At 37.0% G+C, this 125625-nt stretch overlaps 6 protein-coding genes and 1 pseudogene across 8 annotated transcripts; 2 read left to right on the top strand and 5 right to left on the bottom strand.

Annotated features, from left to right (window-relative positions):
• Nucleotides 1-2490: 2490 nt before the first annotated feature.
• On the bottom strand, nucleotides 2491-13193 carry LOC146161288 (ATP-binding cassette sub-family B member 6-like). Of its 2 annotated transcripts, XM_083383895.1 has the most exons (16): nucleotides 9817-13193; nucleotides 9430-9591; nucleotides 9178-9364; nucleotides 8928-9122; nucleotides 8419-8551; nucleotides 7924-8090; nucleotides 7058-7295; nucleotides 6555-6664; nucleotides 6426-6491; nucleotides 6189-6314; nucleotides 5922-6053; nucleotides 5593-5745; nucleotides 5104-5282; nucleotides 4487-4697; nucleotides 3670-3833; nucleotides 2491-3392 (listed from the first exon to the last, which is right to left on the bottom strand). In XM_083383895.1, exons 1-16 carry the CDS (start codon nucleotides 10053-10055, stop codon nucleotides 3299-3301), a joined length of 2556 nt encoding a protein of 851 aa, XP_083240021.1. In that variant the 5' UTR covers nucleotides 10056-13193; the 3' UTR covers nucleotides 2491-3298. The 2 variants fall into 2 exon arrangements, with proteins under 2 accessions (XP_083240021.1, XP_083240022.1); XM_083383896.1 differs by lacking the exon at nucleotides 6189-6314.
• A 21448-nt stretch (nucleotides 13194-34641) lies between these two features.
• Nucleotides 34642-41149, bottom strand: LOC146161289 (ATP-binding cassette sub-family B member 6-like; annotated as a pseudogene).
• Nucleotides 41150-43648: 2499 nt separating this feature from the next.
• LOC146161290 (ATP-binding cassette sub-family B member 6-like) lies at nucleotides 43649-61526 on the bottom strand. Its single transcript, XM_083386039.1, has 17 exons — nucleotides 61254-61526; nucleotides 60933-61100; nucleotides 60321-60507; nucleotides 60041-60175; nucleotides 59683-59757; nucleotides 58895-59027; nucleotides 57965-58131; nucleotides 56984-57221; nucleotides 54867-54976; nucleotides 53929-53994; nucleotides 53246-53371; nucleotides 52606-52737; nucleotides 51972-52124; nucleotides 51096-51274; nucleotides 49822-50035; nucleotides 47175-47338; nucleotides 43649-45817 (listed from the first exon to the last, which is right to left on the bottom strand). The coding sequence occupies exons 1-17, from the start codon at nucleotides 61496-61498 to the stop codon at nucleotides 45718-45720; spliced, it is 2592 nt and encodes an 863-aa protein (XP_083242165.1). The 5' UTR covers nucleotides 61499-61526; the 3' UTR covers nucleotides 43649-45717.
• A 4667-nt stretch (nucleotides 61527-66193) lies between these two features.
• On the top strand, nucleotides 66194-79069 carry LOC146161291 (phosphoenolpyruvate carboxykinase, cytosolic [GTP]-like). 2 transcript variants are annotated; one of them, XM_083385643.1, is made up of 12 exons: nucleotides 66194-66343; nucleotides 71021-71150; nucleotides 71979-72118; nucleotides 72860-73044; nucleotides 73817-74032; nucleotides 74653-74840; nucleotides 75435-75702; nucleotides 76116-76229; nucleotides 76552-76689; nucleotides 77176-77271; nucleotides 77527-77666; nucleotides 78104-79069. In XM_083385643.1, exons 1-12 carry the CDS (start codon nucleotides 66312-66314, stop codon nucleotides 78419-78421), a joined length of 1965 nt encoding a protein of 654 aa, XP_083241769.1. In that variant the 5' UTR covers nucleotides 66194-66311; the 3' UTR covers nucleotides 78422-79069. The 2 variants fall into 2 exon arrangements, with proteins under 2 accessions (XP_083241769.1, XP_083241770.1); XM_083385644.1 differs by lacking the exon at nucleotides 66194-66343 and adding an exon at nucleotides 69415-69530.
• Nucleotides 79070-79255: 186 nt separating this feature from the next.
• On the bottom strand, nucleotides 79256-82832 carry LOC146161292 (galactose-3-O-sulfotransferase 3-like). Its single transcript, XM_083385648.1, has 3 exons — nucleotides 82570-82832; nucleotides 81172-81630; nucleotides 79256-80864 (listed from the first exon to the last, which is right to left on the bottom strand). The coding sequence occupies exons 1-3, from the start codon at nucleotides 82686-82688 to the stop codon at nucleotides 80234-80236; spliced, it is 1209 nt and encodes a 402-aa protein (XP_083241774.1). The 5' UTR covers nucleotides 82689-82832; the 3' UTR covers nucleotides 79256-80233.
• Nucleotides 82833-83038: 206 nt separating this feature from the next.
• On the bottom strand, nucleotides 83039-85867 carry LOC146161293 (aprataxin and PNK-like factor). The gene is made up of 3 exons (XM_083385645.1): nucleotides 84622-85867; nucleotides 84299-84426; nucleotides 83039-83281 (listed from the first exon to the last, which is right to left on the bottom strand). Exons 1-3 carry the CDS (start codon nucleotides 85848-85850, stop codon nucleotides 83118-83120), a joined length of 1521 nt encoding a protein of 506 aa, XP_083241771.1. The 5' UTR covers nucleotides 85851-85867; the 3' UTR covers nucleotides 83039-83117.
• Nucleotides 85868-87765: 1898 nt separating this feature from the next.
• Nucleotides 87766-112370, top strand: LOC146161294 (cilia- and flagella-associated protein 74-like). The gene is made up of 40 exons (XM_083383705.1): nucleotides 87766-87895; nucleotides 88301-88384; nucleotides 89267-89390; nucleotides 89503-89587; nucleotides 89771-89889; nucleotides 90829-91002; nucleotides 91456-91552; nucleotides 91980-92117; nucleotides 92738-92874; nucleotides 93048-93141; nucleotides 93449-93598; nucleotides 93982-94155; nucleotides 94768-94941; nucleotides 95319-95437; nucleotides 95726-95792; nucleotides 96057-96146; nucleotides 96471-96641; nucleotides 97585-97672; nucleotides 98135-98230; nucleotides 98585-98673; nucleotides 99022-99144; nucleotides 99422-99478; nucleotides 100151-100215; nucleotides 100432-100560; nucleotides 101155-101416; nucleotides 102399-102593; nucleotides 102984-103092; nucleotides 103492-103598; nucleotides 103990-104160; nucleotides 104866-105002; nucleotides 105346-105480; nucleotides 106219-106384; nucleotides 107164-107283; nucleotides 107833-107988; nucleotides 108570-108702; nucleotides 109074-109228; nucleotides 110150-110279; nucleotides 110653-110780; nucleotides 111317-111451; nucleotides 112202-112370. The coding sequence occupies exons 1-40, from the start codon at nucleotides 87829-87831 to the stop codon at nucleotides 112298-112300; spliced, it is 5049 nt and encodes a 1682-aa protein (XP_083239831.1). The 5' UTR covers nucleotides 87766-87828; the 3' UTR covers nucleotides 112301-112370.
• The last annotated feature ends 13255 nt before the right edge of the window (nucleotides 112371-125625 follow it).

Raw genomic sequence — 125625 nt, forward strand, 5'->3', positions numbered from 1 at the left:
GTCACTAAAAATATGTAATTATGAGGCAACACTCAAAGCTGTCATCAGCAGGTATCGCCCTGCGGAACGAAACCAATTTGAACTTGTCAGATTTCGTTTGACGCAACAATCAATGCCAATTTAAAAATCAGGTTCCACACCCATTTTTGTTAGGCATAATTAGCAGAGTATGATCGTTAATGTCCGTCACGATCTGGAGGTAACTATGCACTTTTTAACGATTCACCATAGCGAAGGGATGGACTATTACAGGCACAAATTATAAGTGGAATAGGACATCCAGTTATTAACACAATATGAAATTTGGACTGCTGACAAACCCCATCACGCGGTTTCGATAAGATCGATGACGTCCACCAAACTAAACGACCAATTATTGGGGAAATATAGGTTAAAATGGTAGCAGTTTAATAACCGGGCTTAATTGCTTAACGCAGGGCGGAGGGAAAGTCGTAATTTCCTATCACACCCTTAACACCTGCGATTGACTTTTCTAATAGGCAGGGCGGAGGGAAAGTCGTAATTTCCTATCACACCCTTAACACCTGCTTTGACTTTTCTAATTGTATAAATACCAGGACGAGTTTAGTTTCGCCATCAGTTGCTGTTTCTCGGTATAGCATTACAACCGTTGTGCCCGTGTCGCCAGCTTATTTGATTGAATGATGAGTGCGATTGTCAAATTTTCGTTGGTAATTCTGCTTTGCTCAGTCAGCATTGCTCGAGGTGCACTTGTTCCAGCTGACTATAACGGTAAGTCAAATTTCAGACAATTGACATTTTAACGCTTGGACATTAATGTTTTTGTAAGCTTTCGTTAACAGCCCGGGGCGAAAAATACAATTAAGATGTTATTGCAACATAAAAAACATTGGAATTGGCTATAATAACTTGAAACAATACGATCTATAATCAAAATCGCCATAAGTGTAAATGGTAACAAAATAAACGATGGAGTTTGTAAGCTTTCAATATTATTTGAAGTAGTTAATCCAATATTTCAATCTAAATGCTTACGTTGAATATAAAGTAACCTAATTTCCAAAATATCAATGTTGCAATATTTAAAAAAAATATTTGATTTTGCAGGGTGCCCCATTACAAGTGGCTGCCCAGGAAACCCGTGTTATGGCGCCATATGCTACCGTTACAAGGGCGCTATTTGCAAGCCAAACTGTAAAGAATGCAAGCCGCAATTCTACACGCCATATGGTTATCCTTTACCAGATTCATTTTGCAATCGTAAGTAAACCGCTAGGCTATAAAGCTAAAATTCCTAAAATCGCAGGTGACTAAGTTGTTTAAGAAGAAGAGTCACATTAAGACGTTTTCACATTTTAAAGTTTTACAACATTGGTACGTTGACAACGTTTTTCAAGTTTTAAAAACATCGGTATTCGTTGGCAACTTTGTGTTTTCATTTTTTTTTAATTTAATCTCTTACATCGAGCCTGTAAAACGTCTCTAATTTGGCGTGTTAGGGTTTCCAAAATGCGCTTATTTGAAGTAAGCAGAACCTATATCCAGCTTGGTAAGTTAAAGTGCTATTTTTCGGTAATCTTATACACAATTCCGTCCTCAAACAAAAACGCCGTCGTTAACTGAGTTCGAAAATACTATAAAAGTTCTTGATCCTAAAGTTATTTTCTTGATGTTCCGCCATAAAATACCTCCAGAGCTTGGCAATAGTTGAGGCGCCGAAAAATAACATTCAAATCTTATACAGCTTGCCCCAACAATTTGATTCCGGCTACTTGGAGGCAGAACTGCATCGAAACTTGTCCCGGGTCACTTTCAACACCAGGGGGCAACTTCTTTTGTCTTCCCAAAGGCCAATATCACCTCTGCATCTGTCCACCTAAAATGGTGCTGAACTTGCACACCCGTACTTGCGTTTACAGGGAGGAATGTCCACCACTGAGAGGTTGGTCCTATTAACTTTCGCCGACGCAATTAACTAGACGAGGTTAAACGTAAAATTAGAAAGCCCGTTTGATTTTAACAATACAACCTTGTTGTTCTTCTTTAGGTTGAGCTGCTTCGACTTTGCAAGGAACTAACGACAACAGCACGAGGAAACCGACGTGAAATTTCTTTAATTTAAACTCGTCCGCTTAATATCCCGTGTTTTGTTGTTTCTTATTTATCGTTTTTTATAAATAAAAATGGTGACGGAATTTATATTAGAAAATGTGTTATTTAAAATTCTGAGGGCCGTGATATGAAATTGCTAGATATAGCGGAATTTGCCAAGATGATTTTGACAAACATGTTGTAAATCGGTGGTTCCCAACATTTTATGGCTTGCGGCATATCCACCAGAAATCGTGAATAGATTTCGGCACCCCTTTAGTATAGACTTTCCGTTATGTAATTCACTATAATGTCACAATAAATGGAACTGGAAGCTCACATCAAACCTAAACAATGATGGAAAATATAATGTGATTTATTTTACTCTCATCATACACAAAGAGTTAGAGGCTTAGCAATAGAGCAAATATCAGATCTTAAACATTCCCAAATATTTCGAGGCACTCCTAAGCATAAGACAGTAGAAATGGCACCCGAGAGTGTCGCGCCATTCCGGTCGGGGACCACTGTTTTAGGTGCTATCGCTTATACCGCTGTATGTTTGCTTTAAAAACGTAACAAATTCAAACGAAGTACAAAAAACAATATTTTAATTAAATTATTGTGTTCCAAAATTTGAAGTAATTTTACAAACGAAGCAATGTTCATATAGTAAGAGAGCATTTTTCTATATTGGTTTGGAAGTAATGCATTTTGTAAAGAGCCTGAATTGTTTTAAAAAATACTATAAGGAATATCAGGAAATCTATTTAGGATTAATTTGGCCATCAGAATAGGACTGTAACGCTTGACGCCATGTTTAATTTAAACATTGAATGATGTATATGGGGGTGAGGGGGAATTGTTAAAAACGGCCTAAAACATAAGTAATATAAAAAGATACAAAACTATTTTGTCGCATTTATACAATCAAAACAAAAATAGAAAAATAGACAAAAAATACAGTGAACCATATCCTCGTAAACGCCATCAACTGTCCACAGTGTTACTCAATGTCCTAAATAGCAATACGTCGTATTTGGTAATTAAATCTAAGTAAAGCAGGGAAACGCAATCAGTATACAAAAACTGCACGACAGATGTTATTCATATTTTTAACATCAAGAAAAAAATGTTGCTTTTTAATTTCCAATTCTAAGCTTGTTAAATGTGTATATCCATCGTAATATAAGGATCGCGGTTAAAAAACGTTTTTTTCATAAACCTAAAGAGTAAATTCATGCTTTCTAGCTTCCAGCAATTGTCGGCTCCACATCTCGCTATAGATCCCTCCTCGATTTTTTAACAATTCCTTGTGCCTGTTTAAAAGCGAAAAAAGTAGAATATTTTTTGCATTGTAACAAATTCATCATGCTAAACGCGTTGCACCACTTTTATGTAATGCAATTTTGTTTGTTTTACATTTCTGAATATGATTAAACATGCCCATAGAGAATGAGTTACCACTTTAGAGCCAAACTGTTGTTTCGACCGGCGACTGTAATGTACGGAATGGAGCAGTTTAATCTAGTGGTAAACGATGTTATTCCTTAAAAAAAGTCAACACAAACGGTAAAGCATCACGAGACTACTCACACGCCACGCTCTGCTACTTGTCCGTCTTTCAGCACCAAAATGCAATCCGCTTTGACAACGCTGGACAGTCGGTGAGCCACGAATATCGTCGTTTTGCCTTTCAGCTCGTGCGCTAAGGAATCCTGCACCCTTTTCTCAGTTGTCAGGTCAAGGGCCGAGGTAGCCTACAAATAGGATAATAAATATTTTGGCCAAATGTATCAGCTCGGCAGCAATATTTCAATGATTTCTAACACTTCTATCGTCGCTAGTTTGAATTCCAAAATGACATTTTCCAAGTTTAACGTAGCAAATGCAATAGAATTACATATTTTATTTTGGTTTTCTCGTCAATGGCATAATATAATGCCGAAAGATAAATCACTACTTCTGTATGAAAGCAGCCAGCGGCTTCCATAAAAGCCGATAAGGATTACTGATATAGAATCATATAAAAAAAATCCAATCGTGATAGAGATTCCAAAATATCCAAATGCTTATACATGCTTCTGAAATCAAAATTGGACAAAGTTGAAAAATCTGTCCAAAGAGCAGCGACCCACCAAACAAATCATTCCTCTTCCAGCGAAACAACACTTTGCCCTTTCCTTTAAGCAATGAAACGCATCATGACCAAACACAGCCATAGATAAGTATTTCAGAGATAGACGTAACTTGTAGGACTACGTCTTGCACATTTTCGTCTCTTGCAGAACGATGCTATGTGTTTTTCCAAAGCCACCAATAAATGATAAAGTCAGCGATCACAGATTTGAGTACCATATCCAGAAGTTAAGCCGGGGTTTTAAATTTTAATGCGCATGGAAAATGTTCATACCTCGTCGAGCAGAACGATGCTGGGCGCTTTCAGAAGAGTCCTGGCGATGGCCACCCGCTGCTTTTCTCCACCGCTCAGTTTGAGACCTCGCTCGCCCACCATCGTATCGTACTGATCCGGCATCGTTACGATGCGTTCGTGAAGTTTGGCCGTATTAGCAGCGCGTTTCACCTCTTCCCAGTTGGTGGATTGGCCGCAACGAATGTTGTTTCTGTAACGCATAGAGTTGATCAAATCGAATAGTTTTATTGTGAGAAAAGCTTTCAGTCTATAGGTTGCATTAGCAACTTACGGTAACATATATGATTTCAAAGAAAAAAACAAGCAAGATGACACAAACTAGCGTGAGAGTAACCCCTGCTAGCGCCATGTATTTTTGTATTTATAAAAATGCTTGCTTTTCAGCGATAAAACTGCCTTAGTGTATATCGTAGCTGAATACTGGCAAAAAGCCCGCGTGTAGTTTTAGAATGTATTTAGAAATTATTTTTACATTTAAAGTCACATACTTCGAAATTTCTCGAACATGACCCCTTTATTGATAATGCCACGAGTCCTTTTTCAATATTCACCAAATTCCGGAGATAATGCTTAAGTTTAACGCACCCCATACTCACAATAAGGTATCGTTGAAGAGCACAATGTCTTGCGGCACGAGACCAACGCAATCATGCAGCGATTCTTGAGTGACGCTTCTGATGTCTTTTCCATCGATCTTGATCGCTCCGGAAGTTGGTTCGAAGAAGCGAAGGAGAAGTCGTATGATGGAGCTCTTCCCAGATCCCGAATCGCCGACCTAAAATAAGTAGATATCACTTCACAACATATCCCTTTATCATTTAGTAATACTAAATATAAGCGTTAAGCGACCTTAACTTCTACTGTTTCACCATAACTTTTCGTTTTTGTCTACAACTTTGTTTTTCTGCAAAAGCACGACTAAATTACTTAAACTGCAGAATCTTTTTTTGTTCTGTTAACGTATGGACGTTTCACTAACTGAAGTACATTTAGTGTGTTTAGCTAATCCATTGCGTAATTTAGCCTTCGTGTTACATTCTAAAGAATCCATCATTCGTTGGTCTTAGCTTAATTCAGCTGCTTACTAGGGCAAACGTTTGACCAGCTTCGACAGTAAATGAAATGTTGGTTAAGACAGGCTTGTTTGGATCGTAGTAGAAAGAGACTTGTTGAAATTCCACTTTTCCCCCTTCAATGGTCAGCATTTTTGCATCAGGAGAATCGTGAATATCACTCTTCTACAAGTAGTAATACATTTTAGTGCTATAAGGGCATTGACTGAGATATAGATCGCTTTGTATACCAGCGGGCGACATTTAATCGGTCGAGAAAAATATAGTTTTAGTGACTCAAAAAAAGCCGACCCAATTTGTAAATTTTGACATTTGTAATTCTACGCAGTACGGTAACCTGCCTCGTTAAAAAGTTGCAGCATGTTCTCCATGTCTACGAAGCTGCTTTGGATGAGCCTGTAGAAGTGGCCGAGGGCACCCATTGGCCGGTAGAGCTGGGACATGTAGATCTCGAACGAGACGAAGTCTCCTATCTGAACATTTTGAAGAGGTTTAAACAACGGCTTTGCCGCTGGAGCAGCCTACACTAAACTTTGTTTAAAACATAGCGCTTACAATTTATCCACAACGTCTTTTAAGTTAAGAACAGTTGATGTGCATAACGAAACCTGTAATATTTCGTCTGCAACAAGTTTGGCGCAGAGTATAGTCCCAATTAAGAGGCCTGAGTGAATGATTGCTATTTGTACGACCTTAAGAAGAACCAGCGTCATTGTTGTTAGATATTCGGAATCCTGAGGCAGATTAAAAACAGGTTAAAACAGGAAAGTGAAAAAGACCCTAAATTATAGGGATTAGGCTAATACTTTAAAAGCACCTGGTAGAAAACAAGCATTTGCTCTCACCTGAAACGATGTGATTGCTTCTTTAAATCGAAGTGCTTCATAGCTTGCAGTGTTGTAACACTTTATCTAAAAAGCACATAAAGCGTTTCTTATCGAATAGTTAAGAAGAATTACCGAGGAAGTACTAACGGTTTCGAAGTTTAATAGCGAGTCGAAAGCAACTTGTTTGACCTTGTTGTCCTTCAAGTTCATTGTCCTCCGAAACCGAGCGTTCCACTCCGTCATAGAAACTGTACTGACTGCAAACCAAAACATACTACTCACTTAAATAAGGTTACCAGAAAAAAAATCACAAATGATATCATACAACAATATGGTGCGCACAGTCGCATAGTGTTTTAAGGTGTTCTAACGTACTCAAACAGTCCGACATATTTCTTCAACTAGCTCTCCAAATAACCTGTCACCGGAGTTCTGGTTATTTTTACAGACTGACAACAAATAAGTCTGATAAGAAAATAGCCAAAATAAAGGTAATAGTAGAAAAAAAGTTTGAGTTTCTGTTTCTAATAAGGCTCATTTTACTTAAAGATTCTGGTTAGCTGTGAAAAAATATGTTGAGTGTCGACATTTTTAACGCCCTTAAGTAACTATAAATTTGCGAGACTATACTGCAAAATGCGTATACTTACAGCAGTACAGCAGAAGCCACACAACAATAAGCAGGCCGAACCAGGCGTTGAAAGCCAAGGCAAAGTAAACGACGGCTACGATAATGTCGCAGATGGACGGCAGAAGGTTGAAGAAGACATAGAAGAGGAGCAAGTTAATGCTCTTTGTTCCTCGCTGCATCGATTCCAGGACTGCACCCGTTTTTCTGGACAGGTGCCAACCGAGCGGGAGGGAATGCAGGTGCCGGAAGAGCCTGGCCTAAAACCAAAGCTTTAGCAAACAACTGGCAGAATAAAACGTTTGTGGTGCAAGGCAAAATACACATCATGACAATTATGGAAATAAACACTGCACAGCTATAGATTTTTGGATTTTTGGAATTCTATAAAGAACATGGACTCTGTAGCAATGCGACAATTAATAGGATGTCCGATAATAATGTTGAATCGGAGCAGATTCCCGACGCCAAGTGATAGTATCCGTACTCTGCCACTTTAGTAATTTGTTTTTATTTCAGCCTTGTTTTGCAACCCAACATATTCATGGCAGGTAATTTTTTGATTACATTAATAAATCGAAGATAAAAACGCTTTCTAGTACAAAAGCAATTTTAAATAACCTGGAAAATACTGTCACTACTTTCTCAATTTAATCCTTTTTGTTATCTGACTGTACTAATAATGTTTTTTTTTTGGTATCCTATCGGACAGCAGTACTTTTTATCTCAAATATCGGGTATCTGTGTTGGAACATGTTCAATAACGGACTTAGTACCATTCACCAGTTACATCTCTATACCCAAATATTGTTATTTAAAATGCGCTAAATAAGCAAAAATTAAAACCACGATTTATTTGCAATAATATTAACGATGAGATTAGCTTGCCTGTAAATGGCGGGTGTTGTACTGTCGAACTCGTATCCAGAAATATTGACGCAAAATCTGCAACAACCCACCAGAAAACATACTGCCTTGCAGCAGTTTAAAGACGATGAGAAAAAGAATGTTGCTCAGAATTGATTTCCAATTTTCATGACGAATTAGGGAATTGACTTGTAAAAAACATTAGTTGTAAGCTCTTTTACCGATATTATAGCACTATGTTTTTTTTAGTTGTTTGTGAAATAATTTTTTTTTGTAGGCTAATTCCTATACAAGTAAATTAATACTACTTAGGTTACCGCACCTAGTGTAGCCTATTATATCTCAAGACAAAAGCATTTTTTTTATGTAGCCTATTGTTAAAATCGTGCTGCCATTGGGCTTGTTTAATTAAATGGAATATGAAATAGCGTAAATATGATTTTATCACGAGAGTTTTTCCAAGTTTAACTAAACTGCCGCTTTACAAACCTTGTACTGTGTGGAATTGGAACCTACCGATTGCTTTGGAATAAATTGAAATTTGTGGATTTAGGAAGGTGCCGACCAGCAGCAAAGCGATGCAGAGCAGAACGTGAAGTTGAAGTCGCAAGTCGTTTGAAGGCCAGAGATGCGGTGAAAGGATCCGAAGCTACAAAGTGTCGTTAAACTCAACGAAAAGCGAAATTTCGTTTAACAAGTTAAGTTTAAATAGACCTACAATTTTTTTTCTTCTCAAATTCAGTGGAATTAAATGAACTACACAGATACTTTATATACTTTTTCTTAAACACAGCGTTCCCACCTGGAAATTTACCATACTGCACTTTACTTTAGTCAATTTCGCAGACATTTACAACTAAACAAATTTCGTTTATCGCGCCCGAAGAAAATTTCACATTGAATCAACATTAGTTGTTATTCAAAACCGATAGGCTTTCCAAAAATGCTTGAGGTATACCAAAAGTGACGTTTACTGCCGTGGAAATACAACACTTTGTTGGAATTCCTTTCAAAAAAAGGCTTACTTTTTGACTAAATCCATGCCACGTTTTGCGATGTTCCTCTTTTCCGAACGATTTTTTGTTCTGTAGCAACTCGAAACCTTTCTGATCGCACTGTAGTGAAGCTTTCGGGCCCAAATACTTTGTGCAGGTCACTTTATCCGTCAACAATATAAGCGATAAAATCGTCGACCTGCCGATCCAAAAACACAGCGAAATCTGTAATGAATTTGTCGTTCAGAGTAGGAAATGAGAAAATATAACAGCGGCATACCTTGTCTTTTACGCTGGATGCTGAAAACCACCATGATTCGCTGTAAATTGGTGTGACGCAAAGCATCTCCAACGAGAGCAATACCAACCAGATGAGACGACTAGTGGGCCGAATTCGCAAAATCCCCAAGACCAGCTGCTTCTTTCGAAACGCAATCATCCACAAGCCTATCGCTGCCAATCCAAACCTACATACATTGTGTTAAACAACCTAAAGTGCGAGGCGCGCAGCAATTTCGGAGAAATGTATTACCTTAATACCAATATCGACTGGGAGCCGCCGCTTTGGGAAAAGTCAGGAGTTTGAGCGACTGCGAGCTCGGCAAGTGAACAAAGTAAAAGACAAAAGGCTGACGAAATTTCGAAGAGATACGAAGCTGGCCTTGCCCCCCGCCGCGGTCGCTGTATATGGTGTCTGCAAAACGTATATGGTGTCTGCAAAACGTGAATGCATTTCGCTAAGCATAAGTGTGGATAGTGAACGTTAAAAAGGGGGCACAAATTTGTACAAATTATTTCAAAGGAGATTAAGTAGGCTCTTTCGTAATTACCGTTAATAAATCTCAATTCAACTCTTTCTTATGTAAATTTTTTTAACTCTACGGAAAATCTTATTTTTTACGCTGTTTGACAGTCTTACCTTCTTCTGCATATTGAAAAAAGTATGACCAGCGATAGTACAGCCATCACAGTTACACTCAAAGCGTAGTAGAAACATTTTGATATTCCATCGTTCTGCCACAGTGGGAAAAGAGTTTGCCCACATTCGCAGAAACTTGATCCTTGACAGTTATCCAGACTACTCAAACCTATTTGCTGCTTTTTTGAGATTCTCAAGTTTCTGATATATCTTATAAGTGGATCATTGGAATCATTCATACCTCTTGTTTTTGTCTTGGAAACAAATAATAGGGAAGCGCGTGTTTGCTAAGGTTAAGCTTTAGGCAAATTTAAACGTGCCGCGCCTGTCAATGTCAAAACGTTGCATTATAAAGCCGCCATTCGCCTGGTTTGACTCAAAACAAAACAAAATTTAAATAAATAAACGGCAGCAGCGAAACACGGCAGTAGTGTGGTAATCGATCTTAGTAGTAAACATAACTTTGACTGACTGATCATATGAGCTTTATGATAAAGGCATTTGTACAAGTAGCTTGTCAGTTGAAAGCCCTGCGGCCTGTCAGTCGCACTACACGAAGCATAATATACTATTGGTGAAAGCGAGATACACGAAGACAGCTGTGTCGTGGAATATCGCTAAGGTCATTATACTCTGGTCGTAGGTATATTGACTGGTCAACGTTGTTGTAAGATCGATAGCTTTGAGCCTTTGTTTCGAGACAGTTGATTACTAGCTATGAAATTTAAAGTCACATAGTTTGTGAGGCTTCTAAAGTAGGTCAGACAGCAATCTGCATCGGAGCAAAAATAACATTTGGTTTGGTGTCAATTAAACCTCCCAAATATGTTCGTTGGGTGTAAAGAAATGTGTCAACTATAAGTATTGCAAAGTTTAACAGCCTATTCTCGAAGCTGATGACAAAGATAAAAAAGAACTAGACGGGGGTGCGGTTGTTGTATATTTTGTCAGGGGGTATATTTTCAGGGCTTAGAGTTTATTTTCAATTTTTACTTTATTTTAATTTATTTCTTTTTTTTTTTCAAGTTTTTTTTTAAATATTTTGTATTGTGCACTTTATATTATATATTTTGTTTTTCATTTTCCTTAACTTGTTTCTGCAAGCAAAAACAGATATGGGCCGAAAACTTCCCCACTTAACTGATGCCTTTGATGCGAAAGGGGTTCAAATATGGCGTAGATTTTGGGGAATGATCGAAACATATATTTGATAAATAGAATTTACGTTGATAATGCGTATGGCCATTTTATTACATTTTGACCAGCTGACGTGTTTGAAAATCAAATATTATCATTTTCTTAAAGACTAAAAATGGTTTAACGCCTATGGTTTGCTATACTTTTGCAAACTTTTACTCGGTAATTTTTTACCATGGCTTGGTCCGAGCAATCACTGTTAAAACAGGCTTTAAATCTGTAGTTTCAAACAATATGAAAAACATTATTATGTGCTCAATACGCAAACTATTAAATCGAAAGTTTTGCTAGATGTTTAGGCCTGATGTTGGTATGCTGGTTGGAGCAAGATGCACAACAGGTGCTAACAGAGAGGCGTAGACTGCCTCAAGATTTCGCATTTAAATTTGCGGAGGTAAATACACCCTATTGACACTTGATTATTAGGCGAAGCTTATCGCGAAGTTATTGGTCGCCCGAAAAAAAGCTAATGCCGCATTGAAAGCAAGCATTATAAATGAGTCGCCGATATTCTGCTTTGAACATCTCTACTCGCAATGCAAAACTTTATTCACGGCCTTACCTCTTTGTGTATTGCCACGACAATATGATGAAATACAATTTGGAGAATATTTGAAAAAATCGTATTTGGAGAATATTTGCTATTTGCGCCTGTATAGTATGTTACTCCAATCCAACATATCAACACACAATTTTTAGTTGTGTAGGCCTGGTGTTGATATGTTGGATTAGAGTTGCCACCAGATTTCGCATTTAAATTTGCAGCGGTAAAATAAGTTATTTCTTAAGAGCATTAAGTAATTTTACTAAAGAGAAGCCTCGTTTTAAAATGCAAGTCGCACGAGCCCAGTTTTGGACCTGCCACTTCGCACAATGAAAGTCTCACGCGCGGGACAATAAAGCACAGCAGGCGGTGAGTCGCTTCGTCACTTCGCAAGCTGGACAAAGCAAGCGAATGTGAACGAATTCTGTATAAAAGTTTTTCTGCTGCTAGATGGCAGTCGTTAGCTAGAAAGAGCTAAAACGCAATATTTCAGGTTTTTGTCCCCCAAGCAAAGCCCCCTGGGGGTACAGCCTCATAAACTTCTACAAAGTACCTACATACCACTCTACGCCATGCCTGAAAATTTGAAGGTTCTACGATGTCTACTTTTTCTATAAAGCTTCGGACAAAAATCGGTCTAAAACATACCATAGGAAACCAAAAAAGAACTAGACGGGGGGGTGTTTGTTGTATATTTTGTCGGGGGGTATATTTTCAGGGCTTAGTTTTTTTTTAATTTCTAAATTTTCATTTTTTTTAGTTTTAATTTTGAATTTTTTTAATATTATTAATAATGTTAATTGATTTAATTTTTTTTTTTAATATTTTATATTTTGTATTGTCTATTTTATATTTTATTTATTTTTTATTTTCCCTAACTTGTTTCTGCAACAAAAACAGATATGGGCCGAAAACCTCCCACTTAACTTATGGCTTAGATGCGAAACGTGTTTAATAATGGCGAGGTATTTGGGTAATGATCGAAACATATATTAGATAAATTGAATTTACGTAGATAATGCGTACCACCATGTTATTAAATTTAGGCCAGCTAACATGTTTAAAAACCAATATTATCATTCTCTTAAAATGGTTTAACGCCTATGATTTGATATACTTTTGCAAACTTTTACTCGGTGATTTTTTACCATGCCTTGGTCTGTGTAATCACTGTTAAAACACAATTTGAATCTGTAGTTTCGAGCAATAAGCAAAACACTTTTATGTGCCTAATGCGCAACCTATTTAATCGAAAGTTTTGCTAGTTGTTTAGGCCTGGTGTTGATATGTTGGTTAAGGCAACATTCACGACAGGTGTTAACAAAGAAGTTTACGTTACCACCAAATTTCGCATTTAAATTTACAGCGGTAAAATATGTCGTTTTGTAGCAGCAATAAGTTATTTTCCAAATGTAGCCTCTTTCCGAAAGCCAAGTCGCACGTGCGAGTTATTTCACCGGTGACAATAAGAGGCGCAGCATGGTGTCTGTCGCTTCGGGCTTCGCAAACTCAAAAAACGCTGATTGTTTTAACTTCTCCCCTCCCCTCAAACCAAATAAAAAAAAAACAATTTATTTTCACCCTATTAATAAAAATAAACTACCCAAACCACAAAAATCTCCAAACATTTTGATCCTTTTTTTTAATCTAAATTCGAAGTACAACCAACAGTTTTCTGATCAAATTGTGCCCGCATTACTTATCTCAAAATGTGCGAACATTTTCACAATTTTATTTCGAAAATTTTTAATTCAAAAATGTGCACACATTATAAAAAAAATGCGCACATTGTTTTGCAGATTTTCGCGTCCACTTTTTTTGCGCACATTGTACAAAAACGTTTGCATCCCGTCTCCTACATTCGTTATATTTAAATCGAGTTAACAGCAAATCGTAAATTTATTTCTGTTTCAGCTGAAATTACGGAACTAAATTTAACTTCCACAGAACATTTCCTCATTTCATTCTCTGCCGGAGCAAATCAAAATATCACGAGGGTCGCGTGAGAGGAAAATATTTCCCTCGACAAGCCCTTACAAAATATCCTATTCTTCTTTGTTACGGTAAAGTTCACGTTTGGCTTTGTTCGGCTGCACAACAACCTCATTCACACATGGTGTTATCTAAATAACGTCATGCTGATTTAACGCAACACATAAACCTCACCCATTCAATTATTGCGCCAACTGAACAGGTTAGGTACATATATCCCCAAGCGCCACGGTATAGGGGCGCCAAAATAAGGCTTACCAATGCCAAAATAAGACTGTTCCTTCTTTAAAAACAATTGTTCGATTAAAATTTGATTTTTCCCCTATGAAGTAAGGTATATTATGTTAATGTAATAAAAAATGTGGTTAAACATGGAGGAGGGGCGAAAATTTAATAGTTTGCCCCCCAAATACCTGGCTACGCCTCTGACCCAGGGTTAATATTACCTACTTATTTGCGCTCTCCAATCAGCACTAACCCAAACAAAATAACATTTGCCAAAGACATTGCACACCGTCTGCGAATTTTCGTTCTATCATTTGTTTTTCGCCAAAGACTATAAACCTGCCTTTTTATGTCTAGCGTAGCGTTTACATAGTTATTGTATGAAACTCACAACGTTCTGACTTAACGTTTGCAAATAAAGTGTTTGCTGTTTAATTGTAACTAGAAAACATTTCGTACTAATTAAATTTAAGAACAGAAATTATTTCTGTTTAGTTTACACAAACTTCGAATATAAATAATAAGTAGAAACAAAACGTATTCTACAGCAAACTACATTCGGTATATTTAAACTGAGTTGTTCATAAATCATAAATATTTATTCTGCATAAGCTGCAAGTACGAAACACAATTAACCTAAATTGAGTCAGCACACAGGCGAGTTAGGGTTGACAAATATGAAGTTTGTCTTCCGCAGAATAGCGTCTCATTTCATTCTCTGCCGAAGGGAACAAAATATCCCCCAAAAATATATCCCTTGACAAGCCCATACAAAATATATTATCCCTCTTTGTTATAGTAAGGTTCACGTGCGGCTGCGCTTGGCTGCTACACAAGGCTCAGCAACTTCAATTGTAGCGTCGACTGAACAGGTCGGGTTGCGTTTGACTGCCGCACAATAACTCATGGATAATATTCACTATTAACTTGCGCTCTCCTTTTCACATGAGCGAAAAACACTAAAAACCGGGAATGGAAGTTCTTCAGAATTTTGCCATACCCTGGTCCGTGTAATCACTGTTAAAGCACAATTTAAATCTGTAGTTTCGAGCAACATGCAAAACACTTTCATGTGCCTTATGCGCAACCTACTTAATTGAAAGTTTTGCTAGTTGTTTAGGCCTGGTGTTGATATGTTGGTTAAGGCAACATGCACGACAGGTGTTAACAAGAGGTCTACGTTACCACCATATTTCGCATTTAAATTTACAGCGGTAAAATATGTCGTTTTGTAGCAGCAATAATTTATTTTCCAAATGTAGCCTCTTTATGAAAGCCAAGTCGCACGCGCGAGTTATTTCACCAGTGACAATAAGAGGTGCAGCATGGTGTCTGTCTTCGTGCTTCGCAAACTCAACAAAGCAAGCAAATATGAACGCATCCTGTCCTGACGTTTTTCAACCGCAAGATGGGAGTCGATAACTACAGAGAGCTAAAACGATGACGTCACAATATTTTAGGTGTTTTGTCAATTTTACTCGATAATGTTTTACCCTGGCTTGGTCCGCACAAATCTGTTAAAATAGACTTTAAATCTGTTGTTCGAGCAATATGCAAAACTCTTTTATGAGCCTAATACTCCACCTTTTAAATCGAAAATTTTGTCAATTTAAATCAAATAAACGCAGTGTTCTTAAGATTTATTTTTGTAGGACGCCAGGTTATAACGTAGCTTTGTAACGTCTTCCCTAATAATGTATTCAACTTTGTGGTTTGCTTGCTGCGGCCCTTATATAATTTTAATTTGTTTAGGCCTGGTGTTGATATGTTTGATTACAGTAACATGCGCAACAGGTGCAAATGGAGAGGTGTACACTGCCACCAGATTTCGCATTTATATTTGCGGCAGTAAAATATGTTGTTTTGTAAGAGTAGCAAGTTATTTTACTAAGGAAAGCCTCTTTCTTAAATGTAAGTCGCACGCGCCCAGTTTTACTAACGCAGCCAGTTCGAACAAAAAACGTTGGCATCCCTGCTGTACCTCATTGTCCTGCGCGTGCAACGTTTTTGTTCGAAGTGGCTTGCCTAGTAAAACTAGGCGCATGCGACTTGCCTTTCATAAAGAGGCCTATCTAAGTAAAAAAACCTATTGCTCTTACAACACAAAATATTTTACCACCGCAAATTTAAATGCGAATCCTGGAGGCAGTGGACACATTTCTGTTAGCACCTGTTGTAATTGTTGCACCATTTAAACATTTCAACACCAGGCCTAAACAAATATAATTATACAAGGGCCGCAACAACAAAAGCTTAAGTTTAACGCATTCTTAACTACGACGTTACAAAGCTACGTCATAACATGGCATCATAAATATATAAATATTGCGTTTATTGGATTTAAATTGGCAAAACTTTCAGTATAAAAGGTGGCTTATTAAGCGCATAAACGTGTTTGCATATTGCTCATAATTACAGATTTAAACTCTGTTTCAACAGTGATTGCTCAGACCAAGGCATGGAAAAATTTACCCAGTAAAAGTTGGAAAAAGTATAGCAAACCATAGACGTTAAATCATTTAGAGAGAATGAACAGATTTGCTTTTTAAACATGCTAGCTGACCAAAATGTAATAACATGTCCGTAAGCATTATCTACGTAAATTTTTATTGATCAAATATATGTTTCGATCATTTCCCAAAATCTACGCCATATTCCCAAAACCTACGCCATATTTTTTCCCTTTCGCTGCAAAGCCATAAGTTATATATTATTATACACAACTTATAATTGTGTGTTGATATGTTGGATTGGAGTAACATACCAGAACAGGTGTAACTAGACAGGGTGTGCGGTTTTTGTATATTTTGCTAGGGGGTTATAGCGCGGTTCTATTATATTATACCAGGGGGGGTATAGCGCAGTTCCACTATACTTTACCAGGGTGTTATTCCTTGGTTATTCTATATTCTTTCAACGGGTGTTATTTGTCAGTGTCCATATACTCCCAATGTTGTGCTTCCAGTTTCGGTGCTTTAGCAGGCAAAAGCGGATGTGGCCCGAAGTTGCGTGTTATAGGTTGGACATGGTGCACTTTTACAAGATTGATTGCCAGTGGTCTTAATATAAATTTGGCTGCGAAGCAAACCTATAACTTGTCTTTATAATTGAAAAATATTTGACAATTTTTTCTTGCACCCCTATACGCCTCTAATTGGGGACAAAAATCAATAGTGTGATGTGTTCGATTTAGTTCTTTACAGCTATCTACTCTAATCTAGCGGCAGAAAACCTTCAGTACAGAATTTGTTCATATCGCTTGCCTTATTCTGGCGGCGAAGCGGCTGGCTCCCTGCTGTGCTTTTTTTGTCCAGCGCGTGCAACATCCATTGTGCAAAGTGTCTCGTCTTAGTGAATTAAACTTATTGCTCTTACAAAACAACATATTTTACCGCCGCAAGTTTAAATAAAAAATCTGCCAGGCAGTGTACACCACTTTGTTTGCAATTTTTTTTCCATCAAAAAATCACTTTAATTTCTATATTTTTGGTTAATTATTTTCCCCCATGGGTAAATTGATTTGAGTTGAAGGTCAAAATTTTGCTGTGAAGCAACCTATAATTTGTCTTTATAATTGAAAACTATTTAACAATGTTTTCTTGAGTTTTTTTAGACACCTCTAAACACAAAAATGGCTGAATTTTAATTTTGCTCCCCTAAAATACTCCCCTATTTTCAAGAGGTAAAATGTTTATTTTAACATCAGCTTTAAATGGTTCTCTAACATTTGTGAAATTTTCAGTTTTTTATGTCATTTCCTTCTAGTGTAAATATATCATTGAAATTTCCTAAAGTGTTGTGCATTTTGACCCCCCCGGATAAACAGTTCAGGGCTAATGTTTAAAATTTTGTTACTTAGCATTGTATATGTCATGTATCCATCATCCATAAATATATCAGATTTTTTTTACATTTTTTCATCTCTGAAAAGTGCCGAAAACCAAAATTAACAAAAAATGACAGTTTTGCCCCCCTAAAAACCACCCCTTAGAACCTAGGCAATTTTTTTTTTATATTAGAAACAACTTTGGGAGGGTATTTAACAGTTGTGAAAATTTCATGTTCCAACTATGTTTTTTTCCTTGTCAAAAGTGAGCCATAGTGCCGAAAACCAAAATTAACAAAAAATGACAGTTTTACCCCCCTAAAAACCACCCCTTAAAACCTAGGCAATTTTTTTTTATATTAGAAACAACTTTGGGAGGGTATTTAACAGTTGTGAAAATTTCATGTTCCAACTATGTTTTTTTCCTTGTGAAAAGTGAGCCATAAAAAATTGACTGAAAAAAAAAAAATAAATAACTAGACAGGGTGTGCGGTTTTTGTATATTTTGCTAGGGGGTTATAGCGCGGTTCTACTATATTATACCAGGGGGGGGGGTATAGCGCAGTTCCACTATACTTTACCAGGGTGTTATTCCTTGGTTATTCTATATTCTTTCAACGGGTCTTATTTGTCAGTGTCCATATACTCCCAATGTTGTGCTTCCAGTTTCGGTGCTTTAGCAGGCAAAAGCGGATGTGGCCCGAAGTTGCGTGTTATAGGTTGGACATGGTGCACTTTTACAAGATTGATTGCCAGTGGTCTTAATATAAATTTGGCTGCGAAGCAAACCTATAACTTGTCTTTATAATTGAAAAATAATTGACAATTTTTTCTTGCACCCCTATACGCCTCTAATTGGGGACAAAAATCAATAGTGTGATGTGTTCGATTTAGTTCTTTACAGCTATCTACTCTAATCTAGCGGCAGAAAACCTTCAATACAGAATTTGTTCATATCGCTTGCCTTATTCTGGCTGCGAAGCGGCTGGCTCCCTGCTGTGCTTTTTTTGTCCAGCGCGTGCAACATCCATTGTGCAAAGTGTCTCGTCTTAGTGAATTAACTTATTGCTCTTACAAAACAACATATTTTACCGCCGCAAGTCTAAATAAAAAATCTGCCAGGCAGTGTACACCACTTTGTTTGCAATTTTTTTTCTATCAAAAAATCACTTTAATTTCTATATTTTTGGTTAATCATTTTCCCCCATGGGTTAATTATTTTGAGTTGAAGGTCAAAATTTTGCTGTGAAGCAACCTATAATTTGTCTTTATAATTGAAAACTATTTAACAATGTTTTCTTTAGTTTTTTAGACACCTCTAAACACAAAAACGGCCGAATTTTAATTTTGCCCCCCTAAAATACTCCCCTATTTTCAAAAGGTAAAATGTTTATTTTAACATCAGCTTTAAATGGTTCTCTAACATTTGTGAAATTTTCAGATTTTTATGTCATTTCCTTCTAGTGTAAATATATCATTGAAATTTCCCAAAGTGTTGTGCATTTTGACCCCCCGGATAAACAGTTCAGGTCTAATGTTTAAAGTTTTGTTACTTTGCATTGTATATGTCATGTATCCATCATCCATAAATATATCAGATTTTTTTTACATTTTTTTATCTCTGAAAAGTGCTCAAAACCAAAATTAACAAAAAATGACAGTTTTGCCCCCCTAAAAACTACCCCTTAGAACCTAGGCAATTTTTTTTATATTACAAACAACTTTGGGAGGGTATTTAACAGTTGTGAAAATTTCATGTTCCAACTATGTTTTTTTCCTTGTCAAAAGTGTGCCATAAAAAATTGACTAAAAAAAAAAAAAAAAAATAATTCGGATAAAAACAACATGTGTCCAAAAAAAAATTTTTTTTTTTGGGCCACATAATAATTCGGACAAAAACAACATGTGTCCAAAAAAAAATTTTTTTTTTCGGGCCACATAAATAGCAAATATTCTCCAAATTGCACTTCATCGTATTGTCGCGGTAATACACAAAGAGGTAAGGCTGTGAATAAAGTTTCACCCAGCGTACAATTAACGGAGGGAAGCATTGCGAGTAGAAATGTTCAAAGCAGAATATCGGCGACTCATTTATAATGCTTGCTTTCAATGCGGCGTCAGCTTTTTTTCGGGGTACCAATTACATCGCGATAAGCTTCGCCTAATAATCAAGTGTCAATAGGGTGTATTTACTGCCGCAAATTTAAATGCGAAATCTTAAGGCAGTCTACGCCTCTCTGTTAGCACCTGTTGTAAAAGTTGCTCCAACCAACATACCAATATCAGGCCTAAACAACTAGCAGAACTTTCGATTTAATAGTTTGCGTATTAGGCACATAATAGTGTTTTTCATATTGTTTGAAACGACAGATTTAAAGCCTGTTTTAACAGTGATTGCTACAAAGCCATGGTAAAAATTTACCGAGTAAAAGTTTCCAAAGGTATAGCAAACCATAGGCGTTAAAGCATTTTAAGTCTTTAAGAGAATGATAATATTTGCTTTTCAAACACGTAAGCTGGTCAAAATGTAATAAAATGGCCATACGCATTATCTACGTAATTTCTATTGATCAAATATATGTTTCGATCATTACCCAAAATATACGCCATATTTGAACGCCTTTCGCATCAAAGGCATAAGTTAAGTGGGGAAGTTTTCGGCCCATATCTATTTTTGCTTGCAGAAACCAGTTAAGGAAAATGAAAAACAAAATATATACATATCAACACACAATTTTAAGTTGTGTAGGCCTGGTGTTGATATGTTGGATTGGAGTTGCCACCAGATTTCGCATTTAAATTTGCGGCGGTAAAATAAGTTGTTTCTTAAGACCATTAAGTAATTTTACTAAAGAGAAGCCTCTTTTTTTTTTTTAAAGTCGCACGAGCCCAGTTTTGGACGTGCCACTTCGCACAATGAAAGTCTCACGCGCGGGACAATAAAGCGCAGCAGGCGGTGAGTCGCTTCGTCACTTCACAAGCTGGACAAAGCAAGCGAATATGAACGAATTCTGTATGAAAGTTTTTCTGCTGCTAGATGGCAGTCGTTAGCTACCAAGAGCTAAAACGCAATATTTCAGGTTTTTACCCCCCAAGCAAAGGCCCCTGGGGGTGCAGCCTCATAAACTTTTACAAAGCACCTACATAATACTCTACGCCATGTCTGAAAATTTGAAGGTTCTACGATGTCTACTTTTTCTATAAAGCTTCGGACAAAAATCGGTCTGAAACATACCATAGGAAACCAAAAAAGAACTAGACGGGGGTGCGGTTGTTGTATATTTTGTCAGGGGATATATTTTCAGGGCTTAGTGTTTATTTTCAATTTTTACTTTATTTTAATTTTTTTTTTTTTAATTTTTTTTTTAATATTTTGTATTGTGTACTTTATATTATATATTTTGTTTTTCATTTTCCTTAACTTGTTTCTGCAAGCAAAAACAGATATGGGCCGAAAACTTCCCCACTTAAAATATGCCTTTGATGCGAAAGGGGTTCAAATATGGCGTAGAATTTGGGGAATGATCGAAACATATATTTGATAAATAGAATTTACTTAGATAATGCATATGGCTATTTTATTAAATTTTGACCAGCTTACGTGTTTGAAAATCAAATATTATCATTCTCTTAAAGACTAAAAATGGTTTAACGCCTATGGTTTGCTATACTTTTGCAAACTTTCACTAGGTAATTTTTTACCATAGCTTGGTCCGAGCAATCACTGTTAAAACAGGCTTTAAATCTGTCGTTTCAAACAATATGAAAAACACTATTACGTGCCTAATACGCAAACTATTAAATCGAAAGTTTTGCTAGAGAAGTTTAGGCCTGATGTTGGTATGCTGGTTGGAGCAAGATGCACAACAGGTGCTAACAGAGAGGCGTAGACTGCCTTAAGATTTCGCATTTAAACTTGCGGCGGTAAATACACCCTATTGACACTTAATTATTAGGCGAAGCTTATCGCGAAGTAATTGGTCGCCCCAAAAAATGCTGACGCCGCATTTAAAGCAAGCATTATAAATGTGTCGCCGATATTCTGCCTTGAACATCCCTACTCGAAATGCTTCCCTCCGTTAATTGTACGGTGGGTGAAACTTTATTCACGGCCTTACCTCTTTGTGTATTACCGCGACAATACGATGAAATACGATTTGGAGAATATTGGAAACATCGTATTTGGAGAATATTTGCTATTTGCACCTGTTCTGTATGTTACTTCAATCCAACATATCTACACACAATTATAAGTTGTGTATAATAATATAATAACTTATGGCTTTGAAGCGAAGGGGGTTCAAATATGGCGTAGATTTTGGCAAATGATCGAAACATACATTTGATCAATAAAAATTTACGTAGATAATGCTTACGGCCATGTTATTACATTTTGGTCAGCTAGCATGTTTAAAAAGTCAATATTTTCATTCTCTCTAAATGATTTAACGTCTATGGTTTGCTATACTTTTTCCAACTTTTACTGTGTAAATTTTTACCATGCCTTGGTCTGAGCAATCACTGTTGAAACAGAGTTTAAATCTGTAGTTTTGAGCAATATGCAAACACGTTTATGTGCCTAATAAGCCACGTTTTATATTGAAAGTTTTGCCAATTTAAATCCAATAAACGCAAGATTTATTTATTTATGACGCCATGTTATGACGTAGCTTTGTAACGTCGTCGTTAAGAATGCGTTAAACTTAAGCTTTTTGTTGTTGCGGCCCTTGTATAATTATATTTGCTTAGACCTGGTGTTGATATGTTTGAATGGTGCAACAATTACAACATGTGCTAACAGAGATGTGTACACTGCCTGTAGGATTCGCATTTAAATTTGCGGTGGTAAAATATTTTGTGTTGTAAGAGCAATAGGTTTTTTTACTTAGAGAGGCCTCTTTATGAATGGCAAGTCGCGTGTGCATAGTTTTACTAGGCAAGCCACTTCCAACACAAATGTTGCACGCGCGGGACAATAGGGCGCAGCAGGGATGCCAGCAGCCGCCTCGTCGCGACGCGAGCTGGACAAAGCAAGCGAATATGAACGAATTCTGTATGAAAGTTTTTCTGCTGCTAGATGGCTGTCGTTAGCTAAAAAGTGCTAAAACGCAATATTTCAGGTTTTTACCCCCCAAGCAAAGGCCCCTGGGAGTGCAGCCTCATAAACTTTTACAAAGCACCTACATACCACTCTACGCCATGTCTGAAAATTTGAAGGTTCTACGATGTCTACTTTTTCTATAAAGCTTCGGACAAAACTCGGTCTGAAACAAACCATAGGAAACCATAGGAAACCAAAAAAGAACTAGACGGGGGTGCAGTTGTTGTATATTTTGTCAGGGGGTATATTGTCAGGGCTTAGTGTTTATTTTTATTTAGTTTTAATTTTTTTTTGAAATTGATTTTATTTATTTATTTATTTTTTTTCAATTTTATTTTTCATATTCATTTTTTAATTTTTATTTTTTATTTGTTTTGTGTGTTTTTTATTTTTTTTTTTTTATTTTTTTTTTTATTTAATATTTTTTTTATTTTACACTTTTTATTTTTTAATATTTTGTATTTTGTATTGTGTATTCTATATTATATATTTCATATTTTGTTTTTCATTTTCCTTAACTTGTTTCTGCAAGCAAAAACAGATATGGGCCGAAAACTTCCCCACTTTGATGCGAAAGGGGTTCAAATATGGCGTAGTATTTGGGGAATGATCGAAACATATATTTGGTAAATAGAATTTGCGTAGATAATGTACATGGCCATTTTATTACATTTTGGCCAGAGCTTACGTGTTTGAAAACCAAATATTATCATTCTCCTCAAGACTTAAAATGGTTTAACGCCTATGGTTTGCAATACTTTTGCAAACTTTTACTCGGTAAATTTTTACCATGGCTTGGTCCGAGCAATCACTGTTAAAACAGACTTTAAATCTGTAGTTTTAAACAATATGAAACACACTATTATGTGCCTAATACGCAAACTATTAAATCGAAAGTTTTGCTAGTTTAGGCCTGATATTGGTATGTTGGTTGGAGCAACATGCACAACAGGTGCTAACAGAGAGGCGTACACTGCCTTAAGATTTCGCATTTAAATTTGCGGCGGTAAATACACCCTATTGACACTTGATTATTAGGCGAAGCTTATCGCAAAGTAATTGGTCGCCCCAAAAAATGCTGACGCCGCATTTAAAGCAAGCATTATAAATGAGTCGCCGATATTCTGCTTTGAACATCTCTACTCGCAATGCTTCCCTCCGTTAATTGTACGGTGGGTGAAACTTTATTCACGGCCTTACCTCTTTGTGTATTACCGCAACAATACGATGAAATACGATTTGGAGAATATTGGAAAAATCGTATTTGGAGAATATTTGCTATTTGCACCTGTATAGTATGTTACTCCAATCCAACATATCAACACACAATTTTAAGTTGTGTAGGCCTGGTGTTGATATGTTGGATTAGAGTTGCCACCAGATTTCGCATTTAAATTTGCGGCGCCTTTGATGCGAAAGGGGTTCAAATATGGCGTAGAATTTGGGGAATGATCGAAACATATATTTGATAAATAGAATTTACTTAGATAATGCATATGGCTATTTTATTAAATTTTGACCAGCTTACGTGTTTGAAAATCAAATATTATCATTCTCTTAAAGACTAAAAATGGTTTAACGCCTATGGTTTGCTATACTTTTGCAAACTTTCACTAGGTAATTTTTTACCATAGCTTGGTCCGAGCAATCACTGTTAAAACAGGCTTTAAATCTGTCGTTTCAAACAATATGAAAAACACTATTACGTGCCTAATACGCAAACTATTAAATCGAAAGTTTTGCTAGATAAGTTTAGGCCTGATGTTGGTATGCTGGTTGGAGCAAGATGCACAACAGGTGCTAACAGAGAGGCGTAGACTGCCTTAAAATTTCGCATTTAAACTTGCGGCGGTAAATACACCCTATTGACACTTAATTATTAGGCGAAGCTTATCGCGAAGTAATTGGTCGCCCCAAAAAATGCTGACGCCGCATTTAAAGCAAGCATTATAAATGTGTCGCCGATATTCTGCCTTGAACATCCCTACTCGAAATGCTTCCCTCCGTTAATTGTACGGTGGGTGAAACTTTATTCACGGCCTTACCTCTTTGTGTATTACCGCGACAATACGATGAAATACGATTTGGAGAATATTGGAAACATCGTATTTGGAGAATATTTGCTATTTGCACCTGTTCTGTATGTTACTCCAATCCAACATATCTACACACAATTATAAGTTGTGTATAATAATATAATAACTTATGGCTTTGAAGCGAAGGGGGTTCAAATATGGCGTAGATTTTGGCAAATGATCGAAACATACATTTGATCAATAAAAATTTACGTAGATAATGCTTACGGCCATGTTATTACATTTTGGTCTCTCTAAATGATTTAACGTCTATGGTTTGCTATACTTTTTCCAACTTTTACTGTGTAAATTTTTACCATGCCTTGGTCTGAGCAATCACTGTTGAAACAGAATTTAAATCTGTAGTTTTGAGCAATATGCAAACACGTTTATGTGCCTAATAAGCCACGTTTTATATTGAAAGTTTTGCCAATTTAAATCCAATAAACGCAAGATTTATTTATTTATGACGCCATGTTATGACGTAGCTTTGTAACGTCGTCGTTAAGAATGCGTTAAACTTAAGCTTTTTGTTGTTGCGGCCCTTGTATAATTATATTTGCTTAGACCTGGTGTTGATATGTTTGAATGGTGCAACAATTACAACATGTGCTAACAGAGATGTGTACACTGCCTGTAGGATTCGCATTTAAATTTGCGGTGGTAAAATATTTTGTGTTGTAAGAGCAATAGGTTTTTTTACTTAGAGAGGCCTCTTTATGAAAGGCAAGTCGCATGTGCATAGTTTTACTAGGCAAGCCACTTCCAACACAAATGTTGCACGCGCGGGACAATAGGGCGCAGCAGGGATGCCAGCAGCCGCCTCGTCGCGACGCGAGCTGGACAAAGCAAGCGAATATGAACGAATTCTGTATGAAAGTTTTTCTGCTGCTAGATGGCTGTCGTTAGCTACAAAGTGCTAAAACGCAATATTTCAGGTTTTTACCCCCCAAGCAAAGGCCCCTGGGAGTGCAGCCTCATAAACTTTTACAAAGCACCTACATACCACTCTACGCCATGTCTGAAAATTTGAAGGTTCTACGATGTCTACTTTTTCTATAAAGCTTCGGACAAAACTCGGTCTGAAACAAACCATAGGAAACCAAAAAAGAACTAGACGGGGGTGCGGTTGTTGTATATTTTGTCAGGGGGTATATTGTCAGGGCTTAGTGTTTATTTTTATTTAGTTTTAATTTTTTTTTTAAATTGATTTTATTTATTTATTTATTTTTTTTCAATTTTATTTTTCATATTCATTTTTTTATTTTTATTTTTTATTTTTTTTTGTGTGTTTTTTATTTTTATTTATTTTTTTTTTTTTTATTTAATATTTTTTTTATTTTACACTTTTTATTTTTTAATATTTTGTATGTTTTATTGTGTATTTTATATTATATATTTCATATTTTGTTTTTCATTTTCCTTAACTTGTTTCTGCAAGCAAAAACAGATATGGGCCGAAAACTTCCCCACTTTGATGCGAAAGGGGTTCAAATATGGCGTAGTATTTGGGGAATGATCGAAACATATATTTGATAAATAGAATTTGCGTAGATAATGTACATGGCCATTTTATTACATTTTGGCCAGAGCTTACGTGTTTGAAAACCAAATATTATCATTCTCCTCAAGACTTAAAATGGTTTAACGCCTATGGTTTGCAATACTTTTGCAAACTTTTACTCGGTAAATTTTTACCATGGCTTGGTCCGAGCAATCACTGTTAAAACAGACTTTAAATCTGTAGTTTTAAACAATATGAAACACACTATTATGTGCCTATTACGCAAACTATTAAATCGAAAGTTTTGCTAGTTGTTTAGGCCTGATATTGGTATGTTGGTTGGAGCAACATGCACAACAGGTGCTAACAGAGAGGCGTACACTGCCCTAAGATTTCGCATTTAAATTTGCGGCGGTAAATACACCCTATTGACACTTGATTATTAGGCGAAGCTTATCGCAAAGTAATTGGTCGCCCCAAAAAATGCTGACGCCGCATTTAAAGCAAGCATTATAAATGAGTCGCCGATATTCTGCTTTGAACATCTCTACTCGCAATGCTTCCCTCCGTTAATTGTACGGTGGGTGAAACTTTATTCACGGCCTTACCTCTTTGTGTATTACCGCAACAATACGATGAAATACGATTTGGAGAATATTGGAAAAATCGTATTTGGAGAATATTTGCTATTTGCACCTGTATAGTATGTTACTCCAATCCAACATATCAACACACAATTTTAAGTTGTGTAGGCCTGGTGTTGATGTGTTGGATTAGAGTTGCCACCAGATTTCGCATTTAAATTTGCGGCGCCTTTGATGCGAAAGGGGTTCAAATATGGCGTAGAATTTGGGGAATGATCGAAACATATATTTGATAAATAGAATTTACTTAGATAATGCATATGGCTATTTTATTAAATTTTGACCAGCTTACGTGTTTGAAAATCAAATATTATCATTCTCTTAAAGACTAAAAATGGTTTAACGCCTATAGTTTGCTATACTTTTGCAAACTTTCACTAGGTAATTTTTTACCATAGCTTGGTCCGAGCAATCACTGTTAAAACAGGCTTTAAATCTGTCGTTTCAAACAATATGAAAAACACTATTACGTGCCTAATACGCAAACTATTAAATCGAAAGTTTTGCTAGATAAGTTTAGGCCTGATGTTGGTATGCTGGTTGGAGCAAGATGCACAACAGGTGCTAACCGAGAGGCGTAGACTGCCTTAAGATTTCGCATTTAAATTGCGGCGGTAAATACACCCTATTGACACTTAATTATTAGGCGAAGCTTATCGCGAAGTAATTGGTCGCCCCAAAAAATGCTGACGCCGCATTTAAAGTGTCGCAACACGTCAGCACATCAAATTAATTCTTTGTTTTATCGCCTTAATGTTGCGTCATGAAAGTTTTTGTTTAAATTCGATTGCCGATATCTCTTGCTAGAGTTTGCAACGAATGCCTTGTTACACCAATTTTTATGCGTCAGAGCTGTATGTGATGTTACGTATATCCGTTTAATGTGAGCGCTTTGTTTTGAAATTCGCCTTATTGTCAACAATCCATTATTTTTAGAATCGAACGCCAGTTACGTCGCAATGTAGATCGAAGCGCTTTTGTTCAAGCCATATTTGGACAAAAATATTATTTCCGTCTATAAGAGTCGAGAGAAAAAGGTTTAGACCACGCCTTGTTATCACGTGATATTTTGTTAAGTATTATAAGAATTAATGACGTAAATCTTTCTTTATCGCAGAAATTTTCTTAACTGATTCTCGTCTATAAATAGCGTGTTCAATCAATATAAAGAGAGAGAGAGATAGAGGCTTTTATAGCTTCTACTCAGACAGCAAACTTGAGTGCTTTTGTGACTGAACCAGAGAGAGGCTTTTACAGCTTTGACTGAAGACAGCAAAAATTGACTGTTCATGTATCTGAACTAAAGGAAAGAATTGGACCTGAATGGCCTCACGAAGACAGGCCATCTCAAATCTTGTAGGAGTGTGGTCGATTCATCTTGGCAATTATATAAATGAAGACTCATTAATCGGACTCATACCACCCCACAAATTGGCGCGACCCGAGTGAGGATCGAAGAACTCTAATTTCACGCATATGTACAAGAAAAGATGTGCCTTAGTCTGTAGGGACCACCTACAAGCGACCGCCTAAAAACTGTTATGTTTGAAACCTGCAAGAAGCTAGCTGTTGGAAGAATTGATCTCGTCGAAAGATACATCGAAAGACGCTCCGTATCGTCAACAAAGCATTTGCTTGGATTACGGAACACGAAATATAAACAAGCGTTGCCGATGAACGACATCACCGCTAGGAATTATGGAAACCGCAATTGCACATGGATTTCACAATAACTGATTCTGCCTAGTTTATCAGGTGAAAAATCTATTATACATTTGAAAACAAAAAAAACAAAATTATATATATAATAAGTAAAAATATCGACTGAAAGGTCTGTAAATTGTTTTAATGCGACTTTTTATTAAACCATTAAGTATCGCATTTCGCAAATTATGTATAGTCTATATCTATGAAGTCTAAGCTTAAACATCGATTGCACGATATTTTGATAAATGTTGAAAGAGCTTAATTTTGTGCTTGGAGCTCAATAGTTTGAAATCAACGCGTTAAACTTGTGAATCACGATTTAATTTTGTTGTGCACGAAATAATTTTGTGTTAAATTTCCGAATTCTTTTAAACATTTGGTACGTTTTTGGGTTTTAGTTTAGGGAACTCTCGTCATACGCAGCCGCGTTTAGTTAGGTAGTTAAAAAAACAAACACGAGTCTAAATACCTCGAAGAAAAGCATAATGATTTTTCCACACGCGAAATATATGCTTCAAAATCGTGTTAGTCTATAAACACGAATTAGGGATAAGCCCATTACCTGCCTTTGTTAAAATTAATAGTGAAAAAGCAGCAATTTCAAGGCGTATTTTCTTGTGATGCGTCGTTATTTTAAACTTACATTGAACGAATTGTGCAAACTAAAAAAAATGCAAATTTTTAAGGAAATGTTGCTCAATGTTAAAAATCAATAGAATTTAATTTTGTATTGAATCGCAAAAGATGTAACGTGAGTAATTACAAATTGCAGTAATTAATTGTCTCAAACTTTAAGTGTAACCTGTCGCGCCTATATATATATATAAGTATAGAAAATATGTGTGTCTATAACCAAAATGTTAATAACCTAAGTTTGAAGTGTTGCAATAAAAATACTCCCACGACATTTTGAACACACATCTGCCGAAAAAAAAATTTTGAAATTTCAGAAAACAAACACAACAAGCGTTGGACAAAGCGATAGATCGAGATGCAACGCGCAAAACAACGGCTTCCTGGTGACGTCAGAATTGCAACGCACCGCGCAGGGATTTTTACCTGCAAGCCGCACAGATTTCCTGAAAAGCAAAAAAGCCACAGCAAACTGCTCTGGCGTGTCGATGAAACACATTTCAAGCAACCAGCGAACGCTGACATCAAAATCCTCCTTGCCAGTTCAGGCACAAACGAAAATTTTCTCGAGGAATCAGGAATCGAACCAAAAACAATTGCGCAAATGCGTTAAATGATCGGACAATTTCGCGTCCAATGCTCCATAAGCATTTCACAACAGCTGAAACACAACACACGAAAACAATTGGAAAATAATGTCATTCCTATATATTCGAAATGACTGCAAAACCTTTGCAAAGGGAGTATTTGTCGCAACACGTCAGCACATCAAATTAATTCTTTGTTTTATCGCCTTAATGTTGCGTCATGAAAGTTTTTGTTTAAATTCGATTGCCGATATCTCTTGCTAGAGTTTGCAACGAATGCCTTGTTACACCAATTTTTATGCGTCAGAGCTGTATGTGATGTTACGTATATCCGTTTAATGTGAGCGCTTTGTTTTGAAATTCGCCTTATTGTCAACAATCCATTATTTTTAGAATCGAACGCCAGTTACGTCGCAATGTAGATCGAAGCGCTTTTGTTCAAGCCATATTTGGACAAAAATATTATTTCCGTCTATAAGAGTCGAGAGAAAAAGGTTTAGACCACGCCTTGTTATCACGTGATATTTTGTTAAGTATTATAAGAATTAATGACGTAAATCTTTCTTTATCGCAGAAATTTTCTTAACTGATTCTCGTCTATAAATAGCGTGTTCAATCAATATAAAGAGAGAGAGAGATAGAGGCTTTTATAGCTTCTACTCAGACAGCAAACTTGAGTGCTTTTGTGACTGAACCAGAGAGAGGCTTTTACAGCTTTGACTGAAGACAGCAAAAATTGACTGTTCATGTATCTGAACTAAAGGAAAGAATTGGACCTGAATGGCCTCACGAAGACAGGCCATCTCAAATCTTTTAGGAGTGTGGTCGATTCATCTTGGCAATTATATAAATGAAGACTCATTAACTGACCCATACCCCACAAAAGCAAGCATTATAAATGTGTCCCGATATTCTGCCTTGAACATCCCTACTCGAAATGCTTCCCTCCGTTAATTGTACGGTGGGTGAAACTTTATTCACGGCCTTACCTCTTTGTGTATTACGGCGACAATACGATTTGGAGAATATTGGAAACATCGTATTTGGAGAATATTTGCTATTTGCACCTGTTCTGTATGTTACTCCAATCCAACATATCTACACACAATTATAAGTTGTGTATAATAATATAATAACTTATGGCTTTGAAGCGAAGGGGGTTCAAATATGGCGTAGATTTTGGCAAATGATCGAAACATACATTTGATCAATAAAAATTTACGTAGATAATGCTTACGGCCATGTTATCACATTTTGGTCAGCTAGCATGTTTAAAAAGTCAATATTTTCATTCTCTCTAAATGATTTAACGTCTATGGTTTGCTATACTTTTTCCAACTTTTACTGTGTAAATTTTTACCATGCCTTGGTCTAAGCAATCACTGTTGAAACAGAGTTTAAATCTGTAGTTTTGAGCAATATGCAAACACGTTTATGTGCCTAATAAGCCACGTTTTATATTGAAAGTTTTGCCAATTTAAATCCAATAAACGCAAGATTTATTTATTTATGACGCCATGTTATGACGTAGCTTTGTAACGTCGTCGTTAAGAATGCGTTAAACTTAAGCTTTTTGTTGTTGCGGCCCTTGTATAATTATATTTGCTTAGACCTGGCGTTGATATGTTTGAATGGTGCAACAATTACAACATGTGCTAACAGAGATGTGTACACTGCCTGTAGGATTCGCATTTAAATTTGCGGTGGTAAAATATTTTGTGTTGTAAGAGCAATAGGTTTTTTTACTTAGAGAGGCCTCTTTATGAAAGGCAAGTCGCATGTGCATAGTTTTACTAGGCAAGCCACTTCCAACACAAATGTTGCACGCGCGGGACAATAGGGCGCAGCAGGGATGCCAGCAGCCGCCTCGTCGCGACGTGAGCTGGACAAAGCAAGCGAATATGAACGAATTCTGTATGAAAGTTTTTCTGCTGCTAGATGGCTGTCGTTAGCTACAAAGTGCTAAAACGCAATATTTCAGGTTTTTACCCCCCAAGCAAAGGCCCCTGGGAGTGCAGCCTCATAAACTTTTACAAAGCACCTACATACCACTCTACGCCATGTCTGAAAATTTGAAGGTTCTACGATGTCTACTTTTTCTATAAAGCTTCGGACAAAAGTCGGTCTGAAACAAACCATAGGAAACCATAGGAAACCATAGGAAACCAAAAAAGAATAACGGCAAAAACAAGATATGTCCCGAAAATAAATTTTCGGCCCATATAACTAGACGGGGGTGCGATTGTTGTTTATTTTGTCAGGGGGTATACTTTCAAGGTTTAGTGTTATTTTTTTTTAATTTTTAATTTTTTTTTTTCAATTTTTTTTTTTTAATATTTTTGATTGACTTAATTATTTATTTTTATTTTTCAATATTTTTATTTTTTAATGTTTTTATTTTTATTATTTAGTTTTTTTTCATTTTTGTTTTGATTTTTAATTTATTTATTTTTTATTTTTCATTTTTTATGTTTTATTTTTATTTTCATTTTTTTTATTTAATACTTTTTATTTTTTAATATTTTGTATTGTGTATTTTATATTATATATTTTGTTTTTCATTTTCCTTAACTTGTTTCTGCAAGCAAAAACAGATATGGGCCGAAAAATTCCCCACTTAACTTATGCCTTTGATGCGAAAGGGATTCAAATATGGCGTAGATTTTGGGAAATGATCGAAACATATATTTGATAAATAGAATTTACGTAGATAGTGTGTATGGCCATTTTATTACATTTTGGCCAGCTTACGTGTTTGAAAAACAAATATTATCATTCTCCCAAAGACTTAAAATGGTTTAACGCCTATGGTTTGCTATACTTTTGCAAACTTTTACTCGGTAAATTTTTACCATGGCTTGGTCCGAGCAATCACTGTTAAAACAGACTTTAAATCTCTAGTTTTAAACAATATGAAACACTCTATTATGTGCCTAATACGCAAACTATTAAATCGAAAGTTTTGCTAGTTGTTTAGGCCTGATGTTGGTAGGTTGGTTGGAGCAACATGCACAACAGCCTCGTCGCGACGCGAGCTGGACAAAGCAAGCGAATATGAACGAATTCTGTATGAAAGTTTTTCTGCTGCTAGATGGCTGTCGTTAGCTACAAAGTGCTAAAACGCAATATTTCAGGTTTTTACCCCCCAAGCAAAGGCCCCTGGGAGTGCAGCCTCATAAACTTTTACAAAGCACCTACATACCACTCTACGCCATGTCTGAAAATTTGAAGGTTCTACGATGTCTACTTTTTCTATAAAGCTTCGGACAAAACTCGGTCTGAAACATACCATAGGAAACCAAAAAAGAATAGCGGCAAAAACAATATATGTCCCGAAAATAAATTTTCGGCCCATATAATAACGGCAAAAACAAGATATGTCCCGAAAATAAATTTTCGGCCCATATAATAACGGCAAAAACAAGATATGTCCCGAAAATAAATTTTCGGCCCATATAATAACGGCAAAAACAAGATATGTCCCGAAAATAAATTTTCGGCCCATATAATAACGGCAAAAACAAGATATGTCCCGAAAATAAATTTTCGGCCCATATAATAACGGCAAAAACAAGATATGTCCCGAAAATAAATTTTCGGCCCATATAATTCCTCTCACCAGCCCATATTAGCCAGCACATTAAATGACTTTGAGTTACTCACACATGTGGTTAAATGCATTATTTTACAACACCTAACGTGCCTGGACGTAGATCTGCAGTCGTCGTAATACATAGACAAGACGCTGTTCCCCAAATCTGTGGTAAACTTATTCTAACCGCCTAACTTTTTTTACAGGGTAACTACAAACTTCAAAAAGCATAATTATAATCTGCTAACCATTTAACAAATTGAACCTAGTTCCATTGAACAAATTGAACCTAGTTCTTGGTGCATATCACATCTTCGATCAAATTAACGGAGTTAATAACACCTATTAATACGAATGGCAGGTCGTCTACCTTATTTAAATATCCTATTGAATCGAATAGGGTCGGTAGACAAATGACTTTTGATGAGTACGTTTGGATTCGTGTGTTTCCGGGCTACCTGCAATTGTTATACTGTACAGGTTGTACATTGTCTTACCGCCCCCTTTTTAACTGAGATTTACTAGGTTGCAATAACAAACTTGTAGAACTGGAATGATGAAATAAAAATAGGTTGGATTGTTGTTTTTACCTGAAGAAAAATGATCAATGCTGACATGTTTTTTATAATTACAATTTGTTAAAAAAACGTTTACTTGTTAAAAAACTTCATTGTGCTGCCCAGATAACCTTCGTTTGAGACCCAGTGAATTATATTCGTGAGTACAAAAAACACGCCTAACCAGATTAAGCGGGAACTTAAGCCAAGAAATTAGGAGAAAACAATAATCTTATCATGCATTTAATCACAAAATTTAAAATTAAATTTAGTTTTGGTAAAAATATCATTGCATAAACCAAGAAAAAAACATTCTTGAAACCAACATGGTATCCTAATAAAAATAAACACATCCAATTGTGTGTATATAGGTTAAGTAATAAAATACACTTTTAAATATTTAAGTAATCCTCCACCAGAACAACGTTCACTGTACTGCGACGCTCAAACCTGGATTTTTTCGGGCTAGGGGCGTATACGAGCAGCTGCACTTTACATTACCTCAATTGGTGGTGTCACAAAATTAAAAAAACTTTCAACGAATTACCTAATACCTTCGTCTGCTTAACGCTCAATGGCAAGTCGTATACATCTACAGTTTTTTCAACCATAGTAACATCACAAGTTATGTGATTCTTAAATTAAAATTTTCGTTTTTCGAGAATCTTGGGAATTTTCTGTTCGAAATCTGTTTTTCCCGATGCTTCGTGCAAATGACGCCTCCACATTTCGCTGTAGATTCCTCGTTGGTCCAGTAATTCCTGATGTCTGCCAAAACGTACACATCTTATGGCCACTGTCTATATATTTATTAAGAGTTTTACAGTTTAAATAACCGCCTTGCTCAAAAAGTACAACAGCACCTAGCCGAAATCAAGTAAGGCCAAGAATTTTGTTTTCGATTATTGATGGTGTCATAATGCAATGCGCTGCCAAATTAGTCGTATTTAAATATTTTACAGGAAAAAAAAGTTGAATATGTTAACCAGACAGAAAAGTTACCGGCTGAACTAACTAGCATATACAACTAGATAAAATAAAGCAAAACAAATTATTTCATTGTTTAGTTTTAAATAAAAGTGGTGTTTTAGCGCGAAAAGAGACGTAATTTGTCCGACCGCCCAGTTAACGAAAAAGTAAAAAAATATTTAAAACTCAAGGTAAAAATGGATTTTGAATAATTAAGATTACCGGCCCCGCTCCATAATTTTGCCGTCTTGAAGCACCAGAATGCAGTCGGGTTTGGTAACGCTGCACAAACGATGTACCACAAATATTAAAGTCTTGTCATCAAACTCTCGTTCCAATGCGACCTCAACCTTTTTTGCGGTGTTTAGGTCTAGCGCCGACGGCGCCTATAGACGAATAAAATTGTTGTTAAATAAAATTTGTGGCAAAAAGGTTGTAGGCTGCTTAAAGAAGTGAAATATATCGCAATGCGTATACGAAACCATTTAAAAACAATTGGCGAGACCATCTTTCAAATTATAGAGCAAAAATTTAAAACCTTGCTTTAATGTTTTCTGTATACGTTTACGTTGTAATTTGTTTCTATTTTAAGAAAAGTATACGTAAATTGAAAAGTCGGTTAAAACGCCCGACAAATAAAAATAACTATTTCCGCGGAATTTGAAAAACCTTGCTGTTAGCAAAAAAAAACACAAAAACATGCGGATAAGGATGTACATTTTTTAGTTTTTTTTTTAAGAAATAAAAACAAGAAAAATAAAGGGGTTTAAGAAAACCTATACAGGAGGAGGGTAGAAATAAACTTCTTTACGATAATTGTTTCTGGGCCGGAAAATTTTGGAATTATTTAACACGACGCACAGTAATTATTCCGTTTGAGCCGAATCCCAGCAATCTATATCGTCGCCTGTTGCAGCGAAAAACCGGCAAGGGTCTGTGCCAAGTTTGCCCACATTGGTTGTACCAATATATTACCAAAAAATTGGTCTTCAACAGTGTTTTTGTTAAGGTGTTGTTTTTTTTTTTTTTTTTTTTTTTTTTGGTATTTAAATGAAACACTTAAAACTACTTAGCGGTCACCCAAACCAAACCTTAAAAAAAACTGGTCTTAAATATTATTGTTGTTGCTGTTGTCGCCATGCGTAGCGTTATGTTATAAAAGCTTAAAAATGTTACAAAAGCTTATTTCTGGGTGTAAACAGAGCTATGATGTCTCTAGTTCCTTTGACGTTTCCTCAAAGTCGTCTGTTACAGAATAAACGACATTTTCATTGGGCTTCTTTGTGACGTACCGATTTTTTTAACCCTATTTTTACTGTTATAATTATAAATCCTGTCCACCGGTGTAAAATTCGTTAAATGTCTAAAAACACCAGACTCACTTTCCAGAAAAAGTTTTTTTGTGGCCAGGGTCATGCAGACCAAAATGAGCCGCAAACATTTCGATTACTATACTATTCCAAATTTGTTTAATTTATAGGTAAAAAAAATCTCTGTCAAAAATCGCAAATGTATGTATCTAATGATAAATAATGTATTTTCTATCAATGCTGTTATCATTACAATTACATTTGCGGCACGAGACCCACGCAATCACGCAGCGATTCTTGAGTGACGCTTCTGATGTCTTTTCCGATCCGGAAGTTGGTTAGAAGAAGCGAAGGAGAAGTCGTATAATGGAGCTCTTACCGGATCCCGAATCGCCGACCTTATTTGTACGAAAATCCCTTTTTAAGGCTATAAGTAAACTTATAATTGTAGATTAGCTGAACAAACGCCGGCCGTTATCGACTGACTGTCAGAGGGTGAACAAATTCAAATTGTACATTGCGCAACTTTAACAAAATAGTGCAAATACACTTAGGTTATTTTTCATAGATATTTTTCTTAAAATAGCTCTAAAGTTATACAGATTCTCGTTGTCGACAAAAATATGGCGCTTCAATATGTATTACATAAACTTTACTTGTAAATAAATTGTGACACTTTTACTCTACTATAGTAATATTGGGATTATATATCTAAAAATAAACTATATTTTATAAGAAATTCCTTAGGAAATGTAACTTCTACATTAATATAACGGTAAGCGACACTTTACTTCCATATATATGAAAAACGTGGAGATGAAACTGCCAATGCAAAAGTCTGTCCAGATTCTACAGTGAAGGAAACATCGCGGAGGATAGGCTTTTCTGGATTGTAGTGAAAGGAAATATTTTGAAACTCGACCTTTCCTTGATATTTGGAGAGTTGATGGCGTCTTGCTGATCAGCAATGTCTACTTTCTACAAACCAATATAAACCAGTATTTTATCCATCCTAGATCTAGTGATACAGAGGAGCAATCCTTAAAATGTGCGATTGGCTCATCCAATTTTTGTTACCATTTATTATAAAACCCAAACTTAAGTCATTTTCAATCAAACATTAAGTCCAAGTCAAGTACTAGTCCAAGACATTGCCATAGTAAGTCAATTGCAGGTCATGTCACTGCCTTTTAAATTAATAAAATCACTTCATTTAAGGCCAAAACATTAAACCACGAACAAATACCAAGCAAATTCTTTATCAAATCTTGTGTTAAAAACACACTTTTTACTAAAACACTTAATATTAGTGAAAGTCCCTTACCTAAATGATTGAAGTTCAATTTTAATTATTTGTCAAAAAAAAAACTTAAGTTATTAGAACAATAGGCTACCTCATCTTGCTGGAAAATATACATATACACGTGTGGAAGCGGTAAGTTTCACGTTAATACTAATACATAACATTGGCTTAACACATTGAAATATTCACTTTGTCAAAGAGTACCAGCAAATTTTCGAGGTTGATAAAGCAATTTTGGATAAGCCTATAGAAATGTCCAAATGTTCCCATTGGATGGTAGAGCTGCGCAATGTAGATTTCAAACACAACGAAATCGCCGACCTGTAAGTGGGATTCATTTTTTTTAGTAATCAGTCAATTAGTCATAAGTGAATTAAAAAGTAATTTAAAAAAAATGCGGTTTGGATATTAACTTTTTCAGTTTGTTTGTCTAGATTTTAAATATATAATATTTTAACGATTATTTGAAAAACTTGTCATAAAAATAGTCTAGAGACTTTTAAGATAAAATATACCGCGTAAGTTTTTTGAAATACTTTAAACAACGCAAAAAAACGATTTATACTTGCACTGTTCCGTCGACGACGTATTTAGCGCACAGTATGGTACCAATTAGCAGGCCTGTGTGCATGATGATCATTTGCACCACGTTCAGCAAAATAAGAGTAGTGGCAGTCAGGTACTCCGAGGCCTGAAATGTGGCCGTACCAGAATGACAGTTCCTACACTTTGCGTAATTAACCCTGTAGCCTACGGCGATTTATTTTCCTCGAGGCAAATTTCAACTGAAAATTTGATGATATTTTTCCACCATTATATAGAAAATGTCAACAATTTTTACATGTTTTGTTTATTATTTTTTTGATTTGTCAATTTTTGATTTTTTTGTTTAATAATATTGGGACACGATTATTTACGCCGTTTTTGCGGTTTGGCATGATAATGCCTGTCTTTATTTGTTTTATAAAAAGTGTCTAATCGAAATTATCATTAGTGTTACATCGGACAAATTTGCCAAAAGATTATAAACATGCTCATTTCGTTTCTACTTGCCTGGTCATCAGCAATGGCTTGGTCAAATCGATTGGCTTCGTATGTTTCAGAGTTGCAGCATTTTACCTGGAAACAAAGATATTTTGTAGGCCTATATAATTGAAGTACCGATAAATGTTTCCAATTTTTTTCTTTTAAGAGTCAGAATTGACAAACGAAAAACTTAACTCAAAAAGTAACTACATCCTTACGGTTTCACAGTTGAGCAAGGAATCGTAGGCTACGTGTTTGGCCTTGTCTTTGGTGTTCATTGCCCGGCGAAACTTGGTTTCCTATTCCGTAATATAAATTGTGGCAGCTGAACACATAACGGGTAATGTTTCTTTTATTATGAATAACTTTCTCGGCATATCTGGGTTGAATGTGTGACCACATATATTTCTACTGTTATTAAACAGTTGACTGTTTTTATATTGTGCATATCGATAAGTTATATTGTGCAAGGCGGATTACTATCTCATATAGCCATTATCAAACCAATTGTTCATTTATTAAACTAAGGCATAGCCACACGAAAGTTTGTTGCCAAAATTTATATTACTATATTAGTTGCTAACAAGCAAATCTGACTTATACGTACCAAAATAAACTGCTAGCCAGACCAGGATAAAAATGCCAAAGGAAACGTTGAAGGCGGCCATAAAGTACACCACGGCAATGACGACATCGCTAAGGGCGGGAAGCAGGTTGAAGAATACGTAGTAGAGCAGGGTGTTGATGCTAGCCGTGCCACGTTGCATCGACTACATCACTTCGCCTGTCTTGCGCGCCAGGTGTCAGTGCAATGGCAACGAATGTAAGTGCTTTAAAAGTTTTAAATAATATCAACAGTGCTTTTCAACCATTAAAATTTCCATTCGCACTAAAATTTTTATACAACACAGTAAATTTGCAACCTTAGTTTATTTTCGATGAAAGGGTTTGTGTATTAGGTTACAACCGTGAGCCTAAGCCTTGACCGATATAAAATAGATAGCTTAAGCTGCAATGAATTATTCGCACGTGTGTGTAGCATCTCTCGGGTTGAAAGGCAGTGATTTGCAATATTTAAGACTTTACTTCTTCGGGTTTAAGGGTTTCGACAGAGTCAAGATCAAGACTACATGGCTTGTTTGTAGGACCGCGTAGGAATGAACCACTGACTGGTTTGGGCGGAAAACCGACCCTGTAAGGCTCAAAATTAGTCTTTTTGACATGCGCTTTTCAACAAACCGTTGTGGTTAAAAATTGCATAATGATTTAAAATCATTGGAACATACCGATCCTGGCTATTACCAATGGTCTATTTGCTGAAAAACCTGAACACCACAGAGCAGCCTGAATAATAGATTATGTCCTGATCCCAATAAACAAAAAAGAAGACAAAAGACGTTCCGCTTGACTGACTTCTGCTTTACGGTTTTTGTTTTGCCCAAAACGCTCAGAAATCATGCAACGAATCCACACATTTTACCATTTAACACGTTATACGTATATTTGTAAGTACCTGAATAGCCCGGTCGTGTATTGGCGGACTCCAATCCAAAAATACGATCGCAGAGCATGAATGGCGCCACCAGGAAAACCACTGCCTTGCAGCAATTTGAAGGTAACGAACAGAAGAACGTTCTTCAGCACCGCGTTCCATTTTTTCTGGTGAATTAGCGAGTTAGCTGTGGCGAAATAAAGTTGCTGTAAGTCCGAAGTTAAAAAAGCTATTTAACGTGGTGTTAAACAACAATTACACACAAATATTACTTAGCCTTCTCGCGTCTTACCTATGCCTTTCGAGTAAACTGGGACGTAAGGGTTGACCACTCGTCCAGCCACAAGCAGCACAATGCACAGCAATACCTGGATTTGAAGCTTTACGCTTTCTGCCGGCCAAAGATAGGGCAGAAGCGTTGGCGCCTGCGGTTTGAAAAAAGTACAGAGCTATTTGGGTTGCTGAGCAGTTCAAAACACATTATTTCATTTTTTTCTTTATGGCAGGTTTCATGGCAAACGTTTTTTATTCTCTCAAGGTAGATTTGCCACATCATAAGGATTGGGCCCATTACAAACTTACAGCGAATTATTACCCTTAAAATATCTTATATTGAAAGAAACACTTCTTAACCTAAAAGCATACCGTTTTCTATGGCTTTCACTTCATTTTTAAGTATTTTGGTGTGGTCAAACGCCGTTGGGTCAATGGCCCTTACAGCTGGCATAGTCATATCGATAAATGCCATTAATTAGGGCAATGTTTGACATTTTGTGTCCTTTGTTAGGCTATACAATACACGTGACATTGTGTTTTCGATGTTTTAAATTTTTGTCAATGTTAATAGACAACATTTTTGCACGCCAGATATAGAATAGATGTGCAAATTTCATGTATATAGGAGGGCTTTATACCTTTCTTTTAAATCCACGCCACGTAGAAGGGTTGTACGCGGAGTTGCCGTCATTTATCAGCGGTGGGTCCTCCGTGTGAACGTTTTGCTGGCGTGTTGGTGCTTGCAAGGCGAGTGCCAGCATTAATGTTGACATTACAGTTCTCGCAATCCAAACGCTAAATCGAATCTGACATATATTACAACTGCAACAGAGGAATACCAGTAAGACTGCTAGACATGGACAAGCGAAGCTTGATCAGTCGGGTTGGCACTTAGACTTGCTACGTATTTGAACCATATCTTCAACAGTAAACAAAACACTACACTATAAAAGGTTAAAGCTCTTATATAAACTAACCTTGTCTGCTTTTGTCGCAAGGCCAAACAACCAACTCTTACTCTCCCAAGAAAGAATACAGGCTATTTCTAAAAGAAGATGAGAAGCGCAGTACAATATAAAAGCGCAGCTTTGTCCCCTTTTCTTTAACGTCGTTCGTGATCCCACCGTAAGAACCAACCAAAGTGCAGTACAGCCAGATGTTAATCTTTAAACAGGAAGCCTTATCGGTTAAGTTGTTAATTATAAGAATCGTGGCTATAGTCAAAAAGTAAAATACTGCTATAACCTGGATATTATAGTTGCGATGAAAGATCCGCTTGTCAAGCGTCCAAACATTTGAACTATCACTCCAGCCCCACCAAAACCAAGCAAACTAATGAAATGATCACCAAGATTTGCAGTTTGTTTAAGCATGACTGGAGCCTTTTACGATTTGGCTTCCCGCGCATTCCATATCTACAAAAAACGTATTTAAATTTCAAAGAACGTTGCGTATATATGCATAATGGTTTATTCTATGTAAGGGTTCCTTTTATAGACATATTTTCTGGTATTCAACGAATAATTTCGTCATGCTACTTAGTTAACAGTGCTAAAAAATATGAATCAGCGCGAGTAACAAAAACTAAACACAAAATATAGCCAAATAAATATTGGGCTAATTCCAATACGGAATGGTGAAATCCAATAGTAGGTAGGACGAGTTTTAAAACCTAAAATTTTGTGGTGGACTTTCGACTTTGTTGTCTGAATCAAAATCAGTCATTTAGTCATTGTCGCCATTGACGTGCTTTAGGGCGAGGAGATATCTTCTTTTTACATATTCAGTTTGCATGTGTTAGAGTTCTAATTTTTCCTTCAAATTTAAACCATTTTTAAAAGTGCGTGTACTTACCTTTTTAGAAAAAAATACCTGCACAGCAAGAGCCAAAGAATACAGGGTCATAACAGATGCTACCACAGTATAATAAAAACATGGTAATATGCCATTGCTTTGCCAAAATGCGCCAAAAGTTTGATTGCAACCGCAGTAAGATAGTTCAGTGCAATTCGTGTCCATCTCACTCTGCAACCACTGTTGATTGAGGGTCAAGCATAAGATGTAATCCGTTTATATCCGCATGGAATACAAACACAAATTAACTAGACTGTCTAAATATTTTAGCAATCAAACATAATATAGAAAAGTTTCCTTGCTCTTATTTTGTAAAAATCCATGCTTAATAGATCACAACCATTTTAGACTAAGAAAACAATTAGCACCATAGCGGTAAAAAATGTGCGCCTAATTACTTCACTCTGGTGTTGATTTAACTCTACGTATCGGTACATGTCCAGCAGCGCTCTAATCAGCTGGGCGACAAAACGTTTTTGTATTGTCCCGCTTTTGATTGACCAAAAACAATCCTCGAGGCACGCGATTTTCTGCTAAGCGGAATTAATACGCTGCATAGGCATAGATCAGTTGAGTTCATTTATTTTGAGTTAGTTGACCCATGTTCTTTGTAGTACACTGCTGCAGTCACGATTCTTTCTAATTTAACAACTTTCTAACTAATATCAACGATTCGCGGATAGCAGGTATAGCATAATAGATGTTTTATGATGTCACAAGAGACATTATACAACAGTGTTTATTATCGAATAATAAAGCATAACTGATGAGTGATGACTAAGAATTATGACAGTCAATGTTTAAAAACATTCGCTAAAACCTAATGTTTATAAATTTAATAAATATTTCTCCTTGCGGACCCTCTGAAATTGCTCTAGGGACCCCAGTTGGTCTGCGGACCCCAGTTTGGGAACCGCTGTGTCAAAACATTAAGGTTTTGGAAATGTGATTATCAATTAACTAACTTTAAGAAACCTGCCGTGCGAAAACAGCTAACTAACTGGTTGTCAAACATTTTCAAAGGCCAACGCCGGTCGCACAAAAAAAAACATTTGTGTCCGCTTAAAAAGTGGCGTTTACGGAAAATTGTGAAGGCCACAAAATTTCTAAATAATTTTTTTGAGGAAGTAGTAGCATAAAATGAATTGCCTGTTGTTCTTGCATATTGCATATCTGCGAAAAATTGAACTCCTTTCTGCAAAAAATGTTTGTGTCATGTTGTCCAAGACTTGTTGTGTATTAAATAACATTTTCGAAGTATTTAATCATGTTGAGTAAAGTTTACTACGTTTTCCCTTTCCTACGTGTTTTATCATTTTGACAGCTTGTGTTAACGTCCCCAAAATGCATTTTTGTTTGCATTTGTAACTGATTTCAATCAAACAAATTAACACATTATGAAAAACCATAGAACAGTGTAGCGTGTGCAATATTTTCTTTTATTTTTAGTTATAAAATGGTCATTGTTGTCTCATACAACCTAATAATAACACACAAGCACACTGGTTCGTTTGAAGCGCCTGACCTAAATACAGCAACAGCATTGTTTATACACGGCTTGGCCTGCAGAAAAATACGCACTTACAAGTATAAGTACTATAAGGGTTGTCAGGCTTTTTTTCAAAAAAAATAGTAATGCGTGATATAATACAACATTAAAAAACTACAAGTCATGTACAGATTATAATTGTGCCAATTGAGTTTAAATTACCGTACATAATCGAGACAAATTAATTCGCATAAATTCACATTTTAAATAACAAATTATTTTGAAAGGTTATAAAACGCAAAAAATACCTTTATGTCTTTGCGTTTTTACACAAGGCGACTTGAACATGTACAGTCACAAAAGCAACAAAACAGACGAAATGTAATGGTTAAATGGGTAAGTAACAGGCACAATACTTAGGTACATCACACCTAAGTTTTAATTAAAATGCGGAACTCGAGATTTCAAAGAACCCCCTGTAACGAAATGCTGCATTTCATTTCCACAGATTTGTCCGCAAAATTTCAACCTCTTATACACTAACATAAATAATCTTGGCAAATAACACGCAATTTAAGTTAGCTGAATGTTACTTAAGTATCAAATACAAGCATAGCAATAAGGAAAATGAACTAACGTGCCAAGTCATTTATATACAGTTGTTTTAATCGTTACCATGTTACACGGGGATATACAAAATAATAACCCTGTTTTAGTTGAATATTTAGGATGCCATTTCGGGACACATCAATGTCCGGATCCGTCATTAAACTATAAGACCATTGCTTTTTAAAACCAGCAGGTAGGCACATGCAATTGACCTTTAATTCATATCAAACCACATAAAATAAATTAAATAGTTTACTGAAACAGTTTACAGCTTTTATTTGTCCAAATCAAAATTTAAACGTCAGCAAAAGAGCAAGAGAGCACGGCCCTCCCTAATGAGCTTTGTGCCTCACAACTAGGGATGTCCGATAATTTTTGGATCGGAGCCAATACTCGATGGCAAGTGGAAATGTCGATTCTCGCCCGATACTAGAGTGGTTAATGGTTCACCTAAATTTATATTTTAAACGATGATTAAAAAGTAAACTAAGACGTAAAAAACAGTCGGTAGTAGGTTTAACATTAAAAGTGGACAACCTATAAAACATGCGCCAACAGTACGCTTTGCAAGAGGCGCACTACAAAGGCATGCATACATCATTATTTTCATGTTCTTTGTAATATAGGTCATTTTTTAACTGTCAAACGTTTATATATTAATATTAGTATACTTAAAAGTAAAAAATTATTTTGTAGTTTTGTAAAAAGGTCTTTCTGTACAACTGCTATTTCTGTCCAAATTATCATATATATTTAAATCAAACAATTATATAGGGCATGTATACTACTGTCAATTATGCTTGAAGTTCCCATTTTGGAGAAATAAAAAAAAGGGGTAGAAGTTTGTTTGCCGCATTTCAATCAAAAGTAAAAACATGGCGTATGGGAGGTTGGTCAGTGGCCACCCCAGGTTTAACATAAAACAAAGTAAAGAATTGTGTTATGTTTAAGAACTTCAGACAGTCCGGCAATGGGTAAAAGGACAGTAAGAGAGTAAAGAAGAGCCGACAAAAACCTGTTTGCGATTTTCGAACATCATTCGTGGAACTAAAATAAAAATCACAAACAAATCAGTAAGCAACATTTAGAAAAAGCTGTTTGGACGATAAACGCAATGCCCTCGGTGAGTGCAAAAGTAAAAATACAGTCGACCGTAAAATTTTAGCTAATAACATGTGCTTTTGTGTTCGTGATAAAGCCGGGATACGCAATAGAGTACCTGTAAATAAAAAACAGGTAGAATAAAATAAATGACTCGCGAACAAAGGAAAGAAGAAGGTAAGTCCTACATACGCTGACTTTAGAAAGCAAAGTGCAATGCAGCGCACAATTTGGCTAATACATACTTTTTTACAGACTTTTCTACTTTTTTTAACTATAGTCCCGGACTTAATCCTCCTTTGCATCTTTTCCGTTTTCGGGCGACTCAGTGAGTTGCTGCTGCCACATTTCGGCGTAAATGCCGTCCATGTCAATGAGTTCTTCGTGGCTGTGAACAAACAACGACTATGAAATTCGCGAAGGGTTAGCAAAAAGCGAGCTTTTCTAGATTGTCTTTGTAAATGGCTGTATTTGTCTAATTCTACACAGGGTAATCATGTGACACTTTGTAAAGACCAATTGTATTCAATACTTGACAAGCTTTCGCACAACCGTGCTTCATCAGGTTAAGGTATAAAAAGATTTTTATACTTTGACCTGATAAAGCACGGTTGTGCGAAAGCTTGTATTAAAAAATTGTACAAAACCACATTTAACCTGGTATACTTAGCCACTAAATACTTAACCACCGGATTTTTGTTTTTGTTTTCTATATTTAAACTGACAACTTGGAAAAACTTTTTATCCTACGCACCTGAAAAATTAACGTGGTTAACAACGATCGTCGGATTATTCAAGGCACAATTTACCAAAATTAAACGTGGCCACCATCAAACACCTAACTGCATTAAATTTTAGCAAATTTGGTTAAATCGTAAGGTTTTTAGGGTAAAGGTAATTTAAAAAAGAAAAATGGGAGTTCCTCTTTAAACAAAAAAATCAGTTTGCAACCGTTTTAACAAACCCAAAGTGCAAAATTCAAATCGCAGCGGTTCCAAAACTTTTCTAAAAATTTTGCCTAGTGGACCCGTTACAATTATTTTGATATTTCGCGGCCCTATATAAGTTCAAAGGTCAGTTGACCCATGTTTCTTGTACTACACTAGTGGCTAGTGCAGTCAAAATTATTTCTAGTGCAACATCTTTACAACTAATGCATACGATTCGCTGATAGCAGGTAATACAGCATAATAGATGCTTTAATAAAACACGCTATATTATCTAACAAAAAAGCATAACTAAATACAATAAAGATGACAGGTAATGTTTAATACATAAATGTTGAATGACTTAAAGACTAATTCTCTTTGCGGACCCCCTGAAACTGCTGTACGGACCCCTGTTGGTCCGCAGACACCAGTTTGGGAACCGCTGCTTTAGAGCAAACATAAGTTTGCAACCGTTTCAACAAACTCAAAGAGCAACATTTAAATCGCTATTACATAATTGAAGATTAGACTCTGTCGCATTTACAAGGTTGGTATGAACCCGAACCGTGAAAACTTTTAAATAAGAAGAATTATATAAACAAAAAAATACCTGGAAAACGCAATTAAAATGAGTTTAGAGGCGATTCGAAAGTACCTAAATTGCCACCGAGACAAAATTTGCCAATACTAAATTTGACGACCATCAAAAATTTAATATTTTGAAACGTCAAAGAAAAAACTTGCTGGATTAAATTTGGGCAAAAATTGTTCAAAAATCTTAAGACTTTAAGCATTCCCCAAATTGCCACCACCGACCTGCCGCGCTCGAAGATCTCGCCTTCCTTGATGACAAGAATGCAGTCGGCGTTGACGATGGTTGAGAGGCGGTGAGCGACCACGATCGAGGTGCGACCGGCGCAGACGCGCGACAACGAGGCCTGGATATTCCGCTCAGTGGTGGTGTCCAGCGCCGACGTGGCCTGCCAAAACACAGGGCGAGAGGGTGGTGTAGTGGTGCGCACAGTGTTATAAAGCAATGACTTGAGTCACTGTTCTCAAATGACTTGACTTAAGTGCACTTAGCCCATACAGAAGTAGGTATCATTTTGGACGTTTCGAATAACTCTTTATTCATTTTCAACATTGTTGAAAACATGTTTCAACATGTTGAAAATGAATAAAGAGTTATTCGAAACGTCCAAAATGATACCTACTTCTGTATGGGCTTTGATATTCTTATTACGTCTTACTACAACCTCCAACCATTATGCTCCTAAGTGCACTTAAATCCATGTTTCCAAATGACTTGACCAAACTTTTTTGGGTAAATGGACTTGACTTTTGTTAAGTCTTTTGGAAAGTGACCCGGGTTAAAATAAAGTGTTTCCACTAGGCAATTTTCATGAAATTTGGTTATTTATCCTAATTTTATACAAATAAAACAATTTGCTTGCTATATGTTACTTGTTTATGTTTTAGTTGAGTTTTTGCTCATAATTAGACGAGTTCACGAATTCTAAAAATATAACGCTTTATTTTATGACTTGACTGGGACTTGACATGGGCAACTGGCGACTTAAGTTGGGACTTGACTTGGACTTAAGTTTTTTTAAAGTCAAGTTGGTTGTGCCCGTTCCACACTCGCTTTGCTTAGGCCATATTGCGTTCTATATTGATGACCCGTGCGTGACATTTTAAGTCAGATTACGTCACTTGTGGAGTACTGAGCAAGCTTTCACAGCCATAGTGCTGGATGCAATCCGATGCTGAAAGAGTTTGTTCACCAAAAAAAGGGCAGCAAATAGCCGCTGTCATGACATAGGGGAACAGATATTCTGTTCACACCAGCAGCGTTTCCTTAGGTAACTTTGAGGTCCGCTTTGGTTTGTTAATCTGTGGTATTTAATGGGAATTCTGACAGGAGGATGCTGTATATCAAATAGTGTAGTGTCACACTTTTATTTGTAAATTATTTTACTGAAATTTCAATGCAACTATGACGTGATTCTTAAGCAGTATTAATACTAATTTCTTTAACTGGTATCAAATTAACTGGTGTTGGACACAAAATCGGAACCTCTTGAAACACAAACCAAGCACATTGACGTATAATTCCCACATCTATAGTGTTTGCCATACATTGTCCGACATCAAGCCATTTCACTCTTATTATTATTATTAGAAACTCCGCGGCCGCAGAATTCGATTACCAGGCAATTTTTTCAAGACGAGACGCGGCGGGCCCGAAGCCCGAAGAAAATCCGTGTGAAGAAAACGTGCTTTATAGTGTTTGTTTAGGGCAGACTTGCCAATTAAGGTTCACATACTGGGGTATTTGCAGGCTGTGTGACAAAGTAATCAAACTTTATCGTAAAAAACTGGTAATTTACTCTACAGCGCACACAGCAGAGCGAAATATTCGACGTTAAATACACACAGGAGATTAAGCTAAAGAAAAATTTTAAACATTATTCATGAAATCATGGTAACATGTGCTATTTTAGGTTCAGATAACAGTGACTGTTCGTTGCATAAAATATCTTCGGAGAAAAATGATTTAATTGTCTTTTCCGAGTGATTGGCCAACACCAAACTTAGCAAGACTTCGGCGGGACGTAGTAAATTTCCACTGACAATTTTAATGTAAAAAGGGATGGTTTTACAATAACACCCAATCAGCGACGGACGAGGTGGGACGCAATAGACATACAAAAATACACATCTATTGGGTATACTTTTGTGTTTATTTTCAGCATAAAGGATTAAATGCATCCGCGAAATAATTGTATACATTAAGTTGGCGAAAACTTCAGTTTAGAGTAGTTCTATGCAGGAGTAATTTTCAGTAAGAAAGTGCACAAGAGCACACGCCGCCTTTTGGAAGAGATGATTCATTCAAAGCGCAAATATACCTCAAAGTTAAATAAGATTAGCGCGGAGCTGGAGAATTAGTTCCATTCACGTGTAGTTAAAATAGACCAACAAACGTTGGAAACGGCCACGTGCCAGTTTGTGAAAGAGTTCGCGGGCCGGATGATTTACATTGGCGAGCAGGATCTGCTCAAGGGCCGTAGTTTGTCAACATTTGTTCAAGCCGGGCGTAGTTTTGCGCTTCGCAATAAATAAATTCTAGGTCAGTGATCACAGCTACAGCACACATTAAACAAAGTTTGGACGCAATCACCCTACCTTTACAAGAAAGATGCTTTGTGCTTCTCAAAATCCATGAATAAATGACAACATACAGCGACCACAACTATGTCTAAATACTAAATCCAAAGAGGTTAAGCCGCAACTTTTGGTGCTGCGGGAAATGATTGTGTCCACATAAGAACGATGTTGTAATTCTCTTGAAGCCATAAAAAATGATAAGCGATCACAGCCAAGGTACTATTTAAGGCTCAATACTAAATCAGAGATTTCGCCGCAATTTTTAGGTTAAGTATAAAAAAAATATTCGTACCTCGTCGAGCAGAACGATGCTGGGCGCTTTTAGAAGAGTCCTGGCGATGGCCACCCGCTGCTTTTCTCCGCCGCTCAACTTGAGACCTCGCTCACCCACCATCGTATCGTACTGATCCGGCATCGCTACGATACGGTGGTGGATGTCGGATGAGACGGCCGCCTCCTTCACTTCCTCGTTGGAGGCGCTAACACGCCCGTAGCGGATGTTGTTCCTGCGGGTTAGACGAAGGTTTAAGGTTGGGAATTTTAAACACGGAAGCCCGGGTCTTTTTTTATAATTGGTGCGAAGGTAGAGATTGAGCTTCTCTGGAAGGATTTTTTTTACAATATACACGTACGCGAAACTGGGGTTTTCGGAGCAGAATAAATAGTACTGTTTTAAAAGGCGCAATTTAATCTGTTTTGTAGAGAAATCAAACAATAAAGCAATTATACTTTTGGCTTAATAAAAAAACGGGATTTTTTTTTATTTTTTCGAGAGATCTTTTGTAGCACTGAGACAAAAAAAGTGTCCCTTGTTCTTCCAAAGAGGCCCCATTAAAACATTTAAACGTGCATTTCTTGAAAAGGGGATGATTAATTATTTAGACTCCAGCCATGAGACCGAAATTAAAACAACGGCGACGTCGTAATAAAACACACTTCGGAATAAGACCTAAATGGCCAGAATAAGTCCTATACAACCTTTTACAAAACCCCAAACCACGCCCCTAACTTTATAACGAACTCCCCGAATAGTTTCAACCCAAGCCCAATTTCTAACCATTTCCATAACTCGCCCCTAACACCAAACACGGCACAAACGATCTGGTGCCATAACAGCGGCCCCCTAAACGACACCGTTTAAACTAGAGCGCCTGAACGTCGACGTTTAACGGCCGATGCCAGATAGGTGTCCCCCCGATCGTCCTATACCCTTTACGTACACTTAAAAATGTGATATTCTGTCCATTTCGCCTTATTTCGTTAATGTTAGGACTTATTCCGACAGGTTTGGGTCTTACTCAGACGGTTTTAGATCTCATTCTGTCGTGGTTAATACTGCATAATTGTCTTTACTGTGTTGTTGTCTTTAATCTGAAGTATTTTAGTAGTATTTAGTATTGAGGTTATTCTGATTCATATATGGTTGCTTTGTAGGTCTTATTTTGTGTTCCGATTTTTGATTTATGTTTTCGTTCTATTTAAAATCTTTAGTTTTGTTTTCATGAAAGTATTTCCCGACGTAGAGACGTTTTTGCGCTGATAACACCATAGCGTTTTTTCACTCACATGATGTTGTCGTTGAATAGCACGGTGTCCTGTGGAACGACGCCGATGCACGCGCGAAGCGATTGTTGCGTCACAGTGCTGATGTCGACCCCGTCGAGCGAGATCACTCCGGACTGGATGTCGTAAAAGCGGAAGAGGAGTCGGATGATGGTGCTCTTGCCTGATCCGGACGGACCCACCTAAAGGAGTTAAGGAGGAGGTTGGTTAAGAAGGACGAAGTTTTTTGTTTATGACTAGACAAAGTTTGTGGACGAATCTAGCTAGCATCAGGATTTATTAGGCGTTGACTTTGTTGGTGACTGAGTAATGCTGAAAAAACGAAACTAACTGTAATTGCACAGACACGAACGGTTTATTTATTCATTGGATAAATTTCTTTTGTGGTTGGAAAAGCATATTTAGAGAGGCTTTTTATATGATTATTGAGGTTGTTTCATTTTTGTTTTCTATTTACGATGAACTATCGTTTGCTTTTTTTAGACATGCAAAATCATATATTGTCATGCATTTCAAATTTTAGTCGTTGAACGTGGTTATGCAGCTGATTATTTTTAACTGAAGTAAATTGCAAATTTTATGCTTGAAAATGTGTGAAAATATTTTTTTGCTTGAAATGTAGGTCATTATTAAGTTGTGTTGACATTTACACAATCATTTTCTGTTCCAAACAGAAATCCAACGTAATTTGGGGCAAATAAAGTAAAAAAATACTGTAGTAATCCGCTTTTGTGAAAAAATTGTTTGGGAGAAAAAATGGGTTGACTTCTGTTTAAAAACTAACAAAAGCTTAGACTGGAAATAATTAAGGTTTCCAAGACAAAACGTTTTTTTTGTAAATTAAAAAAGCGATCTAACAACGTAAAGACTTCAACTTACCAAAGCGTAAGTCTGTCCTGGCCCCACGGTGAAGTTGATGTTCTTCAGGATTTGCTTTTCCGGTGTGTAATGGAAACAGACGTCTTTGAATTCCACATTTCCGGCGTCGACCGACAGAACAACGGCCTCGTCTTCGTCCTTTATCTCCTCGCCCTGAATTAGTAAAAAAATACAGATAAACCGAAAGAAGTGGTATGGTTATAAATCAGTGGCACATTTGGTAACTGGAGGTAAAGTGACAAAGTGGAACTTATTTGAATGTACGTAAAAATATTTTTAACGTATCATCGAAGACATCTGGAAGTTTTGTTAAGCTTGTATATTTTATGAAAATACGTAAAAACACACATTCTGTAAATTGGTATGTTTTACGTGCTGCTTTAAGTAAAGCTAACCTGTAATGGCCTCGTCCCTAAACTACTTGTTTTTAAAGGCAAAATAATGAATATTGCTTTACGTATAACAGTATAAATACCAAATTCGGGCAAAGTGGGCGCAAAACAAGATTCGTTTAAAACAGTAACGGGCATCTTTGTCGTTACACAAATCTAGGTACCACGCTACAAGAAGTTTAAAGCGGCGATTAACGTATGGCCAAAAAGATCAGTTAGTGACGTCACGGGTGCTTTCCCACCTCGTCGAAGAGGTCGAACATGTTTTCCATGTCGATGAACGAGGTCTGGATCATACGGTAGTAAGTGCCGAAAAAACCAAGCGGAGTGTAGAGTTGCACGATGTAGGTGCCGAACAGCACAAAGTCGCCGATCTGTAGGCGGCGGAAAAACAGAAGGTTTGTTCGAGAATTTCATTGAATATGATTGGGTGAAATAAAAATGCAAAAAAATGCTGTTGAAACACAGCGGATGGAAGGTCGCGGACCTTTGAGGCAACCTTAGGTGGTGACAGGGGGTAAAATAAAATACGTTTCTAAAAATCCACGATTTATCACTTCTTTCCAAGATGTGTTTTATTATTCTCAAATGAATGTTTTTTTTTGCGGAATGCCTACTTTTCAAAAACACTAGAAAATATATTATAAAAGTATTTGATCTCTTTAGGGCACGAGTTTGTCAACTTTTGAAAATGTGTTTTCATTTAGAATCATTGCGTTTAAAAAATGAAAAACATTCGATAGTTAATCGGCGTATTGAAAAAATCCCCAGACCGGTAAGTAAAAAACACAAACGAAAGTATCTTTTGTTTGAGGGGCGGATAAGTGAAATACGAAGTCACACATACAACAAACACGGTGCGATAAAGCAATCTCACTTCACCTGAAACGTGTGGTCGATTACGTAGCTGGCGCAGAGCAGACTACCGGCCAGAAGACCGATGTTGATGATCACCATCTGCGACATGTTAAGCACCACCAGAGACGAGTTGGTAAGGTACTCGGATTCCTGCGAGCAACGGAAACCAACGTTAAACATTGTATGCGAAAAATAGTGTGATCAAATGAGTGTGGGATGGAATCACCTGGCACGGGTACTGCTGATTGGAAAATGTAATTGATTCATTCTACAATTTCTACCTATATAGGACATTGAGAAAAACAAATAAGGTAAAATGAGCCTTAAACTGAAGATATCACCTACCTTAAACTGAAGATATCACCTGCCGTTTTTTAAACAAAGATTTGAAAACCCAAACCCTTACCAAGCAAAATTCGTAATTTTACGTGAAGTCGGCAACTGAGGCCATGCATTTCAACGAAATTTTGGTGCAAACTAAAACCTATATTTAAGAAAATCGTATGGCACTGTTAGAATCTTTTTTAGAACGTCTTGCCTTCTAGCTACAGTCAAATTTAATACATTCCGTTTACTCGTTGTATGATTAGACCTTATTTGAAGGGTGCAATTTAGCATGTAAAACAATGGCTTAAGTGAGGTTTAGTGGCGGTATTTTGCCAGGAGTGTTGTTACAAGTGTTGCAATTGTAAGTGTAAAGCATTTACCTGATAGTCGGCAATGGCCTCGTCAAAACGCTCCACTTCGTAGTCCTCGGCGTTGTAGTACTTCACCTGGAAAGAATAAATCGACAATTACCGAACAAACCCGGCCTGATCAGCCCAATTTAGAAAACCGTAATGGCCGTCTACGCTTTTTGACATGCCATTTTGCAATTTTTCCTCCCTAGCTTGTTTTTTCTGTGGTCAAATCCAGTGCAGCGTAAATAGTCATTAGGTTTGGGAAATGTAGTCAAAATCGGACGCTTTCCAACTAGCCATAACTGTTAACGGCAAAACTACAAATGAAAGTAATCGTACCCACTGACGTATGTAACGTTGTGCTACTATTAAACTCTTTGGCTATATGATAAACATATTGGACCAACGCATTATTGTCAATTACTGTGCGCAAGCTATAAGACAACGAAAACTTAGCATCTTAACAGCTCTTGTCTGGTCATTGTTGGTATTCTTTACGACCGTCTGCGTTTGTTTGTGTATTATAATTATCACAAGGAAGCCTTTTTAATTTCACATAAACCCCGGCTGTACAGTGCAATTTTATATAAGGCTTCAAGACAATGAAATACTTCTTTTCATATAGGTTTTCAGACTAAAAATTAGTCACTTTTTGGAATATAATGAAAAAACAAAACAGTGTAAGTGCCAAAGTCAACACAATAATAAATAGTTAAAACTTTGCCTTTACAACGATGTTAACTAAACAAATAATTTAAGCTGCTAAAGAAACAAATTAAAACATATATCAGGATTTAAAAAATAATGTCAAAGACTTTCCAAGATACAAATCAATTTAGAAAAGTTGACAAAGATTTTGTGGCAACCCTGCTGTAGCTCCGCCACAAAGCGAAAGCTTCAGTGCCAACAGAATATACAACTCCCGCAATATAGCCTATTCGAAATTAAAGGGGGTGGCCACAAACCGTTTCGAAGTTGAGCAGTGAGTCGATCGCCCTCTGCTTTGCCTTGTTGTCCTTAGTGTTCATCTCGCGTCTGTACTTGGTTCGCCATTCGGTAATGTAAATCGTCGAGGCTGGGAACGAAGTTTGAAGGTTATTAGTTAAAATTCCATCTCGTAATTACGTCTAGGTAAAAAAGCGGAGAATAATTTTGTGCTGATAACTGTTTTTACATAACATGAGGTGGTGGGCCAGCGGTACGATTTTTAAATTAAAACAGGGTGCAACAACCGTAAATACGTTTGGGTCACCGTCGATTTTAGGGTTTTATTATTTAAAACAGGTTTATACCATTAGAAACCAGATAGACCGTACCGCTCTTTTTATTGCATGAGCCCATAGTACCTATTATAATACTGCATTGTGGAATGTAAGCCGTACCAATCATTATACATTAAAACATGTTTAGCTAACTTTTCTTTCGATTAAAACAACAAAAGTTGGCTTAAACTAACAAAAACAACAAAAGACAGGTCGTTGACAAACGAAAATACATTAAAACTCACAGCATAAAGTAAATGTTAATCTTTATTGTATAAAACTAATAGTGATAATCCATTGGGAAAAATGATTGTAAAACGATTTGTGTAAGACGCACTGCGCTTGATTAATAGCCTCGTGTTTGTGGATGGATTTGCCTAATCCAATGTACTTAGTGTGGTTATCTCTTTTATTCTCTTGCAACGCAATAATGTAGCCGACAACTTGGCAATTGTTTTTAACAACATTTTGGCAATTTATAAATGATGGGTAAATCTGTCAACAATGGTAGACAAAACGGGGCTACATTGGTGAACCTTATTTTTTAAATTTAGTGTTAGCTTAAAAATTTGACAAGCACTAATTTGAAAAAGTCCAAAAGCAATCTGTTGATATTAACACTGAGCTTGCAAAACCGCATTTTTATGTAAATGCTTTATGGCCGATTTAATTGTGTGATCGTTCTATGACTTGCGGTCAAAGGTCACTGAGCACATGGTCCCTTGACATTGTAGTTGTCCTTACTGTAGTTGGTGTTACTACCTTGTAGCGGTAGGAGCTCATATTGTTAGTTACTTGTAAATGTTTGGCAATGATTGTGCGGACTGTTTCTGTTTTAATAACATTATTTTGTATTGATTTATTCGAATTAAGGAATCCACTTGTTAAGTCTTTGCGTGTTTTATTAAATTCCTGTACGTGTACACTGATAAAGACTCTCAGATCGGATCGGATCCATTAGCTTCCACAATCAATAACACTAAGCAATAGCTTTCACACAAATGTCACGAACAGTGGTGACAGTCTTATCTTGGCGCGGTTCTGACGTCATAGAATTGATCAAAATGTCGTGTAGCTCACGTTGTTCGGCGTCAAGCCAATCAATTGTTCAAACACCAATCGGGCAAATGTACAAAACGTTCAATCACAGCCGGATAACAGGGGGTGCAAATCGTAGTTAACGCCTATCCTTGTGACAAACTTTACACCCTTCAAAGGAAATGTGTGAACAAAATAAAGCGGTTTTAACACCACAAGGCACGTTTTGACATAACTTTTGGCTCAAACCAACAAATAATAATCTTAATGTATGAGAGAGGTTGCATATGTTCGTTTGGCAACCTTGACGTTCAAACTTTTACACGTACAATAAATAAGGCAGCTGTTACACTTACAGGTGCCTTCTCCAAAATGGGTGACTCAGCCTGTTAAGTTCAAAGTCTAAATACAAGTGTTTTACATGTCGTAAAGCTGTGTTACCAAACCGACCGTGGGTCAATGAGTACTAGGCCATACAAAAAAAGTTTTTTTTTCCATTTTATACATATTTATTTTTATTCTAAACAAAAAAACTTGGGTTCTTTGATTGGGTATTCTAGGGTGTAAGAAGTAAATTTACACAATATACGTTTGTTCGTGAAACCGTAATTTAGTTTGACGACATTTTAACCACAATCAAATCATAAAACAATTAATTTTAAAAAATCTAAAATCAACGCCAATCCCTTTAGCGGGCCGCGTTTTGTTCAAATGGTAAACTATGAACGTTTGTGGGTTACTGTTTGTGCCCCAAAAAACATGAAATTGAAATAGCATTTTACCCAAGTAGAGCACGAGGCAAATGAAGACTATCAGGCCGAACCAGGCGTTGAAGGCCGTTATGAAGTAGATGATGGCGATGATAATGTCGCAGATGGTGGGCAGGATTTGGAAGACGAAGTAGGATAGCAGGTTGTTAATGCTGGTCGTGCCGCGATCAATCGAGCGAAGCACCTCGCCGGTTTTGCGCGAGAGATGCCAGCGCAGCGAGAGGGCGTGCAAATGCGAGAAAAGCTTGGTCTGCGAAGAAAGGTTATTTTACAGGCTTTCGGAGGGAATGGCTCGGGTCAGGTTGCGAAATTAAGTTCGGGGGAGTTGACTGTTCAGCCAAGCGCGGTGAAAATGCCAAATCCTAAAAAGAGATGAGTTTGCTATCGACTGGGCGGTGAAATATATCTAGTTAGGTTAGGAGATGTGCGATACTTCGTTGTTATTCGGATGCTTCATATTTAGACAAAATTTAAGCTGTCCTATACTATAGCAAATTACGTCATAGCTACAGTAAAATAAAATACATTTTTCAAATTAAAATAAGTTTTTTTAGGCTGTTTTGCCGTTGGGAAACTGGTTACATTCCATTGTCGGTTTACTATTACGAGAAAAATACCAAATTTAATTTAGTCGACTAAATATTTATTGAAAAGGTTCGGATAACGTAACCTCCTTTTGTATTGGCTTTGCTATTTCTTTCACGTCTCCTACATCTTTAAACCATAACGCTTCAAGCTAAAGCGGTTGTGCAAGGCGGTAACGTTGAAAGGAAATGAAGAATTAGCCAAAGATACTTGATTTGTAGATCTACTTCTGTATGACCTTTTATTGGCAAATACGTGCTACAGATATGCGAAAAACCGTTGCAAGTCGAATTCAAGTCAATCACACCGCAACACAGCTCGTTATCTCGGTAAAGGCGCCGCACAATATTACTGCTAATTTATGGCTTAACCTATTAAAGCCGCAATCCGCCATGCTCGACTTGTTACCTGGACGTGTCGGTTCGTGTATTGTTGAACGCGAATCCACAGAAACTGCCTGGATCCGTTGAGAAGGCCGCCCGACAAGCCGCTCCCCTGCAGACACTTGAGGCCGACGTAGGCCAGGACCTGGAGCCAAACAACCTTCCAAGGATCGCCGTTGGTCAGCGAATTCACTGTAACGGACGAGAAAATGTAATTTATACGCCTAGCCGTACTACCGTAAAATTTAAATATTTTTGTCTCTCGTTTGAATGGAGCAATGCGATATTTTGAGCTTGGAAGATATATATGTCGATGGTGAACTTGCTTGGGCAAACTTTATGTCAGAATTTGTGTCCAACAAGGGTGTCCAACAAGCGGCACGCAACCTAATAAAAAATGGCACGCAAGCCCTCCCCGAAAAATACTAAAATTGTTATTTAGCCAATTGCCAAAAAAGCTCAATTTGTTATTCAGCCAATTGTCAGAAAATACTAAGGTTGTTATACAGCCAATTTGTTTGTTCAGAATATACCATTGTTTGTTCACAATATAAAAAAATCGGGGCAATCACGACAACCAACAATTACTTTTGATATAGTAACATTATACTTTGTGGAGGCTAGCATTCACATAATATTATTTAGCTTGGTGTGAAGAAAAAAAGGTCAGCTCACCGAGAGACACTTTGATGTAGTGATGCGCATTTCTACTAGACAGTTTTTTTTTTCAAGTTCAAATAAACGTTCTTATATTTGGTAAAACAGCGCTTTTATCATTAAAAAGAATTGGTTCGGTTACGAAACTTTGACACGGGAAGAAGTTATAAAATAAAAATTGGCACGCCGGCATGTTTGAGTTGGACACCCCAGCTCAAAGGGTATGCAGTTTAACCAAACCATGTTTCCACTTTGTGTTGTATTCGTGTTTGTGAGGTCATCTTAATGGTTTGCTTACCGATGTTTTTGTAGTAAATCGGGACATAGGGGTTCACCACTCTGCCTGCAACCAAACAGCCGACACAAAGCACCACCCTGAGCTGGAGAAGGATGTTTCCGGCAGGCCACATATACGGGTATAACAGCTTCAACTGCAAATCACACAACAGATTTGCCGTCAGACTTCAATTTAATGCATAGTTTTACTGTTATAGTAAAATATGGGGCACCAAAATTGTGTTGGTTACTGATCTGTGTTAACAGGCTGCAAGAGTGTTAAAAATATGTTGGTTACTCATCGGTGTTAACAGGGTGCAAGAGTGTTAAAAATATGTTGGTTACTGATCGGTGTTAACAGGCTGCAAGAGTGTTAAAAATATGTTGGTTACTCATCGGTGTTAACACGGTGCAAGAGTGTTAAAAATATGTTGGTTACTGATCGGTGTTAACAGGCTGCAAGAGTGTTAAAAATATGTTGGTTACTGATCTGTGTTAACAGGGTGCAAGAGTGTTAAAAATATGTTGGTTACTGATCGGTGTTAACAGGCTGCAAGAGTGTTAAAAATATGTTGGTTACTGATCTGTGTTAACAGGCTGCAAGAGTGTTAAAAATATGTTGGTTACTCATCGGTGTTAACACGGTGCAAGAGTGTTAAAAATATGTTGGTTACTGATCTGTGTTAACAGGCTGCAAGAGTGTTAAAAATATGTTGGTTACTGATCGGTGTTAACAGGGTGCAAGAGTGTTAAAAATATGTTGGTTACTGCTCTGTGTTAACAGGCTGCAAGAGTTTTAGGTGGACTCACCTTATCCAGCAATCCTGCCCAAGTTGAGTCGGTAGCTCCACGAGCATTTGGACCTCTGGCTTGGTGCTCTGTATGCTATAACAATAAAAAAAATTACACTGTCTTAGTGTTTTACCAACCGGCACATAAGGTCACTGCAATCTGGATTCTTCTGTTGTCATTAAATGATGTTTTATGAATGCACAAAATTGTTTATCAAACTCCGTTTCACATACAAAAACCTTTTTTCAAATCGAAAATAAAAACTTTTAAATAATATTTTTTATATATTTTATAGCTATTTTCATTAAAAGACTAAACAATATGAGAAAGTGTGGAGTCAGGATAAAAAAAACTTGGCAAGACTTAATAAACTTACAGCTCCATTCTCAATGTCCCTGTCCTCATCCATGTTAAGCCAATGAGTGAGTTTGGGGACACCAGGTGACCAAAAACCCACAACAAACAAAGGAACTGCACAAATGAATCGGCTCAGCCAAAGGCCAAACAGAATCTAATGAAAATTAAAATTTTTTTTAAATATTTTTTAATATTTTTTAATATTTATAAAGGAGCCACTAACACAAATACCTAATGTTTTGCAAAAAAAATGTAAATAACCTTTCAGAAAATTTTAAAGGAACATATTTAATAAATACCTCATCTCCTTGACTTTGTCTGACAAACCACCAATGGTGGCTGTCCCAAGACACAATGGACAGTGATTCAATAAAAAGAAAGCAAGACCAGGCCAAAATTGCCATGCTGCTGTGACCCTTCTTAGTTAACAGCATCATTTTTCGCTCAGTGAGCAACAACCAAAGACTGGCAAAAATTGCTATTGTTCTGCAAAAAATAATAATAGCATTGTTAGGTTTAACACTGCTTGCACTATTAATTGGCCAAACTAAGTAGTGCTAATGCATTTCTACAAACACACCAAATTTATGTTTTTTTTATTTTTTAAAAATTCTACAGAGCAGTTTTAAAATAAGGCCGGTCTGTGTTGACAATATTTTTACTAAAAACCAAATACCAATTTACATTTACACCAACAATTAAAATAAATTGGTTGTTATAGATCTAAAATTGGGGTAAAATTTACTTTTAATCAAACTTGTAATCTGTTTTTACACGGTTTGTGGGTTATGTCATATTGTTTACCAAACAGGTTAATCATCAGCTTTATGAGTAAAAATCATGTTTAAAATTTTTCAACAACATTTCCTTCAATAATAAGTTTCAGTTGTTATGCAATTTTAAAAATATACCTGAGGATTAACACTAGGATGTCCGACCCAGATGTTTCTTTATTGATCACTGTCCAATTGAGAATAAACTGCAACAATGGTTCAATCAGCAAGGCTAACATAAAAAAAATCTGCAATTTGTAGCATTTTGACCTTGGCTTGTATTTAGCCTCCACAATCACTCCATTCCTGTTTAAAATATTAATAAATTTTTACTACTGATAAGAATTGGCCACATTTGTTAGATAAACTTTGAAAACATAGCACTATAAAAAATGTACTTTTGTGTGAATTCAATAGATACATTGATAAGCTATAGGGTTTAAATCAATCTGGACATACTTTTTAAGTCGAAACAGCTGAAAGAAAAGACCAAATGCCACCAAACCCAAAACAACATTTGATACTGTGTCAAAAAGACATTTTGAAATTCCATTATCTTGCCAAGCAGGACTGATGGTTTCATTGCAGCCACAGTAAGAGAACTGAGCGCACCCTGTGGGTGACTTTAAAGCAATGGGACTAGATTTTTCCAGTGGAGGATTAGACACATTGCTTGGGAAAAACTCAAGCTTTTCAGTTTCCATGTTCGCCCAGCAGTCACAACCTACTTATGTATTTGGACTACACAAAACATAAGAAATTAAATAGTAGCTGAATTTGTCAAACTGGTGTTACACACATTTACTATAATATTGAACAACAGGGAATAATGATACTGTTAAAATTGAATTATAGTAGTCATCAGCTGTGAGTTGATCTAAAAATATAAAGTAACTTTATGAAAAACAGCAATTTTAGGCTGCTTAAACATTCCCCTCCCCTGAGTTCAAATCCCTAAGATTGAAATCCTTGGATAAACGCGACGAGATGTTTATGAAGCCTTAACATGACATACAAAAACTTGTCTGGAACAAGTACTTAAATTTGGGCAGTGCCATATTAGTAACCACACTTTTTTAGTATCCTCTTGATTCTTGAAAGTATACCACTGGCCGGAAGAACTAAACTGGCGGTTTTAACATAAAACACAACCACCAACGTGCATAGAATATTGTGATTTTATTTATTGGTAATAGTTTTTATTTAACATAAAACACAACCACCAACGTGCATAGAATATTGTGATTTTATTTATTGTTTAATAGTTTTTAATTATCAGTTAACTTATTCTGCCTTACAACAAATTAGTAGGTTGGGTTTACAACTGTGCCTAATACTGCTTTGACTTTGACATTAAGTAAAAGACTTAGACAACCTGCAAAGTCTTCAGACTTTTTTCGTACTACAGACTTAAGTAAAGGGCAACTATTTTCCGCTAGTCACCGTCCTACATTATTGCTGACGCACGTTCTCACTAGAGCAGAACCATAGCAGAACGGAAAAATAAATTTCGACACATTCATAGAGATCTTATTAACTTATTGCCAAGCAGGAGTGATGTCCGATTACATCAGATTTTGATCAGATCGGACTTAAGTCCCGATTCCTAGTGGTAGTAAAGGTACTAGTCAGTGCTGATCGAATTCCAAATTAGTAAAGAAATTTCAGCTATGATTTACGATTCAACGTAGCTATGCTACCTTAAAAAGTAAATTTTCAAAAAATAATAGGTTATTTACTGTGTAACCATAGAGCACTAGTGCTCGCTTGCGGTTGCTGCGAGTAAGTAAGGCGAAAGGGCCGATGGATGCACAAGTCTCTTACGCAGTCGCAAGTCTCTTACGCACAATTTGAGTTTTATAAGGTTCAAATTGCCCAAAACTCGTGTTAAAGGCTTAATAGTCGTGGAAGAATAAAATATATTTACGTAAACAGGCAAGTATTAAAGTTTGGAGAAGATCCGCATGTGTAAATAAAAAAATTGAAAACTAATAGTTAGTTGATATCGGTGAAAATCTGCCGACGAAAATAGAGCATGTTTGAATAGGTTAGGACAGGGTACGTGGTCCAAGATTGACAGCATTGCGGGCCACAAAAAGTTCTACATGCTTGCCAGGAGCGGATCAACGATTTTCGTATGGTCGGGACATAAAGTGTTAAAAAAAAATGATGCCACCAAGCATCGGAGAAAGTGACGTCGAAAAACATAAGCTCCAGAAACTTTTTTCTATATCGTAGAACATTTTGCGCAAATGAATCGAATGATAATAAGATACTGGCAAAATGCGGTGCGCGCGAAGCGCGAAAAAATTACGTATTTGACAAAACTTTTAATTTAGGTTGTAAGTGTAAAATGTATTTCAACTGGATCAATTAGGCCATATAGGACGCAAAGTAGGATTTCAAACCGGTCTAACACATATACAAAATTAAGTGTTCCCTGGAACCAAAGTTGGTGTTACCGGAAAACTATAATCATTACCAAACAATTGCAGTATGCTCGCTGGTTAATTAAACTTATTTGATTAAACCCGTAACTCTACGCATTACAATAATTCAACAGTGCTTCGCGGGCCATGAACAATGATGTCGGAAATGAGTTTGGACCATCCTGCATGGGTTAGAACAGGGTGGTCCAAACCCAGGTCGAGAAAAAAGTTAGGTGGTGGGGTTTCGTAAAAAGGTTCTTTAGATCTTATTCTGACCGGTTTAGGTCTTTTCCGATTGAGAGATTATCCTGACTTACCTTTTTCCTATATATTGATCTAATTTTAAACTGTTTTTTTTTTTGCGACGAAGATGTTATTCTAATTTTGGGTCTTTTCGCTACAAACACCGTTTGATTTAATTGTGCCAATTTAAAAGATTTACCACGCTGTCGTCTGAATAATGACCACACAATATCACAGGCGTTATTTCGCAATTTGTAGTCGTGTTTTTAAAATTTGTTAAAATACCGAATCGCGAGTCTCCTTGTTATTGTGTTGCAAATCGAATATATAAACAAAAGCTACCGCTGGTCATATTCTGCGCGTGATTCATAGCTGCTTCCGTTGCAGGAGCGGCTCATATTCTTTGTATGTGTGGAGAAAATAGGCTACAACGTTCGAGTTTAACTTACACAGTATAGCCTATACACGCAATTCCTAGCAAGGTGCACTGCGGTTTGCAGCCTGGGTTCAAAATCCTTGGTAGGGATGCAGACTCGGTTTAAAACCATCATGTCCGACTGTTAACACGAAAATAAACTTGAGATCGAGCTATACAGGCCTATATCAGCTAACTAAAAATAAATCCCTCGAGTCCGACTCCAGTCCAATTGACCGACTCCATTAAGTTGCGTGCAGCTCCGCCTCTTTAGCGCTGTTTTTCACCCATAGGCTATACTCGTCAATAAAATAATAGGTGGATAGGCCTACAGCAATCCACTTATAGGGGTGTTATGTAGGCTCTAAGCCATGCACTCACAATACGTGGTTAGAAAAGAGGCTATTCCACCACATTGTATTTCATCTTTGCTAGTAATAGTATGCCTAATCCGTTCCGTTCGTATCGAAACGTCTTAATCATAAAGATGCCGATCTACTCGACCTTTTTGGCTTTGCAATTTATCATCAGGCTACATTACAGATCCGTGCATAGTGTTGTAGACTACCCAAACGTTTTTATGTTACTTTAATATAATTTTTTTTCTTTGGCTTCTGGACATGAAATGAAGATCTGGACTCTGAAATGTCAACACGATTCTGTATCTAGGACTATATTTTCCTAGCAAAGTAGCCTACAGGAAACTGTATAATAATCCCCTGCTTTTAAAAGCTAGGATACATGCTAGAATCTGTTACCGGTATCGCATTTCTCAGTGACTATTTATGAACGGTAAACATCAACAAGACCTCCGAAATCTTGAAGCACGACCTCGGTGTACTTATTCTGTTATTCGCAACAGCCATATTTAACGATACCAGGTCGATAAAAATGAAAGTAATGTTTTTAAACAATTTCTTAAAATCACCGGCAACAAAAGGTTAACTTTTATCCTGACAATCAATGTTATTTCTCAGCCAGATGTGCGTGTTGTTGAGCGGTTAAGCGTCAGCGATAGTAGTAGACAGGGCTCATGAGTTCACCAACTTGCCCTAACGTCCTTGAATTCTGTTTGCGTATTGCTAACTGCCAAAGGTATACGACGCCGCTTTCTTTTGTTTACTTGGCAAACTGCACAATGACGTCACGTAGGCTTGACTTGTCATTGCAGAAACTGCAGGAATTGTACAGTGTGCGAAAGATTAATAGCCGTCAGCCAGCATTGCTAAATGTAGACTAGATGGTTGTAAATTTATCAGGGTTTGTTAATTTCATATTATCTATATATATAGTAATTTCGGCGCTGGTCTAGAATCCTACCACACAGAGTTAAAACATTTAATTATTTCATCAATTCACAAGTCACAATATTTGGGTTATATTAGGGCTTAGCGTTCTGGTATGGGTTGGTCAAATGTTGTTATTTTTATAATTTAAGAATAATACTTGACCTCTTAAACGCTAACCCTAACAACCCGAATAATGTGTGTTGTGGTACAACCAGTGCCATAATTTCTAATAAATTGATCCAGTTATTTGTGTAAGCTTTATAAAAATACATTGTTACATTTAATATAGTATGCCTATGCTGAGAAAACAGTTATATGCACAAACATAAAACATGTGGTTCAGTTGTATATATGAACTGCCTTTTTCAGTTATCATTAAACTGCTTCACCTGGCAAAGACTTATTTTGCTTCTTTAATAGAATGGAGCCCCTATTAGCATTTATTTGAGTTACTTACTTTCTACAAGTTATTTTTATTATTACAGCTTGGTGAGAAAAAAAATGTCCTCAGTAGTATAATTATATATTCATCAACACATTTTAGAGTAATTACCTATCTCGTTAAAATTCCCTTTAAACATTTTTACTACTGAAGCTACTGATCTGGGCAAACTATAATATTCTGGTGCACTAATTTTACCTAAATTGGTTTAATTGTATAATACAAACAAGTTTCCAAATTGTTTAGAGATAATATTCGTTTGGCATACTGTGATTAAATTCATAATGTTAGACAAACTTCCAACAACTTATGTGAGATTCATATTTACGAGTTATGACGCCAAACTACCAACTCTCTTGGAGGGCAAGATTCTGTTGTGGATACACATACTAAGCTTATTATACATTGTATGGTTTATTTTTTTAAAGCAATCAAGGCAAAGAAGCTCCATATTTGCTGTTTATTGAGTTTAACTTATATATGGTAGATAAAAAATACTATTCGGCATAATTTTTTGCCATAAAGTGGTTTTATGTTCTTCTGATTTCACAAAATATAAAGTAATTGCTTACAGGGGTTTATATTTTTTGCTCACTTTTTAGGTCTGTAGATAGATAATACGTGTATGTAGGAAATTTTTAGGATATTTTTGTAATTTTTCCTTTATTTTGTCACCATCTTAACTCAGGAATTGGAACAATGGCTCCCCTCTCGGTTTTAACGCTTTTCAGGTTAGTTAGTTGTTTACTTTACTATTTAAAAACAGGCAAATAAAGTACAATTTACAAGCAAAAATTTGCTTGCATTTGTGCTTTAAATATTTGCCACCATTTTTACTTCAACACGTGAAAAAAGAGTATAAATTAATAATTAAAAAAATATATATTATGTTTTTTTTTATGAATTGATATACCAAGTGTTAACAAACTTTTTTTTTTACAAAAACACAAGTAAAACACATATAAAGGAAAGTTTCGTTTAGAGATGACCCAATCGTTAGTGGTGCTGGGCAGTTTTCCAACGCGCATCGGCGCTGTCCAGTTTTGGGAAAATTACTGGCCCCTGTGATCCGTCAGCTATTGCGAAATACCGCTACGTGACAAAGAGGACGCCCGACGCCCACGCTCTCAGCCAATCGCGGCTCGCGCGTCACGCTTCGACGATTGCCCGGTGACCTCGAGCGTCAGACACCGTGCTGCCGTGACAATCCGCGTCGTGAAAATCGGCGCAAACGGACATGGATTGCTATGGTTTTTTGGCGCAGCGATTCACGCCGGTCGAAAGGACCGCAACTCGATTCGCACAAAGAAACTACTGAGAGAAAACGCCTCTCGTCAACGGCACTTCGTGTGTACTTTTGCCAGCTACGTGACTGGGGTTGCGCAACCCGGGCTTGTTTGCGTCGATGACTGGGTCTTCCGCTAGGAAAATCGCTGCCGGTGCACGCCGTAAAGCTGCGGGTGACAGTGGCACGAGGTGGTGCCACCCTCTGCAGCGCCTATGCAGAGCAGATTGACCCTGGTGCAAATTGACCTTGGTGCACGTTCGCCGTCTGTTGTTTTTCCCAGGTTTGCTGCGCGTGCACGTCCGCACGAGACCAATTGAACTACAACTGTTTTGAGGCCTTTGCTTTTGTTTATGCGGTTTTAGGTGTTGATCAATGCGGTGCGATTTTCTGAGTGGCTACGTGCCGTATTGGTGTTATCACAACGAAATAACTTGCTGCCATACATTACGTAGTACAGTGGTTCTCAAACTGGGGTCCGCGAGACAATTTTCTGGGACCACGAAGCATCTAACAAAAAAACAACATGACGCTCCTGAAGAAGAAAACTTTTTGTGCAATAAAATTTTCAGGAAACTTACTTTTCCAAACCAAGCTGATTAGTTGTACATTCACGTTATTGTACCTTATTGAATTGCCCATTGTGACGTCATAGTTTAGCGTTGTGCAGCTAACGAGAATTACGTTTTACAGCTTGCTGCGCTGTCACTGTGAGCTGTACGGTCACGGTTTTAAAACTGTTCGTGATTGCTTCACTCAATAAAATGATTCGTTAGAGGTTAACATAACCGAGCTGATAGCAAAGGAGCAAGTGCACCTGTCCCATTGATTACATTAAAAACAAATGTTATTTTGTGTATATTTTTAAAAGACCGTGAGCAATTAAACAAATTACTGGGTGATCGTTGCGTAATTTTTTTAAAAAAGTTTGAGAACCACTGACCTAGTAGAAAACATTTAAGACAAACTACGTGCAGCTATCTGCGTAAACAGATGTTCGAGCTTCTCACATGAGAATGTGTAAAAGTCGAGCATATCAATGAGCGTTTAACGACTTGCACCAGATTAATTGGGGTTGGTAGTCACGGTTAATCGTTTGTTGGCCGAGTCAACAACTCGTTTCGGCGATTGTTTGTCTTAAGCTAAAAGACATAAGGTGTCTGGCTGTGCGTCTGTTTAAACAGAAATGTATGACATGGGTGCAATTGCCTTTATGCCGACTTGGGCAAAGCTCGGATACACTCGTGACACCCTGGCCACTTGATTTGCGCTTTGTCCTTTACATGATAAACAAAGAACGTGTTTTTTTATTTTAGATAAACCTTTTTAGGAATATATTTACCTTTCAAAATGTGCCATCTACGGTCTACTCTATAGTGATCTGAAATATCTGGCGAAATTAAAACGATTTACTTCCAGACATTGAATACACTCCCATTCCCAAAGCGTTCATGACATATCAGCCGTCCCAAATACCGCCCGTACGTTTTATTTTATTTCTTCCACGTCAGCATTATGCTAAATATTTCTGAATTTATTCTACTTGTAATGGTGCGACCCTGCCTCCAGCGCTCAGCCAATCAGAAGGAGGATCAGGAAGGCGTATCGCTTCTGTCGGAGGCGGGTCACGGGCCGGCCTATCACAGTTAGGCCCGTGTTTAAGGCAAAAGCTACGTTTCCTGTGCTGTGTGAGAACAAAGATAAAGGGGCGTGATTTATCCCGAGCGGCCAAACCGGTCAAGCCGCAAAATTTCTCACAACATTTGACCACCAAGTACCGGTACCAAGACAGTGTTTTGAATTGTCTATACTGAAGCTGCGGTTCTTTTTGATAGAACATATACGCAAGACACGTTGGAGTCGTATTACCAACGAAACTATACGCTCTTTGTTGTCGCTGACTTCCCGTGCGCAATGCCGGTATTTTCGCCGGCACGTTGACTAATTGCCAACAAATAGCCAAGCGTAAATGCTGTATACATCCAGGTCAAAAACCTTACCTCGCCTCCTTTAACATGATCGAAATCATTTGGTTGTTAACCACTGAATTCGCCTTTTGTAACTGGCTAAAGTGTTTGTAAATCAAATAGACAAACTTTAGTTGAATTCTACACCCAAACGTGTGATTATTACTAACTTATTCTGCAATTTCTCTAATATTAAGCCGCCCTTAATTCGTATACGATATTTAAGCATAATCGCAATACCAAAGGGCGGTTCATTTGGTAGTAAGCTGATGCCGGAATCGTTAACCCACGTTCGTCACACGCAGACCCTAAACAAGAGAACATAAAAAACCTTTGGTCATCATCTATGTCGAAATAGCCGCCTGGCGTGTCTTGAGGATTTCGCAACAATCCCGTGTTGTGACCAAACGCCGCTCTTCGTTTTTCGAGCGTGCTTCTTACCACGTCACAAAATTACGTATGCACTTTTAAAGCGTGCGAGCGTCACGGCGTCTATCCGCATATAAGCGCGCCGCTCGCCACCCCGACCACTATATTCGACTCTGTCGTCCGCTTGACCAAGACTGTAGCACAGGGTTTAAATATATATATATATATGCTCGCAAGAGTTAGTCAAAGTATTTACCCATTCTAAAGACACATCTGCAAAACAATGGGAGAAGCAAAGTGAGTTGTCCTTATAATAGAGTTAACTCTTGTTAAACTTTCGTAAAAGGGTATTGCGCTTTTAAGTGTACTTCTTTTGTAATATCACAAAAAGCTGTTAAAACTCTGCCTCAAATATACTCGTTCCAATCTATTGTTTTGTAAACAGGCGCCCATTCGTGGTTTAATGTATATTGTTGTGTATAGACTCTGCTTGTCAAACGCATGGAGAGTAAATATATGTTCCTTCCGTTAATTATTTAGTATATGTCATGGTTTATGGTTCGAACATTGTTACTAAGCAATATTGGAATACTGCTGGTATAGTGGTGAGGTAATTTTTTCTAGACGAAAAATACGTTTTCGTCTTCTGTTCCACCTCAGTCTACAACTAGAGTTATGAATGGGCAACATTTTCCATATATCGAAAATGGTTGTTTCTCTTTCACTGAAGAACCAATTAGGCAATACAAAAGATGACGAAACAATTTAACAGCCGCATATTCTAGCAGACCAGCTAGGTTGGCTTATGGGACGGCGAAACGTAAATAGGCCTTTCAATCCATCAGCTGTACCTTCACGCTCGGCCGCATTTGTCGACAAAACCGGGGATAATAATGTTTGAGTTCTGATAAAATAACTCATTATGTAAAACAATGTCGTACGGCCGCAACGAACGAGCGCAATGATTAGAAACCGTGTAATAGTTTGCTTATTTTATATTTTTGGCAAAAACAACAATAACAACCCTAGTTCGGCTTGACTAAATTATGCGTCATCGCCAAAGTTGCGTCGCTCTTTGTTCAATCGGTGACGCCTCTTAGTCGACCAATCAGCGTCGATTGTCCAGTGTGACTCAGCGCTGTGTGATGTCAGCCTTTTGCGTTCGACGTCCGGCCGAGAAAGTTGCGAAAAATTCACGCAAATACCAGTTATTAACTGAATCCCTTGATTTTAAAATAGCCTAAAGCCGACACGAGTACTATTTTCATAGTAAGCCGTCGTACAATGTGCAATCTCATCCGTCGAAGGAAAATCCATTCGTGTAATGGCAAATCCCTCCTTGCATTCCGTAAAAGCAATATAACACTCGTGCTTTCCAATAAGGAAGGGCGGTGCAATCGATGACATCGATTCCCATCGGTTACAAACATGCGTCAATTCGGCTTTTTAACCCTGTGTTTAATAGCGCTCTTTGACAGGTACCGCATTGTTCGTGTTTTGAATGATAACTGTTTGTGCTTGTAAACATGCTATACGTCCCAAAATACGCGATGAGCTGCTTTTGAACTATCGCAGGATACATTGTGCAGATAATGTCAACGTTTTGTTTTTGAAACGTCACCTAATTTACTTACTCACTGCTTTCGGCCGTTTAATAACAGCTGCTTTACATGAAACATACGTTTGAATTAGTGTCACGTATTGCGCAAGCACATGACGGTAAATTGCGCGTTTCCAAATTTATCCCTTACTAAGCGTAATTTTAACGACGCCAACTTTATTTGCAGGCCCAATCCCCTGATTTTACAACGCACGTCTGCCAAGGTCGCCTCAGGCTTTGGGGTGATAAGCAACAGACACAAAAGCCAGATCAGGGTTTTACAAGGTGACCTTGAAACCCTTCCACCCAGCGTCAAGGTAGGAAAATTGTACATTCGTGTTGTAATATGAAGTGGTTCTCTGAAATCGGCTGCCCCTTACCTCTATTATAGATCGTACACAGCACACGGTCTTGTCTACATGGTTTTAAAACCGTATAGCTCAGTGATTCCAAACACTGGTATCTCGCTTTTGTTTTACGAAAGCTATCACCATTTTTAATGTTTCATCGTGATTTGCTTTATGTTTGGCTGTGCAAAAACAAAAATTGTTGTGTAATGATGTAATTGTAATTGCGTTGGCCTGTTGCAGCTTGAGAGCTATACAACTCTAATTTCAATACTCAAACAGGCCCATATATCGCACTAAGAAAAACTAAAAAAGTAAATAAATTGTTGTTGTGTCTATTTTATTGCAATAATATCAATTTTGTATTATTTTAAATACAAAATGTTTTGTATGGTTAAACACAAAAAAGTTGCAATAATGTACAGAACATCAAAATCTAAAATCAGTTTATTTACTTTTTAAAAATAAATATGTTTCATTTTAATGTTGCTAATATCAATACTTCAAAATTAAACTGTATATAACGGGTATGGGGGGCTAGGCAACAGTTTTGTAGTCGCGGGTCAAAACCAAACTTAGAAGGCTTTGCGAGCCGTTAAATTTGAACTGTGTAGACTTTTCACAACCGCAACGCTGGTATGAATAAGCTTGTGTCTAGTTTGTAAAACAGGTCACGATTTTGCGTTGGCGGGCCGGATTCAGACAATACGGATGCCCCGAATAAACTTCAAAAAAAAATAATGGAAAATTTTCTAACCGATCCGCCTCGATAATACTAAAGGCGTCTTCTTTCTGCAGAGTTACGTGGTTGAGAAATACGAGCTCTGTCAGCCGGAAGCCCTTCACATCTGCGACGGCTCGGAGGCCGAAAGCAACAAGTTCCTGCGCGAGATGCACAAAGACGGCGAGATCAAGCCGCTGCCGAAATACGACAACTGGTAAGCTGGAAGTTTTGTCGTGACTTGCTTGAGCGTCGTTCCCTTCTGCTATGCGACGTTTGGCGCTTGACGGCGCAGTTCAGAGAATTTTTGTTGTCGTTTTCATTCCAACAATGTCGAAATGTGGATGTACGCGTCACGATTTGCCAACGGTTGATACATGTCTGACAGCGTCGCCCTTTGCTCTATTGCCTTGTTTCGACATATTTACGTCGTTCAGACGCGCATGTTTTGTTCACCCTTTCTGTTTTTTAGCGGTTAACACTCTATTGGTTCCTGGGTCCACATAGTTTCCGAGAAAACCTAAAAAAAAACTTAATGCTTACTGGATGACGTGGTTCAGCTTGCGCTGTTACCTAGAAAACGATGAGTTCCTTTTCACTATGGCAGTGCAAAAAACGCAGCAAGGCTGCTTTTGAAGAGCTAGGCCAACTAAACGACGCGAAAAATTAACAAAACATTCTCAAACATTATGTCCAAAAAGGTTTCTGGGGCTTTACTGTTTTAGTTATTTCGCTTGACCAAAAGATTGTAAAACAAGCTAATCATACTGATGAAAAAAGTCCCGGCTTTCGCGTTATAAACTAATACCCTATGGCGGCTAACTCCGAAACTTAACAGCAACAACAAAAACTAACAGGGAGGCTCGCGAGGTTTCCAACTCGCGCTTTTAACTCTGGACGTGATTGCACCAAAAACAGTACCAAATTGTGACATTAAGCTAAATGCGTTTTTTCGCAGCTGGTATGCCCGCACCGACCCTAAGGATGTGGCGCGTGTCGAAAGCAAGACGGTGATTGCCACAGAGAACAAGAGCGACACCATCCCCACGCCACGAGAGGGCGTCACCGGGCTGCTCGGTCAGTGGATGTCGCCCTCGGACCTCGAGTCGGCCATGGGCGAGCGATACCCCGGCTGCATGAAAGGTGAGGTTATTTGTTTCTTTGCATTAACTGCTTTTTCTGTTACAAGCTCTGATTATACGCCACTAGCCATATCAGTCAGCCCATCGAGGATATATTTGTGGCTTTGGCCTCTAGTGTCCTAATATTATGAGGGCGTTGTCGTTTACCAGTGCGAATTTCGAAGAGGCTAATATACGGTAAATAATAATCGCATTAGTAAATAGTTCACCGTAAGACAAGTCTTAAACCGACTTATAAGTAACCGAGTTAGTCGATCAATTAAGGATATTCATGCAAGCCAGACTAGAAACACAACTAGCCTGCTGTGAAGATTCAAACTCATTCCCGAATACCTGGACAGTAAAAGTTTTCAGATTTTTTAAACAGCCGTTTAAAATCATTGTACAAAATGCGCCTGAATTACAATTTCACAACGAGCTTGTAGGAATAAAATTCTAAAGATCCACGGTGAAAAATGGGTAAAGGTCTGAGAAGAGCATAATTGTTGTTGAGTTAATTTCAAAAATGGGTGATAAAAAGGTCCCGATTAATATTTACGTTGCAATAATCGTACCGTACGAAGTATTGAGACCTTAGTACACATGTGTGTACAACAACGATCCATTCCTTCAGAAGTCGTACTAACCAACTATAAAAAGGCACACCTCATAATACACTCTAAATCTGCGACCCTACAGAGGGTTTCCCAAACTACAAAACATTGTCCGTTCTTTGCTTTAACAACCAATTCAATCTACATCTACTTAACTAAAACGCTTTCGGTCGGCGGCAGGTCGTACGATGTACGTGATCCCGTTCAGCATGGGCCCGGTGGGCGGCAGCATCTCCAAGAACGGCGTCCAATTGACAGACTCGCGCTACGTGGTGGTCAGCATGAGGGTCATGACCCGCATCACTCCCACCGTTTTCGACCTGATTGGCGGAAGCGCCGGTGGCAGCCAGTACGTCAAATGCCTGCACTCGGTCGGATCGCCTTTGCCGCTCAAGAGTGAGTTTTCTGCCGTTTGAACTTTTTACCCACATTCCATAGATTTTATTTTGGTTTTCGGCAAACTAGTATAGCTAAGCTTGACGACAAGACTAAAGGGTTTGGCTTTTTTAAAAGCTGGATTTCGAGTAAGGTCCGATTGCCACGTTAGACACCACTGAATTTGACATTTGGAAAAACTACTGCTATTAGCTTACTTTTAACATCTGATATGTTTTACAAAAATATCCGCATGTGTATAGCTAAGTATTGTTATAGTTCAGTATTGTTGTAAATTGTTGCCAATAGTTGGTATGACATCAGTTTAATATTTGGAAGAGGGAATGATAAATATTATAAGCCACTGTCTTAAATCAACGTAGCTCCAATAAGAAAATCGGTAGGCACTATGATTTTCGGTGTGTACGCTTAAATAGATTGTGGTGCATTTCTTCGCTCCCTAGCATGACCAATTCAATAATTTAGTTACATATGCGGCTAAATTGCACCACCCTCTAGTCTAAATACCAGGACGGTCGGATTCGCACCTATACGTAGCCCAACAATGTATTAGCAGTATTTTATATCAATCACCCAACAAGCCTTTAGTCTTAACCCTTTCATTTCCTCCTTAATCACAGAACCCCTTGTCGAGAACTGGCCGTGCGATCCCCAGCGGGTTCTGGTCTCGCACATTCCCAGTCGTAACGAGATCATGTCGTACGGCAGCGGCTACGGCGGCAACTCGCTGCTCGGCAAGAAGTGCTTCGCTCTCCGGATCGGATCCACGATCGCCAAGCGGGAGGGATGGCTTGCAGAACACATGCTGGTGCGTATGTGGGCGTGGTGTTGTTTGTCTTTGTTTTCATATGATCGCTGGTAATGCAGCTTTGTTTAGGGTTCAACCGTTTGAATTAAAAAAAAAAGGCATAAAATCAGAAAGCAGACCACCTGAATTTAAATAAGACGTAAAACTGGCTAACTTTAGAGTTGCAGGATTTGAAACAGTAAAGCCTCAAAAATCTTTGTTTTGACCAACGAAATATATGAAAAGTTTGTTAGTGTTCAATATATTTTTTACACTTGGAATGGTTTCTTAGAATGTTTCAATAAAAATAAAATGCCTTTATATTAAAAAAAACAGTTATTTACAAAAGTTTCGGCAATACCTCACTTATGCCATCATCAGCATAAAATACAAGTGAAGATAAAAACGATACATCGCTTTATTGTAACAGACGCATAAAGAAGAAAAGAGTCGCATCGATTTTTAAAACAATTGCCCTTTATTATCAATATCATCGAAAATCCCTACACCCATCAGTGATTAAACGTCATTTTCAACTAGTTTTTTGTCTGGGCTCTTTTAGAAAACAAAAACGTCACAAAGTTTAAATCGCATTTTTCTCGTTACTCCTTTTAGATCCTGGGCATAACGAACCCGGAGGGTCGCAAGAAGTACATCGCTGCCGCCTTTCCGAGCGCCTGCGGCAAAACCAACCTGGCCATGATGGAGCCGACCCTTCCCGGCTGGAAGGTGGAGTGTGTAGGTGACGACATCGCCTGGATGAAGTTCGACGCCCAGGGTCGCCTGAGGGGCATCAACCCCGAGGCCGGATTCTTCGGAGTTGCGCCCGGCACCTCCAACAAGACCAACCCGAACGCGCTCAAGGCTTGCATGTCCAACACAGGTAAGCGCCCGACGGTTTTCGTTCGACAGGCCAAACTGTGTGTTCTGTTGCCGAATTTTTTTTTGGGAGTGGTGGAGACATTCCTATCTTTACCGTACTGTTTTTTGTGATTTTTAACTCAAAATTGCTGGGTGAATGATTATTATAATGGTGTAACATTTTTGATTTCTGAGGCAAATTACATAAACCCATTCGGCAAATGTTAAAATGCAAATCTGCATGTATATTTAAATAAATTATGCTGTATGAATATCATGATCGGCGCAAAAGTTGGGACAATATTTTCAGCTAGCCGTAATACGTAAATCCAGCAAAAAATGGGCGTGAGTGTCAAACAGATTCCAAACTGCGTTCTGTCACTTTTATCTTTCGAATACCAGTTTAATGTTTGTAAACATGGTGTTTCTTTACAGTTTTCACGAATGTTGCCGAAACGTCGGACGGTGGAGTGTACTGGGAAGGCATGGACGAACTCCCGCCACCAGGTGTCAGTGTCACGTCCTGGAAGAACAAACCGTGGACTCCAGGTATTGCGTCATACTTAGTACCTAGGTTAATTGACAACGGCGAATAAAAAGATTCACCATACCACGCTTTCCAAATTGTTTCCCGTTACAATTGTATAACAATTTACAAATTCTTAAAAGTGTACTTCAATCGACCATAAAGTTGCTCAAAAACAAAGTTAACTTAAAAGCAATGGCTAGCAGTGAATTCCCTCTCCAAGGATTCGTTAAAATCGAAAACAGTAAATTCTTGGAGTTTCGAATATAGACTGTATAAGAAACCGAATTCACACAGAACAATACAAACTTAACGTCAATTATACAATCACGTTTCTGTCCTTAGAATCGAGCGAACCCGCGGCTCACCCCAACTCGCGTTTTTGCGCCCCCGCCAAACAATGCCCCACCATTGACCCCGACTGGGAACGAGACGACGGCGTCCACATCTCGGCCATCATCTTCGGTGGAAGGCGACCTGAAGGTAAACTTTCGATAATCTGCTTTGTGTGTGCTGTACATTAGGTTTACTGCTGGCTATTTACGGATTTCAACTGTGTCTTATTGAAATGTAGCCCTGGGTAAAGCTATCGAAAACACTGCTGAAATTGCGTGCTAAGTCTTCTACTGAGAATTTAAGCTTTTAAACTGTTCCTTGTTGTCCCTTGGCTGTAAGCAAAGAGTTATATGGGAAAACTGTTGAATAGTAAAGTTTACAAGATTGATACCGTGCCACGCATTTGACCCACTTAGGATTTCGCCCATTGTAAACCGCCATGAAAAAACTTTAAATGGTAGATTGTGTTGCCGTCAAATTTAACTATTGTTTTTTTGTCTGCATTGAGATTTAATCGTGCCACATCGGACAGACTTTCAACAGTTTCAGAGGTCAAGAAATGACCCGAAATAAAGCGTAATACTTTAGTCTAGTGTGAAGAAAGCGCCTTAACGATTCTCCCTATCGTCTCAGGTGTTCCCCTCGTGTACGAATCGTTCGACTGGCAACACGGAGTCTTCATCGGAGCCTCAATGAGATCCGAAGCCACAGCTGCCGCAGAACACAAAGGTATCACCAACTTTGGAAACTTGAAAATATTGTTGCATTTGCAATTAGTTACTAGAAAGTGGTTATATGCTATATTCCACATGTTGTGTGAAATCCCTTTCACGCTCCAAATAATGAGTTAAAAGGATGCCAAAAGAGATAGTTACATGTTTGCTAGTGCGAAGGAATAACCTCAAATGTTTTCGGTTCTCTCCTCTTTGTGGTCATGCCTGTTCCATGTTTGTTTTAAAACAAGAACAACATCGTTTTCCTCAGGCAAAATGGTGATGCACGACCCGTTCGCCATGCGACCCTTTTTCGGCTACAACTTCGGCAAATACCTCGACCACTGGCTCAGCATCAACCAGCCGTCACGTGACATGCCCAAGATCTTCCACGTCAACTGGTTCAGAAAGGTACCCTACCTCTCCCTGTTGTTATTTATGACGTACATCACTATTTACGTAACCGTTGTTGCCATACCTTATACTAACAATGCAGGAATTTCGCTCCCCTGAAAAAAAAAATCATTGCTTGTGTAACAATTTAAGTATTAAAAAGACTTTGAATCGAATGTTGAAATATCTATAAGGACCGCCTGAAACCTCTCCGATATTTAGACACCAATGTTGCCGAAAAACCCAAGCTATAAAACCTTGGACTGGATAATAATCGTTTGTTTTGAAATACCTAACTTTTCCGCGTTCGCGGTTTTATTCATAAAACACCTTTGCATGAAAAACGGTGCAAACAAAAAAACTAGTCTTACTAAAAAAAGTAACCGCGGAACCTCGCCGTTGAAACTATCTACACAAAAACTGCTCTTCACGCTAAAAACACTGTTCTTCCACAGAACAACGCCGGCAAGTTCATGTGGCCCGGCTTTGGCGAAAACTCGCGCGTGCTGGAGTGGATCTTCGCACGGACTGACGGACGTGAAGATATCGCAACGAGCTCGCCCATCGGCATGGTACCAGCACCTGGCGCCATCAACCTTAAGGGTTTGGACGGCGAAGTCGACATGGACGGCCTTTTCCACCTGCCCAAGGACTTCTGGCTGAACGAGGTCGAGGCCATTCGCAAATACTTCGACGACCAGGTGAACGTCGATCTTCCGGCCAAGATAGCCGACGAGCTGTCCGCGCTGGAAAGCAGAGTGCGCGATATGTGAAGAACGCGCCGTTCACAACCATTATCCCACTGTTCTCGTTGTCTGCACTTGTTAATTACCACTTCGACTAAGGGGTACGCGGCGCTCCCGCTCTAGGCAATCCTACCGACTGAAAAAGTCCGTGTTTTATTTACCTCCGTTCGCTTCGTCGTCGACGGTCCGCAATTGACGGGTTTGCGATTAATGATGTACGTATTGTCTTGGGGACGCGCAAAACAAAATAACCGTTTTTTGGGGGGGGTCTTCAAAAACCCTGGACCTCTTGATATTTACGTAAATCATGCTGCCGCTCTGCTCGAAAATTGTTTCAGGTTCGTCGTTGTACATTTGCTACGCTTCCCGAATTTGCTTCTAGATTTACGCGCGGCTGTTTTACCTTTGAAGCCCTTTACGTGTTGTTGATAGTCTTTGATCGTTGCGTCGCCCAATCGTCGAGTATTTATGGTCCCCAAGCGTCCTGTGTGCGTGTGGTCTGCCTACGTTCGTATTTATGTCCGTGCGTTTGTCGAGAGTGTAAAAAAACTTCTTAGCAGTTTCTCGTTTCTGTTCAGTTCACACACGAATAGCTTGAATACATATTTGTTTTACATTTAAGGTCTTCCGTTGTACGGGAGCTATTTCGTTTCTTCGGTCAAGCGTGTTCTTTTCTCATTTCGTTTCTTCGGTCAAGCGTGTTCTTTTCTCATTTTTAGGTAGCTTCGTTATCCTAGTGGTATGCGTTCGGCTAATGCTGTATTTTAGCAAAGCGACGCCCGTACTTAAAATAAAAGAGATTACGGAATTCACCTTCTTGTGTTTGACTTAAATAAGATATGCATAAGAAGCACTACGAGAGCAGGTCATCCATTTGTTTCAAGATCAAGCCAAAAATATTGTGTGGAAGCTATTGGAATACTATGTGTTGTAAACTTGACTTTATACAAAAAGACAGTGCTTTCTTAGAAAATATCATAGTTATGCAACTTTATATTAAAAACAACGAAGAGGTTAGTCCAATACAGAAAGTCATAATGGCAAGCAACATAAACACTACTACCATTGAGATTCAGCGAGCATGAAATGCCACTATTTAAATAAAACAACCAGGACTGCTGGCAGTATGGGTAAAAACAACAATAAATTGAAAAACGTACATGAAATCATTCGGTACAAGTGAGCCAAACGTGTATCACATATCTTTAAAGAGTAATAAGGTTAACCTTCAAAAATTACCAAGTGAGCAACATGGTTGTTAACTAGATTAAATTCTAACACTGGTTGAAATAAAGAAGAACGAAGCAGAAGCCTGATGACAAGTGGTGCCGGTAATCATTCAACACACTAGGGTTGTTTCGGTGCAAATCTGATTGCAATTTTAGACATGATTTGCACTCCAATGTAAATATTTCTACATTAGGTAAATTTATGAAACAATATAATGCTGTAGCAAATTTTGGCCTATTAACACCTTTAACGGTTTCAATTTCATCTAGTTTCTTGATTGATCACACAAATGACGTTATTTAGTATACGATTTTGAGAGAGGTACATAACGAACTACAATCAGAATTATTTTACTTTCCTCGCAGTATTTTCAGGCTTTTGTCATTTAAAACTAGAAGCATGATGACAAACATGAATAAAAAATGGCACTATTACCATACATTTTTTCACAGTGGAAACTACTGTTGACGAATATAAAAACACTAATGACAGTTACTGATCAAAAACACAAACATACTACCTTCAACATGATTTACATAAACATTTGCAACAGTAAATTTTCAGACACTTAAAAAAACAGTGCGATATTGGAAAAACTACACACAGAGGTCAAGAAACTTTATGATTGTACTGCTTGGACAAAAGATACTTGAACCACTTTACCTCTGGTTTGATGACATTACTGCATGTATCATTTTCTATAGCGCCCGTTTTTAGATTATAAGCAGACATTTCTATGCCTTTTGGCTGAAATACTTTGTACTGCTTATTCTTAACTTCTGAGTTAGGAACAGAACCACCTCCATCGATGCAGTTTTCCATTAAGTCAGAATTAATTTTCCGCAATTCCTCTAACTCATCTGACATGCGATCAGTCCCATATTCATGCACCTTATTCCAAAATGTTTTATTAAAGTGTTGATACATTTTTGAATCTGCTTTGTTCCATTGTCTAATCTTTTTATCAGTACTTGGTGTGACACTGTGAGCTTTGGAATATCGCGAGTTCAGGCTGATATGGGCTATGTCCTCCAAACTAAGACATAACAAATCTTTAAGAAGTATTAAAGACATCTCTAAGTAATCAGATATCATAACAAGATCAAACGTTTCCTCTACTTCGTCAATAGCTGAGTCAATGTAGGTATCATTGTCACTCAAGTTGTCAAACCCAAGGTCATAGAATATACCGTTTTTTGCAAACCACCAAAAGCTTCCCTCTGTGTTGCCCTTAAAAAACCTAAAAATATAAAAAAAATTGGAATTAATTTTTTTAAAGCATTGTACATTTAACAACATTATTGGGTTTTAAAATGGCAAAAGCTACTACACTGTACAATCCATCTACTGTATTAAATGGTGTAGAGTAAAGGGTTTTGTTAGGATAAACAAACCTAGTAGGATAAAATATGTTGAATATAAACTAAACATACAACTCAAATACAAGCATGTTTCTTGTATTTTAAAGGCATCGCACTTATAAATAAGTGTAAATGGTAACCCTGTGGATAAAGTACTAATGTATCCTCAAGCTAAAGCGTTCTTACTTTTCTGGCTGACTGATCCACGTCTCAAGTGTAGATGGCAGATTTGGAAGTTGTGCGAACGCTGCACAGTCCCAGTGAAGATAATCAAAATAAGATTCAAAGCAAGGCGTTGTGTCTCGGATGATTGTGACATAGAGAGTATCAGGGGGAAGAATTTTTCTAACTTCCTTTTTGTTGAACCTCATATGATGACAAAGCATATTGATTGGATTGACAGTTTTTCGCACTAACGAATGATGAAAACTGTGGCCTTGTGCATACTTAAAGCGTGGGTCATTATCACTTGTTGATAAACCAACGAAGATGCCATTTTTGTCGGCATGCCTAAGTAAAACATTTTGTACCACTGTTCCAGCTGTTTTGTGCGTCTTAAGAAAAAAAATATTTTTCTTTGGAACACAAGTGCCCTTTGATGTTTTGTGATTAACCACTTCTCGCACATTGATTGCATACTTCGACCTGTAAAAGTGATAACATGTCAATAGCAGGCAACTGAATTATTAGACAACGTATTTTTTTACATATATATTGCTTTTAGGTGTAATCCAGATGTGCACACAAATTCTGATGTGCACCTGCCATAGAATGCCCAATTGTCCAAGAGGGAATTAATTTTACCTAGGTGTCTTATAATATATACCGAACAAATCTGAAGTTTACCAGGTGTGAAAACCATTTACATCAAACCAATCAAAAAAATAAATAACAGGTTAAGAATCCACCAGTGGGTAAAAAAGGAGTATACGAAAAGTCAACTAAAAACTCCATTCCAAAATTTGACTAAATCCTACGCCAAAATACTGCAATTATATTCGGCGCTGGCCTAGAATCCCACAACAGCGTTGAAACAATTATTAAAGCAATACACAATATTTGGGTCAGGGTGGGTCAAGTATTTACTATTTATTAATATTGCAACAAAACAGCTAACCCAAAATATGTTTGTTGTGGTAGGATTCTAGACCAGCGCCCTATTTTCTCATAAATTTACCAGCTAAGCGTCATTTTACTCCCAAGACGTCACTGGCTGGGTTTTAATGTAAGCATCCATGTCGAAGATTTTTAGAGGAAAGGGACTAAATGCATTCGGGTATAGACCAATCTCATCTACAGAACTGACAAAAAATAAATACCAGTACACATAATTAAAGAAAAGACAATCGAAGATCAAGGGGTAATACTAATTTACGGAATGATGAATGGTCGGAATGCTCACATCACTAATTAAAGCGTTACCCCGTTAAAACAATTATTAAACCAACGCACAATATTTGGGTTAGCGTTTGGGTGAAGGTGGGTCAAGTGTTATTATATTCAATAATAAAACTGTGAGCGTTCCGACCATTCATCATTCCGTAAATTAGTGTTACCCACATCAAGTAATTTGCGATTGCATACCTGAGGGAAGTTCGCTGTATTTCCAGGGAATCGCGGAAGTTGGCGCCGAGCCATATTCCCAAACCAAAAATCAGCAAAAGGATAACTGGATATTTTAGGCGGATCTTAAAACGGAACATGACTTGACATTATTTCCTGGCAAGTTCTGTCCACGAAAATACTTTTGTTGTAACGTAAGTCGCCCTGAGGATGTCCCAAAAATCTGTTTACCTGGTGTTAATCAAAAGAACACTGGCCAGTTCTGTTGTTAAATGCAAAAACACTTTCCCTGCTAAGTTAGTTAGTTCACTCAAGCGAAACAATATGGTCGTGACCCATAGAAATCGAACTTATCCAACAGGACCAACACCAACAAACGCTTTTTCCCTGGGCCTGACTTCCAAATTTAAAAACTACTTCCTCAAACTAAATATAAGAATTTTTTTTCAAAAATTACGAAATAAATAAACATAATTTCAAAAATGGACAGATGAAAGAGGTATTCTACAGATGGAACAAGGCAGACGTACAGTGATTGATAAAATATAACAAGGCACACGAAAAACATTTTATTTTTTCCACATCTTTTTGTTTCTTGCAAAATCTTTGGCATCGCCAATTAACTCATCTATTTCCTCTGAACCTGATGCAGAATCACTGGTTTCTTCTTGCGGCCGTTTTTTCTTTTTGGACAATGGCTTCCATTCTGAATCTTCTTCACTGAGGCTTTCGTCTGTCAAGCAATATACAAACTTACAGCAATATACCAAAACAAGTTGTAAAAAGCAACATAGTTTTTAATAATGATTAAATCAACACACAATATTTGGGTTAGCGTTTGGGTTCGGGTGGGTCAAGTATTCTCAATTGGATCTCATAGTTTTTTGGTAAAGTTTCCGCCAGAATTTATATTTAATCTATGCCGGAAGATTACCTTAAGGTCCAATTAGTGCATTGTCATGATATCAAGGTATAAAAGTCTGACTTTTGGTCCTTGGATGCCCTAAATTTGTCGTAGACCTTTTTGCTTAGAAGTGCACTAATTTCTGATGGATTGGGTGTAAATTATGTCTTTTGGGCAATATGATTTGACTTGACTAAAGTCTTTTAGACAAATGACTGGGACTTGAGACATTTTTAAAATAACTCTAGTTTGAATAGGCGTTTTCATTAAATATAAATCGCCTAATAAAATTGGATTATATTATTATATAATGTTTGTACTTAAAACAATTTGTTTGCTGTGTGTTGCGTTTTTTTTTTTCAATATTGCAATATTGCTGATATACAGACGGGTTTACTAATTTTAACAGTTTAACATTTAATTTATGTCAATGAATTTACTTAAAGTTGACTTTCTCTAATAATGACTTTAACTAGAACTTGATGTGTTATTATTATTTTTTTTTCAATTTAGTAGTTACATCCATTTCACAAATTGTTCCGATCCTGGGTCAATTAAGACAATAAACATAGAGTGTATGGATTTTGAATTTAAACCACTGGACAATGGGAATACACGATCACAAGAATGCCTGACTGGCAAGTGCCTAAAGGAAAACTGGGATGTTGTTATTAAATTAAATCAAACGGTCTAAATTTGCAATAAATTATGGTAAATGGTAGTGCAAAAATTTACAGTTACAGACTATTGTAACTTTGTCCAGGCGATGGCTGGTTGGTAGACACTTGTAGTCACTAGGCTTGCTAGTGCAAATTTTAAGTTGATATCAACCCTGACATATCTTACCTGAAAGAGAATCATTAATAAAGCTGTCTTCCAAGTCATAATCATTTTCACCACTATCTTCATCATCATCATTTCTTTGCCGGACTGTTCTTTGTGGAGGCACTCTCCGAGTGTGTTTAAACTGCCTCCTTAAATAATAACACACGTATCATGATGTAAGTAGCATACAATGCTAAATTGAAAAAGGTAAAAAATTCCCCATGATAATAAATCAGTTATTTATTGTTAGTACAAACCAATACCTAAAAATGCAAATGTGTTGTAAGAACAGCTAATCAAATGCTGAAAATGCAAGTATGTTGCTTTTAGCTAATCAAATGTACCTGTGTAGAGGATTTTTTCTATAACAATTTAACCCATATTCACATTCAGGCCGATCATCATCATCTACTTCTTCAGGTGGAGGTGCAACATAGTCGGCATCGCCAGGATGACTGAGCTCCTGAAAATGCACTGGGTTTCGCCGGTAACATGAACTGCCAAAAGCACATGGTTCCCGGGCAGGGGTAGCTACAGTAACAGGGGGAGGTGGTGTGGAGGCATTTTCCCTTTCAGAATGGACATAAACTTCATCTGGTGTAATGTTTGTGTTGTCACCCAGTTTAGCATCACACTTTTCATTGTTACTATTTTCTCTAGAAAAAGTTTGCACAACAGCTTCACTTTTGTTTAAATCCAACTCAGCAGCAAGACTTTGTGAGTTATCATGTTCGGCAAAAGCAACTAAACAAGTTTTTTCAGGCATAACAGATTCTTGCTCATGGTTAGGCAACTGTCTTTCTGTGTTGTTGTTATCTTCTTCTGTTGTAAGGTTTAAATCTGAGATTATTTTGACAGTGTTTTCACAATTAGAGTACTGAGGTGTGTTGGCTTGGTTTGGTGTGGGTGGGATTTGAGTGCACTTGGTTGTCTCACCATTATTAACACTTTTGGGTGGACTGCCTTTATTGTCATTGTCTGTAAGATCTTGCATCCAGGATGGGAGTTTTCGTTTCTTTTTAGCAGGAGTATCGTTTGACACAGTTGGATTTATCACTGCACTTTTACGCTTGGGAAATAATTTTACAAGTTTTTTCGGACTTTCATTATTTGTGTTTGCATTTTCAGCATCATTTTCATTTTTCTTGGATTGATTAGAGGACATACTTTCACCGTTTCCAGCTGATTTTATTTCTATATTTGACCCATTATTTAACAGCATACCATTTTCATCTTTGGTTTTCTGTTGGGGTAACACACCAACTCGATATGAATGAGCATCTTGTAAGAGAGAAAATTCATCTCCTGAAGTCAAATCAACAGAACCACCACTTCGAATAATAAGTGGTTTACCATCCTTTGCAAGGTTGACAAAACATGGGTTAACATGAGTTGATTCTAGTTTTAAACACCCATCACTTAGGATTATTTTGGCATGATTTCTGGACACCTTTTTGTCACCTATGTTTAAAAAGCTGCCCCGGCCTAGGATTGTTTCACCAGCTTGGAGTACAATCTTTTCATTTCCACCACTTTTGTCTAATGGTGTTATGCTAAACTCAGTACCATCCATATTTAAACAGGACTTCTCATTTGGTTTCCTATAAAATATAAACAAAACTTAGATGCTAAAGGAAACAAGTCAGTTGAAAATAACAAAACATTAGGTTTTGCAATATCTTATGTAAAATCTTCTCATCTATAAGATTGGTATAGATATTTAAGTTTATGATATAGCTTAACTTGTAAAAAACAACTAAAAGTACTGCTTTTAAAGATAACCAAAAACAGGTAAACAAAAAGTCACAATATTTCAACAGCATTAAAACCACTCAGGAAAATTGGAAACCTTTTACCATCACTTAAAGACCCAGTTAAACCGGAAAAACACGAAGGGCTGATTATAAAATTCCCTGTGGAAGTTGTTCAGAAACATACATTGGGGAAACTAAACATTCCTTTCATACCAGGAAACTTGAACATTTGGGCAACATTTACAAATTGACCTAGGGGACGTCTTGGTTGTGTTATTATATCAGTTTGCAAATAATTAGACAACGCCATATTTTGAAAGTAAAGTGTAAGTACTGATTTGCTATTTGTTTACCATAAATAAATAAATGTGACATTGTGAATTCTCACAATAATAAAAAAACTGAAACTGAAGGATTATTTTTTTATAGTACACCATTTAACAGTACACAAGGCTAGTCAACCTACAAATCTTGCCATGCCCTGATTTTGCATTATGTGGCAGTGTGCATCAGGTTGCCTAAATCTCATACATAGTTGCACTCCAAGTCACGGCGCTGGTCTAGAATCCTACCACAACAAAACACCATTTGGGTTAGGGTACAGGTTAGCGTTTGGGTTAGGGTCGGTCAGGTAGTATTATTAAATAAAGAATATAATAATACTTGACCCACCCACACCCAAACGCTAACCCGCATCCTAACTCAAATTTTGTGCGTTGATTTTAGAACTGTGGTAGGATTCTAGACCAGCGCCCAAGTCACAACCCTACCAGTGCATTTCTTGAAAAACTGCTGTGAACATATTAAGCCGTGCTAACTTGAGTCAGAAAACGTGCAAAAGTCACGCTTAGCTTAGTAATATTTTATTTACAACCACCTAAAAGCATATTTTAGAGAGAACATTGTTATAGTCGCGCAAATAAGGCATTAACTTTTATACAGCTGTACAATCTTAGGCCAAACAACCCCTACCGCTCCATGCTAAACTTTCCAAACGGCAGGTGAACACCAGAGATTTTGTTTTGCAACATAAATTAATAAACTGAACATCTTCATTTCAGAAAACGGTTGAGTAGCGATATGATCACAAACCTATGGCATGCACAAAACATTGATTGCACCCTGGAAAACATGGACATAAAATGCGGGCTGGCCGTGGCATGTTATTTCACACAATCACATAGCTATAGCTCTTTTAATGTTGCACGTACAAACAATTACTGACCCAGAAAATGAGAAGCAATGTGTCATAATTAGTAATAAAACCATTTTACATAAATATATATAAATTTTTAACGTTGAAAACTACTTATTTGATTTGAAAACAGTTCATGCATTCTACAAATTGTGCTTGCTCAACCGTATGAAGTTATTTTTTAAGAGTCAACCAAAGAGACTTAAACAAATCTCTTTGAGTCAACCAAAGAGAGAGTCAACCGACCAAAAAGGCATCCACCGATTTCTATCGTATTATCATGCGTCATAAGATTAAATATTTGCTTTATTCTTATATTAAAATTCCCAATTAAAATATGAATAGATAAAATAAAAGAATTAATTGTCATATATTTTTTGAATGTTTAAAGTTAAGTTATTGGCGACACGCGGCTTTCTTTTTTTATAACCTTTTCTTTTTTTGCAACCATGGAAACGGGGAAAACCCAATCTGCAATTCTTCTGGTTAAAATTTGTTTAAATTTGAGTTTTGTATTGTCTGACAGTCCTGACATAATCTGGAGTCTGTTTTTTAGGTGAAACAGATTTTTTAGTAGTAAATAGTTTCAAAGAGCTAGCACCATGGAAATTCCAGGCGCAGGCCATCCACAATGGGAAGAAGACTATTTTGACGATGAAGAAGAATATGGTAAATATAATATATATATGGTTAAATGTATTTCAAAATCTTAACAGATTTGACAGCAGTTCCATAAAGAATAAAATGGCTCAACATTCCATTAACTATATATTGCTTGTATCTTCACACTAAGTGTACACACTCTAAACTTCAAACTACCAATAAAAGCAACTTTATAAATTAACATCTTGTTTTATTTTATGATTTACCGGTAGGCCTACTAATAGAACAAAGCAACAAATAATAGAATAATGTAATAAAAATAAATCTAACTAACATATTTTAAAGGAGTTTTTTCTGATGTGTACAAACATTAGTTTTTTGTGCTTTTTTATTTTAATAAAAGGACTTTTTAAGCAACATAAATGCTAATGCTTAATTCCATCTATCTACTATTTTTAATTATTTGTTTAGATCACCAATATGATGATTATGATGATTTGTTTAGCAATGAAACAGAATCGGTAGCATCCAGGGAGCCGGATGATAATGAAATTGGTTTGCCATTTTTTTTCCTGTCTTTTACTTTCATCTGCCTATTATCTAAAATGGTGATTCCTAAACTGTCATGTATGGCACACTGGTGTGACATAAAAGATTCAAAGTGTGCCATAAAGTTTTATATTTTTTGAAAATAATTCATATTACAAATAAAAATAAATATGAATCATAAATAGACATGCATCCAAGCATATTAGACTTAAATGCACAATATTTATTAAAAAAGGGATAATTTTAGGTTGTCTAACCATTTTTTTGCAAGGATAAAAGCCAATGGTGAAAATAATGGCCCAAATAGACGTTAAAAGCGACATGCTTTATTTTCAAACGTTTCGGCAATTTCTAATGCCATCATCAGTGATATCACCATTAAACTTATGAAGAGATCCGTATACAAATTATGGTACTTATGTTTTGTGAAAGTGTGCAGCAAAATGATTCGTTATAGGTGTACTATAAGCTAAAAACAGTTTAGGAACCCCTGATCTAAAAATTTAAGTATTCTTTGTAACTTTATTTTGCCAGGAAACATGGACACGTGGTAGGCAGGAAATCGTTTTCAGCTGAAAACTTAATTTGGCATTATAAATCAAGTAGACCTGGTAAACCTGCTGTCTTAGGTCCAAAAAATGTGAAACTGAAAAAAGTGCTTAATGTTTTTTTAAACTCTTTTCTTTCTAAAAAATCATCTTAAATAGTTTACTAGATTTTAAGCCTTCTTTAAATACTTTACTAATATTATAATTAGGCCTTCATGGACCCCTAAAACTAGTTCACATAGCCCCAAGAGGTATATAGACCCCAGTTTAAAAAACACTGCCATAGGGTTTTAATAAAGCTGTGTCTTAGTTTATTTATTGTTGACATATCCTTGTTCAGGTATGTACCTCAAAACAGACCCAGGTTTACAGCGCGAGGTTGCTCAATTGATAATGCTGAGAAGACACCTGGACTCACTCCAAGCAACTTTGCAGGAAAAAGAATTTGGAGTTGTCAAGGCTAGGTAGTATGAACTGTTGTTTGTTACAACTATTGTTTTAGGCATTGTATTCCTTGTCGGCATTTTATACATTTATACATCCTTACATATATGTTTCTATTTTCTGTTATCATAGAGAAGAGCTAGATGCCTGTAGAGTCAGAATGAAAGCATTAAACGAGGAACTTCAAACAACAGAAGCAAGCATGATTATTTCCAAGGTTCTGTTTCAATATATTATTTTTAATTTCCAAAACACGCTTAAGATGTGTTTGGGTTTAAATAAAAGAATAATCGTTTGGCATAGGCCTCTTAAAATGTAACTGTAAAGAATAAAAGTAGTTTAGAAATTTTATACAAAAATATCCACTAACTGAACATTAAACAGTAATTCATTAATTCAGGAACAAGAAAATATGGCCACCTACCATCGTCTTGTCTCGAAAAAGGAAAAGTTAACAACCGAAATTGATTCTGATAAGATTTTGGAAGTTGATATTCAGAATCACCTCCAGGAAGCTGAGTATGTACAGATTTGTCTTCCTATTTGTTTTAACTGGTTGTAATTGTAAATTACATATGACATAGGAAAAGCTGAAGCAACATTAAAAATCACAGGAGTTCCTCATGGGCTTGATATCCTTGAGCATTCCTTGGGCTTTTTACATTGTCCTGCCTTTGGCTACTGATGATCATTTTGCTAGACCTTTTAAGTCAATTTTTAATCCAAGTTCTTTTAAATGTTTTGGAGCAGTGGTGTCTTGCAGTCTGGGTCACACTCCAGTCTGATGATCGCTAGAGTTTAAACTAAACGTCCTAAACAACCTATTTATTTTCTATTTTAATTGCCTTTCAATTGTTAATTCAATGACGAACGTTGGAGCTTTTCAAGATACCCTTCGGTTGTCAGGATGGCCACTGGCCTTGTTGCGTTTTAATCGTTTTCCGTAAAGTTTGGGTAGATGGCGGTCCGGAGGTAGGAAGAAAAATTGCTAACGTAATTCCTATAAACCTAACTTTTATTTCTCGTTAAATGATCACATAGTGTGTTTGGGCCGTGGCCGAACCAACAGGCCAGCGATCCTAATTGAAAATTCTATCGATGTGTGAACAATGATTTGCGGAAATGCCCCTAAAAACCACAGCATGAACAACTAATACAAACAGCGTATCTACGGCCAAGCAGACCAGATATAGGTGAAAATAAGTATAACCCGCTGGCGAGGGTGCTTTGTATCTATAGCCCTTACTCCGAGCAAACAAGGCTAAAGATACAACCCGCGCTGAACTGCTGAACAAATGTGTGCTAAATAGCTATCGATAGAGCAGTGTTCGTGGATCCCAACTGCCGTCATTTCGTCTCTACAGTACAAACTTTTTTTTTTGGTTTGTCCTCCAATTACCGACCTAAATATGTATTGTTAAAACTCTAACGCCTCCATTGATGTATTTTGTGTTTTAGACTGGCGCTGTCGCATATAGAAATCGAGCAGCGTCACTACGCGCACCTTGCTGAAAAGGTGGTTGAGAAGGAGGAGAAGGTGACGCAGCACAAGGAAAAGATGGCGCGCTACCGACTCAACAAGGAGCAGCAGGCCGAGCGCACTGCCAAGAACCGATCTTACAGAGCGCAACAGTAAGTCGCCACTTTCGTTCCGCGTGTTTAGGACTTTCAATCGGATAGGATCTGACACCCCTTGAAGTGTTTTCGCCTGCGCTAACAACCAACAAAAGATGTTGTATACGAAATAATATTTTTATGGAGATTGAATGTTTTCTGATAAGGCTTTATCCCAATCCATTTAATTTTAAGACCGAACTTTTTTTAATTCCTATGTTTAGTTAAGTTGACTTTATTTTTTTATTTAATATGGGAATCCATCAAATCGGTCGGCAGAAATTTTTCTACTATGTTTAACGGTGTTTGTGCCAAACTAGTCCGTGTAAGATATAACGCGTATGCTCACAAAAATAATACCTCACTTCGCCTTTACATCGTGTAGCTAAGCTTCTCTATTTCTGTTTCTACACACGCCCCGGAAACGGCTATTCCAGACAATAATATTGCAAAAATTTATATATCTTGAAGAGAAGCGCAGCGTAAGATAGAAAAGCAGCAACAGAGGCAACAGCAAATCATCGACTCTGCAATACTCAACCACGAACGTGCCAAGAAGTTTCTAAAGGTAGTTTTAATATTGATATCTCCTGTTTTTTTTCTCAAGGCACGCGCCAACTTAATATGGTTTAAACGCACTGTACCACTTAAAATGCGAGTATTTTCACAGTTGCAATAAATCGGCTTCTGATCGCCGCAAACGTAAAATAGGTTAAAAGTACGTAAACTACAAATATTAGTAAGTGTGCAACTTTCGATAGGCAAATGTAACGCTTAATGCCGAAATTAAACTGGCAAAGGAAACTAAAAATTGTAACAGTTTTACTGTTTAAAATCGTTTTGCGTAAAAAATAATTAATAAACTTTCATGTCGGACAACTATATGACATGATTCTGTTCTTGTTTGATATGTACGTTTACTCGACGGGTACAGAGCTGCCGACAATGGACATCGACTACATTTTGCTAAAACTCTATTACAAACCTATTTTTAGCAAAGCTTGTCAAAAGCTCGGCAACAGGAATCTAGGGAAAGCAAATCTCACAACGAATACGCCAAGCGTCGAATGGAGTCCATAGTCGGGCTGAAGAACAGCATTGCGTCCAACCGAGAGAACCTTAAAGCGTTGCAGGTGTGTGATAAACAAAAACTTTACAAAACACTGTAACCATACCCTGTGTTCCGACTGAATACAAAATGAGTTCCTTTTTGTTGTGAACTTTTGTGAAACACGATAACTACCTGAAAATATCCTCCTTATTAACTGAAACCCTATTTTATGTGTTTATTTAAACAACTCGGATGTAATTTTCATCTGTGTTTACCTCTTATCTGATTTGCGATTATTTGCGTTTATGATATTTTAAAATGCCCAGTACTTGTTGGTCAAAGCAATGCAGAAGACGACATGCTTGTTAATGCTAATAAATGGTGATTTGATTTAAACCATTCTTCAACTTTACGGAAGGTTAGTATGACAGGAAATATGGATAACTGACATGTATATTTTTTACTATGTAACAAAAATGTCCTTCAAACTACAGCCTATTTAACATATTGTTTTTTTTTTTCTCCCAAGCTTTGGTTATTTTGTTTCAAAAACGTAGCATTCATAATCTAATCTTGTCAGTCACGATTTAAATGTGGATTTAAGTCGTATTTTTTTGAACCGAGTTTACCTTTGCACACGTTAAACTGTGTCTTTGGTGCGAAACTGTTCTTTTGTACTACAATAAACGGTTGTTTTACCAGGCGCGCGACGGCGCTTTTGCCAAAGAGCAAACCAAAGCCGAGAATCAGGAGCGACACCAAGTGTTAAATGAAGGGGGGAATCCCGAACAGGTGCTGCTGCGACGAAAGAAGCTGAGTCAATTCGAAAAGGAAAAACAGTACGTTTTTATTTATTGGTAATTATTTGGTCTATAAAATCTACACCTTCAAACATATTTTTTGTCTCTTCATTTACAGTTCGGTTTTTGATATGTAGGCAAAGGCTGCAAATTTTCGCTGTTAAAAATATGGTTTGAATAGGTTTTTTCATTAAAAAATGTTTATTTTGCAGGAATTTCGAAGCGAAGCAGAAAATCAACAAATCCCGAATCGTGGCGTCCATTTTGAACGAGGAGAGAAGCATAAGTCGAAGGAAAAAGCAACAGGTTAAAAAGCAATTCTTTAAATAATTTTCTTGGAAAAAAAAATTGACAATATTATTTCTGCAGATGTTTTTTTTCTAAAAATTGAAGTTTGTGTAATCAAAAAACTAAAAATAAATAAATGAAATTAGAGTAGACATATATATTTAATAAACAAATTATGAAAACCATATAGTTTTTGTATTCTGTTGGGCCTTTTGGCTTGAAAATAAGTTTCCATGTGTGGAGCAAAGTACGACAACCGTACGAGGACAAAACTTGCCGGTAGACAAATCACTTTCGCCACTGACTCTCGATTTGTTACATGCAGCCGCAATTGTGGACGGACAAGCGTCGCGACGAGGCTAAGCAAGTCGCCCCCCTTCCCAAGCCTTCAATTCACACCAAGATCGAGCTGACCGCTGAAGATGAGCCGGTTTTTCTCGAGCAAGTCAAATATTTAAGGCAGACCCCGCGCGAGGTAAGCAGACCGTTTATAGCGGTTTTAAAAGGAAAGTGTTTTGTGTATGGGTGTACTGCATTGTGATCGAAAGGAAAGTTTAACAGTTTTCTCTTATTTTCTTGATTTACCACTTGGGTTTCTGTTAAACAATAGAAGTTATTTAGTAGCCCAACAGTTCGAGATTACTGTAAGACGTAAAAAAGTCATTCTTTGTTAGAAATATTTAAACAACCTGCCGAATTCTAATTGCTTAGCCAGAAAAAGCATTTTGCGATTGACATATAATTAAAGCTCTTAATATTCCCAATCCCCTATATATGTGACAAATTTTGTCTCCGCCTATGGCACATTTCGGTTGTTTCCCACCGATTGCATTCCCATAAATGACTTTTTGTCTATAGGACATCCGACGAGAAGACCTGTCCGACGTGTCTTCCAGCGACATGAGTCTCCTCCACCAGCAGTCCTCCTTCTCAGACACAAGTCATTCCCGCTCCGCTGGAGGAGGGAAGGAAGAGACCCTGGCTCTTCCCGAATTCCAGGGACTCTGGGATCAGCAGCACAAAGTCTACAAGGTACGGGTGATCGATGGTGGATTGTGAACGCTGCGATGCTGCAATAGATAACAACCGCTCTTTTGGTGTAAACGAAGTATAAACCGACTTTGCGATACTGCTTTTTTATATCTCATTTTGGTACTTTTGGACATAGTACGTAGTTCCGTTAAAAACGCATGGCTCTGCGAAAAATTCATGCTGTTTTTAAATCCGAAGTTTACATCGAATTTCTTCTTTAAGCGAGAGAAAATAGTAATTTTAGCAAATGTATATAATTTGTTTTAATATGTAATACTTTCTGTGAATATTTGAAAATAATTTTTTTTCAGCCGCTGTATAAAGTGATCATATATAACGAAGAAGCTATATTGGCACATATACTGTGCGGTTTTTATTTAATTGAAAAAATATACATTAAAAAAAATGTTTGGTCAACCTGAATTGGAAAATTTTCTGATTGACCCCTGAAGAAAAATGACGACGTCCCTCTGCAAAAATCTTAGTGTTCGTGGTTCTGCTTAAGTAGTTTTCGCAAGGTAAAAAAAATTAGACCTTTCGATCAGTGTGTATTGCTTGAAAATTGTTAATTCTGGAAAGGCTTGTTTTTTACAATCTTCTGTCGCATCCCAGGTTCCAAAAGAAGAAGCGCCCGCCAAGCCGGTCGGAGGCACCAAGATGGAACGCGAAATCCTACAGAAGACCCTGGCGAGGCACAAAGACGGAATCATCGTCAAGCAAGTGGCCGCCGGGAGGGAGTTCAAAGGTCAACCCTTCTACAGCAAGCCGGACGTCATCCACTTTAAGGTTGTTGTTTTGTGGCTGAACGCTGGTTAGGTTTATAAGGATATTGCCTTTGGTTAGTTTAAATCGCTCGATTTTTTCAAATCGGTGCTAAGAAGTTGTAGCTGTAAACGCGAACCTACACACTTTTTTAATTACTAGTTTTCAAAACTAAATTTTAATTTCGACAAATTTTGTAATTGTACTAAAACTGCTTTTTGAGTGTTGTGTCCATGTCCTTCGAGCCCCGTCAATTCTGTGTGTGTTAACCGTCATAAACAGTAACTTTTCTGTCATACAAACTTTTGCGGATCAAAAAACTTTCAAATCCGCCGCAATTTACCTGCCATCAATAATCTGCTTTAAGATTAAAGTTTTTTCAAAAAATTAAAATGCTGTAGGACCTCGACGTTGGCAGGAGCTACAAGAAGAAGATCGTCATCACTAACGTGTCCTACAGCATCAACTTCCTCAAGCTCACTGGGCTCTCTGAACATCTCAAGGACTTTATTAAAATCGAGTGAGTCCCAAAAAGTTAATTATAAATTCAAATATGCCGCGTTAACAGAAGTAAATATTAGGCTAAAAGCGCTTTAAATTGGTTGCTGCAGGGTTCTTGTTCGTTCACCCAAACCTATAATCGAAGTATTGCCTCACATACAAATGGATCCAATTATTATTATTTTTTTGAGCGATATTGTATGTAAAATGAAATAGATACGATTTTAAAGCGTTTCGGCGAATTTTATTTGGTAATATTGTGACGTTTGAAATCGGCATTGATATAATTTCGTGTCGCTTTTATCAGGTTCAACCCACCAGGTCAAATGTCGGCTGGAATGTCCTGCGACATGACGGTTACATTCAAACCAATGGTGAGACCTACCAAATCTACATCTTAAAAATAAAATTCTTATTTTGTGTAAATTTATTTTCACTGAAACTTCAAAATTTATTTTTCAGGAATAGGTGTATTATAACAAACTATACAATTGTTATCGTACTTATATTGTAGCCTGCATAATTATTTGTCCATAGAATTGTATCTTATTGCATTGTAACCTATAAAGAAATCTTACTATTTTAGTGTTTGCTATTCTATCGTGGCTGGTTAATATAAGATACACGTTTAAATAAAGATAAACGAAGACCTGATTGGCGAAGTGAGCTTCATGGCGCAAACCGGACCCTTCACCATTCCACTCAAGTGTACCACCAAGAAGTGCGACGTAAGTTGACAGTCGTCATACTTCTTTGACTGTATTTCCCCTTTTTTTAGTTGCAATGATTAACCGAAACATACAGCAAATTGTTTGAAGAACACGTTTTGTCAATTGGTGTCGACTTCTGCACAAGTTAAACACCTTTCTGTGTGTTTAGGGTTTAAAATAAAATCCGTGCATTTTGTGAAGGGCCGAATCGTTGACCTATATTTTAACTTGAAGAACCAAGGTAGCACCTTATTATTTCCAAAACGTACTGGGTTACTGTCTAAAGGTAACGAACTGCTGCTTTAAAGGAATTTACAAATCGACGTTTTTTTGGTTGTTCAGCTCTCAGTGGACGTGACGTCGATCGACTTCGGCTCGCAAGTTGTGGGCGAGACGATCCGACGATCGGTGACGTTGGTCAACAAGGGAGCGCTCGGCACGCGGTTCGACTTCATGAAGATTCCCGACAAGCCAGCCACCACCTACACACTGGAAACCTCGCTCGGTCGTCTGGTAAGCCCAGCTCTCATATCACTGTTGCGGCTCGGCCAGGTAACTGGTACCCCGATGCTGGGTGCCGATAAAACCGTATCCTATTGTATGGAAACTTTTTGATTTGTTTGATTTTGAACATAATGCTTCAGGCACAAGAGCTTATTTAGCTAAAAAAGGCACGAAAGTTAGCATAATCACTGCACATTTCAAGTAAACCAAACTGCTAGAAATAAATAAAAAAAATTCAAACGTTTCTACAATGCTTCCACCTTCTATTTGTGCTTTTATGTTTTTGTGACTTTTGTGATATCATCTCTCATATCACTATTAGAGTTGATTCTCGACTCAGTCAGGTAACTGGTATCCTGTTGTTGGGTGATACCGTATGGTAAGCTATTGGAAACGTTACTTTCATCGATTCGTAGGCGATAGTATAGTTGGAAAAGATTCTATTTTTCTCATTGAGGTCTTCGAGAAGCAGCATTCGAAAAATTCCTATTTTTCTACGAGGGTATTTGTAGTTGTTTTCCAGTTAATTGGTTCGGTTGCTTGATGAATGAAGGCACAATTAACGGGGAAATACTTAGCGAAATAACATTCGCATCGTTTTATATAAAGTTGCTAGAATGAAACAGTTCGGTAGAGAGGTAAAACTCGTCCCAAAATCAAGTGCTTCGCAAGATTATCGCCTAAAAAAAATGCATTAGGTTATACAGCGTTTGTTTCACATAATTAGCTGTTAAATGGTTCACTCGCGCAGCAACGTATCGTCTCAGCAACCTGAAATTATATTTTCCTTTCTTTTTATTCTGTTTAATGCTCGCGTGCAGGTTTTTAAGTCCAAATCGAACATGTATGACAGACAATGATTGCTTAGTGTGAATACCACGTCGGTTCCCAACCAAGCTTTTTCTTAACTCACTCAATTTAAATAAATGTAATTTGTTCCTGACGTCTACAGACAACGGCAGAAACACCGATGATCACGAATGATTATTCCGGAGCTCCAGAGACCGGCGCCAAATCGAAGCGACCTCTCATCAGTGAAGGTATCTCCATTGTTTCATACAGGGAAATTTAGCCTTTGTACTCTTCGAAGGCATGTATGTCATTTGGGCGCATAGCATATGCTTATTGATAGAACATCTTTATATGTGATATTTGGTGTATTTTAGGCGTATAGCAACCTCGGGGATCCAGTGCAATTAGGCGATATGTATAGTTAATGTAATGAATCTGTTAATACTAGTATTCATTTTATCAATATTTTACCTCGTTTGATTTTCAACAAACTTTATTATTTGAGAGCGTTAAAATACACGCTTATATATATCAAAAGTTTTTGCCTCCCTGACCTGATTGCGTTATGATTAACACTCCTATGGACAATCGCGTTTTGGTTAGCTATTTTCCAAAGCTTACCGTTTGTTGTGGAAGAATTCCCCACGGTCGAGGCAAACCGACATTGGTTTCAGTGGTATTTTTGGTAATTAAGCGTGTTTTGCGTGCAGGGGTTCCACGGACCGCCGACCAGTCTTTCAAAATGACAGATTACCCAGAAACGACGGACGAAGATTTCGGAGATCGAACAGAATACGTACAGCAGCGTAAGAGGGTTTATATTTAATAAGCTGCCCCTAAGTAATGTTGTTATGGAGGTTCTAATGGTAACTAAGTTGCCTTGATATAAGGTTTACCACATTTGTATTATGCCGGCTTTTAAATTGTAGGACAATATATGTTGCCACGTTTTCATAATCTATTTATGGGCAATAAAATTGAAGCAAATTTAAATCGATGTTACACCTGATTAACAGATTTAGAATTAAACAAATATGGCCAGCAATAAAGTCTAAGTTACGCTTATTACGATAATGATATTTTATCATATAATTGTATATATATATTTTTCCTTTATAACGATAATTCTAGTTTCTAACCAAAATCTATTTTCGAGGCAGATTTCGAAAGAGGTGAGGGAGATGAGATCACGTTCGCGACTCCAGTCACCGATTACGCACCAGTGCCTGACGAACTCAAAGTCGGGGAGGTAGCGCTTTTTGTAATTTTATGAAAAATGTCGAAAATACTGTAAGTCAGTTTAAAAAAAAACGTTTGTCGCATAGAACCTTAAATTATCAATGGGGTTAAACTTTTCCGTATTACACCTTTTTATTTTTACTACCATTTTGCCTTCTATGAGTCGTACGGAGTGTGCCAATCAGTTTAAAAGGGTTTCTGCGTTTCATAGAAAAATGACTTGTATACTACATTTAAAGTTCGTTATATGCGTTTTTTTAAAGCGACCTATGGCCTACGGCTATTCCTAAGGAAATTTGTGGGCAAAGCTTAACGGTCCTTGACTTCATAACGTAACGCTGTATTTGTGACGTAACAGGTGATGAGCGGAGAGATCGAGCCGTTCTCTTCCGTTCGGCTCGACATCGTGTTTGCCCCCTGCATTCCCGGTGACATTCAGGCGACCTTCAGAATCAACTTTACCGACCCGGAATCGGAACCGGTAAATTATTTTCCAAGTTAAAAAAATACATTCGTTTTACGACTAGAAACAGCAATTACTGTAATAGTTTATTTGGAAAAGCATCAATTCAGTGATTTTATTTTCTTGGACTTTTAGGGCCTTAACTTCTTGTAAATGTTATAAAACCTCTTGTACTTTCTCAAGTTTAAAGTGTAATCCATTGAACGCTATAAATCTTTTCTGATTGTTCAAAATTGTTTAATCGATTCAAGACTCACACATAATAGAGATCGCAATGTTTTATTTTTGATTTCAGCTCGAAGTCAAGACATCCGCGGTTGCTATTCACGTTCCAGTCTGGCTCGAAAGACAGGTATTTAATAATACTTTTTTTCTGACTTTCTATTTGTTTTACTCAGCGCCATAAAAAAAGGTGGACAAAGGACCTAAATAGTTAGATGTTAATGTTTTATCAGTGATGAAATAACCCGAAACTGTCCGGAATGGCATTCCTGTAAAATAAATATTTCCGCTGGACCCGATAAACGAAGTTTTTTTACGTTATAACCTCCTGAAATGTATTTAGAATAAGATTCCAACTGCATTTTTGCTACAAATTCATTCGTTTCACTAAGAAATTAATTCTATTTCACCCCTGACTTTCATGTTGTTGTATTGCTGGCCGTAGTTTTGACTACTTAGCTGGACTACTTGTGAACACATTATCTCTGTCACCGAAGGGTTGCGGCTTGTCATAGTTATATTTTCGTTTTAATTTCTTCACCTGATCTAGAAATTATTTTTACATCCATAACTGGATCGTGTTGCAAAATTAAATACAACCTATTTTGTTTTAAAAACAATGCGTTAAATATGATAAACCCGTATTTAAACTGATAGGTGAAGTATGTTTCGCAGTGCTTACCGTTGCGATGCGTATATTTGTTGGAATGATTTTGTTAAATGTCCCATTTGTGTTTTTTTTTTAACTATATTTTCTTAGTTTCGAACCAAGTCGCTAATCAATAAGTTGTAACATTTTCAGAATATCGACCTCAAAATCTGCATGTACGATCGCTTGTACCAGGACCAAATTATAGTGCACAACAGGTGAGAGCCTACGAAAGTGTTTGTGGTTGACAATTAGAAAGGCTTCATATTACCGCGTGCTTTGTACTGGTCAAAATTTCTCACTTCATAGTTAAGTTTCATAAAATTATTAAATTACCTTTTTCGGTGTAATTACGCACAGGCTAAGAACCACTGCTCTAAGCACTTTGTAAATACAACAATTTTTTTAGTTTATGACCATCGTCTGTTATACAGGGCAAGCACAGCGTTGCGTCTTAACTTCGAGGTGCCAAGAGAGCTCCGTAATCACTTGGAACTTCTGCCCAAAACAGGCTACATCCAGGCCAAGTCCACCTTCACCGCCCAACTAAAATTCCTTCCGAGGTTTGTCATATAGTTAAAAAGTGAACTTTTGCGATCATTTGCTTTTAACTGTGTTTTTATGTCCTTATTTTAATTGTTGCTATTTGGGAGTTTTTTTACTTGTAGGATACCAGTACCCCTCAGAGGTGTCAGATTAATGTAAGGGTGCTAAGCGAATCTTAGCCTAATATTTTTAGCATTTTTATTGCATTATTTAGGATGTACATTTTTCTCTTTTTGGGATGTTGTCTTTCTGTACTTTTGAACTAGATTATTATTTTTAGATAGCGTATATAAACAATTCAAGCTTTGGATTTTAATGACTACGTAATACTAATATAAATATGCACCAAATCGTATTTTACAGAGTAAGGTTTAATCGCAAATGTCCAATTCGAATCAAAGATCCTTTAGACCGCTAAAATGGAAATCGAATTAGTTTTGTTTGTAAACAGCTCATTTACTTTGGAACACAATACACGTTTTTTAGTAATTTCAAGAAAAATATTAAAGCCATAATATTTGAAAAAATCGACATTTCGCAGTTACCATACGTTTCAGCAATACCTCGTGCCATCATCAGTGTAAAAATCCAAGCTCATTTACTTTCTATAGGCACAACTTAGCGGAAGATTCCTGCGGACTTTTCGACGTGGACACGGGTGTGCTCGAGTGCCCTCTGGTGATTACAGTGGCCGACCAGACGCGGCCGGTCGAGTTTGTGGTCAACGCGGTGGTGACCTCGTCTGACCTCGAGTTTGACCGCACCGAGCTGGACTTCGGTCACTGCGGCATCTACGAGTCGGTGGTTTCGACTGTGCGACTGACCAACCACTCCATACTACCGCAGCTATTCGGCTTTGTCAAGATACCGGAGGTACAGGACGCGTTTTGAGTGGAAAAGAAGGGAACGATACGCGTTCTTTTTGTATTCCTGCCACTGCGTTTCTTTGTATGTATAATATTTATTATACACACTTTGTAGTTTAACTGATTCTGTATATTCTTGATCCAATGTACGTTTTTTACAGTTGGGTGTTTTTATTCTTCATTCAACCAAGTCAAGTTTATTTTGTATAATACCTTTAAATGTAGATCACTTATTATACAAAAAGTTTGCGGTTTGTTTAGGTAAACATTTGGTCAAAAACGAGTACGTATGTTGGCAAATATTCGTTCAAACCACTAATATACATTTTTTCGTTATGGTCAATAGGTGATTTCTAAGCTATTTTTCGTGTTCTTTAATGGTAAAAAATATCGCATAAGTAGAGTGTGATACGCACCACTTGCCTTATCAAATTATGATTTAAACTATAGAAACGTAAGCCAGCTTACATCCAAACATATTTTGTTCAGTTTCCATCCAGTTATAAAAATCGAACCAGTCCGTTTTGAAATTCCCGTTTTTCATATACAGACCTTAACTAAATGTCATGTATATCAGAGTTGGGTCAATTGTAATTTGTAATTGTAATTGATGTAATTAAATATAGTTTTTAATGTAATTGTAATGTATTTGAGGCATTTTCATTTTGTGTTATTCCAATTGTAATTTTGCTAAAATTTTGGCTCAATATATAGATATTAAGAAAAATGAATTTTCAATGCCGAAAATTGTAATTGATGTAATTAATTACAGTTTTTAATGTAATTTTAATTGTAATGTATTTGAAACATTTAACGGAGCAATTGTAACTGAACTGAATTGATGTAATTGATTCAACTCTGGTGTAAATAGGTAAAAAAATGGATCGTCAAATAACAAAAACATGGTTGTTCAACACAGATGTATGCTAATAATAACACAAACACATGAACTTGCCGTGTATGTTAACTTCCTCCTTTTTACTTCTCAGTTCGTCGACGTGCAACCCAACGACGGTTTCGGCACAATTCTGCCGCTGGAAACCATCGAACTCGACGTGATCGTCAAGGCCAAGCGAGCGCGCACCTACGACTTTAACCTGCTCTGTCGCTCCGGCATCAACCGGGACTTCCCCATCCACTGCAAGGCGGTCGGCGTCCATCCGCCCCTCGACCTCAGCCACCAGGTGGGGCGCTTTGCTTGCTGAATAAGTTATCAGTACAGCAAAATGTTAGGTCAATAAGCTTAACAAAAACTTAAGACTTTTAGACACTCCAACAGGTTTTATTTGCAGCTTTTTTTAATCCGTATTCCAATTTTTAATGTTAAAAATGTTATCTGTCTGCCACTACTGTGTCCTATACCTTGCATGCTGTTCTAGCACGGAAATTTTATCGGTACGTATAAAAAAGTAAATAACCGGTATAGTAAGTTTTCCTAACTATTAAGCAAGCATCACTTTGCGGTTCATTGGGATTAGACTTAAAAATTATACTTTTTAAATAGCTTATTGATTTGAAAACGGTTAAGAAAAAAACGTTTCCCTAAGTTGAAAATCTTATTTTGACGTCAACAGGTTGTTAATTTCGCTGCCACCGCTCTTGATGACGTATCGACCGCCCTGATTCACGTCATAAACGCTCACACGAGCGCCAATGAGTTCACACACCCTGTGCCAAGAATCGGTGAGTGCGCGGATATGCAACGTTATTCGTGTTTTGAAGTAGCGATTTTAAAAAATGTTGCTGAGTTAAATTTAATCAGACTGTTATTGATATGAATTTGATTACAATGAGTCTTTTATATGTAATGATGCATTGTATTTTTTGCACCAAAATTAATTCGGTATTAATTAAAATAATAATCTATCAGTCACCTTGTAGACTTCAATTGTTCAAAAAGAAGGTTTCCAACTATATACCTAATAAAAGTATATATTAAGTATTTACATGTTATTTTAACTTGTTTGTCGCATTCAACGCAAAACGAGTAGTGCGTGATTCCCTTTCCCAGGACAAAATTTCGACTCAAAAAGTCATCCAAACCATGTAAAACACACACAACGAAGCGCTTTTTGTCTATAGGCAAGGGTGACGTCGTTCCGGTGGCTCCGACCTCGTTTGAATTCGTGGTTCCCGATGACTCCCCGATTTCTGTGACGCCGTGTGTGGGCACTGTGGAACCGGGTGGGGTGAGTATGTGAGACGCAATTTAGCGGATTTTATTGGCATTTGCCAATTTTGTTATTATTAATATCAATCATTTCAGATTGGAATCGCCTTTTACTATCTTTTTCATGTATTTTTGTTAAATACAACTCAAATTTATGCGTTATAGGAAACAATAAATTAGTGCACTTTAACCTAGACACGATAGAAATAAATTGTTGTACAAAGTTGTTTTTTAAATGTTTTTATTTGTTAAATTTTTTGACAAGTCAAAAAGATTGATTTTGTCTTCTGCAAAATAAGAGGTTTTTTATCACTTGTTCGTGCCAAAAATCAGTTCTTTAAAAATTTAAATCAAAACAACAAAACTAAATGCCGATATTGTTTCATTTTACACACAAATCGCGTCATCAGAAATGTCACGTGACACTCGAGTTCGCCCCGAAGCTGAACGACAATGACGTCAGGAAGGAGGCGGTGAACGTGATAAGGGAGCAGCGGGAGGAGAAAGAGAGGGGTGAGGAGGAGAGGGGGAAACGAGAGGAGGTCGAACTCGCTGCTAAGCATCAGGAGGAAGAAAAAGCGGTGCGTAGTTGACGAGAAATTATGTTAAGTGTTAAAATTCCTTTGGAGCATAATGACCCCCATTAAAACCGTCCAGTCTGGCTCAATAGAAAAATTAAACAAAAATCTGGAACGCAGCAATATACAGGTTTTCCTAGTCTATTCAAACCAAAAATACAAGCCAGATGAAATACGTTAATTTAATTTAATTTCTGGCTTCAATAATTTTATTAGAATTGAAACTAACTCCAAAAGACACTTCACTAAGATGTAAGACATTAAATTCATAATTTGTAATAAGCCGTAATAAGAATATCAAAGCCCATACAGAAGTAGATATCATTTTGAGTTTCTATTTTCAAAATCTGTTAAAAAGGAAATAAAGAATTATTCGAAACGTTTAAAATGTTACCTACTTTTGTATGGGCATTAAAAATTACTTTTTATTTTACCCGAAATAGCTTCCGTAACGTGTAACAACAGACAGATATAAAACAAAATTTTGTCACGCCTGTTTCATTATGACGTCATGTTTAATTCGCTGCGATATTTGGTTGGAAATTATCAGTTTATGGTCGGTGTTTATAACTAATTTTATTTATCAACAAAAATTGATTTACGGGGGGGTTGGGGCTGGCATGCCATTAAAGAAGCTTTGCTTTTCACGTGTTTCTGAAATATTTCTGTTAGTTTTTCTGTTCAACGATAGTGACTCTCCTGTTGCAGCCCAAAGGCAAAAAGACTCCAAAGACGCCCGCGAAACCCAAGACCGGCGACTCGATGTCCAAATCGGCGAAAAGCTCGGCCAAGTCGTCCGATAGACTCGAGCAACCGCTGCCCACCCCGGATATGATTGACGAAAAGTGCGCCAAGATTTTTCGCGTTAACTTTCTTGTATTGCTTGTATACTGAGCTAATTCTAAACAAAAACATTTTGGTAAACAGTTCGCAACATCATCATCCGATACAGTTAATTTAGTTTCGAAAGATTGAATTACTGTTTCATTAGAGCATGAATGGAAAAGTTTACTATCGGTTTCAATACATGAGTTACCTTTAGCGATCTACTGTTTCATTGAAACTCACCAGCAAACAAGTTAAAAATTTGGATAATCTTTTAAGAGGAATTAATATCTGATAAGTCTTATTTACTTCAGGCTTTACTGTTTTAATTCAATGTTAGCGTTTTTTGTTTGTTTCGCGCAGTTCATCAGCGTACAAAGCTGCTCGCGCGTCGCTAAGCCGAAGTTATCCGGGTAACTTCCGGTCATTCACCGTACCCTGCTTCGTTGCGACTGGAAGATGCTCAGACAGCGTGGAACCATCTTCGCTTCAATATAAGTAAGCGTTGTTTAATGGTTTGTTTGTGCCGAGCAAAGGCCCTTTTCGGTGTTTAGTTCTTGAGTTAAGTTGACATGTTCTATTTTGATTAAAAGGTAGCGATTTGGCAAACTGCATTTGTTTGCTAATACCTATAGTAAAGGTTTATGAACATATGTGATTCTATAAATATTATCTTTATTGATGCTTGAACAGATGGATTTTTGGACGAATAAAATAGGCATAAATAGGATGTTCGATAATGTCGGATCAGAGCCGAAACCCGATGTTGAGTAACAGTATCGGTACTGGTCCGATACTCGAGTGACATCAGTAGCTCTGTTTTGCGATCAAACGTATTCCTCTTTTCAGAAGTGATTTTCTTACGAAATACTACATTAAAATGTTAAATCACTATATAGAAGAAATTATAGGCTTCCTAACGAAACACAATTTTTGGCCAAACAACCCGAAAATATTTGCTATTTTTTTCAATTTAATGAAATTTAAGCATATAATGACGTCATTTCGTTTTGGACCGTATCACAGAACTTTTAACTCAAATTATCGCCTAACGTTATCGGAATAAAATACCATACTTGTTTGCATTTCACACAAAATTATTGCACTTGCGAAGCTGAACCAAGGAACATCTTGGCAGTCTTAATCGGGAATTTTTCCAACGGCAAAACATTAGGTTGTGAGTTTTCCCGCAAAAACAATCCCGGTTCATAATGGTCCTAAAATCGTTTGTTGCAGCGAGGCCAACACACTGTACTTGGAGGTCCACTGTCCCACCATTAAGCCACCGGTGGTGATCATTTCAAACCACGGCGACACCCTTACCGACTTCGGGCAGGTTTCCATCGGTCAGAACACGATCAAGCCAATCAGCATCCAGAACATATCGGACCACTCAGTAGAGGTCAGTGGCTAGCATAACCCCAGGTCATCTGTACATTTCGTCCAACGCCTAGTTTATTGATATTCGGCCGACTTCCAATATTTCTGCCTCAAATCGTATTTCGCCACGCTTAACGTTAAAGTTACGGCATTTCATTATTGTTTTGTTCATCGTAGATTTTTCTATACATTTTACTAGTCAAGTGATTAATCTGACACAATTGTTGGTCCATTTGTAAACTTATTGGTAAAGGTTTTTTTCGGTTGAATTATTGTTGTCTGTTTTACACTATAACAACCTTTTCGAATAAGAAATTTTCGTTTAAAAAAAATATATATAAACTAAATGTATGTTACGAGCTCGAGGGAACCTCTATATAGACAATTTTGGTTCCAAGAGTAAAATAAATGGATTTAATTTCAAATTTCGACGCGGAGAATGACACTTTAAGGCCGAGCACGAGTTCTACTCAAGTTGTCTGTTTTGCATCCCGCAATTTTGCCACAGGTTACGGCGACATTCCTTTATATGCAACATACTAGCATGTAAATCAAAATCTTCCTCTCGTAATTGTAATTCTTTACCAACGTTTCGGCAACCTATGCAAGTTCGCCTTCGTCAGGGTGAATGACACCGAGCTTGCATATAGGTTGCCCAAACGTTGGTGAGGAATTGTAATTACCAGAGGAGCTGACTTTTGATTTTTATTACTGTGCCTGGTAGAAACAGTTTATATACTAGCATGTGCTTACCATAAGTGAAATTCAGATACGGTACGAACAGTATTTTGTCCTTTCCAGCTCACGCTATCGGTGCTGGACACCAACGGCCCCTTCCAGGTGTTGAACGCTCTAAGGATGCTGAAACCCGACGAAACCCACACATTGCTCATCTCCTTCACGCCAACCGCTGGCAAAGTGGTCAGTAAAAGTCAAATATTTTTATTTTAACGTTAGTTAGCGCAGTTTTATCTCCTTTTTGCGTCGCTTTATTTTGCGTGATTTTGTTACATTTCCTGATGAAGGCATCCTGGATATAGGTAGCCGAAACGTCGGTACCGTGAGAACTTCTTTTCACTTCTTTTAAGCCTGTTTTGCCAGTGACTTGAATAAGTAAACAGTTTTGGTGTTTTTTTTTTTGGTTTCGCGTCCGGCTAAAGCCAATAGCGGTTTTTAAACTCTTTACCATGCTGGATACCGTTTTATTACAGGACGGTGCAAACAGCAAAATCGATACGTTTTATAAACGAAATTATGAAAAACCGACACAATTTAGTTATTTTAACCAAATTTAAAATAAAATTGTTCAAAACAAAATGTAGGCACTCACTCTACACAAAAGAGCAGACCCTATAAATTATTTTCTTAAACTTCATGCGATATATTTCCTACCGATATTTGAGATATTTACCCTATTTGTTTGTTTTAGCTACATCCCTTATAATCCAATTAATCGAATCGCTTTAACAGTTCTACGAGGTGCTCAAGATCATCAGCCCCTCTTCCGTCCTGGACGTCTGTCTGACCGGCAAGGGAGTTACCCCTGTTATACACCTGCTGCCCGAAGGTGGAGCCCTAGATGTCGGTCACGTGCTTAAAGGCGAATCATCGCAAACAACGTTTACAGTGAGATTTAAGTTGTTTATTTAGCAGTTGGGGTTCTTAAATTGGGCCGGTGGATTACCTATGGTGGTTTCAGGGGGTCCCTAATCAAACCTTACTGGGTAATTTCCAAAATGAAATATATTTTTTAAAGAAAAGAGTTTAACTGAAACCCTTTGGCGCCTTCCCTTTAACTGTATTTAGACTACATTACAGTTCCACATTTGTTTGACCGAAAACAACAGGTTTTTATTAAAGTCATTTCCAAAGACTTTCTGCCGTCCACGCAAACCAACATTTTTTAGGGTCTGCGTTAAACAACTTTAAGAACCCCTGTGTTTCAGGGACGTACTGCTTGGTCTATTCGTTTGTCTGTAGGATAGCCGAAGCTTATTTTTTCAACGTAACCTGTTACCGATCGCACAAATTACCCTTCTTTATGTTATTTTGCAGCCAAAAGTGTTGACAAGCTATGCATATACCGTACTTTATCGAAAATTAAATTTAAAATTATTCTATGCAGTTTGACAGGTAGACCTCGTTAAGGCAAGGCTCATTTACGTATTTCACTTAACTACTAAACAGTCTTTTTTATGTAAATTTAGCTCGAGAACCGATCATCGCTGGCGGTGAGCTACAGTATCAGAATGGACAGCTCGAGTCTCCTTAAACACGAAAACCAGCAGCAGCTGCCCGAATTCTTAAGGAAAGACGGTCACCCCGCCAAAGCCCTCGTCGGTAGGTTGATGTTTTCGACGCCAAAAACAAACAAATATGGGTCATAAGGCTGTCGGGATATCTGCTCCCTATATACTTCTTAATCATAGAGCTTCCGAAACTGGTGATATACGACGCTATGTTATACCTAAACGCGACACTGTATTTTAATCAGTAAAATTATTATTTATAGGTTTTCGCAGGATGTTCTTTTTTTAATAAAACACTAAAATATATATTTATGTGTTTTCGCAGGATGTTTTTTTTTTCATAAAAACAACACGAAAACATTTTACTTTCCTAAAAAAGAAATACATTTGAACGTTTTACTGTACAATTACAGGAAACGGCTTTTTCATATGTCTATTTTCTCAACCCTTTTATTCTCACAGGCCCGCAAAACCACAACGGTTCGTGCGTTTTTGACTGTGTTCCTTGCGAGGGAGAAATCAAAACGAGTGAGACTCACGAGATAGAGGTGACGTTTAATCCGGACCACGCCAGTCGGCATTTCTCCGACGGTGCAAGAGTCGTCCTTTTCAACACGGTAAGTATTTAGTCATAGAACTTGAAAAAATATGTTTGGTAGCTAAAATATATAATTCGTCGGCGTATTTATGGTGACGCCATTTGATGTACTAAAATTAGCGTAATGCAATTTCACACTTGTTTTGTTTCCTGAAGGTGCTCTTATAAAACATAGCAATTGTTTAACTTCAACTGCAAGATTGTTATCGGCAGAGTATCGGCCTACGTTTTCACCACAAAAACTTGGTTTACTAGTGTTTTAAACACATATGCAACAAAGGCCAATAATAACGTATAAAAGTTTCCGTGGAAGAGTAATACTGTAGGACAGGGGGTGCACAACCTGCGGCCATTGGTTATAAGTTTTGCGGCACATGTTTAGGAAAATACAAGTGTTTTGCCGTGCGTTGATACAAACTTACAGTAGGTCCATCTAATGCGGAAACTTATAAAACTATATTTTTCGCCAAACTCTATGTAAATACCATTTTTTTTCACGCTTCGCGCGAACTTCCGTCTTTCTTTATTGTGTTTCAGTCCCTTTTAAGCAAATCCGTTAATTTTTGTTTATTATAGTGTGTTGAGCCGCTTTACAAACATAATCTAAGTCAATTTTTTTTTAAATAAAAACATAAATGCCGGTGTTTTTAACATCATGCGATTATTTTTATGTGCCCAAACCCATTTCGTCTGAATTGAAAGTTTCGCCAAATTTAAACCCAATAAACGCATTTTTTGCGATTAGACTGCTTTTCACTTCCATATTTTCGCACGAGTGATTTATATTTATTCGTATACATCTGTCAGCCAACACTTTTCTTATTACATCTTACTACAACCTCCAACAATTATGCTCCAAACTTTGGGACTTGATTTATTATTTATTCGTATACATCTGCCAGCCAACACTGCTCAGTGCCCCAGTTTTGTTTTTGTGTAGGAGGAAGCGCACGTGATCCACCTCACGGGAAAGGCTCACGATCACATGATGTACATTGAGGGAAACGATCCGCTCGATGTCGCAGTGGAGTCACTCGCCCATACCGGCCTAATCCCGGAAGAAGGAGGTGGTAAAAAAAATGTGTAGAATTTGTTAAAAAGAACTGTCGCTTTACCTTGCACTGTTTTATCACAATCTTGCCGATATAGTGAAACTTTTTTGGTATAAAAGATGTTATAAACCAGTGATTCTCAATGGTTTTGATCTACTCCCCACTTTTTTTATTTTAAAGCTGTAGGATCCACTAGAACTACTAAATATGGCAGGAATATGTGTTTGCTATGTCATTACAAAAACTTTTATGGCCCAGCAAAATTTTGTCAGGCCTCGTTGGCGGGGTCTACTTTGAGAACCACTGTTAAACAAAGCATGATTAAATTTCGAAATGACTGAATTGCCATAGTTTGTGTTTTTCAAATCATTTGACCCATGTCTCATTGCAGACGTGATGGGCCCGGCTCAGAATATTCTCCTCTCATTCACCAGCCACGTGTCGGATGAGGGATTCACTCAGGCCGAGCGTTCGCTCACCATCGGATGCGTGAAAAGCAACGCCTTCGCCGGTCGCAAGGTGAGTCCGCCGTTTAGCTGATTTATTATGTTCTTTCGACTTTACTGTGTAACACGTGTTGGCGCATTTTAACAAAATATTATTAGGCCGCTTCGTGTCGCTTTCGAACGTTTAACCGTTTGTAATTTTTTTTTTATTGAAGGCCAAACAAAAAAATTGTGTAGTGAGCGTTTGACTATAAGACGCCGTGCTAAACTGGCTTAATTGTCGCAATAGCTGTTTATTATTCAATAATAATAACAATAAAATAGTTATAACACTAAACTAAAAAAATTGAAACGCAGCTTAAACTGAACAAATAACGTAAGTCTTATATTATTTTAAAATGCCCAGTTCTAACTACCAAACAATTTAAAATACCTAAAAACTGTCAGGAATATTCATGCCATCAAATATGAATAAATTATATGGTTGTTTTCGTCTATATTTCGGTGTAACAATAACCTTCAATCAAAATAAGAATGGCAAAAAAATTCGTACCTCGCCCAGCCTGTGCAACGCATTTTTGTAATACGCGCTACGTTGCTTGTCGGCAGAACGGCGAATGGATAATCGACAACGTGCAGTCAGCCCAGGCCAAGGGTTTTGTGGCCGACCAGCCAAAAGGGTCGGTGGACGTGGACGGCCAGAAGGATATCGTTTTCACTTGGACTCCTCCGGAAACGCACGACGTGAGTTGTCAAACGGCGCGGTTCTTTGGCCATATTTTACGGCAATGTCTGTTTGCGCGCCATATCTTCCATTCAATAAGATTGCCGGCAGAGTAAACATTAGAGGTAGATTTGGAACAAGTTGGTTGCGGCAGATGTTCAATCGGGTTTTTATTTTATTATCTATTTGTCATTGAAACCTACACCATTTATAAATGTGTGCCTATAACTGTGATCTAATCCAAGTCACACTGACCAATTATAATAATGGCACAAATGCTACACAACACCGGAAGCCTTTGTAATGGCGAAATAAGATCAGTTGATCACTAAAGAATTGCGTTGTGCAATTCCAGGTTAAAAAATGTAGCTTGCGGTCAGATTCGAACCCATAACCGCGGTAATCCCGGGATCGTTGCTCTACTAACTTCGAAACCTCACCAGTTTGAATCTTATCGCAAGCTAGGTTTAAGCTGTGGTGTAACATTGCAGCGTTGCTGATTTAAAGAACCAAACACAAAGATGTTCGGCTATTGCAGTGGCTTTAAAAAAAACAGTCTGTCAAAAATGCTTATTAGTCATTACTTGTTCACATGCTTAAAAATTTGTTGTGCCCACTTTTGCACCAAAAAATCTTAATCCCATTTTTGTGACAAAGTTAAGTCTGCTCTCTTGCTGAAAAGTGCCTACCCTCGGCCTGTTGATTAATCAATTAAAAAAATATTTGTTTGTTTTTTGTAACTTGCCTTGCTTGCATTTGTTACTCCACAGCCAAACTTCCCCGTCAACACGTCGCTTCTTCTAACGTTGAAGGGTGACGTCACGATGACGTACAACGTCATGCTCTCCGGCCTCGTTTCTTTCAAGTAGTTTTTGTGCTGTTGCAGAAACAAATATTTTCGAACACGTTTTATTTCAAATAAAATATATTTTGCTACTACAGCTGACTTGTTGATTTGATGCTTTCTTGTCTTTTTACTGGAAGAAACCGTTAATATGCAGTAATTATTGTGGTTGTTCAGTTGACTTTCCCAAACTTTATACGACGCTTTCCATAAAACTATGTTTAAGAAAGAACAATATGCTACGTTAAATAGATTCGATTCTTTGCCGATTCGTGCAGTAGGGAACCAAACAAAAACAATTTTAAGTAGTATTTTGGAGGTTGCATTTAAACTTAGAAATACAACGTCCAATAACGTCATGGTGGTGTTGTCATTTTCCAAAAAAATAATTAGGTTTCGTTTTAAAACACGCCAATTCCAACGAGCTTTATAGGTTTGCAAATGCCCAACTGTTCTCATTTTTGCATATTGCATTTTTTGCCTATTATGTTAACAAATTTTTATGTGACTTTTTAGCATGAGCTTAGTAATGTTAAATGAACTTTCGGCGCCAGAAACAATCATGCTTCGTATCAATGATTCCTATTGAAAAAGTAAAGGAAAACGTCAACTATTATTTAATCAGTTTCCCTTGCTTTTGTGTCTTTTAGACTGTTTCTTTTGTTTAATATGAGTATAAGTATCCCTAGAGAGGTAGATAAATTCCAGTAAAACTTCGTTTAAATTGTCTTGTTTTTGGCAAGTGGAAGACTTAAATAATTGTTTCAAAAGCACATTTTTCAACAATGCTCTAAAGCAGTGGTTCTTAAACTTTTTGAGACACGCCCCCCTTTTACTCGCGCCCCACCTTGTTTCAAAATCAAAAATCATTAGCATAACAGAAATTTATTTCCAGGTAAGTTGCATCAATGTAAAGGATGTAACTGTATTTAACCTAGGGTTGCCATATTTTGAAAGTTAAATTTCTGACACATTTACGGCGGTTACAGTGGCCAACTCCAGATCAGGGACCTTAAAAAAACTAGGAAACCACATTGAAAAGTTATGTCAAAACATGACGTATTTTTTTATATTAGAAGATTGAAAACGATGGTGTGCTGCGTGAAAAATGCCTTTGTATATAGGTAAGTTACCCAAATTTATATTTTTTATGGTGCGATGAGACGCACGGCGCACTCTGGCTGATCTGATTTCAACATAATGGGTTTGACATAGATTTCGCGCTTTTCATTCACATAATAAGTTTATCAGAACTGATGTGCGATTTCAAATTCGCGCTACCTTTGTATGAAAGTGACATATATGTGGCTGGGTTGTAAACTAAACATTCTGCTTCCCATTCTAATTCATTCGAATTAAGGTCATAGGACTTGATTAAATTTATCCTAAAAATGCCCTCATATGAGACTATTTTAAAATCTATACAACATGACCTGAAAGAAATGAAAACTTCAATGGAAACACTTCAGTGTATTAAAGAAACAATAACAGAAATCAAAGAAGAAACATTGGAAACAAAAAACGAGGTAATTCTAATAAAAAATGAACTGCAAGCATCAAGGGAAGAAATCCAAATATTAAAGGACGAAAATAAAAAACTAAAGATGGAAATACACACAACAAAATACAAAATGGACAAATTAGAACAATATGGAAGACGGGAAAACATTCGAATCTATGGTGTTCCAGAGGCTGACGGACAGGACGATGATGGGGAGAAGGAACTTTTTAAGGTAGCAAAAGACTTAAATATTGCACTTATCGAACAGGACATACAAAGGGCACATAGAATTGGCAAAAAGAAGCTAAACAAACATCGCCCAATAATAGCAAGATTTGTATCATACAAAAAACGACAACAGTTCATGCAAAAAAGAAGGGCACTGGCATCAAAAAAAATCTACATTAACGAAGACTTGACCTACACCCGGCACAAATTGATGTACTACTTAAAAAGCTTACCTGATATAGAAGCAACAGGTTCTTCGAATGGAGCAATAATGGCTAAAGTTGGCGAAAAATGGTTCAGGATTGATTCCCCAGAGGACTTATTACAAACTCAATTGGATATCGACTGGATTGAGATTGCCAAAATATACGAAGAAACAGTGTAATGTATATATTGTTTGTAAATATTGTAAATAGCTATTTATTGTTTAAATATTGAGATGACTACCAACAAATATACACAAGAAACTAATACAAAAAACATATTTTATGAAAATATTGATAAATGTACATATTATAATGACAAATCACTAAATAGTCTTTTGAAAAAGCAAAATAAAAAGGATACTTTTTTTATAATACATATTAATATTCGAAGCCTTGCAAAGAATAAACATCGCCTGGAGGAGATGTTAAATTTGCTACATAAAAAACCCAACATAATATTAGTGTCAGAAACCAAAATTACACAAGAAAGCATTCCTTTTGACAATTACATAAACGGATATAACTTTATACATGTGGATTCCCCAAACAAATCGGGAGGGGTAGCTGCTTACATTGATTCAGGTTACCAAGTAACAACAAGGCCAGACCTACAAATTACAATAGACAAAGAAAGCCACTGTGAAAACTTGTGGTTTGAACTAACCAATAAGGAATCAATGAAAACTATTGTGGGAGTCGTATACAGGCATCCTGGAGATAAATTCCATGAGTTTGAGGAAAAATTTGTTATTAATTTAGAAACGCTTCAAAACGAAAAAAGCGACTATATTATAGGTGGCGACTTTAATATAAACCTTTTAAAGAAGTCAAGCAGAAAAATAGAAACCTACACAACTAATGTTTTAAGTACAGGGACAAATATTTATATAAACAAGGCAACACACTTTGAACCACATAGCAAAAACTCACTACTGGACCATTTTTATTCAAATTCTATACTAAATCATATAACCCCTGGGATAATAGATTACAACATGTCTGATCACTTACCAGTATTTCTGTTAGTTTATACAACTGAATTTGTTGACAAAAGGAAAATCTCATACCATATACGCGATACATCGAAATTTAACAAAGAGCAATTTTTAGCTGATTTAGAAAACAATCTTTATACTGGAGATAACACGGAAGCTACAAACAATAAACAATTTGAAAAGCTGATTAACATTTTTACAGCGATATTAAATAAACATGCGCCTTTGCGCTCAATGACTAGAAAGGAAAGGAAATTAGCAACAAAACCCTGGATATCCAAAGCAATTTTAAAATCAATTAAAGTAAAAAATAGGAAGTTTCGAAATTGCTATAAAACAAATGATGCAACAAAAATTCTAGCTTTCAAAAAATACAACAATCTACTTACGAGGGTAAAAAAAAAAGCCAAACAGATGTACTTCCAAAACCAGCTAAAAAACAGCAGAAGCTCTTGTGACACATGGAAAATAATAAAATCAATACAAAATAACATCCAACCAAAACACGTTATAGAAAAATTAACAATTGACAATAGGGAATTAACATGCCAAAATGAAATAGCTGAAACATTAAACAGACATTTCATAAACATAGGAACTACAATGGCTAATCAAATCCCAACCGCAAATCACAAATATCATGAATACCTTGGTAAAATAAACTCCACAACAGACTCATTCTTTTTTTCACCAGCCACAGAATTTGAAATTAAAAAATACATCAAAAGTTTACGTATAAGGCAATCTAGTGGCCCACACAATATTCCAATAAAATACATACAAATGGCATCACAAGTTTTGTCGCCAATCTTAACACAAATTTACAACTCATGCATAGCGAATTCAGAATTTCCAGAATGCCTCAAAGAGGCACATATAACACCCATACCAAAATTAAGTAGACCAATAACACCTAATGACTATAGGCCAATAGCGGTTACACCTATTTTTGGAAAAATATTTGAAAAAGTAATGCACCATCAACTTCTAAAATTTTTTGTAAAACATAAAACTATTAGTAAACATCAACACGGATTTAGGAAATATCACTCAACCTCACTTGCCACAACAGAATTATATGAAAACCTATTAAATAACCAAGAAAACCACAGATATAGTTGTGTAGTTTTCCTTGATTTAGCCAAGGCCTTTGATACCATAGACAACCAAATATTACTTAAAAAACTAAATCATTATGGTATCAGAGGCCCACCCTTGAAACTAATAGAAAATTTTTTAAGGCAAAGGAAGCATAGTACAAAAGTAGGAAAAACTCTTTCTAATCCGTCGATGCCTGTATGCGGTGTCCCACAAGGTTGTATATTAGCACCTCTCCTGTTTCAAATTTACATTAATGACTTACCAATAAACTCAAATATAAATTGTAGTTTATACGCAGATGATACTGTCATTTACTCTTCTAACAAAGACATAAAACAGCTTCAAAAAATAATTCAAATAGATATAGAAAAAATTGACCACTGGTTTCGGGCTAATAAATTATCAATTAATCATTCTAAAACACATTACTTGGTAACCAATTCAAATTTGGAAATAGAAAATCAATTCAGTATTAAAATAAGGGATAATAAACTGAAACAGGTAAATTCAGCGAAATATTTAGGCCTCATCATAGATGATAAATTGTCATGGATACCTCATATTAAAATGATTGAACAAAAGATATCTAGGGGAATTGGACTCTTATCAAAAATGAAATATTATTTGGACACTCATGCACTTCGCCTTTTGTATTATAGCTTAATCAATACTCATCTTCGATATTGTGTTGTAACCTGGGGTAGAGCTTATCCAACTAAATTAAAACATCTTGAAGTACTACAGAATAGGGCAATCCAAATTTTAAGCGGCACCCCTCCTAAAACAAGATTACTTCCATTATATCATAACCACTCAATTTTAAAATTGCACGACCTAACCAAATTGGAAATATTGCAAATAATTCATAACTTTAAAAACAACAAATTACCAGAAACATTGGCAAATTTGATGGCCCCCCTAGAAAACTTACATTCCCATAATACAAGGCTGCGGGATAAACAAAACTATTTTCAAGTCGGCGCCTCCACCAACTCAGGAAGAAAAACCATAGGATTTTTAGGGCCAAAATATTGGGAGAATTTAGATATAAATATTAAACTATTACCATACAAGTCATTTGTTAAGGCAATTAAACTAATGTTGTTGAACTTTTACCACGAGGGAACGTAAACACAAAATCAAAACAAACCCTAGGCAATTAAAAAGGTAAAATTGGCTAATCTGCGAAACAGGGGTAATAATGAAGTATTTTAGATAAGAAAAAAAACACGAGTTGAAATTTTAGATAAAAAATACAGCGTGCAATCAGTTCTGCATCAATGATTATTATAAGTCATAGCATTTATTTACAATGGGGGCGCCGGCTTAGAAGTAAACTGTCAATTAAGTTTCCAAATGTAACTCTAATTGTGTCTAATATAATGTATTTTGTTTTAGATTTTCGGTTAATCATGTACTTACGAACAGTTCTTTTTGTAATATATCTTGTTTCGTTTACTTTTCTTTTTCCTTGTAAATATGCTTAGCCGTTCCCTGGGGTCTACGGACTCTTTTTTTTTTTTTTTTTTTTTGATGTTTGCATATAGGCCTATATACCGTTGCTCCAAAAGATTTATAAATCTACTTATCTATCTATTCGCCGTGGGCTCGGCGGCGTACCAGTAAAGTGTTTAAATAGGTTTTCAAACTTAACGCTTATTGTGTTTAATATAATGTATTTTGTTTTGTCATTTCTGTTCTGGATATACTTACGAATAGTTCTTTTTGTAAAGTATCATGTTTCGTTTTCATTTTCATTTTCTTTTTTTTCTTGTAAAATTACTTAGCCGTTCCCTGAAATCTACGGACGTTTTTATTAGTTTTTGCATATAGGCCTATATACTGTTGTGCCGAAACAGTTTCACATCTATTTAACTATCTTTCCACAGTAGGCTCGCTGCGTAACAGTAAAATGTTTAATAAGTTTTCAAATGTAAAGCTAATTGTGTTTAATATAATGTATTTGGTTTTGTATTTACGAATAGCCTTTTTGTTGTAGCCTATCTTGATTCGTATTGCTTTCTTTTATATGAAAAAATAATGAACTTGAATTGAATCACAGCCAGGGGGCAGCTGACTAGATGACTTAACAGTCTTTCGCCGCCCCCTGGGAACTACGGACGCTTCTTTATTATTTCAAATTTTGCATGCATGGTACCGTTGTTCCGAAATAAATTTAAATCTATCTATCTATATCTAATTCTACCATTTCTGAAGCATGGATATTTGGATATTTTACTTGATTTACATTTTCTCTTAGAAGTAAATTTAAGATCTTAACAAACTCAGCTCGAATTTTTTAAAGAGATTATGTTTATTATAGCAATTCGGCTAATAAACAGCAGTTTGGCCAGATAAAGCAATTGTGTGTAGCTAAAATTAGACTTTAAACAACTGCAAACAAGTGAGTTTCCACAGTAGGTTTAGCTGTAGGCAAATAATGTTTACCTGCAACTCCATATTTACTAAAAAGAAAAATATATAATCTTGTTGTTTAGGCTTGTTTGTTTTACCAATATTTAACTTGCAAACATAAAAAGTACAAACATAAAAAAAACATACTAAGTAAAAGTTTCTAACTGAGCCTAAAAGAGCAGCACGCAATACGCAAAAACTCTTCAAAAGCGAAAACAAAATCATTAGAAAGCCATAAACTTGGTAGAGTGTGACGTAACAATGAAGAGTATTTTCAAACAATGTGCAGTGTTAGCACTTCTCTAGTTACACTCTGTGAATATTTGAGCTATTTATTAAACAATGCAAAAATTAAACAAGTTTTGGTATTACCAAATATCGTTTTTAATCGCATGCGTGCGTGCGGCACACACCATGTTTTCCTCGAATGGCCGTTCAGAGTGGGCAACTTAATCACGTGATTAAAGCGTTAGCATAAAGTTTTTGTAGTATCATCTCCTCACAAAACGAAAATACTAGCCTTAAAATCAACAGGAATATTCTACATAACAGAAAAAACTAATGTGTGATAACTCGATGTTGTCCATTCTAATATCACTTCACCTTAAAGCAGGGAGTCGAACCGTTTGACTTTTCCGATTCAGGTTTGGTTCGGGTTTAAGGATTTCTTCGAAATCCGGTTCAGTTCCGGTTTCGGTTCGGAGGAATACGTGGGTCGACAAATGTAGAGAATAATCTTTGAATTGTAAGTAATTTAATATAAGTTACGTGACGTATTAAAAAAACAGCAACTTATTGTTAAAATATCCTAAAAAATCAAAAAATTAACGTTTTATTTATTCAATATTTATATTTTTTCATAACATTTCGAACATGGCGTAAGTTAACTCTATAAAGTACAAGTTGTCACGTCATGCTGGAGCGAACCGCTTTTATTTACAGGTTCGGGTTCGGTTAAGGTTCAGGTACTTTTAAAATATTCGGTTCAGTTCCGGTTCAGCTCCTTAAGATCTTGCAAATAACGGTTCAGGTTCGGTTACGGTACGGAAAAAATTGAACCAAAACCGGTTCATAAAGTTCCGGTTCGGTTCCGGTTCACCTCCCTGCCTTAAAGTTTAGTCATAATTCATACAGAGTTTGTCAATTTTTTGCGCCCCAGATTAAAAACCACTGCTCTGAAGCAGTGGTCTTTAACCTTTTTAACAAGCGACCCCAATTTGACATGTTTAAAAAACCAAAAGTTTTATAGAAAAAGTGAAGTAAACAACTATAGCAAAACTTTCGATTTAATAGGTTGCGTATTAGGCACCTAATAGTGTTAAAAACACTGCGTTTATTGGATTTAAATTGGCAAAACTTTCAACATAAAAGGTGCACGGCTTATTAGGCACATAAACGTGCTTTGCATAGTGCTCGAAACTACAGTTTTAAAGTCTGTTACAACAGTGATTGCTCGGACCCTAAATCATTTAAAGCAGGGGTCGGCAACCTTTTTTACACTGCGGACCGGTTTAAAACTGAAATTTTGTCGCGGACCGGCCTTAAAAACAACAAATGTTCAGTAGAGGAAATTTATAACAACTTTTTTTTAATGTCCTAATTAAAATGCATGTGTTTTTTTGAAATTTCCTATCTGAACGTCAACATTGTTTATAAACATTGTTTGCATGATTCGACTCTATTGCACTTTAGGGTGAGCACGCTTGAACATCAAAAAAACATTATATATGGCCCGTTTTAGATATATTGTACGTACGAGGAGTTAGATTTTACAATAAAAAAATCGGGCTTTGATCAAAATATCATCTGGAAACCCTGCTACGGACCGGTAATGAACTCCTCGCGGACCGGCGATTGCCGACCACTGATTTAAAGAGAATAATAATATTTGCTCTTTTAAACATGTTATATTGTTTTAAGATAACGATACGAATAAAAATATTTGAATTAATGCTGAAACAAACTAACACCAGCGTAAATTATACGCAAATCCAGAAAAATATGGCTACACATGTGCGCAATTTGTTTAAATAGCAGATTGCATTCAGTTCGATGGTAGCGACTGCGCAGTATCCACTATTTTTGCATAAGCATAACCAGCAGTGGCGTAGCCAGCTGAAAATTTTTTTGGGGGAGGGGGACAAAATGTTTGAACTTTGGGGTTTTCATTAAGTTCAATAATTCCTAGATGGGAACATTTCTTTGCAGAAAAACAAGCTTAAAGTTCGAATTGAAAAAAGATGTACTAAATTTCTTTTTCTAGCATTTATTTCTGTTTTTAAGGCCGGTCCGCGACAAAATTTTAGTTTTAAACCGGTCCGCATTGCAAAAAAGGTTGCCGACCCCTGACCCAGATAACAAAAAGTCGGCGGTACAGTGTCGATATGTTTTGGATCAAATATTGTTTTTTTAATGATGACAACGATTTTCCGCACGTCACTTCTCTCGGAACGACGTCAATATATCGCGAACATTAAACCAACGCATTAACTATTTATGAGAATTTATGCTCAGGGGATGGCCTCTCGGCACCTAAACAGTTGGCGTCGTTGGCCGAGCCGTTCGGAGTAAACATGATTCGTTTTCTGCTCGCCTTGATTACTGTACACGCAAGTTATGACGTCACGAATGCAGAATCTTGTCACAGAGACAGAAGCAAAGAGACCGGAAGCGTTTGGAGAGCCAACCCAGATGCTGACAGAAGCGAAGTCGGGTTTTACTTTCCTGGGCAACTTCACCGCACCTTGAATTCTTTCGGCATTCACCAGTGTTCGTTCTACTGTATCAGAGATCAAAAGTGGGTTTTTAGGGGGATGTCCGATACTTTGAAATTTTATTCCGATACCGATACCCGATATTTTTGACGAAAAGTATCGCGACCCGTTTCCGATACCAAATAACTTCATCAGCGTATCCAGACAAGCAAAATATATGACACTGTAAGATATTAACCTATTTTTTTAGGTTATCAGCCCAAAATTAGCTTTAGTGTAGTAACTTGAAGTTGCTAACCTAATATTTTTTATTAAGTTTGCGTTTTACGATTAAAATAGCTGCGTTTGATCGTAACTTATGGCTAAAATTCCTGTAAAGTTTGTTATCGGATCGGCACCGATACCACCCTAATTGGCATTGGATATTATCGAACATCCTTAGTTTTAGTCGCAGATTAACTTTGACTTCTTCTGGGTTTTCCATTGTTGCTTGCATATATTCGCTTTCGAAATTCGAGCTAATTCTTATTAAAAGTAACGCTATGCGATTGCAAGTGTCCTTCGAAGAAGACTATAATACAAAGTATATCAACTTTTTCGGACACAAGTTTTGTTATACGAATATTAAGATCTTTAGCAATTTAAATTTTTTCGAAATTGGGTACTCTAAATGGAAATGTAACTTTTTTTAAGCATCAATTCCCGAACTTCTATAAAAATGGATCTTTTTGGTAAAAATTGGAGGTGAGTTTCGGCGCCGTTTGTCGTTCATGTCGACGAAAATTCATGTAGCATTTTTGCTCTTCCCTCATTGCTATATTATACACGGGTGAAAGTAGAATAAATATCTTACCGGCACGTTGAAATATTTTTAAAGATGACGTCACAAAATAAGTCATAAAGGGACGTCGCAAACAAGAAACCGCAGGTTATTGTTCGATGTATAGTGCACGAATGCGCAACTGAAATTTTATGAAGGGACTGGTGAAAAAGTGACAAAGCTTTGTAAGAAAGAACCCTTTTTACTGATTTGACGTAACTGCCCAAATTATTTTATGTAACGCCGTTCCAAAGTTTACCGGCTCACTTTGATCACTGATATAATACGTCACGCGTTTTAATCCAGATGCAGGTCTTTCAACTACATCAGCGACACGCACAAGTGCGAATTACACCTGAACGTGCGAGAATCGTTCATCGGGCAGCAAAAGTGGGTTTTATTGAACAAGAAGTGGCTGCGACAAGTCGACGGGTTCATACCGAAAAGTTGGTCACAGTATTGTACGAGGAACTGCTTTGTAACCGAAAGGCAACTGGTAAGTAGATTGCTCTGTAACGGCCAGTAAGTTTATTTCTTTTACTACTGCAAGCTGCGGTCAGCAGGAATAATTTCTTTCGTTAGGTAAAAGGTGGTTCCCTTGATAAATTACACCAAACTTGGAGAAACTCAACCGCCACAAAGTGGATATAGATAATATTTTTTTGTTTTTAAACTTTTACACCGTTGTGGGTTAAATATAGATTACCACTAAATTATATAAAGAAAGTATATATAAAAATGTCGAAAGTTTCAGTATTGTAAACAAGTCATTTGAAATGACTTACGTCCCAGTCAAGTCATTCGTAAAATAACTTAAGTCAAAGTCAACTCTTTTTGAATAAATAACAAATCAAGTCCCAGTCAAGCCATAATTAGAGCAAGTCAACTTCAAGTCCAGCCCTTGTCAAAAAAATAAAACTTTAAATTATGAAAACCGGCAAACTCCTCCGATTATTATGGGCAACTCAAGTAAAAAATAACATAAAAGCAGCATATTACAAGCAAATTCTATTATGTGCAAAGATTGGGCTGAATACCGGGGCTAATTTTATAAATAATTGCTTAATTAAAACAATTCATTTTAAACCAAGTCATTTGTCCAAATGACTTGAGTCAAGTCAAGGCATTTGCCCAAAAGACTAAGTGAAGGGCACTTAATTCATTACAACACTGCTAAGTTTTAAATTCAAGTAGAAAGGCGACGTTAATAAATTGTCAGGTTTCCGTAAAGAGCGATAACGTACTTATCGATACATGTTATAATAACAGCTAGTTCGCTGCGCTTATCCTGCTGACCCTTACTTATCCTGCTGACCTATATAGCATGCATGTATTTCTTGCAGAACGTAACTACATGCTCACCGGCGTGCCAGGATGACCAGGTGTGCTCGCCAGTCGCCGGGTCGCCACTGACCAGTGTCTGCCTACAGACAACGTTTGACATCGAAAGTACGTTTAAGTGAAACTATGTTTGCTGAGACGGCGTTTAAAAAGGATATAGTTGACCCTGAATTAAATATTATGGCTCAAAAAGGCCATTTTTTGTCCAACTTATAGGGTATAATTTCTCTGTTTCGGGTCCCCTTTCGGTAAAAACACCTTATAAGGAAATACGTAAAAAATCTATGCATTTGTATTATCATCAGTAAAACTTGAACAGTTAGCAAAATATTATTTTGTAATTTATTACTAAAAAACAGTTTCCTATGAGTTTAAATTGAGGTAAAAAACACCATTTTAGGCTAAAATTATATTCTATTACAATCTTGAACGTATTGCAATCAAATGAAATGTTTACCCCCAATTAAACCAAGGCAAATAAAACTATTCCAGGTTTTAAGCTGCCGTGGACACAGTGGTCGTCCTGGGGTGCATGCGACCTGACCTGCGGTGGAGGGAGTCGTTTTCGGACCAGGTCGTGTGGTCCCGGGTCCCAGCCATGGAAATGCGAAGGGTTGGCTTCAGAAAGGCGACTTTGCGATCAACTCGCTTGTCCACGTAAGATTCGCATTTTATACTGCTGAATCACCTTTACATAAAGCTGCAAAGAACAGCAGCTGAAGAGTTCAATTATAGATGGAAGGTACAATTAGATGGAGAGGTGGAAGGTTCAATTATTTGATTGAGTGTATAATTAAAAAGAAGGGTTTAATTGTTGAATTGAGGGTTTAATTAGATTTGGAGGGTTCAATTCCTTACAAGGTAACTTAAGAATTGTTCAACCCAATAGGCGTATAAATTAAAAGCCTATATACGACCCACTGACCAAAGCTGCTTTGTTATGAACACAAGGACTGTATAAAATTTACACAATAGACTGGCTGACCGTTCAATAAGTCGCGAAAGCCACAATTTGTATTATGCAGTGGAGAAAAGTGCCTATTAAATATGAACGTTTTTGTTTGGTGGGTCATGGATGGTTGTTTGTTCAATAGCTTGGTCAAAATTCACTAAGCCTTTTTCGAATGCCTCTTTCACAAGATATCATTGTCATCATTACAGGGGCTCTTAAACGTAAACCAAAATGCCGAAAGGTCGCTTGTTAACATCTCCATTACTAAAAACATTAACAACACAGTACACAGCTTATTATAATATAAAATGTGAAATACAAATACTTATTGCAAATCGTCACGAAAAGTTTCCTAAATTCGGTAGTATTTGTTTATAACAGAGATATAAACAAGCATTTCAGTTTTACGTTCGTTACTATATAATTTACTCAATCATTGTTTAAACTCCCTTGCGATTAGAATTACATTTTTAGAACCACGAAAATACACATGGTAAGTATCTATTTTTTATTACTATATTCTTTGATGGTTACTGCCGATCGCTTCGAGGTGCAAACGCTTACTTTTTTGACAAGTCGATCAACAATTAAATTTTCTCTGTTTCCCGCAACCACTAGAACATCAATTTTCCCAAAAAAATATCCTAACTCAAAAAAGTATTAGCGCTTCAAATTGCAATGTTTTATTTAAACAAACATTCCGCGTAAAACGATGCTGACGTTTCCAGAATGGACCCACTGGGGGCCTTGGTCCGATTGCTCAACGATTGGGTCATGTGGCAAAGGAAGTAAAACGCGAGAACGGGTTTGTCAACGAGCAACAAGTCCCTCTGACTGTGAAGGATTGCCGACGCAAGATACCGATTGCTATTTACCTTCTTGCCATGGTGGGTTTATAATAGCCTACCTCGACTGCAACGCTGCTTTTCTTTAGGGCGTGATTGTGGAATTATGTAAGGTCGTAGGGTGAAACTTTCGGTGGGTAATATTTTGTACTATAACTTCAACTATAGGCTATATGCAACAATTTGGGTTCATTTTAAAATTTTCCTATTTTAATCAAGTTAAAAATTTTAG

Source organism: Ascidiella aspersa, chromosome 3 (genome assembly GCF_963924565.1).
Source record: "Ascidiella aspersa chromosome 3, kaAscAspe10.2, whole genome shotgun sequence".
Taxonomy (NCBI): domain Eukaryota; kingdom Metazoa; phylum Chordata; class Ascidiacea; order Phlebobranchia; family Ascidiidae; genus Ascidiella; species Ascidiella aspersa.

Bases quoted from the DNA above. Each gene is read 5' to 3' on its own strand.
- LOC146161293 (XM_083385645.1), bottom strand. From the start codon at position 85,850: ATGGATGGTACTGAGTTTAGCATAACACCATTAGACAAAAGTGGTGGA. The intron at 84,427-84,621 runs GTACATTTGATT...TTATTATTTAAG, and splicing joins AGAAAAAATCCTCTACACAG to GAGGCAGTTTAAACACACTC. The intron at 83,282-84,298 runs GTAAGATATGTC...ATTGCTTGACAG, and splicing joins TATTAATGATTCTCTTTCAG to ACGAAAGCCTCAGTGAAGAA.
- LOC146161292 (XM_083385648.1), bottom strand. From the start codon at position 82,688: ATGTTCCGTTTTAAGATCCGCCTAAAATATCCAGTTATCCTTTTGCTG. The intron at 81,631-82,569 runs GTATGCAATCGC...TCACTTTTACAG, and splicing joins ATACAGCGAACTTCCCTCAG to GTCGAAGTATGCAATCAATG. The intron at 80,865-81,171 runs GTAAGAACGCTT...TTATATTTTTAG, and splicing joins TGGATCAGTCAGCCAGAAAA to GTTTTTTAAGGGCAACACAG.
- LOC146161294 (XM_083383705.1), top strand. From the start codon at position 87,829: ATGGAAATTCCAGGCGCAGGCCATCCACAATGGGAAGAAGACTATTTT. The intron at 91,553-91,979 runs GTAGTTTTAATA...ACCTATTTTTAG, and splicing joins GTGCCAAGAAGTTTCTAAAG to CAAAGCTTGTCAAAAGCTCG. The intron at 98,674-99,021 runs GTAGCGCTTTTT...GTGACGTAACAG, and splicing joins ACGAACTCAAAGTCGGGGAG to GTGATGAGCGGAGAGATCGA.
- LOC146161288 (XM_083383895.1), bottom strand. From the start codon at position 10,055: ATGAATGATTCCAATGATCCACTTATAAGATATATCAGAAACTTGAGA. The intron at 8,091-8,418 runs GTAGGTTCCAAT...GTTTTTTACAAG, and splicing joins AATTTATTCCAAAGCAATCG to TCAATTCCCTAATTCGTCAT. The intron at 4,698-5,103 runs GTGAGTATGGGG...TATGCGTTACAG, and splicing joins CTCTTCAACGATACCTTATT to AAACAACATTCGTTGCGGCC.
- LOC146161291 (XM_083385643.1), top strand. From the start codon at position 66,312: ATGGCTCCCCTCTCGGTTTTAACGCTTTTCAG. The intron at 74,841-75,434 runs GTGCGTATGTGG...TACTCCTTTTAG, and splicing joins GGCTTGCAGAACACATGCTG to ATCCTGGGCATAACGAACCC. The intron at 75,703-76,115 runs GTAAGCGCCCGA...GTTTCTTTACAG, and splicing joins GGCTTGCATGTCCAACACAG to TTTTCACGAATGTTGCCGAA.
- LOC146161290 (XM_083386039.1), bottom strand. From the start codon at position 61,498: ATGGAAACTGAAAAGCTTGAGTTTTTCCCAAGCAATGTGTCTAATCCT. The intron at 60,176-60,320 runs GTATTTATTAAA...AATTTTCATTAG, and splicing joins GACAAAGTCAAGGAGATGAG to ATTCTGTTTGGCCTTTGGCT. The intron at 53,372-53,928 runs GTAAATGCTTTA...CGTTGCTCGCAG, and splicing joins AGGCCATTGCCGACTATCAG to GAATCCGAGTACCTTACCAA.